This window comes from Nuphar pumila, chromosome 5 (assembly GCF_984573655.1).
Source record: "Nuphar pumila chromosome 5, dmNupPumi1.hap1.1, whole genome shotgun sequence".
Lineage (NCBI taxonomy): Eukaryota > Viridiplantae > Streptophyta > Magnoliopsida > Nymphaeales > Nymphaeaceae > Nuphar > Nuphar pumila.
This window is the reverse complement of record NC_143253.1, coordinates 18257790-18401968: the sequence shown is the minus strand read 5'-3', so window position 1 is coordinate 18401968 and position 144179 is coordinate 18257790. Positions and strand designations below refer to the sequence as shown.

Here is a 144179-nt window from a genome sequence, read left to right as displayed (position 1 = left end):
CTGCCTGTGCAGAAAAAAGCCAATAGTCCTTGTTGCCACTGCTGCCTTAGCCTTATCTTCATAATTGTGGTGGTGGCGGTGTAGTGTGGTAGTGGTTGTTCCTCTTCTATATCATGGGGTAGAAGCTGCATTGAAGCGAACACAAAGGCTAATTGCATTGGGATAGGACTGTGCGCATAGGCCCAAGCTCTATAGGAAATTTAGTAGCAGTGTTATTCTTTGACCAAAGAGTATAGAAGCGATTTTCATGTAGTTTTGCTTTTCTTTAGGAATGAAGGAAGAATTTGAGGATTCTCTTCTCTAAAAAAAAAAATCTCTCAAAAAAAAGAACTTGAGGAACGTCTCTCTCTCTCTCTCTCTCACACACACACACACACATATATATATATATATATATATGTGTGTGTGTGTATATATATATGAGAGAGACGTTCCTCAAGTTCTTTTTTTTTGAGAGAAATTTTTTTTTCTCACACACACACACACATATTGTTGTATTCTTGTTCTAAATTTTATGAAAAGAACTTGAGGAACGTCTCTATCATCCATCAGGCGTGTTGATGGATGGTCAGCGTGCAAAAACCAGTCACATTAAAAACACGATCTTTTTAGTAGTGCGCAATAAGTGACAGTAAAGGTTCAGCTCTTTAGCGGGACCTTTATTAGCACTTGTAGTACGCTACTAAAGGGTTTTTGATGCATTTTTTTCTTGCACGTTGATCGTTCATCAACAGGCAATGGATGGTCAGCATGCTTTAGCTTCAGTTTAGCACCAAATGGGTTTAGCACGTACCCCTTTCACTATATATATATATATATATATATATATATATATATAGAGAGAGAGAGAGAGAGAGAGAGAGAGAGAGAGATTGGTAGCTGCTCACACGTTAGGTGCTAAATGAGCACACTAGTTTGGTTTTTTAGTCTTTTTTATTTTATTTATAAATATGATCGTACAGATGTGATCTACTCACTTGATTTTATAAGGATCGCTTGAAGTGTTCAATTCTAACACATGGGTGGGATTTTATAAGGTTCGAAAAATCAATGGTCTAAAATTTTTGTAAAATTTTGAGGCTCCAAATATCATTTTTTTATCGAAAACACATGATCCAGGTGTGGATTCCTCGTAAATCGACCATTCCCAACACATTTATGGGGTTGGAACTTCAAAAAAAATACGGGAAGGGCAGAAAAATCCATTTAACATGTATCATTTAGCACCTTACGTATGATCAGCTACCAATTTCTCTCTCTATATATATAATATTCATCAAATTCTCCCTTCACCTCTAAAGAAAAGCAAAACTACAAGAAAATCACTTCCATGGTAAAATAGTAGCCTGTGTAAGCACGTGTGTTGGGTAGATTTGACATCTTCAAAGTTGCCAAAGCTATCAGGTCATGTAAAATTCTAAATGGTGTAAAAATCAACAAACCAAATTACACTAATATTGCATTGATACATCAATTGCAAATGACGCATGAAGATCATAGAAAACAACTTGAGAGATTCCAATTGTGCACAAACAAGGAGTATTTAGAGTAAGCTGCAAACACGAGCCCAGCCATTGACCAAGAGCTCTGGCTCCGCATAGTAAAACTATGCTCGAACTTGGCCTATTTATTAAACAAATTGAGTTTGAGCTTGATTTAAAGCTTGTTTAGCTAAACAAGCTAAGCTTGAGTTTGTGCTTAGGCGCATTAGATCTCTATTGAGCGCTTTTTTTTTATGCTCATATTTGATGATCATGTCAGCTATGTGGTGCAAGTCTGTCAAACAGAAAAAGTTGTACCCTAACGGGCAGGACATTGCCTTAGTGTCAAAGGTGGCATGTTTAAATAATGTCCTCCTTTACCATTCATATCATTCCAAAAGTAATCAAAACATTAAAGTAATTAACTCAATCCAAGCCGAACCAAACTCGAGCCTACTCAAGCTTGAACATAACAGTTCAAGCTCAAGCTTGATTTATGCTGCCCAAGCGTTGGCTCGACTGGGTTGGAAAAAGTATAAATTTACACATGGCAAGTGTAACACCTTGATCTGGGGCCTCAAGAGTCAGAGTCTGGTTGGTATTACTTCCCATAAGGAAAGCATACAGAGTTAACATAAAGAAAATATAGCTAAATTTTTTTTATTCTTTTTCCAATGACTCGCTTTCTTTTACAAAGTTCATCATTCATAACATAAAAAAATAACAAGTACATGAATGTTCAATGATAAGAAAATAAAAACTATCAAGTACTCTGTCGAAGTAGTCGGTCATGTTCTACCTGTGCTAGTGTACCTGGAACCTACTATTGTAATTATACAGAGGATGAGTCCACAACCCAGTAAAGAATAAATATAAGCAAATAAGAATTTTAACTTGCAGCCGTAATGGGCTCTAAGCCCCTAGTCTGAGTTTAGTTTTTGAAACACCACACAAGGTTTGTATGTTTTAATTATCTCTCATTTAACTCTCTCAAACACTTACTCACACCAAACTAAAATACTAGGTTGACTATACCGATCATAGCTGTCTATTAGCATAACAACTCGAGTAGAACACCTCTATGAACCATAAACTTTCAGTAATTCTTGAATCACCAAGTACTGCAGTGAAACAAAAAAGGGTCCTCATCGGTAGCTAGTTGGGAGGTCAGACTCAATCTCAATCTCGACATAGCTCATGCTGCATCCTAACCATGATGGCTTTCAACCATCCATGGTTGTCTAGAGTCTCAAACACTATGTGAATATAACCCTAAGTATATCTTAAGTTCATACATTGAACCATATTCTCAAGCTTGTGTTTTACTTGTTCTCTCATGAGTGATATCGTGAAATGATCATAACAGATCTCATTCTCAATATCATAATAGCATTAGGTTTCACACTTATCTCATACTAAGCACGCAACAATGTAGAGTCTCTATATCGTTAAATCACTGGCTACCCACTCTCCATGGTGGTTGCACTCTCATCGCAAACGAGTTAGCCCTTTCAATAGGTCACGACTTTCGAGATTTAAGAGGTTATGCATGCTAATCTTAATGTAAAAGTCACATAACATGACTAGAATAAAGATTCAAGTCTAATCAAAATCTCATCATGATGCATGTTATTTTCAATTTATAACAGAGATATGCTAACACAAAAATAATATATTTTTAATATGCATGACATATCACTACGAACATGTGAATATAATCATCTCAATGCAATCGTTTTACGTATAGTCATTTTATGCATATCATGTTCATACTCAAGAGCTATCTTTCTAATCATGATAATATACAACAACAACAATAACATGCAATGCTAGAAATGTTTATTCACAACTAAAATTACTTATAATATTCCTTATCTCGAATATGAAAGTTGTGCTCTGGTCGTAACCGAGTCTCAAGATACTCTAACAGTAGGATCTAATCATCACACAAGCATGTTCATATTAATACACATTTCTTATATTTTGACAAAATTATCAAAATACCCCTTCTGAGTTGACTCGTCAGACCTCAAATTTTATGCCCCTGATTTGATCAGAACTAGAGGACAATGAGATTCTTCTCTACGATATGAGTCCAACGCACCAAACTTCACTTAATTCTAAGTTCAGAATGCAAAGTTATGCTCAATTTACCTAACAGATATTGGGTACACACATGGGTAGTTTAGTCATTTCGATAAATATGATTTGACCCGACTCATTCTAGGTCAAAACATGTTTGATTTGAGCTTAGAGCACTAGGTTTACCAAACCTAGTATCGACCCATATAGGTTAGGTTGGAAACTCAATTGGTTTCTTAAAATTCGTAATTACTCACAAACTAGATCCAAATACATTTCTTATTTGGGTCTCAAAGTTGTCGGACTAGATCCAGACCCAGTCCTGATATGAATCTAAAATTGATCCATCTAGTATGGATCTAAATCCAGCTCTAATTCGGATCTAGAATTGTCATACTGAATCCAGACCCAGTTTCGATCTGGATCTAACACTGATCTTAACTAGATCCAGTTTTGTTCTGAATCTTGATCTGTCAGACAGGACCCAGATTCAGTATGATTAAGACCAGACCAGATCCAAATCCAGAACCAAGACCTAGTCAGACCCGACTCGGTCTGGTTCACACTTAGACCGGTTCGGTCTGGACTGGTTTGGTTCTGCCTGAGCCAACTCAATCTGAATCAATTTGACACGATATTTTTTTTTAACTTACCTAGATCTGGGTGCGACCCAAACGATATGGTTTGGTCTGGATCACACCCAGACAAACCCAATTTGGTTTGGGTCGCACCTAGACTGACCCGATTTGGTCACTGCATATAAGAAAAAGTGGAAGGGGCATAGCCCCTTTCGTCTTCTCATATGCAAAGGGGTCGGCCCTGGAGCTTGCCCTCTCTCTCTTTTTCTCTGTTGTAGAGGAGACGGTCACCGACGCCGGTGGACCCTCTGTGTGTGTGTGTGTAGAGTTGAGTTTTTCCCTTTTTTTTATTTCTGCAACTCACCGGCAGCCATGGCTGTTGGCCCTCTGTTCAATCGGAAAAAGGAGGGAGAAGAAGAAGAGGTACCTTACATGGAGTTGTCGGTCACCCGGTAAGCCTTCCTCCCCTCTACTGCTCCTCTTGATTTTTTTTTCTTCACGCCTCTCTCTCTCTCTCTCTCAATCAATGGTGGAGGAGAGTGCGTGAGGCTAAACCTCACCTCCACCCCCACCCCACCCCCCCCACCCCCCACCCACCCACCCATTTTTGGAAAACCGTCTTTTCCATTTTTTTTTTAAATTACTCCCCCACATCGATGATTTCGCAGGGGATGGTTTTACAACAGGCAAATCATCCACATTTTGCTCATTATCTATAGATACAGAAATCAAGTGTGTTTGTGCTAATACATTGGCACACTAAACCTCAGTCCAATGACTTATTGGCAATAAAGCATATGCATTGTGGATCCCATTCCATTTAAAAGATAAAAAAATGACCATGCTTTTATTTTCTTTCTTTTTTTGCAACAGGTACCAAGGGACCCTGATTTGAACATTACATAAAGGTTGACATTGACCCCTTTTGCCGTGAAGACAAAAATGAAGATGTTATCTTTTGGAAAACAAAAGAATACCTAACTTTATATTTTTAGGAGTTTAATATGTTACTTTTTTGTATGAACATGGACCAAAGTGCAGTCTACTTTTTTTTTATGCCCAACATCGTTATATGTTGTCAAGACAAAGAATTCATGAAAGCAGAATCGAGTTGCCTTAATATTCTAACTTCATGCTTGGTGCACTACATCCCCAAGCATCTTTCCCCCACAACATAACAACATTTGATAAAGTCATGTACACAATGGATGTTGACCATTCCACTTCTAACAAGAAATGTCTTCAATCTATGCCATAAAGTCCCTTTTGAGGTTTTTTCATCTTTTTTTTTTAAATTCTGACCGTCAGACATGCCGGGAGTCAGTTGCAGTCGGGCACGCCCAGCACATCCACATGTTTTTTTTTTGCTATGTATAACACTTTTAGCGGCGGTCCAAGCTAAAAGTGTTATACACTTTAAAAAAAAAGTAAGTTGTTGATCGCACATGATCAATAGCATGCTTTCATCCGAAAATCATCATACTTTATGTATATGATGATACACCCTACTCATACGTATACATATATATAGAGAGAGTAATGGGTAGGTGCCTGACACTTTTTGTGCCTACTGAATAGGGGGTTTTTAGGTTGTTTTTCAAAAATCTGACCCATACAGATGTGTTATGCATGATCTATTTGTTAGAAAATCACACTTGGATCATGTTTTTTTGAGAAAAAAGATGATTTTTAAGCATGAAATATTTTTAAAATTATAGACCATTGATTTTTTTAATCTTATAAAAAACTAACTTGGTGTTGGAATCGGATAATCCAAAAGTCGATTCCCATAAAATCAATCCTAATCACATCTGTATAGTCAGATTTAAAAAAAATAAAAACAATCTTTCCAAAGCTCAATAGGCATGTGATAGGCACAAAAAGCATTAAGGCACCTACCCATTACTATATATATGTATTAAAATTCAAGATGCTAGCTTGCCAACACATCAAAAATCACTTAAAATCAGATATTAGAATGAAAGATTATAAGTTTTATAAAATAATCTATTATAATATGCTCTGGTATTCAAAATTACCCAAATAAGAGATTATGATAACAAAGATTCAAAGTATCATTTCTAGAGGGACCTTTGAGGAGCTTCATAAAAGGACAATGGTTGTATTGTACAACAAAAATGATGTGTTTCCAAAAAACCTCTATAATTTTATATTCAAAGCCGCAACATTTCAGCTGCCAACTTCCCTCTCAAAATAACCAAATATGTTAATTTCCTCCTTTATTTGTGAATTTCCTCCCACACATTTGCAGATTTTCTCTCAAAATGTGAAAATATGTGAATGTCCTCCCAAATATGTCATTTTTCTCCCAAAATATGCGAATGACATACTATTTTTTGTGATTCTCCTCCCCCAAATATGCGCTTTTGAAGCATCATTAAAGGATTTAGTTATAATTTTAAAGTGTCGCTAAAGGCTCATCACACTTTTGAAGTGTTGCTAAAGGCTTTAATGATATTTTTGAAGTGTCACTAAAGTCCCATCACACTTTTGTAGTGTTAATTTTTTCTAACAAACTCCTTTATTAAAAAATGCATAAGAGGCACAAGCTAGAGGACATTCACAAATGTGTAAGGATATTCGCATGAGAAGGTCAAGACATTCACAAATGCAGAAACAGGCAGGAGGACATTCACAAATGTGAGAGGAAATTCACATATTTGGTTATTTGAGAGGGAAGTTCTCGTATTAGAAGAAATTCACATATGTGAAGGGTGAAAAGGTTCTTTTGCAGTAAAAAAAAGTTATGGTTTTGAACATCGGGCGGATTTTCAAGGGTTTAAGGAAAACACGTCATTTTTATCGTACTATACTGTCATCCGCTCTATAAATAAGGCGCTCCCCTAAGCGCTCAATTTATTCTTGATAATCAAGGATCACCCATGAATTACCTAAAATCTATCCCAATTTTCAACATTTGAGAGGTTTCATTATGAGAGAAGGATCACATCCTAACCTCAACCCATCTCTAGCTTTTAAGAGTTTACATGCAAAGTTTTGCCTATTTAGAGATCCATTAACCAAGTTGGTGTGGAATCTGTCAGATTCTCTCCAAGGATCTTCCTATACCATCCCTTCAGGAAGGAACCAAGAAGGAAGCAGTCAAGCAAACCCTCAAGCTCGGGAAAATTATTTTTTAGATCCATCTTCATTTACACAAGTTTCCTTTTAGAAAATCATGGTATTGTACAACAAAATTGATGCATTTTCTAAAAAACTGTATAATTTTTTAAAATCCACCCAATGTTCAAAACTGCAAATGTTTGTTATTAAAAAAAATAAATTTAACCTTCTCACAGCGGACCCCCTGAGGTTCGCGTGATATATTGGTATGCTCCTTGGGTATCACACTCTCTCACTTAAAGGTAGATTCACACGATTTTTTTGCAGACCTCACAAAGTTCACATAAATATATTTGTGAACCTCATGTCAAACTAAAACCTCAAAATGTCGCAAATATCATACTAAATTCACATATATAACATGGAATTTGCAAGATATAGTGAGAACCTTATGTTAATGTATCGTAACTTTGCAAATAATGTACTAAATTCGTGGGATATAGTGCAAACTTTTTATGATCCTCAAAAAGTCTGCAAGTTAGGTACTAACTTTGCAAATCATATAATTGTGAATATACTTGTTTGTGGATTTTTGTATGAGCATTAAATGAAAATTTTCTTTATTTATGTAAAAATTGATTGTCACATCCCAAGGTCATTTTTGCATAAACTAGAGTTTTTTGTGGTCCCCAACGTGTTTTCTTCCTGCAAAAATTTTTGGCGACTTTCTGGTGAATCTTCAACGATGATTCATCAATGACACTTTATCGATGACGTTTCATCAATGACACTTCATCGGCGGCTAGGCCGGTAAACGAACCGAGCTTGAACATTCACTATTTGGTTTGTTCAGCTTGTTTACTAGTGGATTGAGCTTGTGGCTCGGCTCATGTTTGTGTTTAGCCGAACCAAGCTTGAGCATGACTCGTCCTTGAATGAGACAAGCCGAATACGAGATGGCTCGTGTAAAAAAAAAATTATGTTATTTATACATAGTATACACATTTTTATATATTATACTTGAAAAAATATATAACTTCTTATAAATTACACTTAATAGTCCATATTTTATGTATATATATTTCATTCATCCTTCTTTTTTATATATGTTTATGCATTCTTCCTTTTATATATTATACAAAATATATATTATCAATAAAAATATACATATTTTTATCTATACGAGCACTATCAAGCTGAGCCGAGTTGAACACCTTGTGTTTGGGTTCGACTCGTTTAAGCTAAAAGAGTTGCTCGTGGCCCAACTCAACAACTATACTAACCGATCACACACGAGTTCATGACGAGCCGAACCGAGCTGAGTCATGAGCTGCTCGGGTCGTTTACCAGCCCTATCAAAGACACTTCATCGGTAGAAAACAAAAAAACAAGACATTTTTTTGATAAGTACATCTTTAACAGTTGAACCTGTTTTTTTTAAACAACAGTTGTCTTTTGAAACATTGGCATAAGTTTTTTATGTTGTGGAAGAATCACATGGTTTTCAAGTTATCTTTGCATGTTTAATAGCCTATTCCATGTTTTTCTTTGATTAAATAATTTGTGTGTGAGTGTTTATGTGATTATATGTTGTGTATCTTGTATTATAAACATGATTAGAGAACACTCTTTATTTCTTTTGGTTGTTTCCTTAATAGTTAAAGTTTTTTTTATATAAGCTATTATGTTTATTCTTTGCAATGTTTTTTAATAGCCTATACCCTGTCTTTGTTGCCTGCCTATTTATCTATATTCTTCATGTTGTTATTATAGGAAATTATGAACTTGTTTAATATGGTAACTTAGAATATTGACTCAGAAGGGGGCCACATCTACAACATTTGATATTGTTGGAACAAATGGGCACTGGGTGATAGTTCGCATTAAGAAGTATCGTGTAAGATTGATACGTGGGTAGAGAGGAAGCCTGCTCTATAGCCAAAAGTCTGGGTGCCTGACATCAATAAATTGAGACCGAGACTTCTATGCTTAAAGTCGCAGTAGCTAACACCTTTTATACATGTCAAACAACAACAAACATTTTAAGTGTTGCACAAATCTAAGGATGAATGCAAAAAATTATTGACAAGTATGTGACTACATTGATATCTTTCATCCCATAAGCATTTAAGGAGGGGGAGAAGGAAGGTGACTCGGTAGTGAAGAAGTTTCAGTCATTGGCTAACTTTGAGGTTGTTGCTAACCTCAATTTCTGGATAGAGAAAGATGAAAATGTGGTCACCTATCGTGGCAATGGTGAGATGGAGACAATACCTCAACAAGGGGAGGATGTGAACCCTACAGTCGAGGTTAATGTGAAGGACGGTAATGGTGGAGAGCCTATGTCGCGCCTCGTGCAAGTGCTGAAGAATGAAGACGGTGGTCGAGGTATCGATGGGCACCGCCGGCAGGTGCTCTTAGAGCCAGACGCTCGCCGAACTCCTATAGTCGGTGCAACTTTTTTTGTGCCTCGTCTTCTCCTCCTCCGCCTTATTCGCCTCCTCTTCTTCTTCTTCCTCCTTCCTCTTGTTCTCTCTCTCTCTCCTCCATTCATCTGGTTCAGAGGAGGAGGGAGAGTATTACCTCGGTGGCTTGTAAATGGGTCAGATTCAAGTGAAAAGGATCAGAACTGAATTTGGATCCGACTAGGCAAGATAGTTCACATTAAATCCTTCTTGTTTTTCTTTATTTTTAGATAGAAAAGTTTGCGAATGTAGTTGACTTTGCAAAGACCCAAATGCTATTGGCACTTGTTTTTTATATTTACACGGAGAAAACACCCTCAAGATCATAGTCCTAGTCATGCTGGCTCTACCTATCGTACTTACTATTGCTATCCTAACAGTGTAAAACTCCTTGAGCTTAGCCCTTGCCCCAAGGAGTCGCCACCTTCGGCTTGCGCAAGGGGTGCCATTGGCACTTGAAAATGAATTAAACTCGGTAGCTTATTTATAATTTATATTAGTTTGCATAATAGTGGTTGTTTACCATTAGTTTATAGTTGAAACATTGATTTATGAATGTAAATATTATTTTGATAAATTTAATAAATGTTTACACTAAATTAATTATCATTAGTTGCATTTCCATATAGCTTCTTGGTGGTAAATGTATGGGATGGATTGCAAAGAGCTAAAACGAATAGCAACTTGAATTTTTTAGTCAAACATGTACATCATTTGGTTGTGTGTAATTGGAACACATTTGATCAATTTCATAGAACTCATCCTAGTAAACTCCAATAAAAAAATATTAAATGAACTTGTGTATATTCATTGTAACCTCCATGTGAGGGAGAAGCAACTATGAAAAGGTTCAGGTTTGATCCCATATCATTGGACAATATTTTTGTAGATAGCTCATTAGATCAGTCAGCCTGAGGAAGAAATCCGCTGACAAGGAAAATGGTAGCTTTTCAATGGTCCGCAAGCAACCGGAGAGATGCGAAAGGGACCATCTGTTGAGGTTGGAAGAGAGACTCACAAGAGCCGACTTATTGTAGGAGGCTGAGTTCAAGACAGCAACCGATGTACCCTCCACCCCCGAAAGGTCACCATCTCGCAGGCTTGCCGGAAGGGCCCTTTAGAAAGGAGTAGGGGGAAAGCGGGAAGAGGAAGGTGGCAACGAAGAGGAGGAAGAAGGAGGGAGCCCCAGCCGGCCACGAAGCTCTCGGCGACGCTTCATCACTAATAATGATATTGTAATGATATTGTACCGAGTCATGAGTTGACTCACTGAGTTTGCAAACTACATTCACAACTTTAGATCAAACAAATAATACTTGTAACTATTTTGTTTTAAGTGCTAATGGTGTTTATGGAATAAAATTACCTATGATCTACTAATTTCTCAATGAGCTTAATGGACTATGGTTTTGACCAAGGCTATTGAAGCATTGAACAATTTATAGGAGAATTGAGCTAACCAATGTTGCTAGATTTGGTATTTGAATAAAGTGGATTTAAGAAAAAACCCTGAATCAACCTACATTGAATCGGTCTTTTATTTTTTTAATTTCAAGAAAAATTATATATAGGCCAGTTCAGAGGTCGACTCGTTTTCAGCCCGATTCAGATGAATTGAGCCCAAATTGGCCATTTTTACAAGGGCTTTGGATCGACCCTTGCATCGAGAAGAAGGGGATCAATCCGATTCGAACCAGCCTAAATGATTTTGATAACATTAGAGCTGACATGTCCAACTTTGTTTCTGCAAAATATTACATTAGGTTCAATTTAATTTCCCCGATTACTCAAGTGTTGGCTAAGTTCTACTCTGTGCAACAAAAGACATAGGTCCAAGGTGTTTAAGCCTACTTGGTCCAATCACCCAACTCTTTCTCATAAAAAACTCCCGCATCCACATTCTCTTGGATTTGAAAAACCTCGTAAGGCTTGAGACCCCAACCACAAAAATCTTGATCCTAGACCCTCTTGGTTCTATCCATCCTTGGTTAACCAACTTATTTAAAAGAATTTTAAGGGATTTGGCGTCCAGTCCAAAACTATTGAATCAATGGTGGATTTTTCAATATCATTTGATCCAAAACCTCAAAGACTATGCAAGTAGGATACAGAAAAAAGATGGTGGGGAGAGTCAAACTGCCATATTTGGGGGCTTCCCTCTAAAATAGGTTCAAAAGTTCTATAGCAGAATTTTGAATTGCCCTTTCTGCTGCGGGTCTCATGGGGAGTGTAGCAGAGAGGCAGCTAATCCACCACCTCTCTCACTCCAAATATAGTGAAGAAAATCCACCTGCCGCCTTCCAAATTTGGAGGTGCACCCTCAAATCCCATCTTGCGTTTCCGAGCGCCTCACCCTCCAAAAGTGACATTCCACGCTCCCCTCCTCGCCAATACGTCGAAATGACGCATACCCACATTGCCATATTGAGAGATTTGCCTGTTTTGGGGATACCCACCCGCCAATGCCTCCTCCTCGTTACCCCAATGTGGCATAGAGCAATAAATATGGGACGCTATTGGAACCAATGCTCATTTTTCCCCTTTTGGTAAAGCGTTTTCTCTTTAAGAATTGTGTGGGTTTTATGGTTTTCTGGTTTTCTGGTTTTCTGGTGGGTCTGTGAAGAGGGGTTGGGGAGAAGGAGAGGGTGAGATGGGGAGGGGGAAGATTGAGATCAAGAAGATCGAGAACGTCGCCGCCAGGCAGGTCACTTTCTCGAAGCGCAGGGTGGGGATGCTGAAGAAGGCCAGGGAGCTGGCCATTTTGTGCGACGCGGAGATCGCTGTCATCGTCTTCTCGAGCACCGGGAAGCTCTTCGAGTTCGCTAGCCATTGGTATAATCATATATCCCTTTTAGTATTTGTGCATGCCCGACTTGCTTTGGTGTGCCCATGTGGTTTTGTTGATAAGAAAGGGATGAAGATGGTGACTCTGTCTAGAAATGTTTGTTCATGGATCATGATGTTCAATTGAGCGAGAAGCTGTATTGTTTTCTAGATGGAAATCTGGTGGACAAATTTTATATTCAGTATAGCACTGTAAATATGAATTTGATTTCTAGTAATGCATGATTAAGTGACATATGATTTTAGTATTGGTGATGCTGATGCATGAAAATGCTTGAAGGCTATATTTACAAGTTCAATGATGCGTGCGTTTGCTTTGTACTGTCTTTTCTAGTTAGAGATAGAGATTCTTACTAGCTGTGATTTGTTGATGATATGCTCATGTTGTCAATGTACACCATGTTAATAGTTACTAATTTCCCGTTTGTTTTTTGCAAACAGAAAAGGGATTATGATCTGCTTATAGTTTAAAACTTGATTCTATTTAAGTGCTTGTGAATCCTGAATTTCTTATGGTGGCATATTTGTGTCTCTTTGTTTATAAGAATGCACACATTGATTGGAAACATTATTTTCTTGAAATTTCCAATCTGAAAGCATCTTTCAGCCACAAATATATCACTTCACTTTTTTTTTCCCCCACTTATCTTTGATTTTGTTTTGGTGTTCCTAATCTAATGCCTATATCTTAAATAGTGATGTGTATTGTTCTATAGATGTACAACTCTGTTCTTCATTTTGTTTAACTTTTGATGAAACCAGCAGAAATAAAAAGGTTCAAATTGAAAAGGGTAAAAAACTCCGACCAATTAATTTTTTTGGTTGCCAAAATCTTCTATCTATGTTGGGATGATCACTTCTTCAGGAAGCCACTTCGGAAGCTGGAGACTAAGCACTTCTGAAACTCAATTCCCTTATCATAGGAAACACACTTCCAAAGACATCAGATTTTGAATATGAGAATTGAATTTTCACAGAAAAACAATATATTCACATAATTGATGAGTTGTGATTCTTATAATAACACTACCATAGTTAACCCTTTTAATTAAGTTAAAAAGTAAACCTTAAATGACGATATTCTCACTTTTGTTTCTTACATCACTTCTCGGTTAAGGGTGGACACTGGGTCGGGTCAGGCCGAACAAGGAGCCCGTAAAGGCCTGACTGACCTAAATTCATTTTCAGCCTGTTGAAAGCCTGACCCAAAAATTATCAGGTCAGCCATTAGGCTCGGGTTCTTTTGGTCGGTCTGCTACTTGCCGATAATTATCATGTCATCTGGAATTCATATTTATCATACCAATGGCTTGAACAAAAACGCCTTCACATGCATTAAAAAGTTGGTTTTCATCCTTTATCACCTGACAGCCACTAGCCAACTGTCACTTATCACCTTCTAAAAAGTTGAAACCGTTGCATGAAGAATTGAAACATTGTAGTTAAAATCTGGAGCTCATGCAAATATATTTTTTTGAAAATTGCAGTGAATGTTGAGTTTAAATTTGGCAGCACATAAAACTTAGCCATGATTTTTTTTCAAGCATTTGTTTAAACATGGAGGGTATAAAGCCCCGACTTGGGCTGACACTGGTACCCGAGCCCGACCTGGTAGTTTATCGGGTTGGGCTTGGCCTGACTGTTATCGGCCTGTGTCTATAGATGACGTCCCAAGCCCAGACCATAATGGGCTGGATACCTGGAGCCCAATAGGTACCAGGCCCAACGCCCACCCCTATTCTTGATTCTGCTTCCCTCTTTAGCAACTTTGCATAGGACTATCCACTAATTAGTGATAATTAATGTAATAAGTATGACAAATTGACAAAACAACTATGTGCCAAAAAATGAACTTGTATTTCCAGTATAAGATCTTCATTGCTCATCTATATTGCCATCAGTTACTCTGCAAAAACTGAACTTGGCAAACCTGATAAGGAAAATTGTAGCTTCAGTGATATTTTCAATTACCATGGACTAACTCAACTAATGATATCTAGCATCAACTCAAAGAGCAATGAGTTCTACTAAGTTTATGTATTGCCTTAACATTTTAGGTCCCATTTAGATGTCACTGAAAACCAGGTTTTTAACCTAGTTTTCAGTGTAAACCAAGTTTAGCGGCTCAAACCATGTTTTGTATCCATTTTGGATTTAACTGAACATGGTTTCTTCCATTACCAGATTTTAATGAGAACTTAGTTTGTGAAAAGCCAGCCTCACCCAAGTTTTTCACTTTCAAAAACCTGGTTTATGGGGGCTGGCCTCTCACCCCCATATGTTGCACTCTCCCTCTCTAACCCCCCATCTCGCCCTTTCCCACATGCCATCCATCATTTTAAGAAAGCTCATGTTTATCATACTGCCTCATTCCCTGGTTCAAAGGTCAGACTATGAAACCTGATAATGTTTGGGCTAGGGGTGGCAATCGGGTCGGGTTGGCGGGTCAGCATACCTCAACACGAACCCGACCCGTTTATTAAACGGATCGGCTGTGGCAAACATGAACACGACCCATTTATTAAACGGGTAACTCGACACGACATGGTTAACCCATTTAATAAACGGGTCAGGTCGGGTAAACGGGTTGGCGGGTTAGCGGGTCGGGTTCGGATAAACGGGTTGGCGGGCGGGTTCGGATAAACGGGTTGGCGGGCGGGTCGGGGTCGGGTAAACGGGTTGGCGGGTCGGGTTATGGTAAACGGGTTGACCCACCCGCCTAACCCATTTATTAAACGGGTCAGCCGGGTTGGCATACCCCTAACATGAACCCGACCCGTTTAATAAATGGGTTAGGCGGGTCGACCCATTTACGAAACGAACCCGTTTAAGCCAAACCCGAACCCTGCTAAGAAGCGGGTTGGCAGGTCGTGTCAGATTTTGCCACCCCTAGTTTGGGCTGCATTATACTTTTGTGTTGAAAAAGATCATATGCTGCTACCAAATTGAAAAACCATCATGTTGGAAGATGCAACTCTCCTTGGATACACACCTTCTTTGTCTTTCCCAGAGTTCACCTTCTTTAATGCACTTTCTGTTACCAATACCAGGCCTCCAGGAACCTAGTGCGTAGTGACCTGTGACCTGCAACCATGGCCTAGTGAGTCCTACAAAAATGATGGATAGCTTCATAATCTTATAGATCCTAAACATCCTTTCCTGTTACTGGGCAGCTTTCACCAGTCTTCAAATCTTTCAGAGTTTCAGTTGAACCTAAGATCCTCCCAGTAACAACTCTTTAAGATTCCAAAGATGCAACTTTAACATTTTTGCATCATCATAAGACTGGTGCATTCTTTAATCTTATAATGTCCATCTGTGAAGTATGGAGTCTGTCTAAATCACTCAAGTCAGCTTGAAACAACTCTTGTCTGTGACCTGAGCTTGATGTATCTTATTATGTGATCGGCTGATGATGATCAGGTTGGTGTTGCCACACGCTATTTGTTGTTCCATGTTTTGAGTTTTTGACATCGGTTTAGGTTTGACTCAGAGGCACTTTTACTGAGTGTAATATTTCCTTTCTGGTTTTCAGGCATGTATATTTCTTACCGCCTTCAGTGGTGTCAAGTTTAATTTTATTTGATGCAGTCTATAATGTAAAGTACTACTTTATGTGAAGTTCATATCTAAAAGGCATCCAAGTCCTGTTGTTTTGAAAAATAAAGGTATAGAACTTCAGTACTGTTTCATTAAATCAATCAATAACTAGTTACTGTTCTTTAGCAATCAATAAGCCTCCAGATCTAAGTGAACTAGACTTTTACATGGAAGAAGCTGCGATAGGCGATACCTTCCTATTTTCATTTCACAAGTTCTGTCATTCTGAGGTTTTAAAACTAATATAATATATTTCTAAGAACAGTGTTAGGCACCTATTTACAAGCTGTGTAATATGCATTGGTTTAATGGAAAGCTTTTAGTGGGTTAGCACTTTGCAATTCTATAATCTGAAAGGTCACATATTTAATGTTGTAGTGGAGCCACCACTTGTGCTATTAAGTTGCACGCTAGTTATGCTTATGAAATATTAAGAATTGGGAATTGCCTGGAAAGTTTCTGAACTTGTTAGGCCTAATTTTTTGTTTTCCTTTCTTATGAAGCATGAAAAGGACTATTGCCAGATACAACAAAGCTGTTCAACATTTGGGCCCTTTCCCTGATATTGAAACTGAGGTAACTGCTGCATATTAATTTGATAATTTTCAGTTAGCAATATGGAGGATTATATTGGTGATGATTATTGACTTATTTGTAGTCTTATTATTTTCATGAACTAAATCCAACATTTGATATTTGCATGCCGTACTTTCATTGGATTTGCATTATTTTGTTTAATTAAAAACATGTTCTGAAGGGTGAATTCTCAGATCCTTTCTTCATCTAAGACATTTTGTTCTTCTAGGTGCTGTAAATTTGTTAGGTGGAAAAGATTTATAACACTTCTTATAGCAATTTTTTAGAAGGATCCTCTTAAATGTGAAATATACAAGCCATCAACACTGTGAAAAACACATTTCTTTTCCTGCAACAGGAATCACTACATTGACACTGTTGCAGCGTACTTTGCTGATATTTCTGGTATGAATGTCAAAATCTTGTCGACAGCATGCTGTGTGGTTCAGAAAGAACATGTTAGAGGTCTGATATCCCTTCCAAGTAACAATCTTCATGATTCACAATCATATCTTGCGTGTACATGTTAATAAGGATGATCTAGATCTTTATGATATTTGGGAAGAACCTAGAGGCATCTCAACAAGGTTCAAGGTTTCCATATTCTGGTCTTTATCTTAGTGCATCCAGGGCTTTCTTCATCCATAGCATTTCTTTTTGTCCTAACTACTGTAAAATATGTGGCAAGGATTTAACACATTGCCTATAGCAATTTGGAGTGATCCTCTAAATTAGTAGTACAGATGAAGAATGTAAACAAATCATCTGTGTACAGCACATATCTTTCTTCTCTATGCAAAAGAACATGGCTACATTAACTTCACTTTCATTATAGCACAGCATGTGCTGGTTTTTATGGTTCAAAAGGGTAAATCTATGTCACACAGATACTCTATTTTCACCTCTGTATCATGTCCCCTTTATACTAGTTACATTGAAAACTTCAAAAAAATTGCTGTATCCCTGTATTCACCATCGTATCCATGTGATGTAGGGGTAAATGTTTTTTTTTTTTTCAGAAGATGCTGCTGGCTTCTCAACAAGGTTCAAGATCCCCAGGGTATTTGCATCTATGAATGATGTAGATTGAATAGATTTTTATTTTTTGGGGGAAGATCCTGCATTGATCTCTACATGGTTCGAGATTCCATGGTCTACTTTTACCTTAACCTTTCAAAAACAGTGAATCAGTTTTATGCAATATCCATAATATAGACAACATTTCTCAATTAGGGGATCCATGCTAATCATCCCTTGAGAACTGGTATTTGCAAAAAAATGTGGTAATATGTATGCAAAAAGGGTGGTTAAGTAAATTTAGTTAAGATACTTATCCAAAGTCACAGTGGTTCCAATTCCCTTCTTTATAATGTAAGATTAAAATATTCAATTGTTAAGGCTTTTTTATCCAACTTCCAGAAAATATACTGCTAACCAGTTTCACCTGCAACGGTTTGCAACCACGATATAAGATCTAGTGTGAGGCAAAGAGAAGGCTGATGGAGCATGGAGTGGAAGGGGAAAAAAATTGACTGCTGGTTACTCTTCAGTATCCATCACATAGTGTGGTTCTGTTCCAAAGTGCTTGTGATAAAAAAGGCCCCACTTGGTAGGGAATGTTGAACTCTAGTATTTCTATTGGGCATTCCCAAATATGTGAAGTTATTTATTATTTTTGCAAGAGAAGAATCCAACAACAACAACAACAACTACGCCTTCATCCCAAAACAATTGGGGTCGACGATATGAACCAAAAAATAAAATCATTCTGGGTCTTCCACATGAATCCTTCTCCTCCAATCATTTATATCCAATGCCATGTCCTTGGTGAGGTTCAAAGCATTCATATCCTTTCCTATCACCTCCATCCATGTCTTCCTAGGCCTACCCCGACATCTTTTAACTAATATATTTTTCCATTTCTCCATCCTTCTAACTGGAGCATCATTAGGCCTTCGTCGAATATGTCCAAACCACCGTAAACGAGTCTCTCTCATCTTATTTTCAATGAGTGCAATGCCTACCTTTTTACGTATCTCCTCGTTCTGAATCTTATTTTTCATTGTATTTCCACACATCCATCTCAGCATACGCATCTCAGCTACACTCGATGTCTCTTGGCATCATATTCAAGAATCATAAAAAACCTGAATTCCTAATTTAAGTTGGACGATACACTAGATTATTACAGGTACATGAATAGGGTATGTTCATTTGCTTTTGTACACCTAATCACTGATGAGAGATACATAATAGGACTTTAGATTTACATGGACAACACCATCATATGTCAAGCTATGTCACATGGGTGCGGGTGCGGGGATTCGGCACTTCCAAAAAACCCGGGTGCGGGGGTGCGGCAGGGGCAAAAATGTAAATATATATATATATATAAGGGGGGTCCAGGGGTTTCCCCTGGCGCGGGTCCCGCTGCGCGGTCAGCGGGCGGGGGTCCAGGGGGGGCGCCCCTGGCGGGGGGTTATAGGGGGGCAGCCCCCCCCCCCCCCCCAGATTTTTTTTAAATTCCGCAACCCATTTCATAGGGATTTTTTTGTTAAAAAAAAACCAAAAAAAATGGACCATTCGCAGCCCATTTCATAGGAAAAAAAAACAAAAAACAAAAAAATGGACCAAAATGACCCTGGGTGCTGTCAACGCACCCAGGGTCGGGTTGACCGCACCCGGTGCCGCACCCGCGTCGAGTCGCGTCGACGCGGATGCGGCACCCTGCTAGCCGAGTCCCTGTGACATAGATGTCAAGGTAAAAATTACATAATGGCCTCTGTAAACTAATTTTCCTCCAGCATCATGCATAGTTTTGATTTGATATTCAAGTTGATTTAGGGCTTCATAAGAGATCAACCATCTGATGCTTAGTACCAAAGTCACCAAATTTTGTGACAATTTTTGTTTACCATGTTTTAGAGTTTTTTTGGATGAAAATTTTGAAAAGGGTTAACTATCAATCAGCTTTAAATGCAAGATTATTCCATATAGCGGATGCTGCTGTATTATTTTTTGCAATACTGAAGGAATATCAATCACTCGCAAATAAGATTAGGAACATCTAACAAATGTAATGAAATCAAAATGCACAAAAGAGATGCCCCAAAAGGCTATAGAGAGTGCACAACCACACAAGAAGCCACTAATGGGCAAGATACAATGTTTACAAACAAGAAAACATAAAAATAAATAATCAATGTATTGATGAGATGCTAAAAAGCATTAAAGAAGAGAGGGGATAACAGCCTCTATTTATACACCAAAGGAGACCAAGGGGGGCTTCCATAGAGTCATTGGGAGCTTCCCACTGGTCATATTTATGACCGCTGGGGAGTGTCCCAATGACTCTATGTAGAGACCAAAAAGCCCTTGGTCAATAGAATAAAAGAAAAAAGATAAAAGAAAAATACAAAATAGTCCCTAGCACACTATTCTAAATTACATATGACAAAAAGACAAAAGTACCCTTGTGGGTTATGACAAATTACAAAAGTATACATATATATTTTAATATACATATATATATATATGTGTGTGTGTATATATATATACATTTTAACACCCTCCCTCAAACTTACAGTGAGATCACCGAAGGTTTGTTAAGGCGAAAATAAACCGAGGTGTAGGAAGCGCTTTGGTGAAAAAATCTGCAAGTTGATACTCCTATGTGACTTGCGGCAACGCAATAGTTCCTTTAAGATACTCATCACATACATAGTCGTGTGTCATCTCAATGTGCTTTGTTCTTTCATGGAAGGTGTGATTACTTGCAATGTAAATTGTACTTTTGTTGTTACAACACATCTTTTAAGGTTTGGAGATGGAAACTCCTATGTCTTGGAGAAGAGTCTTTAGCCATACCAACTCTATTATAGTTGTAGCCATTGCTCGATATTCTGCCTTAATTGAATACAGCGAGATCTTCTGTTGTTTTTTGCACCTTCAAGAAATATGGAATCTCCTAAGAAAATACAAAAAACAGTAGTTGAGATTCTATCATTTAAGTTACCACCCCAATTTGCATCAGTGTAAACAGTTAAATCTAAGGAGGAGGAAGAAGGATAAAAAAAACTCTTTTGAGATTTTGTTTTTAATATATTGAACAATCTTCATAATTGCACCCATGTGTACTGTGGTAGGAACATTATGAAACTAGCTTGCTGCATGGACCACATGAGCGATATCAGGTCGGGTGATAGAGAGGTAGGTGAGAGATTCAATCAATTGGCATTATGGCACAGGATCTTCGAGTAATACACCATCTTGAAGTCTTAATTTGGCATTTATGACTTCTGGGGTCTCCACCTTCTTTTCATCAGAAACTCCTTGTAACGCCCCAAATTTCAAACTTGCGAATCTTTTCAGAAAAAACATGCAAGAGACTAGAAATATCTCTTTCCTTTAGAGTTTGTTTATGAAATCAGCGGAAGATTTTTCTTTTGTTAAATCAGAAGGCAAGCTGACAACTTTGGGCACGTTAGCTAAAAGAACCAAAACTTACAAAATTAGGGTATCCTAAAAAAAATCTGTTACAAACCCAAAGCTTTCAGGACGCGAGCTAAGAGCAAGAAGAAGAAGTCTTGAAGCCATCTTGCAATCGCGCCATTGCCCGTAGTGTACCTAATCATCACCTGTACTCATAGAATGTGTTAGTTTCGCGAAAAACTAGTAGGTGCACAAGAGAGACTACAGGAAACTGAATTAAATACATTTAATTCAGTATGTTGAGCAGTTTAAAGCAGATATGCAGTTAAACAGGTAAGCAATACAATAAGGTAAGCAATGCAAACGGGTAAGTAGTGCAAACGCGTAAGTAGTGCAAGCGAGTAAATAGTGCAAATGTAAGCAGTTCAAATAAGCAAGCAGTGCAAAACATAGCAAGACGATTCATTTGATCGTAAGCTATGAACTACCACACAACAAGCTTGTTCTCGTTCCTAGAACAAGGTCTCTGCATCTAATCCAGATCATCGTTTATCGCTCTCACTACTTCTAACAAACGCTTTGTCCTGAACCACCTTAAACCATTCTCATCTCTCAAGGCCTTACGCGGCCAACTGTCACTGGTTATGACTCACTAAGGCGTCATACTTTCTCAGAAAAGCTCACCCTTCCGTAGAAGGTCCAAAACGTGATCATGATCTAAAATCGCTAAAGATCTGATTCACACATCAGGGATCAATATGTAATCATGCTAAAGCAGAAAGCCAAAACTATAAATTTATAACTGTCTATCTCAAACAATCTCAGAAGATCATCACAGCTCGCCATAACTTTTTATGGTAAGCAAAAACACAAGATTCACGTCGGATCGCTCGGTCCAGGAGATATACGACCTGACAAGGAATTACCGCCCTAGAGGGTATACCTGGTCTTGGACCATACACTTCCTCACAGGAGTTCACCGTCTTTGCGGCTACCCATTCGTGGACAGTGTACATTCTCATAGAGATTCTACCGCTCTAGCCGGATTACCCGATCTGGGAAATGTACAACCTCACAAGGAATTACCGCCCTAGATGATATACCTGGTCTTGGACCATACACTTCCTCACAGGAGCTCACCCTCTTTGCGGCTACCCATTCGTGGACAGTGTACATCCTCACAGAGAATCTACCACTCTAGCCGGTTACCTGATCTTGATTATACACGCCCTCGCAGATAATCCTTTGAAGATCCGGTCCTCAACCGACACTCTACTCGGTGATACATGTATTGATACAGTCGACTGCTTCAAACAATTGACCGCTCTTGGGTCAGTAGCCACCAATATGGGCACAAGCATGAATATCAGCAGTGTGTAGCGTATCACTGCACATGGTAAAACAAAACACACGAGAACATGCATATATGACAATCCAGCTGATTCTATAGGCGGAGAGTAACTAACTCTATCTGACATCCAAACAAAACAACTGAATAAGACAAGCACTCATAACAATGCTCGTAATACATACAATTATCATCAAATGGCTCAGTCCATCAACAAGTAATTAAATTAATCGTAAGGCATAAACCATTACATCACAAGCCATTAATAAGCAATCATACGACAACAATTATATCACAATATGTAAGCAGCTTATAAGACAAGCGGCCACATCAATCATAGTTGCCACCAGTTTGTAGATTACGAGCTGTATACAATCACATCAATCATAAGAGATGTAAGCCAACAAGTGTTACGCTACAATAAGCACCAAACAGTTCGACCAAGGGGTAAAGCAAATCAATGCTAATATATAGCAACTGGCATAATGCTATTATTATAAGCATTTAACTAGTATGAGAAGCTAGATGTTACTTAGCAAAGAACTGCGTAAGCAGTTTAACAACTAGAGTAACGCCTCGACAGGCGGGTACAGTTCAACGAGTAGCATACTGAACTACCGAGCAAGCAAGCAATCGACCAGTGTGAACAAACTTTATGTTTCGATATTACTAGCCTCCGGGTACGCACAGGCAAAACGTAGAAACAACTGAGACTAGTTCGGGCGTTTGTTATTCTATGTATTTTCAATAAAGATAGCTCATCCCATAAGGGTCCAAGAGTGCTAAAGTAATCTCTTACACTCATTTCTCCTTGCTTAATAGTCCGGATTTTTTCTTGGAGGAAGAATTGGCGAGCAAGGTCTTTTTGAGTATACATACCTTTCATAAAGAACCATGCTTCATTAGCCATCCAAAATTTAGTTATATAAAAAATCAAGAGCTTACACAAGGCTCTGATACCATGTAATGAGATATGCGGAAATACAAAAAGTGCTATAAGCACTTACAATGTCCACCAATGGACACACAAAAGAGATAATACCCAAGTCCACAAGGGACAACACAACATAAAATATAAATGCCTTTTTATTGAAAGAGAGGGAGCTCTCTAGAATAGAAATATACAAAGGGGTTCACCCCTATTTATACAAATAAAATGAGAGAAGGGGGAGGCCAAATGGTCTCAAAAGAAGAGCCACAAAGGGGGCTCCCATGGAGTCGTTGGGAGCCCCCAACGACTCAATGGTGGGACCCCCTTAAGTGGGTAAAAAAGAGGAAAATAAAAAAATAAATATAAACAATAAAAAGAGGAGAAAAACAAGTACCCCTAATGGGTACATGTGAAATGACTAAAATACCCCTATCAGGTATTGAATATATATATATATATATATATATATATATATATATATATATATATATATATATATATATATATATATATATATATATATTACATGTATTTTAAGCAACCATGCAAATTTTTTTGCATAGTTTATGAATAATGTTGACATGAAAATATGTGCCAACATTGCTAAGTTTAGAAAGGCCAATGAAGCATGGTCATTTATGAAGGGTATGTATACCCAAAAGGATCTTGCGAGGCAATATTTTTTGCAAGAAAAGATGAGAACTACTAAGCAAGGGGACATGAATGTTCGTGGCTTTTTTAGTTCTCTATCCTCTCTATGGGATTAGTTGACACTTTTGGAACCTAAATGGGTTGCCATTAAAGATGTAAAACTTAGGCGCCAAGAAATGCAAAGAGAACAATTTTTTTAATTCTTCCAATCAAATGGCCCTTATTTTGAACACGATCATAATTTTGACAGCAATTTAATGTGGATGTCAACCACAATCATTTTGGTATCATCTAGGACAAAAATTTCATGTTCTATGTGTTTAAAGTTCTGTTTTTGATAGATGATCCTACAAATTTCTCATTTCTCTGAGCTAATAGTTGATGCTAAAAGATTCTGATTTATATGGCCATAGTGTTTACTTTTGAGTAGCAAACAATAATATGATCTTGATGTTCTTCCATAAAATTTTCTGGCAGAAGCTTGCAGCTGAGGTGCGTGGTTTGAAAGAAGAGATCAGGAGACTTCAGTTGGCTAACATGTATGTGTGTTTTCACTTGTTGTTAAGGAGATATTAACATGTCTATCTTTGTATAATTAATTGTGTTATTTGTGTATCTGTTCCTTTAGGCAGATGATGGGTAAGGAACTCACAGGCTTGAGTTTGACGGAACTGCAGAACCTTGAATATCAACTAAATGAGGGGATACTGCGTGTGCAAGATAGAAAGGTGCGTAGAGTGTTTTATGTTTGTAACGATCTGTTAGGCTGAAAAGTTGCACATTTGCTGTAAGTTATTACTTAGGTGTCCCTTTCATTTACAAACTTGCAGTTCTATAGTCTTAATTAGGACATAAATTTTCAGGAGCAATTGCAATTGGAGCAGCTTGAGCATTCTCAATTAAAGGTAAACAAGATTATGCAAAGAGACAAGTATATATGACAACATATGGTGCATGACTTTGTTTCAGGAAACTGTGATTGTAATTCTTTGTTTATCTTGCCGCAAGGGGGTTTGGCGTAGTGGGATGGGGCCTAGGCTGCTAGGCAGGCAGTCTAGGTTCAAATCCTCTGGGCGTCACACTTTGTGCAAGCCGAAGCGTGGTGACTCCTTGGGGGCAAGGGCTAAGCCCACAGAGTTTTATGCTGCCAGAACAGTGATTGTAAGTAGGGCAGGCAGAGCCAGCACGGCTTGGTCTCTGATCCTGGGGGTGGTCTCTCTGTGTAAATATAAAAAAAAAATTCAATGTTTATCTTGTAAACTATCAAGCTTTATTTTGGGATATGTATAAAATTAAGAATGAGTGAACAAACAAGTACAATCTCAGAAGTGTTTCTTGAGTTCAATTTTCAAGGGAAATTTTGAGAATACATTTCAAACTGAGAAGACTTTTTGTTCTGCAAATTAAATACTGCCATACCAATGCAAGCATATTAAATTCCTGAGTTCTGTATGTGTTGCCATATGTTTTTTATTGTTCTTCCATGTCCACTAGTTCCTTCAACTTGTATCATATATCTCTTTGTGCATGTGCTGTTTCAGGTCTTCATTGCATACGCTAAAACCATTTTCAACAATATTCTTTTATTTTATTCATTGCATCGATGCCCATGCTTATTCCTTCTTGTGTCATATTCATAATGCTCCAGACCTCTACACTAGTATAATATTTTAAACAAAATTACTTGGTTTTCTTGTTGATTATTTGCAAAACCCATCTCCTATAAGAATGTAGGTTGCATTGATGTCTTCTGAAAATACCCTTTGATAAGTGAAGCCTCATTCACCACATAAAATGCCATTGACAGGGCCATGTCTCAACATTTGTTCTGAGTGAGTAATGCTTCTGGTCCTTGATTATTTGATGGGAAAGAAGTAACGTGCAGTATGAAATTATGTCTTTCATTTATATCAAAAAGATTGGAGGAGAAGGATTCATGTGGAAGACCCAGAATGATTTTCTTTTTTTGGTTCATATCGCCGACTCCAATTGTTTTGGGATGAAGGCGTAGTTGTTGTTGTTGTTGTTTATATCAAAAAGATGCATGTTTCTTGTCTTTATTCAGTCTCTCGTGTTCTCATATTTATCATTTTCTCTCTTTTTTTCCTTTGAAATGAAAAATTTGCTTTCAATAAAAAAGAAGAGATGATATTGGTGTTGCGTGAAAGAGGAAAGAGTTAATGAGAGAGAAAAAAACAATAAGATAAAAAACAGCATAGAATATTAATCAGATTCTAGAGCAATCGGAACAAGGTGTACTTCCCAATCTGTTGTTCTCAATCCATGATAAATCTGACCATTGCCATTTGGCTTTTGAAAGAGAAAATTCTGAGTCTGGATCTTCTCATGGATAGATATTGATTCCTCTTTTGCACCTCTAAAAGTTCTTTTGTTTCTCTCATATCAGACATACCACCTGGCAAGGAAAGTCCGGGCCATGAAAATCTGCGTAAATGAAAGTGTTTCCTATTCATGAAGGCATCAGTTTGACCACACTAGATGGAGGAATTCAATAAAGTGCAGGACCAAAAAAGATACCAAGAAGTCTCCTCACTTCACTTGCATGTGGCAAAAACTTGCTAGTCAGAAACATCACCTTTTGAGGTTATCTTACGTGATTACTTTATCTATTGAAATGACCCACATGAAGGAAACTGCTTTAGGATTAGGATGTGATCCCCCTGTAGTCTTTTTGGTGAAGATGTCATTTTAAGCTATGTTTGGAAGCCTTGAATCGGAGGTGTGTTTTTGCACTTTCCCCCAGTGCTCTCATATTCTCTGCTGTTTGGGAGCAGGGATGTTGCCAAAACACTGCATTGAGAATGGAGTTGGCAGCTCATGCACCACATTTCAACACCATTCACAACAGGATGTTTTTGGCAACTCCATCCTCAACACCACATTTTGGCAAATCCATGTTTGGAAATTGTGTTACCATCTCAATGCAAGTCTCTCAAACAGAGCCTTAATGGTTCTGGCAGAGATAGATAAGATTTAGGAATGAATGGACCTTCTTTAGCACTGTTTCAAACTATAGAGTCCTTGGAGTTTGAAGGGCTTATTTGGGCCAAGATCTGACTAAGTGAGATCCAGTCATTTATGTCATTATGCATAAGTTCTAAAATTGTGGTCCCAAAAACCAGCTCCAAACTATAGTGACAAATATCGCGAGATTTATGAAAATCTCATGATAATATCACGAGAAATTGCCTAAAAGTTTTAAATGGCAATTTCTCGCAAAATTTTCAAAATATCGTGAGATTTATGAAAAAACATAAATACTGCAATTTAAATGCGATATTTACGTTTTAAACGGCTATTTATCATGAAAAAAACCGTGTATTTTTATTTTTAAATAATTTTTATTAATATTTTCTTATAAAAATATTTTTTGTATTTTTAATTTATTTTTTATTGCCGGGATTTTGCCAAAAAAATGTGAGATTTATGAAAATTTTTCAATTTTTCACGAGTTTTTGAAAAACGAGATTTTGCCGAACAAAACGTTTGTCACTATGCTCCAAACCACCAGCTCTCTATTGAAGTTTGTTTATTGGCAAGATGAAATAGTTTAGCAAAACCTTTCCTTCAGGCCCACTTTCCAGGCTCATGCATCCAACCAGAAACTAATCTTTCTTCCATTGTCCAGTCTGAGAGATCCTGTCCTTGAATTCTCTCAAAACATGACACCATCCCTTCCATAATCCTGAAACTTTGTTTCACCTAATTCTCCATTCTCATCTAAAAGTCTTGACCTCTGTCTGTCATCATAGTAGAGTTTGCATCACCATTTGATGGAAAAAACTTTATCTAGCACACCTAACTTTCTGATGCCAAGACCTCCATGATCTATTAGAAATGTAATTGTACTCCATTCTACTAAGTGCAGATTCATTTCAACGTCCAATCCTCTCAACAAGAATTTTGCAAATTTCTTAGAAGAAAGTAGGCTTTCTATCTTCCTTATGAGCTGGAATATGGTGAGAAGGTAGGAAGCTATGTTTAGTAACACATGTCTAATCATGGTTATCCTCCCGCAAATGACAGTACAAGAGTGCAGCTTGTTATTCACCCCAGCTTTCACTCCCTCCCAATGATTCAAATTAGATACACAATAAAAATGACTGCCAACTTCTTCAGTTCTTCTTTAACTCCTTATCTGCATTGAGGACAATCATTTTGCTCTTGGATTCATTAATGCACAAACCTGACACTAGAGAAAAAACACTTGAGCAACCTAGTTCTCTAAATCTGCTGTACATCCACATCCTCAAAAATTTGAACGGGTCATCTACAAAGAGAGTTGGAATAAGTGGAGGTAGACCCAGAATGTGTGTTTCTCCAAGAAGCCATTCCTTGTTGCTTTCTTCAGTAGTGTGCTCAGACCTTCATAGGCAATATCGTAGAGTATTGGAGAGATTGGATCTCCCTGCCTAAGTCCTCGATTGCTCTTATTATGTCTTACAGAAAAAGTGGCTGCTGAAAGGATATTCATGATCTAATTTATCCATGCACTTCTCAGCTCCATTGATTCCATGCAACATTTGGAGTATCTCCTTTCAAAGGAATCAAATGCCTTGTGCTGGTCCACCTTTAAAGTAAATGCCTTCATACCCTTGCTATATATGGTCTGGAGTCTGGACTGTTTCATTGGGATCCCACATTCATGAATCAGCCTTCCTGGAATAAAGACATGTTGATTCAGCAAGATCAATCTTCATCTCAGTCTTTCAGCTAAAGCTTTTTGTTAAAATCTTAACATGAAATTCAGTAACGAGATGGGTCTAAATTTGTCTATGTCATTGTTCTGTCTTGTTTTGGAATAAGAATAGTTACTGATTGACATATCTCCTTCAACATCCTTCCACTAGAATGAAATTCCCTTAAGATATCAAGTAAATCTTCACAATCTTCGCAGATTATCCTAAAAAATTCAGATGAAAAGTCGTATGAACCTGGGGCATTATCCCTAGGCATATTCCAGACGGTTTCCTTATTCTTGTCTGCATTGAATGGGGCCATGAGCTCAGACTTGTCTTTGATGCTGATACTATTGAAAGGTGAATCTGCCAGGGAGGCATTGACTGAGTCAGCCTTCATTTCTTCTTGAAATAGGCAGTGATAGCCTGGACTAAATTTTGTTCATCCCCCTTGCTACCATCAATCAACAATGAAGGTATGAAATTTGTCTTCACTCTAGACAAGGCTAAATAATGAAAAATTTTCGTATTTGCATCTACTTTATTCCAGGTAATTTTGAATCTTTGTTTCCAATATATCTCCTAGACTCCTAGTGAATTCTTCATTTGGAAATCATCATTCTAAGGCCTGGCATTTCTTCTAAAAGCTTCACCATCTTTGAAACTGCTTACTGACTGACCTTTCTTTGCAACTTGCCACTGGTTCCCATCCTTCTATTTGCTTGAATTTTGCTGGCCTCATCGATTTTGTCCAGTTATTATGCTTGATTACAGAATTTTCAGTTTACACACGAATCTTAGGTCTGTTCTACCTAGTTGATCCACCCTCCAGTTGGAGGTACAAGTTTAAGCTTATATTTTCTCTTAGGCTCTATCTGGGAACCAGGAGATGGGAGGGGAGACGAGGATTCAGTGAATCTCCTATCCTCTATGCTGTTTGGGAGCCTGGATTTAGGAGATAGGAGTGGAGATGACCTCTCATCTCCCAATTTGAAATACATACTCACAAGGATGTAGTTGACAACTCCACTCCCATCACCCATTTTCATCTTCACTTCCATCACCCCTCTCACCAGCTCCCAAAGAGAGCCTTATTGGTGATCATTTTCTCATATTCATGTTTCTGCTGCTTGATGTTACTGTGCTTAAGGTTCTTTTAGTCTTTTATTTGAACGTCATAAATCATCATGTTACTTTATGAGATAAACCTGTTTCAACCAAATTTAAGTTTCAATATGATGTTACTCTGCTTTTTGAAGGAAAAACACAATAGAAGGGAAAACTAGACATTGAAGAAGCCGGCAATCCCTAAATTCAATTTGATATTATGCATGTTTACATGCACACACACATGCGTACACATGAACATGTGGAAGAATTCATAAATTGTGCTAACATATACTTGAAACTTTGTACTTTGTTTATTAACAGGTTGAGGGCCTTCAAGTTTTGTTGCCTGCACCCGTGAAACTGAAACCATGTCTTGAATTCCGTTCATTTGATGGCATTTGTCACAAAAAGCATGACTTAACAAGCAGGCATTTATTGTACAACTGTAAATACGTGAAACATGAAGATTCAGATACTTCCTTACACTTGGGGTAATTTATCCTTCAGAAAAGTTTATGCGTTTCTTGGAAAAATATATCTTTTGGCTTGCTATCATATTGCTAATGCTAATTCAACCTTTTCCTAGGACTTCTGTGCATTTTTTAGGCATCTTGCATGCAAATTTATTTAACCTTGTGCTCCCTATGCTCAGGGTAGTTTGTATTTTGATCTTTTCACAAAGACTATAGCTGATAATTCTATAGGATCTTTATTACTAATAACAAGTCGCTATTTTAAGTATCATTAATATGTTACCTTGTTGATGTTGATATTCTCTTGCCATGGAGAATTTGGACATGCACACAGTGGGCATTCAACACTCCTGTTCAAAAAACTATAAGTAAATGGGCTACTCGTTCTCCAATATAAGGCTTGTCATTACGAGGTGTTGAAACAGTTTTATGATCTGGCGACTTACACAGTTCCATACAGGTGCTGCTACCCGGCCACCTCATCATGTTTAAATGGGATTGCCACTTGTTAAATTGTACACACACACACACACACACACACACACACACACACACATATATATATATATATATATAAAGTCAACCATGACTTGATCCAATGGCTAGATTTCTAGCCATTGGACTAGGTCTAACGGCTAGAAATCTAGCTGTTGGAGAGGTCCTCTCTCTCTTTCTCTCTTCTTCTAGCTCTCTTTCTCTCCCTCTTGTATATATAAAATAATAGGGGTTCTCCCCTTTGTAAAGGTATGCTTCTTGCACACTTGTGATATTGAATAAAATATTATTTTTTATATTTGCTTTATTCCGTGTATTCCCTTTGTGGGGTTTGTGAGTGTATTCCTTAGAGAACACTTGTTTACTTATCCACTTCATTGGTGGACTTATTGTTCGCGATTGAAGGTTCTTTGATTGCTTTACACCACTAAGCTGTTATCATTTCAATTAAGACTCTAAGGGATATTAAGAAATGGAAAAACTTAGTTAATTCTTGAAAGTCAAAATACCTTTCCATTTGATACTTGTTCATGAAAATATTCTGGTAAAGCCTTGCAGAAATGAATGGCTTTTGTGATTCTTTTGTTCACCTTGCATTAGATATATGTCTGTCCTTTCTGCTCTTGCAGTAACAATTTTCATATGTTGCAGTAGTTGTCACTATCATTTTTCTTTCTCTCTGCAGCATCTGTTTATTATGAACCAGTTTCACCACTTTTACTTCTTATATGAAATCCTTGTAAATGTCTCTTGAATCTTGACTGATCGCTGCTTCTGGCTTTTTGCCCTTATCTAATGACTGCACAAAGCTGCACCATGTTCTGTCAGTCATTCCATCAGCTTGCCTTCATGCATGGAGGACATCCCTTTGACCTAATCTTATTCATGTTATTTTTTATCAATAAATTCTTGTTGATGTTTTCTGTGATCAATGTTGCCTAGTTTAGTTTCAGCCTGGTGTCAGGGATCTCTTATATTTCCTAGTTGGTTGGGAATTGTTGAACTTGAAGACAGTAGAAATCAAACTACAAACCAGAAGGGAACGACTCTTTCTTGGGTTATGTGCTTCCTTCCCATCCATGGGACTGAGATCGATTGTCTCTGCTTTTTGTGATGCCACTTGAGATTATGGTCTATTCATATGTAGTGCATCTATCCACCAAAGTGTTCTTCAACAGTATGCAAATCTTGAACAGTTCCAACTGTCTTCCAAGGCTGTTTGAGCTAGGTTCTATTTTGCCCACAGAAAGAGGAGAGAGGCTGCTCTGGAGGTTGATCTTTTGAACTGGATTCCTTGCAGAAATAAATGGATCAGATGAAAGTATCACTTGCATGACTAGGATTCTCTTATCATTACCCACACCAACTAAAAATTAATCTACCCAACCTTAATAGTTTCTGCTTAAATTAGTGTTAAGAGTTGCAAGTAGAAACACCTGGGTTATAAAGCTACTTGGGTGCCCCCTTTTCTCTTATACTACATGGATTTTGAGAAATACCCAAAGTGGATTTTGATCTATGGCATAAGAGACTTGGCCATCCTAGTGTATCCAAGATCCAATTTTTTTCAAAGATGATTTTTTTTTTGTAATTTTGAAAACTTTACATGTGAAAATTGTATTTTTGGTAAAATGAGGAGATTACATTTTCAAGAAAGAACCTTCGTTTCTTTTCAACCACTTGAGTTAATACATTCGGATGTATGGGGACCCGCACCTGTTATATCAAAAGGTGACTTTATGTATTATGTAATTTTTGTGGATGATTTTACAAGACATACTTGGATATATTTTCTTAAACATAAGTCTGAAGTTTTCTCATATTTTCAAATATTTCATAATTTAGTTACAAATCAATTTAAAAATGATATTTTCATCTTTCGCACTAATTCAGGGAAAGAGTTTTTATCAAAAGAATTTAAAGATTATCTAAATCTATACAGTATTACACATCAAAGATTATGTCCCTATACCCCTCAACAAAATGATTTAGCTAAAAGAAAGCATAGGCATATTATAGAGACAATAAGAACTTTACTTATTACACATCAAGTGCCTAAAGCTTTTTGGGCCGAAGTCACTCTAACTACAGTTTATCTTATTAATAGAATGCCATCTTCTTTTTAAAAAAATGTATCTCTTGTTGAAAAAAATTCAAACATATTCCAGATTACTCTAGGTTAAAGATTTTTGGATGCAAGTGTTTTGTTTTTTTCTGACAAAAATGACAAATTCTCTCATTGTGTTATTCCTTGTGTTTTTCTAGGATATGCAAATTATCAAAAAGGCTACAAATGTTTTGACTTTAAAAATAAAAAGTTATATGTGTCAAGAAATGTATCTTTTTTTGGAAAAGGAAAGTTTTTTTGAAAGTGAGAACATTAAGGAAATAAATTAGCATTATTTTTTATTGGATTTAGCTCTAAAGATTGATGAGTGTGAGATTGATGACAACCAAGAATATAAAAGTGATATGTTACGTGCTGAATCATTTTATAATAATCAAGATTGTATTCAATACTCTAGACGGGGTAATTTAGAACATCCATGTTCTCTCGAAAAATATACTAGTAATGAAGGACAGAAAGAAATACAAACAAGAAGGTCATGTAAATTGTCAAAAGTTTCTGAAAATTTTATGTCCTATGAGTCTTTTTCATCTAAGTATCAAGCCTATATTGCATTAATACATTCCTACATAGAATCTTCTAACTATGCTGCAATAAAGGAACATTTTAAATAGGTAGAAGCATAATTAAATGCCTTAGAAAAGGTGAATACCTAGATTATTCAAGATATTCCACCAAACAAAAAGTCAATAGGTTGTTAATGAGTATATAAAGTTAAAATCAAGAGTGACAGAACTCTTGAAAGGTATAAGGCCAGATTAATTGTCAAGGGCTATTCTCAAGAGTATGGAATGGACTATGAAGAGACTTTTGCACCAGTTGCTAGAATGATCACAGTTAGGACCTTAGTAGCCATTGCCTCTATAAAGAAATGACCTATATATCAAATGGATGTCCAAATTATATTTCTCAATAGAAGCTTAGCTGAAGAAGTTTATATGAAATCGCCACCTGATATTAATATTCCTAAACGAAAGACTCTTCGTTTAAATAAGGCTCTGTATGACCTTAAACAAGCCTCAAAAGCTTGGTATAACAAATTTAGTTAAGTTATGCTTGATTTTGGTTTTCAATCTTGTCTTACAACTTTATTTGTTAAGATTTCTGATGCAGGTATTATTTTTCTTCTCCTCTATGTAGACAACGTGATCATCACCAGAAGTGATAAACAGGGAATTGAAAACATTATTTTTTTTCAAAATACACTTTGAAATGAGTGATTTGGGTTTTTTAAAATTTTTTGCTGGTATAGAAGTTGCTTATTTTTCTAGAGGCTATTTGTTGACTCAATCTAAGTTTGCTTTAGATATTGTTGACAGGTCTGGTATCTCAAATGAGAAAATGGTTGGCACTTCCGAGGTTATAAATGTCAAAATAAAGATTGATGATGGATAACCACTTGAAAATCCAACACCTTACAGACAACTTGTCGAGGCACTGTCTTATCTCTCTATTATAAGATCTGGCATTGCGCATGTTGTTCACACAACAAGCCAATTTCAGCATGCTCCTACCACTGTTCATATGAGAGTTGTTTTACGTATTATTAGATATATTAAAACTTTTATTTTTCGATGACTTTTTTTGTCTGCTTCTTCCTCAGATTTAATTACTTATACTGATGCGAATTGGGGAGGAGATCCAAATAATCGACACTCAACTATTGGTTTTTGTGTATTTTTAGGTGAATCATTGATTTCTTGGAGGTACACGAAGCAACATAAAGTCTCTCTCATCAACTGAAGCCGAGTATAGAGTTATGACTACAACTATTATGAAAGTAGTCTGGCTAAGAAGATTGCTTCATGACATGGGTGTTCAGAGTACCGGAGCATCACGACTATATTGTGACAACAAAAGTTCTATTTATATTACCAACAATCGGACATTCCATGAACGGACCAAGCACATTAAGATGAATTGTCACTATATACGAAAGGAATTCCTATACGGCACTATTGATCTTCCCCTAAGTCACAGAGACTCGGCAAAACAGGTGTCGCACCCGCGTCGACGCGACGCGGGTGCGGTCAACATGACCTTGGGTGTGGTCAATGCACCCAGGGTCATTTTTGTCCACCTTTTGGCATTAAAAAAAAAATCCCCGATGAAAAGGAGGATTAGGGCAAAATTTTTTTGCCCTAATCTCTCCTCTCCTCTCCCCCTTAGCTCGAGCTCTCTCCTATCGACGCCCCAGCTCCACCTCCCAGGCTCCTCCTCTCCTTTCGCAGGTATTTACCCTCTCTCGCTCTCTTCTTGTGTCGTCAGGGGAGGGGCCGAGCCCCCCCTGCACCCTCTTGCTCTCTTGTTGGATCAGCAGGGGAGGGGCCGAGCCCCCCCTTTCGCTCCCTTTGTTTTCAATAGGTGTGGGGCCGAGCCCCCCCCCTCACTCTCTTGTTGGGTCGGTAGGGGAGGGGCCGAACACCCCCTTCCCTTCTCGCTCTCTTGTTGGGTCGACAGCGAAAGGGCCACTATGGGTACATGTAGATAAACTTGCAAAAACTGGAGAAGGATGTGGTGGAAACAAGAGATTTTGATGCAAGCTCTGCGAAAGAGATTTTGTTGGGTCTTACACAAGAGTGAAGGCTCATTTGTTGAAGATACCAGAACATGGCATTTCAGCTTGCAAAAAAGTTGATGAGGCAATGCGAAGACAATACAAGAAGAATATGAGAATCACTCTTGTTGGGTCGGCAGGGGAGGGGCCAAACACCCCCTTCCCTTCTCGCTCTCTTGTTGGGTCGACAGCGAAGGGGCCACTATGGGTACATGTAGATAAACTTGCAAAAACTGAAGAAGGAGGTGGTGGAAACAAGAGATTTCGATGCAAGCTCTGCGAAAGAGATTTTGTTGGGTCTTACACAAGAGTGAAGGCTCATTTGTTGAAGATACCAGAACATGGCATTTCAGCTTGCAGAAAAGTTGATGAGGCAATGCGAAGACAATACAAGAAGAATATGAGAAGAGAAAGGCAATGGCCGATTCTTCTGCAGTCAGTGTGCCATTTGCAAGCCACCAAGAAGATGCTGAAAAAAAAAAGAAAAGTCAATGTAGGAGGTAGAGGAACGATACAAGCAGCATTCAATACATATGGTTGAGAAGAATTGGATAGAAAAGTTGGGAGGTATTTTTATTCTGGTTCACTCCCATTTAATGCGGCTAGAAATCCTTATTGGAAGGATTTAGTAACATCCTTGGCAAATTGTAATTTGAGTGATTATGTGCCTCCAAGTTCAGAAAAAATACGAACCACACTTCTTGCAGAAGAGAGGGCAAATGTGGAGAGGTTGCTAGAGATTAAAAAATATTCATGGGAGCAAAATGGAGTTTCTATTGTGTCTGATGGATGGACAAATATTCAAAGGCGTCAATTAATCAATTTTATTGCTTGTTCGCTTAGTGACCTAATATTCTTCAAAGCAGTTGATGCATCTGGGGAATATAAAAATGCAAAGTATTTGAAGGGATTGTTTATATAAGTGATAAAAGAAGTGGGTGATCAGAAAGTGGTACAAATCATTACAGACAACACTCTGGTTTGTAAAAATGCAGCATTGAGTTTGGAGAGTGAGTACCCTCATATTTTTTGGACTCCCTGTGTAGCACACAACTTAAATCTAGCCTTAAAAAGCATCTGCAACCCTAAAGAAAAAGAAAATTCACAAGCATATGCTTTAGGTTCATGGATTGAAGATTTAAAAAGAAATGTCAAAAGCATTAGGAATTTTGTTGTTAACCACCATCGTGCTAATGCTATATTTAATAGGCATTTTGATTTGAAATTGTTGAAGGTCGCTGAAACACGTTTTGCGTCCATCATTGTGATGATGAAGAGGATTAAAAGAGTGAAGAATGCTTTGATTAACATGGTGACTGATGGAAATTGGTCATTCTATCGTGCTGATGATTATATCAAGGCTCAAGAAATTAAAAAATTCATTCTTGATGATGAGTTTTGGGACAGAGTGATATACTTCCTTCAATTTACACATCCTATTTGGGAAATGTTAAGAGAAGTTGATAAGGAAGAGCCCATGCTTCACAGAGTTTATGAAATGTGGGATAATATGATTGAAAAAATACAAGTTATAGTTTTCAAGCATGAAGAAAAAAATCCTGCATTAGATGATTCAGATTTTTTTAATCATATTAATTTAATTTTAGTTAGAAGATGGGATAAGAGCAGCACTCCTTTGCATTGCATGACACATTCTCTTAATCCAAAATATTATGCAAATAAGTGGCGGGCTGGTGGTATTGGTCGTGTCCCTCCAAATTTAGACCCAGAGCTATCAAAACATAGAAATATGTGTATGACAAGACTTTTACCAGAAACATATCTTCTATATCAAGTCACACAAGAGTTTGGAAAATTTTCATCTTCGAGATTATATGGACCGGCATTATTCGCGAGAGAAGAAGATAATATAGATCCTATCACATGGTGGTCAACATTTGGATCAGAAACACCTCTTCTCCAACGTCTTGCATTAAGATTGCTATCGCAGCCTGCTAGTTCATCTTGTTGTGAAAGAAATTGGAGCACATATTCTCAAATCCACAACATGAAGAGAAACAAACTCACCAGCAAGCGTGCAAAGGATTTAGTATATGTTCATTCAAATCTTTGATTACTTTCGCGAAGCAATGATGAATACAATTACTAATTTGCTTTCTTAGTTATTTGATTATGATGCAGTGAAGGGCACGATGAAGCCTTCACGGTGTTTTGAATCTGATGTGGTTGCTCTTTGCGGTCACGTGAGAACTCCCAAACAGCCACGTTAAGGGACTGTCACAGGGCAGACCTACGAACAGGGCAGACCTACCAATTGATGTTGTGTGGAAGGTCGGCTGCAATGTTCCTGTTTGCTGAGATGGTTGGCGACGTTGGTGCTCTTTGAAACAACGACGGAATGGATGTTGTCCGCTCTTGGGGTTGACGTTGATGTTGATTCTTCAATGCACGAGTAGTTGTGCAACAACAAATAACTTAATGGAAAACGCTGACGCAAAGGATCAATCGATCCGGTCAATAAATTTATTATTTGATAAGAAAGACTACAACGAGTCAATACAACGTAACCAACAAGGAAAAATGGAAAAGTGATGAATCAACTGGCAAGCAAACAAACAACATAAATGCAGTAGCCAAAAGGTTGCTGCCAAAGCTGACGTGAAGCTGAAACAAGCAATGAAGAAAAACCAGTAGGAAAGCAAAGAAGGCAATGACAAAAACCAAGGACTGACATAGGAATAATAAAATATTCAGGCTGACAAAAAGAAAGAACTCAAACACAAAATGACAAGAAACCAAACCATAAAGGATGTGCGGCTGAAGGAAATGAATAACAACGAAAACTAAAGAAAAAAACAGAAAACTCAAGGCTGTTGCAATCAAAACTGACAGATCTTTAAAGTAATGAAAAGGCTGACAGGAAAGTAATAAAGAAAACAGAAAAGTAAGACAAAGGTTGCTGCCGACTGTGCGTGAAAGAAAGAAACTCAGAAAAAAAAAAACATAAAGGAAAAGGCTGCTGCTGTATTGATATGTTCTCCATCCCCTGCACGCAACCCTAAGTTGGGTTATTTAAAAGGTTTTGGCTGGATTCGGGTCTTGGGTCCGGACCCAAACTCGAAACACGGTTGTGTGTTGTTGGGTATGGGACGTGCTCTGCATCTTTCTCTCCGGGTTGGGAAGAAGTCGGCTCCGACGACTGATCTCCTCCACAGTAAGCATATAGTTCAGACACATCGAAGATAGGCACTTCCATTTAAAATTGTGATCTGCTCCTGACTCTGCAAACGTACCAATGACCACCTCAACCCAAAAGTTCCTGCCTTTCTCATCCCAGAAAGTTCTTGATGGTGGCTTGATGTAAATTCCTTCATGATTATACCGTGAGGCGACATTATTCCTCCCCTGATTGATGTTGGTCCAAGCCTTCAAAGGATAGTGAGGAGATGAAGTAGAAAAGCAAAAGACATTACCGTTCATGGTTGTAACAACAAGGTCAAGGTCATCTTCACCATCAACATTATCTGCCAGAACCATGTTGTATGAGGTTTCACCAATAGCAACATTAAGATCAAGTAAAAGAACCTGATTCATAACTCTGCCATGAGTACGATAAGGAAACAGACGAACTTGAGACCCATCTTTTCCGCTAAGAACAAAGATGGTCCCTGATACTGTTGGAATCACAACGTCTGTCCTCCCATCTCCATTAACATCAGCTACTGTAGGGCCCGAAGGCGAGGTGGTGGCACGGACGGGCTGACGATGCACCGGCTGGACTGCTTCCACGATGAGAGGGTTCACGCAGGTCGCTGCTGATTCCAGTTGAAGGGGAGGTACCAGATGGGGAGAACTGTCACAACCTGCATCCCTGTGCAGAGTTTCTTCAACAGCTTCACGTCGCGATGTTTGTTGGAGCGTCACCGGGGCTCGATTGACGACAATAGTATCAACAGGGTGGATCGTGCGCGCGCCTAACTGATTCAACGGCAATGTTTGCACATCCACCTTGGATTCAAGCGCACCCAATCGTGCTTCGACCCCATCCATGCGCTTCGACAGACCGGCTACCTCCTTTTCTAGGCATAGCATATCTTCTTGCATTTCCGTCAACATGTCGAGCATCCGCTTCATGATCTCCTCTCGCATCTTTCCGCTCGTAGGACCGTTCCTCTCTTCTTGCGTCATGCCATTGACGAAGGAGGGGCTGGGCTCTGATACCATTTGATGCAGTGAAGGGAACGATGAAGCCTTCACGGTGTTTTGAATCTGATGTGGCTACTCTTTGCGATCACGTGAGAACTCCCAAACAGCCACGTTAAGGGACTGTCACAGGGCAGACCTACGAACAGGGCAGACCTACCAACTGATGCTGTGTGGAAGGTCGGCTGCAATGTTCCTGTTTGCTGAGATGGTTGGCGACGTTGGTGCTCTTTGAAACAACGACGGAATGGATGTTGTCCGCTCTTGGGGTTGACGTTGATGCTGATTCTTCAATGCACGAGTAGTTGTGCAACAACAAATAACTTAATGGAAAACGCTGACGCAAAGGATCAATCGATCCGGTCAATAAATTTATTATTTGATGAGAAAGACTACAACGAGTCAATACAATGTAACCAACAAGGAAAATGGAAAAGTGATGTATCAACTGGCAAGCAAACAAACAACATAAATGCAGTAGCCAAAAGGCTGCTGCCAAAGCTGACGTGAAGCTGAAACAAGTAATGAAGAAAAACCAGTAGGAAAGCAAAGAAGGCAATGACAAAAACCAAGGACTGACAGAGGAATAATAAAATATTCAGGCTGACAAAAAGAAAGAACTCAAACACAAAATGACAAGAAACCAAACCATAAAGGATGTGCGGCTGAAGGAAATGAATAACAACGAAAACTAAAGAAAAAAACAGAAAACTCAAGGCTGCTGCAATCAAAACTGACAGATCTTTAAAGTAATGAAAAGGCTGACAGGAAAGTAATAAAGAAAACAGAAAAGGAAGACAAAGGTTGCTGCCGACTGTGCGTGAAAGAAAGAAACTCAGAAAAAAAACATAAAGGAAAAGGTTGCTGCAATATTGATATGTTCTCCATCCCCTGCACGCAACCCTAAGTTGGGTTATTTAAAAGGTTTTGGCTGGATTCAGGTCTTGGGTTCGGACCCAAACTCAAAACACAGTTGTGTGTTGTTGGGTATGGGACGTGCTCTGCATCAGATTATTTCTTAGTTTTCATTTAAATATACTTGTATTGTATTTATCATTTTCAAATTGGGTTTATAACACAGACAAGGAACATCCAAATTTTGATATGTAAACCCAGAAGAGTGTGACTTCGGGGGAGAACATGATTTCAACATAACAAACATGGATTTAGCTGAGCCCAGTATTCCTTCTAATGATGCATTTGATGATGAAGAAGAAAATTATTAACATCCATTACTTCATCAGGATATACTTTGGTATGTAATTTAGTTCTTTTATGCTTTACTTATTTGATTAATATTTAGGTCGATTTATGTAATTGCTTTACTTATTTGATTGATAATTTGATATTTAGGTTGATATACTGCATGCATGATGAATCATATTATGACAATGTTAACTGTTAAAACTTCAAAATTATATATATATATATATATATAATATTTTTTTAATTTTTTGCCCCTGCCGCACCCCCGCACCCGGGTTTTTTGGAAGTGCCGCATCCCCGCACCCGCACCCATGTGACATAGATTTTCCCTATATTTCTTCAGAATATCAACTGACAGATTTCTTTACCAAACCTTTCGCAGCTCGTAGATTTCGCTCTCTTGGACAAACTTTCAGTTATCCAACCGTAAGTTTGAGAGAGTGTTAAATAATGTATCATAACCTAGGCTAACTAGGAACTTGTATTTTTTCCCTTTTAGCTTAGTTAGTATAGGTTTTTTCCTTTTATTTTTCAATTTCTTTTTTTATTGTATTTGACTAGTCAACATTTGATTAAGTTAAATACAAAGAGTCATTGAGATCCCAACGACTCTCTCTTCTTGCTCCTCTATTGTATATAAATATGGGGCATTGCCCCCTCTCATTTGTATGTATTTTTTGTGTGGATCACCATCAATAAGATTATTATTTTTACTCTTATTATTGAATATCCTTTTTGGGGTATTTGTGTATGAACCTTTCTTGGTTCTTGTGAATGCTCATTTTGATACTTTGGTTGGAGCTCTTTGAGTATTCATTATTGGTGATCTAGCAAACATTCTTCTTACAATAAAGAGTCCATATAGTAAGGATCTCGTCTTCTATGCCCTTGCCCAATCAACTTCCTGGAGATCCTGCACCCCACAAGCCTTATATGAGAAGACCTTGAACTCATAATCAGAAATTTGAGAAACCGAAAAAGGATTAGGTCAAGTTTGGAATAAGTCTAACATTTAGAATAAAAAACTTATTTGAATCACTTATAGTTTTGTAGATTTTTTTTATACTTTTAACTTTAAAGGGTGTAACGCCCCAAAAATCCAGGACTTGTAACTTTTTAGAAAAGTTTAGAAAGCATACAATATTCAGAGTTTAAATAATACTTCAGCGGAAAATGATATTTTTAAAACCACAAGTCAATGGACCTTGAGCACATTACAGCGTAACCTTTCCTTTTGTCAAATCCCGCACAATCATTGAAATCAAATGGTTTCGAAATGGAGTTTCAATAATTGAGAATTCGTTTGTTGAAACCAAAAAGAAGCTTACCAAAACAGTTTTATTAACTCACGGTTTAATAAAAGAGAAATTTTCAAACACACTTTAAGCCAAATTTACCAACATGTCCTCAGGAGCGAAACGTCAGGGAAAGAGCTCTATCTTGACCTCATCACGCCATCGTGCCATCGCAGACTGTATTAGCTATCCAAAACCTGCCCATAAAATGGGTCAGTTTCGCTAAAAACTGGTAGGTGCACCGGCATGACAATATTGAACATAATTAGGCAGAATAATTTAATATGTCAAGTAGACAGACAATTATATAGCAACTTAATTTCAACAGATTCACAGAGCAACTATCATTAACACAATGCAAAAATTATTACAAGCATTTTACTGGCACAAGTAGGCTAACTATTACAAGCAAAGCACTGCACAAGAAAGTTAACTAGCAAAATTCAATGCTTCATCAACCACACACACAATTCCATAAGTATTGAACATGTTGTACCCTATAACTTTCATACGTGCATAACTGAACACATTGTGTGATCGGATTTAAATTATGTTTCGATATTAACTGGCCAAGCGGGTACGCACAAGGCACGACTCTAGAAGCAGCCTAGACTGATCCGGGGGTTTATTATGCTATGTATTTTATGATAACCCGGATAGCTGACTGAGTCCGCACCTAAGGGGACGGTCGGTGACCAAGAGAGAAATCCCCAAAGCAGCATAAACAATGGATGCATCCCAAACATGGAGAGCTACCACCTAGGATAATTATGGTAGTCCCATTCCCCTAACTCCGATGACTGGGGAAGCCGAGTCTTTTGCTCGTAACTGCCATTAATGGCCTGTCCATCGAAGTTTTGTACCTTCCTGTCCTCTCTCCTGACAGGAGTCAGCAATTCGAATGAGTACATCAGGGGTAGTTAACTGAAGACTCATTCTACATACTCTAGTCTTTCGACCCACTCGAGTATCTTGCCGGTGAAGGCGAAAACATCACTTATTTAGGTGATCACAACATTTTGTTATTTGCGCTCATCGAGGTTGCCACAACCTACTCATCCAATCATCGCAACGTAAGAGGACGTACTTGTCAAAAAGTACGGTCGTACATGTCATAAGTACGACTACGATGAAAGGAATAAGGTTCCACAAAAGAAACCCCAACAGATGTTATCTGCAAAAGAATTAATACAACACAGCCTGGCAAGATAAATCTTGAATTCACTTCAACAACATTTTTCATACTTCATGATGCAAGGTCATCTCGGATCTCTCGTCCGATCAACAAAGTACTTAACATGTTGTGCATGTCTAAAAGTACGCTATACTTAACCAGGGAGGTCTGTGGGCTTCTCGAAAGGAATACCCAACACACAACTTCATAACAACTCAAAGAATATAAGAGTGCTCATTTGGCACAATTCATCCTTAAAAGCCATAATGCCACATTAAGTCATTCACACAAGACACAACACTATCAATCTTACATCCAAAATTTATCTTAGTATCGACATGTTACACTAGATTGATACATAAAGAATGGGTCCTTCAACAGAACCCCACTCATTCATATGCTCATGCCCCTGATCGGGGTTATTCAAAATGAGCCGCAACTTGAGTCAAGGTTATAAAACATTTCTCCCAAGTGTGTGGACTTGGGAGGGGCCAAATGTGACTTCGCAATCCTGCAAGACTTAATCATACTTTGCAAAAGTTGTGCATTTTGAAGAGCCCTGGGTTTGCAGAAGGAAATCCTCTTTAAAAGAACTATAGTGCACAAGTGCAACTTCTAGTGTTTTGAAAACAGGTGATAAAAGGATAGGCACAAGACTACATTTATGTAAGTACATATTTACCATGAGTGTGAGCATATGCAGGTTATAACATGTCAACAAACAACTCTCGACTTGCGATGCCGTACATCGAGGGAAAAGCACATAAGTAATACATGAGGTACCAAAACCATACATTGACCACTTAGACAGGCAAACACATAAGGTCATAAGTAATACACGAGACACAAGGTCGTATCTCACCCAAAGGAAACGTGCAGGCAAAAATGGATGCAAGCAAACAAGGGCATATGTATTTCAAGAAATACGAAACCACACCTCAAATTCATAAACACTCTGCAAAATAATAATCGAATAATGAAATTGTACATCCACCCATAGAAAGGTACAGGCAAGTATACATGCAAGCAATTTAGGGCATAAGTATTGCAAAAAGTGCGAAACCACTTTCAACACGTAAGCAAATACACAATTTAATACTCGAAGAGTAAAACCGTACCTCGACTAATAAACATGGAGACAAGAACAATAAGTCACGCAACAGCAGTATAAATCTAAGTACAACTAGCATAGACATTTTAATTATTTCAACTTAATTATATCTTATTGCCCCTTGTGCGACTTTACCCTACCTTCGGATGTCGTGCAACTGCGCACGCCTACGCGTGAGGATAATATGAGGGTTGAGCCGCAGAGCACGATCGAGACCTGTTGCGTAAATCTGCAAGAGTGCGAAACATTTAATTAAGTTAATCTAATTAATGGTGCGATGAGGACATGGGTAGGTTTAGGCGACAGGGACGAGCCACTGCCGAAAACAGCAAGGCGGCAGGGGGCCTCGGCTCCTTCCGACAGAACAATAAAATAGCAGGGGCTTCGGCCCCTGCCTGACGAGGAAGCGAAGGGCAGGGGCCTCTGCCCCTGCCAAACAAGGTCACGCATGGCAGGGGCATCGGCCCCTACCTGACAAAACAGCTGACAGGGGCCTCGGCCCCTGCCTCACGAAGGTAACAAGTGGCAGGGACACTGGTCCCTGCGTGCCAGCTCAGAATGGCAGGGGTTTCGGCCCCTGCCAGACAGAATAATGAAGGGCAGGGGTATCGACCCCTACCCCGCAGAATAGAGAACGGCAGGGGCCTCGGCCCCCTTGCCTGAAGAACATGATATGGCAGGGGCCTTGGCCCCTGCCTGACAAAAATAGGGAATGGCAGGGGCCCCAGCCCCTGCCTGACGAATCAAGGGACAGCAAGGGCCTCGGCCCCTGCCTGCAGAACCAACAAATGGCAGGGGCCTCGACCCCTGCCTGACAAAACCACGGAGCCGCAGGGGTGACAAGCCCCCTGCGTGCCGAGAAACAAGAGGCAGCAGGGGGGATATCCCCTGCCCTCCCAGAAGCCAAGAGGCGGCAGGGGCGAGCCCCTGCCAGCCCAGCAAAACAAAGGGCGACAGGGGCATCGCCCCTGCCAGCCGGAAAAACAGGAAACGGCAGGGGCATTGCCCCTGCTCACCGGAGATTGAGAGGAGGCAGGGGGCTAACCCCTGCCAGAGAGAGGGCTCGGGACGGGGGTGACAGGGGGCAACCGACCTCCCGTCGGTTTCCCTATCACCCACAGGGGTGAGGAGGTACCGCAGGGGCCATTGGCCCCCCTGCCGGCACTCCGGCGAACCCCCACAAGAGAGAAGGGGACGACAAGGGCCCTGTAGGCCCCCTGTCGGGTTTCCAATGGGCAAAGAGGGAGGTGGGAGTGCACGGCAGAGGCCGTGCGCCGCCTGCCGGCGTCCTGGCGAGGTGACAGAGAGAGATGGGAGGGGGAGGAGGAGAAGGTGGAGGCTGCATACCTGGAAGGAGAGGAGGCGAGGTGGCTGGCGGTCGGCGGCGTGCGCAGGGAAGGAGGAGGCGTCGGTCGGGGTTGCCGGCGAGGTTGTCGCCTGTAGGGAACGAGAAGGGGGGCGGGGCATCGTTCCTCCCCTCCCGCAATGCTCTTAAAGAGCTCGGGGAGGGGCGACAAAAGGGGAAACCCCGATGGGTTTCCCAATCGGGCCGAAGGCGCGGTGGGGGGGATGCGGCGCACAGGGGGGTTTTGTTTTAAACAAAATCTCTCCTGCGTCGGGTTATGAAACCCTATCGCAGGCGGGCCCAAGTCGGGTCCGGACCCGACCCGGCCCGGGTCCGATAAATTTTTTTTTTTTTGAAAAACGTGGGTTTTACATCCTACCCCTCTTAAAAGAATTTTGTCCGCGAAATATTTATTAAAAGATTAACTGCGACAATCTGGTTCTTAGTTAATCGTTGTTAACGAGGATACACAATATGTGTGAGTGATCTGAAACACGTATGCTATTAAAGTAATCAGGATAGCACATAATAAATTCCTGAGACAGGTTCGAAGCCAACAACTCGATCGAACAAAATGTGGGTAAATTGTTAATAATTTATGTCTTCGCAAGAGTTTATACGGAGTCACAAAAAGGGCTTGGCAGAAGACTGTAAGAATGTTTATTCGTCACCTTCTACTAGATTTGATACGAATGAAGAGACCCAACAAGACATTGCTATAGTTTGTTTACGTTCCTTTAACGGAGGTTTCTGTCCTATATCATAATCAGGTTGTCGTTCGTTACCCTTACTAATTCTAACAGACTCTATGTCCGGAAAAGCCTCAACTTATCCCCATAACTCAAGGCCTTACATGGCCAGTTGTCCTAACTTCGCTTAAGTTATCATTCGTAGAATGGCCCTAACTTTCATAGAAGACAAAAACATAACCTCGCATCAAGAACTAAAATTAACAAGGATCCGATTCTCTAATCTAAAACCAGTATATAATTATGCTACAATAGAAAGCCAAATTTAAAGATTCATAACTAGCTATATCAAATGCTCTCAGAAGAGCATCGAAACACACTATAATTCTCTATGAAATCAAAATCTACAAGTTCCACGCTGGATCACCTGGTCTGGGAAATATACGACCTCACAAGGAATTACTGTCCTAGAAGGTTTACCTGGTCTTGGACAATATACTTCCTCACAGGAATTCACCGTCTTTGCGGCTACCCGATCTTGGACAGTGTACTTCCTCACAGAGATTCACCACTCTAGTCGGATTACCTGAACTTGATCATACATACCCTTCACAGAGAATCCTTTGCGAACAAGGTCCTTAACAGGTACCGAAATCAATGATACATGCATCAAAACAAACATCGACTCTCAGGGTCGATAGCCACCCATACTGGGCAAAAGTATATATATATCATCACTGAGCATCACATCACTTCAAAATTTGAGGTCACATGCCTATCAATCATATCATACAAAAGCATATTATCCTATGCATTATATCATTGCCACCAGGAGCATTTCATCATCCAAATCTAACCTCAAAGCATGGGTTCTATACAATGTGATCATGTATATAACAAGGATCTACTAAACCTCAAGATACGTAACTTCTACGCAGTTCGAGTTATGCACACAGAATTCAGATTCCATATGCATCTAAGACATCCAAATCATGACACCATCATATGCATATATATATTTACCTCAAAGCACATCGCATTCGACCATATCAGTGTGAAACACACGCACAGATCTACAAGACATTTTAGTCCAATATGATATCCATCAATCATGCTATACAGGTATGATATATTCTCACAATGCAACTCCCTGCAACACCGCTACGTAGGCGTGATGTATCATAAAAACTAAGTGTTTGTAGTCGTGAGGTGTCATTCCTCTAAATAATCTAAACTAATGATTTGTAGGCGTATAAGTCAACCACCTAAAAGTTAATCATTTGTAGGCGTAACAAGTCAACTACTCAAAAACTAATCAGAGGTAGGCGTAAATGTCATTTACCTGCATAAGCATCATAATCATAAGGGTCTGGGTTGGACAAAATTCATACGTAATTTCATTAATAAACTTTTACTTGACAAGATCCGTACTGGAAAATAAAAAGTCTTACTCGAACTTATTAAAGTGTCTATTTGCTAATTCTCTACCTAACCAGTCATGACGAAAATAAATATGGTTCTCTACTTTCATTGCTACTAGTGGGGCAGCTTGGGTTGTTGCTGGCTTTCCTTCGCGGTTCGCTTCTTCAGATTTGCTTCCTTCTTGCGACAAACTCTGTCGAAATGCCCCATCTTTCCGCAATAGAAACAACCTCCAGTGTCTCGAGGGCATAGTTGTCCCGGATGACCATAATTACACTTCAAGCATTTATGACTATACGATCGATGTAGCTTGATTCCTTTGCCTTGCTTTAGTTTCTTAAGTGGGGATCTCTGCATTGCATCATTGGCAAGTCGGCATTTGCTAACTTCCTTACTACCAACTGACTTATTGTTCTGAATATCTTTAACTTGCTTACGTTGCTCCAAGCCTTGTGTGGCCAGATGCCACCTATCGTACTTTCGCTTATGGCAGCATTCTATCCCTGAATGGTTCACCTTACCACAGAAAGAGCATTCAATAGAATTTCGGGGGCACAATAGATTAGGGGTAACTTGATGGTTATCCATCTGTTTATCGCACTGACCCTGAAAGGTGTTCTCGCAAGCCACACCATGACTCAGGTTCTGAACCATAGATTGGAGATGCATAACGGCTCCAGTCAAAACATTTATTGCCTCGCTCATCTCATTATACGACATCTAAATCGAAGCAAGATATTTTAATCAAATTAAGTACAAAACAACAAAATCAATAGTACTTACTGTGCGATGCAGATGTCGGATGGTCAAGAATCACTATTTTCCCTGTCGCTCTGATACCAAGTTGTAACGCCCCAAAAATCCAAGACTTGTAACTTTTTAGAAAAGTTTAGAAAGCATACAATAATCAGAGTTTAAATAATACTTCAGCGGAAAATGATATTTTTAAAACCACAAGTCAATGGACCTTGAGCACATTACAGCGTAACCTTTCCTTTTGTCAAATCCCGCACAATCATTGAAATCAAATGGTTTCGAAATGGAGTTTCAATAATTGAGAATTCGTTTGTTGAAACCAAAAAGAAGCTTACCAAAACAGTTTTATTAACTCACGGTTTAATAAAAGAGAAATTTTCAAACACACTTTAAGCCAAATTTACCAACATGTCCTCAGGAGCGAAACGTCAGGGAAAGAGCTCTATCTTGACCTCATCACGCCATCGTGCCATCGCAGACTGTATTAGCTATCCAAAACCTGCCCATAAAATGGGTCAGTTTCGCTAAAAACTGGTAGGTGCACCGGCATGACAATATTGAACATAATTAGGCAGAATAATTTAATATGTCAAGTAGACAGACAATTATATAGCAACTTAATTTCAACAGATTCACAGAGCAACTATCATTAACACAATGCAAAAATTATTACAAGCATTTTACTGGCACAAGTAGGCTAACTATTACAAGCAAAGCACTGCACAAGAAAGTTAACTAGCAAAATTCAATGCTTCATCAACCACACACACAATTCCATAAGTATTGAACATGTTGTACCCTATAACTTTCATACGTGCATAACTGAACACATTGTGTGATCGGATTTAAATTATGTTTCGATATTAACTGGCCAAGCGGGTACGCACAAGGCACGACTCTAGAAGCAGCCTAGACTGATCCGGGGGTTTATTATGCTATGTATTTTATGATAACCCGGATAGCTGACTGAGTCCGCACCTAAGGGGACGGTCGGTGACCAAGAGAGAAATCCCCAAAGCAGCATAAACAATGGATGCATCCCAAACATGGAGAGCTACCACCTAGGATAATTATGGTAGTCCCATTCCCCTAACTCCGATGACTGGGGAAGCCGAGTCTTTTGCTCGTAACTGCCATTAATGGCCTGTCCATCGAAGTTTTGTACCTTCCTGTCCTCTCTCCTGACAGGAGTCAGCAATTCGAATGAGTACATCAGGGGTAGTTAACTGAAGACTCATTCTACATACTCTAGTCTTTCGACCCACTCGAGTATCTTGCCGGTGAAGGCGAAAACATCACTTATTTAGGTGATCACAACATTTTGTTATTTGCGCTCATCGAGGTTGCCACAACCTACTCATCCAATCATCGCAACGTAAGAGGACGTACTTGTCAAAAAGTACGGTCGTACATGTCATAAGTACGACTACGATGAAAGGAATAAGGTTCCACAAAAGAAACCCCAACAGATGTTATCTGCAAAAGAATTAATACAACACAGCCTGGCAAGATAAATCTTGAATTCACTTCAACAACATTTTTCATACTTCATGATGCAAGGTCATCTCGGATCTCTCGTCCGATCAACAAAGTACTTAACATGTTGTGCATGTCTAAAAGTACGCTATACTTAACCAGGGAGGTCTGTGGGCTTCTCGAAAGGAATACCCAACACACAACTTCATAACAACTCAAAGAATATAAGAGTGCTCATTTGGCACAATTCATCCTTAAAAGCCATAATGCCACATTAAGTCATTCACACAAGACACAACACTATCAATCTTACATCCAAAATTTATCTTAGTATCGACATGTTACACTAGATTGATACATAAAGAATGGGTCCTTCAACAGAACCCCACTCATTCATATGCTCATGCCCCTGATCGGGGTTATTCAAAATGAGCCGCAACTTGAGTCAAGGTTATAAAACATTTCTCCCAAGTGTGTGGACTTGGGAGGGGCCAAATGTGACTTCGCAATCCTGCAAGACTTAATCATACTTTGCAAAAGTTGTGCATTTTGAAGAGCCCTGGGTTTGCAGAAGGAAATCCTCTTTAAAAGAACTATAGTGCACAAGTGCAACTTCTAGTGTTTTGAAAACAGGTGATAAAAGGATAGGCACAAGACTACATTTATGTAAGTACATATTTACCATGAGTGTGAGCATATGCAGGTTATAACATGTCAACAAACAACTCTCGACTTGCGATGCCGTACATCGAGGGAAAAGCACATAAGTAATACATGAGGTACCAAAACCATACATTGACCACTTAGACAGGCAAACACATAAGGTCATAAGTAATACACGAGACACAAGGTCGTATCTCACCCAAAGGAAACGTGCAGGCAAAAATGGATGCAAGCAAACAAGGGCATATGTATTTCAAGAAATACGAAACCACACCTCAAATTCATAAACACTCTGCAAAATAATAATCGAATAATGAAATTGTACATCCACCCATAGAAAGGTACAGGCAAGTATACATGCAAGCAATTTAGGGCATAAGTATTGCAAAAAGTGCGAAACCACTTTCAACACGTAAGCAAATACACAATTTAATACTCGAAGAGTAAAACCGTACCTCGACTAATAAACATGGAGACAAGAACAATAAGTCACGCAACAGCAGTATAAATCTAAGTACAACTAGCATAGACATTTTAATTATTTCAACTTAATTATATCTTATTGCCCCTTGTGCGACTTTACCCTACCTTGGGATGTCGTGCAACTGCGCACGCCTACGCGTGAGGATAATATGAGGGTTGAGCCGCAGAGCACGATCGAGACCTGTTGCGTAAATCTGCAAGAGTGCGAAACATTTAATTAAGTTAATCTAATTAATGGTGCGATGAGGACATGGGTAGGTTTAGGCGACAGGGACGAGCCACTGCCGAAAACAGCAAGGCGGCAGGGGGCCTCGGCTCCTTCCGACAGAACAATAAAATAGCAGGGGCTTCGGCCCCTGCCTGACGAGGAAGCGAAGGGCAGGGGCCTCTGCCCCTGCCAAACAAGGTCACGCATGGCAGGGGCATCGGCACCTACCTGACAAAACAGCTGACAGGGGCCTCGGCCCCTGCCTCACGAAGGTAACAAGTGGCAGGGACACTGGTCCCTGCGTGCCAGCTCAGAATGGCAGGGGTTTCGGCCCCTGCCAGACAGAATAATGAAGGGCAGGGGTATCGACCCCTACCCCGCAGAATAGAGAACGGCAGGGGCCTCGGCCCCCTTGCCTGAAGAACATGATATGGCAGGGGCCTTGGCCCCTGCCTGACAAAAATAGGGAATGGCAGGGGCCCCAGCCCCTGCCTGACGAATCAAGGGACAGCAAGGGCCTCGGCCCCTGCCTGCAGAACCAACAAATGGCAGGGGCCTCGACCCCTGCCTGACAAAACCACGGAGCCGCAGGGGTGACAAGCCCCCTGCGTGCCGAGAAACAAGAGGCAGCAGGGGGGATATCCCCTGCCCTCCCAGAAGCCAAGAGGCGGCAGGGGCGAGCCCCTGCCAGCCCAGCAAAACAAAGGGCGACAGGGGCATCGCCCCTGCCAGCCGGAAAAACAGGAAACGGCAGGGGCATTGCCCCTGCTCACCGGAGATTGAGAGGAGGCAGGGGGCTAACCCCTGCCAGAGAGAGGGCTCGGGACGGGGGTGACAGGGGGCAACCGACCTCCCGTCGGTTTCCCTATCACCCACAGGGGTGAGGAGGTGCCGCAGGGGCCATTGGCCCCCCCTGCCGGCACTCCGGCGAACCCCCACAAGAGAGAAGGGGACGACAGGGGCCCTGTAGGCCCCCTGTCGGGTTTCCAATGGGCAAAGAGGGAGGGCGCGGCAGAGGCCGTGCGCCGCCTGCCGGCGTCCTGGCGAGGTGACAGAGAGAGATGGGAGGGGGAGGAGGAGAAGGTGGAGGCTGCATACCTGGAAGGAGAGGAGGCGAGGTGGCTGGCGGTCGGCGGCGTGCGCAGGGAAGGAGGAGGCGTCGGTCGGGGTTGCCGGCGAGGTTGTCGCCTGCAGGGAACGAGAAGGGGGGCGGGGCATCGTTCCTCCCCTCCCGCAATGCTCTTAAAGAGCTCGGGGAGGGGCGACAAAAGGGGAAACCCCGATGGGTTTCCCAATCGGGCCGAAGGCGCGGTGGGGGGATGCGGCGCACAGGGGGGTTTTGTTTTAAACAAAACCTCTCCTGCGTCGGGTTATGAAACCCTATCGCAGGCGGGTCCGGACCCGACCCGGCCCGGGTCCGATAATTTTTTTTTTTTTTTTTTGAAAAACGTGGGTTTTACAAAGGGTGTACCATCGATGGTTGACATACATGAAAAATATGTTAGTGCAATCAGATAGTAAAGACTCATTATGTGTTATATGAAAAGAGGCTCTCGAATTCAAAATCCAAGAGGACTTACCTGGAGGAGAAGAGGAAGAGACGACGGCACTAGATGTAGAGGGAGTGACTTTTAGAATTTGTGAAACGGCCTCTGCAATTTGGGCAATCGTCAAATCATTGTAGTTTTTGTATTTTCATGTTTCTTCATGTATTGGAGTCTCTTCACTCACTACGGCCACTTTTTTGACTTTGTGACAATCTAGCCTTATATGCCCTCGGTTCTTTACAATAGTGACAAGTAATTTTACCACCTTTGTATCCTCCCTTATAGCTTTCCCTATTGTATCCGCCCCTATTATATCCTTCTCTATTGATTTTTTTCTTAAAGTAATGAGGTTTATAAGGCTTAACAAAGCTTTCGGGTCTTGATACGGCAAGCACCTCATCACTAGACTTGTGCATTTTAAGTCTAGTTTTTTCTTGACATATTTGAGCAAAAGCATTACTTATAGGAGTCGAGGTCCTATGAAGTAAATAAGTCTTAACTTGCTAAAATTTTGGTCAAAGACCATATAGGAAAAAAAAAACATTTTCTCTTTCAACTCATTGTTTTTCTCATCTCAATAGCCGAACCTTCCCAATTTGTTTTCAACATAACCAACTCATCCCAAATAGAAGATAACAGACCATAAAAATCTCTTACACTTTTATCCCCTTATTTAGTAGTGCATACTTTGTCTCAGAGATAATATAGTCTAGCCCTATCTTTTTGGATGAATGTGCTCTTTAAAAAAAAATCATGCATCGTATGCTTTTTTAAATTTAATGATGTTGGTGGCAATAAACCACGAGAGTATTTGAGCATTATTATGTAATGAAGTATGTGGAATTACAACTCAAAAATGCAAAAGCATCAACTAAGTCCAATAATGGACAAGTGCAAAGGCACAAAGAGCATACAAGCAAGAAGTCCATGATGGGACAATACAAAAAGCCTTAAAAAGGCAATGCCAACAAGTAAAAAATATATAGCTTTATTGAAGAGAGCTTAAAAAGCTTAAGAAGAATAAGAGGGAACATCCCCTATTTATACACATTAAAAAGGGAGAGAGAGACAATTGGGAGCTCTCTCATAGAGTTGTTGGGAGCTCCCAACGGTCATATTTATGACCGTTGGGGCCTCAACGACTCTATGATGAACCGTTGGTGTTCCAATGACTCTATGATGGGGCCCCAATGCAATAAAAAAAAAGAAAAAATAAAAAAGGTAAAAAATACATTTTGAATAAATAAAAAACCCTAAACTAGAAAAATAGTTGTTTCTAGAAATAACTATATGAAAAGACTAAAATGCCCCTATTGGGCAAACTAGACAATATATATATATATATATATATATTAGCCTTCTAATCTTCCATTTTGTCTTCATATTCTTGCAAAGCCTTCTCCTTTTCTTCTTCAGAGATAACTTTGGTTTAATCTCCTTCTCTTCTCGTTAGCTTTAGTTTAGGTTCATTAGTGGTTTTACTAACAAAACTTCAAAGCTTTTTTCTCTTGATATGGTTTTTCATTGTAGTAGCTTACATCAAGTAGTTGATTTCGTTGAGCTTGTAGGTGATGACGGAAGCAAATTCTCTTTCACCCATGTTGAAGAAATAAGCTTGAGGTTGAAGAACCAACCTTAATGACCACCACCACAAAGCGAGTACACCCAAGATAATTTTTACCACTACAAGAGCCCAAGACTCTTATACCATGAAATGAAACTAGATGTGCACAATAATAATGCTAACAAAGGGCTACACAAGTGCATGAATCACAATATTGTCTCTAATGGACCAATTATAGTTTCACAAAGGAGATATACAAAACACAAACTTCATAACACTACAATGTAAAAATAATAAATTTATAACTTCAACAAATATGCTTGAAAAAGCATATGTTTACAAGAGAGTGTGGCTCTATTTATACACTAGAGGGAGGCAGTCTAACGACAACAGTCTTCTATGACTAAAAGACAAAAAAGCAAAAAAAAAAGTAGAATAAAAGGACAATACAATCCCTATTAGACTGTATTTTTATAGGACAAAAAAAGATCAAAATACCCCTAATATACATATATTGTATAAATATACATATATCAAATATACACAATATATTTTAACAACAGATGTTCGCATAGACCAATTTGAGTGGACACTTTGGCTTTAAGGATGAGCCTGGGAATGGCATTCTATGAAATTTTCCATAGATGCATCATTCACATATTTTCTTTTCTTTATTGATATAGGGGAGGCCAACCGCCATATATTTCTGTTTTAACAATTTCAGTTTTTGATAATTTAAATAACCAAATGTTCAGTGCCAAAGATTTGATTCATCTAAATTTTCAGTTTTTAAGGTTTGTCCTTCACATGGGGTCATAGTCAAAGGAAAAACTTTATTTGCAGCCATTTTCACTTTGACTATTACATGTTGACTCTTCTTGTCAACTATAGTGCATTAGTCATTATTAAAATTTATTGAGTAGCATTTTTGCATAAGTTGACCAACACTTAATAATTTTTTTGCTAAATGAGGGACATAAGAGACATCGTGGATAAGTTTAATATGACCTGATTTAGTTTTCACAGCTATGACTCCCTTTCCTTCAACATTTTGAGATTTGTCATCTCTCAGTCTTACTTTGAAGGTGTCAATTTCGTCCGGTTTGACGAAGCACTTTTGATTTCTAGTCATGTGGTTGTTGCACCCGCTATCCATATACCATTTGTCATGTGACTCTTGCTCAACATTCATGCAAGCGAAGAACATTTGACCTTTGTGATCTTCATTTTTTGTAAAGTTAGCTTCATTCTTTTCTTGAAACCAACATTCTTTCTGGGGGTGATTTGGCACTCGACATTTTGTGCACTTGAATCGACAACCCCTTGATTCATGACCAGGCTTTCTACACACAACAATTCTTTTCAGATTACTTGTGGTTCCTAAGCTTATTAGAATAGCCTTTTCCTCAAACGTGACCTCTAAATCTTGGATTTTTGCTCCTTGCAAAATGAGATTTTTTATTGGAGCTCTCTTTTTCTTCATCGATATTGAGCTTTGATTGGAGTGCATCATCAATATTTTGAGATTCAGACCTTGAAATTTGTTTTTCATGTGCCTCGAGAGAACCCATGAACTCTTATAATGACAAGGTTGCTAGGCCTTTTGATTCTTCTAAAGCAGCTACAACATATTTATATTTCATCGGTAAGTTTCTTATAATTGAAAAGAATTTTTGAATAGATTCACTAGCTTTCATTGACAATGGATCAAAATCTCTCCATAATGCTTGAAGCTTGATGGAGATGATTTTTTCAGGGCCTTAGAATTCAACTTTTAGAATATTCCAGACTTCTTTTAATGTAGATGCATTCATAATCCGGAAAAAGATCGAATTGCTTACCCTAAGTTGAATGCATAAGAGTGTCACTGTGTCCTTTTTGTTCTCCTAAACTCATTTTGCTTTGTTGGAGTCAATGATGCAAGAGTTATGTCATCAACTAATTCTTCGAAACAAACTTGGACGAGCTCCCAAAGTTCTCGTGAGGCGAATAGAGTCTTCGTTTTAAGACTCCAAAAATCATAACATTCACCATCAAATATGGGTACTTAGAGTTGGCAGAGATTGGTGACGGAGTTGCTTGAGCTTGTTGCCATAGTTTTGGTGCGAGTATGATCTCCTTCGACAAGGCTCTGATGCCGCTTGTTAGGATTTTGAGAATCTAAATAACGCAGTAAAAAGTGGTATGACCAACAAGGAACACGAGAGAGGTGTGAGGCTAGAGAAACAAACACTCAACACAAATCACTCTCACACACCTATTGCACACACTCACTCTCACTTAGTCACTGAGAGGAATTTCATTTAATTGCTTGATGAAAAGAGGGAATACAAGAGGGGTATATATATATATATATAGGTTTTCTAATGACTAAAAAAAGAGAGAAATAAAAGAGAGGAGGTACAAACTTTAAGAGCCTCTCACGTTACCCTAAGAGTAAGAAAAAGATAACTCTAGAGTAAAAAAAATGATAAAAATAGAATAGGAGGATTCCAAAAAATCCTCCTACTAGACTCGTTTTTCACAGTAGCCAAGGCATTTAAGACAACCTTATCTTGGCTACAAGAGTAGCCGACTAACATGAGGCTACAATTACAAATTGATATTTTAACAAGTTTCTCTATCTTTTGAGACAAGTTCTACTACTTGAAATCTTCAATGTTAATCAACTTTTGGATATGATTATGTATTGCTTTTTCATGTTCGGAGTGAGGTAGAGTGAGGTGAATATAAAAGTATTATTATTTTAGCAATTCTCAAGTTACTTTTTTCTCAAGTTTGACTTCTTTTAGGGCACTACACCGACCTTAAGCTATCACTGGATTTTGACAATGGGTGGAGTTCAAAATCTTTTGCACCCTGTCCAAATGCTGCTTGAAACACATCAGTTGTTTGTTCAGTTGACTTGCTATCTTGACGTGGATCACATGTTTGAAAGCAAATTAGTTCATCTACTGAACTTATTTCTAATGAATCTAAAGACAACCTTATGGTATTACTATTAATATAACTTTATATTGAGATGGAAATGCTTTTAGATCTTCTAAATCAATTTTTTTGAATTAGATAGGTTTTATGTTTCTTATTTATCATATTAGTTGAATTCTCCAAGATTGGAACTGATGACACGTAACAACCCCAACTCATACCTATTAAAAAGTGGCAAATTTTTTTTTTTAATATTTGCGGAAACATTCCCAGAGACCCGGGCCTTTACAATCATAATCAATCCACAACCACAAGGGATCTTACACTACCATCATCCAAACCAAACCAACTTTATTAATCAAAAGCATAAAGTCTGAGAATAAGATATAAATGAATAAAAAAATGGAGTCACGTTGTCCCTAAGTAAAGTTGTCAAGCAGTCGTATAGCCCTCATAGCTCATCGTAGTAGCAGGTTCCTTCACTGGGTCTCAAAGACTCTAAAAAATATATAAATAAGGGTGTCAGAATCATAGAACTTATGCATGAGTCTATCTAATGAATCAAATAAGTAAAAAGAACATAAATAAGATTTATGCAATATTTTAGAGGGCTACAATTACAACAAAATCATTATTCAATTAATTATTCATGCAATAGGGAACAATTATTAAGCAAGAGGGAACAATTATTAAATAATATGGATCACTATTAAGCAATAAGAAACATTTATCATGTATTAGGCAGCAAATATCATGCAATCATTAATTTAGTATAAGGGAACAAGTAAATATGCACGATCTAATGCATAACAGGAATATGCATGATATCAATGCACATGCATGAATAAATTATTATCTTTTATCAGAGTTTTCTTTTATATGCATGTCACTATAGAATGCACACAAACTTTAGTTCATCTTTTTATTATCATTGCCCGCGGATACTCAAAACGGTTAAACAATTTTTCGAGGTCAAGTTAGGTTCTCAGTTATAGCTTAACACATAATTTGTATTTTATTACTGGGTTCCACATTTAGCCCTTGACCGATATCAGGAATCAACATCATCCATCGAAATATTAGAAATCAACATCTAATGTCGGGACATTAAGGAAATCAAGATCCACTAACGCCACTTTCTTGGTATACCAATAATAGCAGCTGTGTCTACACACCACTCCTAGGCAAAGTGGCAAAATCTTCTTAAAACTGTGGTCGGGAGGTGAACCACCTAGTTGGGTTTAGGGGTACAACGCACACAGAGTTTTAGTATCCTCACGGTTCCCCAAAATCGCAGTTCAGGATTCCACACTAAAAAAGAGATATCTAGGAAAACGTGAATTACATTGTTCTTTTCCTTTTATCTTTTAAAAGAATAATTTATTTTAATTCTTTATTTTACAATTCAACATGCAAAACACCACAACATACATTTCGCAAATCAACATGCGAAACTCATCACGGGACCACAACCCGTGGCAACATGGAACAATGTAATTAATTCAAGAATCATTAAATTGATTTTTGTGATGCATAAGAACACTAAATATGGAGAAACACTTGCTCAAGGCCCACACGGCCTACGATGATCCACTTTTGACCACCTAATGCATCTAATGCAAAAACCATAATGAACATGTCACTTATGCATTCATTTCACATGCTTTCAAATGCACATTCACACATGCTAAACAAGAATGTACATGAATAACAAATTTCTCATGCATATAATCATATGATTGCAAAAATACAACTTTCCTTTCATGATTTATCTCATGCTTAATATGTGAACATTCATGCAAATATGCATATGCAAAACAACATAAATTTCAGGATTTGCATATGTCCACTACATGCATATGTAAGTAACATTGCATTAGAAACTATTGACCATGCATAATCAACGAGTCATATGCATGCGTAAAGTAGACTTTTGTCATGCATGAAGTCTAGACATTCATTATAAGCAAATCTGAAAATAAACCTTTGCAGTTTATATGTGTAAATCTGCTCGTATCTTTAAGCATTTAACATATATGAATCTGAACACATAATGTCTGAACAAAATAGTAAATCTATGCATGTAAACACATAAGTTTGAATCATGCATATGAACATGTAATCTTAATTATACACATAAGACCAAACATAATAGGTAAACCTGAATACGCAAAAAGCGATGAATATGAAATTATATATACTTTTGGTCACACACAAAGGCTTGTAAAATCTGCACATTCACTTGATCACTATATATAAACATATGATTCCTTTTCTCGAGATCTGCCTAGCATTCATTGGGTCTTGCTGTTTTTTTTTTCAGTGACCCAGCCCAGCCGATTCAGTCAGCTGGGACTGAGCTGTCCCAGTTCAGTCCAGCCGAATTCAGCTGGCGGCTTGCTTTCTATATATATATAAATATATATATATATATCCCTGTTTCTTTTTTTTTCTTTTGTTTTTTGTTTTTCTGTTTATCTTTTTTTTTATTCAACATAATCAGATCTGAGCCCAACTGTCCCAGTCGGCTAGGGCTCAGATTCTGTTCTGACAAAGCCCAGCAGATCTGGGCCCACTGCCCAGTATATAAAAACAACTATTTTTTTTTTGCTATACATAACACCTATTTCTTTTTTTTAACAGGGACTGTCTTGTCCCAGTTGACTGCATCAGCTGGGACTAGATAGAATTTTGTCCAGTCCCAAAACACCCAGTCACATATATATATTTTTTCTTTTATATATATATACATATATATATATATATATATATATATATATATATATATATTTGTTAAATCAGGGACCCAGTCCCATCCCGGACAACAGTAACATCAAGTCTGGTTTTTTTTTCTTTTCTTTAAATAGATATATATAAAAATTTCTTCGCATGTTCAAATTCAAATTTCAAGCATCACATTCTCTTGTCCACCTGTTCGGAATCGTCCACTTGTTCAATGGACAGATCTGTCCAGGACGGACAGAACATTAAAGGGTTCAAATCTGGCCAGATCTGCCCATCATTAGGATGACAAATCTGTCCTAATATATATGTAAGTACATATGTTCACACACACACACACACACACATATATATATATATCAGCGTAGGAACCAAAAACACGTATTCTAAGCATGCATACATCGATTTCCATGGATCAGAATGGTGAGACTAAAATAAAATCCATGGTTTTTCTTCAAAAATCTTGCCTAAAGCTTATTTAGGCTCCTTTTCTCATTCGAAACAAAAGGAAATACCTATATCTTGTTGACGTTCAAAAAGAGGGATCAAGAAAATTGTTGGATCTCTGGGGAGGACGATGGTCTTTTCCTCTACCTTCTTCTTTATTCTTCTTCTCCTCCTTTCTTTTCCTTCTTCCTTTCTCTTTTTCTCTTTTTTTTTTTTGAGCTTATATAGAAAAATAAGCTCTTATTCTTCCAGTATTACATCTAATGTGGGCTGCAGAGAGGACTTCTCATTTGGGAGTCCCTTCTCATCCCTACTTTACAATTTTTTTGAACTCTTAATATGTTGACTTTTCCACCTTCTTTCCTAATTCATAAGATAATTATATTCTTCTAGATATTTTCCTACTCTAAGCATTTCTCATATCTATTAAGGATTCTTCTAGGGAGTCTGATTAGTTGGCTAATACTGAAATTCAGAATTAATTATAATTTAATAATAAAATAATAATTATTTATTATTTATTACTAATTAAATATCCAGAAGCTTTCATAGGGTACCTTATTCCTCTGGGAGTCTTTTTAACTTTAAATAACTTCAATTTAAACCTATATATTGAATTTAAAGTTATATTTTAATTGGATCTAGATTTTAGATATGGATATGGATCTAAGATTCAAATCCATATTCAAAATTCATTTGGATCTTAAGCTGGATCAATTCTTTATTAATATGGGTCTTGGACTGAGTCCAGATCCATATTAATTTGGATCATAGGTATTGGATCAAATCCGATCCAAATTCGAATCTGGCCCATCGAAGTGGTCCTTTTTTTAAAAATTGCAATTTTCGGGTCAATCGTAGCCCAAATTCGAAAAAGTAAAATACCATTATACTCAAAATTTTGAGACGCATCTAACGATATATCATTCGAATTTCACCTCTAAAATTCGCCTGAATTTAACCCGAATTTCGTTTGAATTTAAAGATTAAAAATAAAACTTTTTATCACATTTTGGTTGGCTCGTTTAGACCTTGTCGATGAGACCTAGGCCAAGCCCACCCTCAATTAACGCCACCTAATATCGAGCATTTATCGATTTTTCTTCTATACTTAGCCAAATTTTCAGAAATCTCTAATTTAACTGTGTAAAAATACACGATATTACATGACCACTGCAATTGCATGTCCAATTCTTTACTAGTGTATCACATGAAACTCCATGTGTTTTGCAGTTTGCCCGATGTCTATTCCAGAAAGAACACCTTTGGGAGGTCATGTTCTGATGCAAACAAGGGACTGTAAGTGCCATCTGTGATCTTGCTCTTAGATGGTTGATGCACTTAGACATCCATGTTTCTGAGTTTTAATAGTTTTTTGGCAGATGACGAGGAGGCTACTTGATTTCAGTTTACCATTGTGGTGCACACATTCAATTTAAGTTCCAGCAGTTTTTCTAAAGTGGATCTCAGTTTTTGCTTCATACAGTCTATATTTCCATCTGTCTTTACATCTAGAGAAGTCCAATGAGGATGTTGAGCTGCTTGGCTTCTGCTTAGATGGACGATATTCTCCATAAATATAAAATTAGGAAAATTATAATCAAATTTTACATTAAGTTTGCTAAAAGATTTTCCCCATAGCAACTTCAATTTTGATATACCCTTGGTATTTGAGACATTAATTTCAAGATTTTATCTTGCTTTTTTTTTCATATTAGAAGGATATGGTGCTATGCCCAATGGACTATTGTTATATGAGAAAGAAGCCCATTATCTTCGCTACATGGTTTGTGTCGTATCCTCACATGGCATAGGATACGAAGCTTTTTCTGAAGACATTCACAAGTTGGATATGTGGAGTGTTGGAAAGGGCTGGGTGGCCCAGGCCCATGCTTCACCCATTGGTCCAACCTGGGCCAGTCCAATTAAAATGGTATTGGGTCAGGCCAGCCCAGCCTGTGCCTGCAGCCTGACCTTATACAAGGGCAGGCAGTCTGCAGGTGGCCTGTGGCCCTGCTAGCTTGGGCTGGGGTTTTGAGCGGCAGTCTGGTGCCATACTTTGACTAGACTGCAGCCCATTGACAGGCTGGCCCTGCCTAGTCAAAAAACGGTCCAGTCCGAACCGGCCTATTGCCCACCGCTAGTATTCTCAGGTGACACTGGAAGGAAACTTGGAAGCAGTTGCCAAAGGTACGGCCGAATTGCATGGAAGAACTGTATAGCTCCTTCTGAAGAGTAAAACTGGATTGATTCCAAGTTTGAGCACTCACTCAAATAGTAGCATGGTCATTCAATGCTTGAAAAGTGGATATATTTTGAACATATATTATTGGTAGGTGGGAAATGGTCATAAACTTGGGGTTACTTTTGTGTGGTTTTCTTCCTCTTATTTTTCATTTGTGAATAATGAAGCTTAGTTATGTGTTAGGCTTAAAAACTCAACTTTTGCATGCATGTGGTTCTCAGATATTAGGGCTGGTCATTGAGTTAGCAACAACAGGCATCATGCTTCTCTCTTGCCCCCTCATTCAGCTCTCAACTTCAAAAGTATATACCTTAGACATCTTAATAAATCCTTTGTAGGGTGTAGTGGGTTTGGATATCCAGATGATCATTAGGGTGCACTCAGCCTGGTCCAAGTTGTCGGTAGAGAAAATGAGAGACCACACCCAAACCCTTTGCCCGCAGATCTCCATCAGGGACAGATGGAGTAGTTGATCCAAATGTTTTTTGGGGATAAAGTTGTTTTTTTTTAGGGAAGATAAATAAATTCATTCATCAAGGATGATAGTACAACAAAGAGAGGTTTAAGCAGCAGAGTACAACAATCCTGAATAGCCTTGGGAGAATGCGTCTGCCAGTGTGATTGGTCTAATCCAGATGTAAAGCCAAAACCTCATCACCACTCCCTGATTGCAAGGTGAGCGATGACTTGAAGTCGCCTAGCACTGAAAGCCATCCTCGCCATAACACCGATCCTTGCTTCCATCAGGAATTGATTTTCCACTGAGATGCGTTCGATCCAGAAACATGCTTTGTACAGAGAAGAGAAATGCATGGGCTTGTCTTGAGTTAATAGACTCCACCACCACTTGGCCATGGGGCCCCGGTTGACAAAAGTTGGATCCCTTGCACCAAGCCCCCCCCACCCATAGTTCAGTTGGCTTAGAGATCAAACACCACCTTACAGAGTGGACCTTCCTATCCTTCCATAGAAAGTCCCATGACTTCATCATTCGTTTGGACGATTTCTTGGGCAGCCTGAAGAGGGACGTGAGATGAGAGGATAGACTTGGGGAAAGTTTGGTTGTGTTTTCAAACAAATGAAAGGGAATCAAATGTGATTTCGAATCACATTTGATTTGAAACCACGGGTTGCCGATTCTCATGTTCAGTGTGGAGCTCTTTTAGAATCACTCTCTCATTCCCATAGAATCATTTTCTCATTCCCATGAGAGTGATTCTAAACAAGCGCAACCAAACGTCCCCTTGATAAGTGATTCTCCGTTTCTTCTTGCCCAAGACAATTGTTGTGCATCCCATGTCTAAATTTTCGAGGCTGTGCAGTCATGGTCTCCACCCCTATCCTTAAGAAGGAACATGCCGAGGTACACGGTAATGAAAGTGAAATGCTCTTGTAACAGAATACTGTTTCTGCCATTAGTGTGATGTTTGCATCGGTGTTAAACATGGTGATGCTGCTTTTCTCCTCGTTGATTTGTAGATTTGATAGGCAGGAGAAAACCTGTAGAAGTAGCCACATCTTTACTAATTTAGGAGGGGGTGGCAGTGCCGAAAATCAGAATGTCAACGAGCTGTTGCAGCAGAATGGTGTGGGAATCCATCAATTTGATTCCAGATAGAAATCCCTTATTTTCTATCGAATGAAAGAGAAATGCTAGGCCTTCGCGTGCTAGATTGAATAGGAGCGGCGACAATGGGCAGCCCTACCACAATCCCCAACTGGGTTTCCAAGGGGCTGCCCCCAAGAGGGGTTGGCGTAGTGGGGTGGGGGCCTTGGCAAGTTTCGATTCTCATGGTCGCCGCCCCTCTGCGCAACTTAACATAGGCCCCGACGGCAAGGGTCCTAGCCTCGGAGTTTTATTCTGCTGGCACGATTACCATAGGTATGGCAGGCTGAGCCAGCCCGATCAGATCTTCGTGCAGGGGGCAGGTTTCTTCGGTTTATAAATCAAAAAAAGGTTTGGAAGGGGCACCATTGCAGCCATTGATGCCTACTTCGATGGGGGCGGACGAGACAAGCTCGCGGATCTAGGATACCCAGCATGAGCCAAAGCCCACTAGTTCCAGGCATTCCCAATTGATATGCAAGTCGACTGAGAGGAGGAAAGCTGGCTGTTTGGATCGGGAAATGGAGTGGACATCTTCATTTGCAGTGATGACATTCTTGAATCAGGCGTCTCTTAGTGAAGCCGCACTGCGAGGGCGAGAGCTGCTGAGGCATGAGTGGACGTAGCCTGTTGGCCATGGCTTTCGCAAGGATTCTGTAAAGAAGAGCGATAGTTCGGAATCTGGTGATGTCGTCCGCCTCGGGATATTTGGGAACGAGGATCAAATGGGAACGCGATAGAATTTTTAGCAGCTTTGCAGAAGAGTGAAAATTCTTGATGTACTAAGTTTGATTATTGGGATGATAAGGCTTGAAAACTTGTCTTTCTTCTTAATTGGTCACTTTCCATGTAAAATGGAACTTCACCGTATTGAGTTCCTCACATGGATGCCAGAGATGAGTACAGTTACTGGTATGAGTAGGAGGTGCTTGTACAGGTACATGAGCACCTAAAAAGTCTTGGGTGCATTTTTACTGAAAATGCATATTGATATGACTTTTAGAAATTTTTTATGGAATCGCTATTAAACATTGATATGCTTTCTAAAATAATTGATATAAATTTATAAACAATTGATGCAAAGTATATATATTTATATGGATACCCATGAATTAAAATAGTTAAACATGCATGTTTACTTGTTATTTTTGTATTATAATTTTCTTGTTAGTCATAATATTTAAATGCCTCACTAGTAATGACATTGTTATTTGTATGTATAGAAGTTAACAAAAACGAGTTTGACATTCATTTATATTGTAATAAATATAAATGAGTTTGTATTAGTCTATTAGAGATGGAATGAGCTTCCCAAGTAATTGGGATGAGTTTCTTGAACACTAGATACTTCTTTTTATGATTTCTCAAATGATTTTCAGATGGGTACTTGGTACTGTTATGCATAATACGTAATACAATAGAGTGTATCAAGTACCACCGCAAGTCTGAGGTTCAAACTTTGTCGTAAAAATGGTTATTGCTGAATGAGAAACTGAAATATGTAAACCAGCAAAATATCTAAACTAGTATGAACCGAGATTTTTATAGGGTTTTTTGCAAATCTAACACTGCAGATGCATTTGGCATGGTATTTTTGCTTGAATCGACTATTGAAACATCGTAATCAGATCAAGAAATGTGATTTTGCATGCTTGAATATTTACAAAAATTCTGAGCTGTTGATTTTCAAGCCTTAAAAGATCCTTACATATTGTAATAGGATTATCTAAGAGTCAGATTCTATAAAATCATGCATCTTGATCGATCTGTATGATGAAATTTTAGAAAAAAAATAAAAAAAAAAAACTATGAAAATTTAAGTACATACCAGTTTACAAATTTTGCTGGTTTACATATTCCAGTTACCCATTGCTGGATTCACCAAAATTTGTTTAGGATGTTTGGATTTGGGTCATGGGCATAGAGAACTAGATTGATCCAACATGAACTATTTTGACATCTTGTCACACAAACACTGTTTGGATCACGTAACTAAATGTTTTGCAGTTCGAGAATTAAAATGACTAGTGTACTTTATAGCAACATGCCCTCCACGAAAGGGGACTCGGCTTGTCTGGTAGGAGCAGCTAGTGCATGTCACCTTCTGTTGGGGGGCGTTGCAGGTTCAAAACCCAACGGTATAGTTGTATAACTGCCTAACCCCAACTTGCCTTTCAGAAAGAAAAAATGCTCTCCCCACCATCCTAAATTCCCTTGTGTTGAGGGCATCGAGACCGTTATGCAAAAGTTTGGGGTATATGGTACCATATCTCTAGGGAATATGTCATGCAATCAGCATAAAATCTACTTTAATTAGCATTTACATGAACAATTTTGATGGTAGCTTATTTAATTTTTAACAAATGATCATATGTTGAGATCACATTGGGAACATGTCTAGTTGTATGTAAACAGTTTATTTCATTTTCAAGAATAATACTTTTCTCTCCTTCGATATATATTTTGGTAAAATGTAGAGATTGTAAGAAATCCATGATATGAGAGTGACATTTATGTAAACCCATGTACAATTTTCTGACACTATATGGGAAATTACAATAGCAAGATTTACGCTAGGTTTGAATGAAAGTAAAAGCTTAGAATATCCATGAGGAATTCTAGAAAAATATTTAGCCATACAAGATCATTGCATAAATAAAAGCTACTATAATTTCCATGCGCTTGGATGCACCAAAAAATAGTCAGCATGGAAAGATACGTTTAGAAACACTCCATAATTTGACTCGATAGGGAAAACACTTCCCAATGTTTTCTTCTTCTTTTTTGATATTTTACTCGGAGAAACCACCCCAAACACATAAACTTAGTGGCGCTAGCTCAGCCTGCTGTACATAAGGTCGATGTCCTGTTGGTGTAAAACTCTGAGGGCTTACCCCTCGATCCGAGGGAGTCACCAAGCTTCGGCTTATGCAGGGAGTGACGCCCATGGGATTGGAACCTAGGCTGCCCGTCAAACAGTTGGTCCCATCCCACTACACCATCCCCCTTGGATCTCCAATGTCTTCTTCTCTTGCCTCAATCTCTTTCTACTTGATGCAGAGCTTGCAAACTCGCTTGCTTTGTCAAGCTCTAGTGGAGTGATTTAAGCGAATCCAAACATTTAAGTATTTTCCTACTTAAGAACCTTACATGAAAAACATTAAGTAATATAAAAAAGGAGAGAATCTATAAGAAACGTAGAAAATGAATTTTTTTTATAAAGAGTGAAAAATGGAATTTTGCTTCAAATGAGTAAAAACAAATAACTTTTTTGAAGGCAAGGCTGGAGGTAGGAAGTAGGGATGACAGTGGATAGGGGGAAATGGAACCTAGCCCGCCTTGCCCCCCCCGGAGATAGAGGACATGAAATGAAGAATGGACTTGGGATGAAGGTTAAAATCAAAACCCATGGAGGGATGAAGGTGGAGATGGACTTCCTCACCACCACCACCACCCCTTAAGAAAATTACTATTATACCTTTATACATATTATAAAATCATATATATAGTTTTAATCCTAACATAAAACCTTGTCTTAAATCTCTCCTCTCTCCTTCTAACGAGTCTTGCGAGCTCTCATTTCTCTCATCTTCTTCCTATAACGGCGGAAGGACCAGAGAAATGGGGCCCCACTCCATGTCGCCCTGTTTAGACCAAGGATGGAGGGCAAAATTTTAAGATGGGATGGGGGTGAAGATCTTGTCTCCCACCTCGGTCCACTGCCATCCTTAGTAGGAAGCTTTCATCCTCAGGTCAAGTCAATGAAATCTTTGCACTCTTTCTTCTCATATGCTATTTAACTCATCAAGACCCACCTGCTTAGGTTCATTCTTTGATGGCAATTTGACACTATAATATATGCTCCCATGCACTTCTTGTTCTCGTCAGCACAATGAAAATGGTGAGAGTTGAGAAACTCCATCTTTCTTTGGCACTTTCCCACACTTGTGCAGTCTTTCAACATGTCCCACACTTTGAATTTTGTGATTAGGAAGATTGTCTTCATGTCGGCTTTTGGAAAAGTTTTTCTCTAGCATTTGTTCACACTTGTGCAATCTTTTCAACCCTTTGACCATACTTTTCATATGAAAATTCTGTCATTTTATCAAAAAATTTACCACTTCCAAACTTGGCCTAAGTGAAGCAAGTTTGAGTCACCGAGTCCTAGTGATAAGAGTGACTTTCACCTCTAGACCCAAGGGGTTTGGTGTAGTGGGATGGGGCCTAGGTCATTTGATGGGCAGCCTAGGTTCAAATCCCATGGGCATAAGTCAAAGCTTGGCCGCTCTCTGGGGTCAAGGGGTAAGCCCTTAGAGTTTTATGTTGATAGGACAATGATCGCAAGTAGGGCAGGCTGAGCTAACATGACTAGGTATCTGCGCCTGGGGCAGTTTCTCTTGATAAAAAAAAAGAGTGACTTTCACCTCTGCCCAAGCTTTTATAACCTGAGGGGATTCAAAGCCTTGACATTCTCTTCCTTAAATCAGGTACAAACAACAGACTTGACTGAAAAGTAATGCCTTTGAAAGACCCCCCAACTTTTCTTAAATTTAACCAATTATGAGTCTTTGGTTGAGACCATATGCATCCCTATGGTTTGTTTCAGAAAATTGTATGTGATGCATGCAAAAAAGTAACAAATAGTTATAAGAAATGGCACACATGGACACAGATATAGGGATGGCAGTGGACCGGGGGAAAGCGGGGCCCCGCCCCGCCTCGCCCCGTTTGGACCGGGGATGAAGGGTATGAAACGGGGATGGAGGTGGGGGTGGAGGATAAAATCCATCCCCGCCGCGGAGGCGGGGCGGGGGTGGACGTGCACTTTTCCCCGCCCCGCCACGATCCCTGCCTAATCTCCGCCCCGACCACTTTTCCCCGCAATATCCCCGCCCCGCCCCGCCTCATCCCCGTTTGGACCGGGGATGAAGGGTATGAAACGGGGATGGAGGCGGGGGTGGAGGATAAAATCCATCCCCGCCGCGGAGGCGGGGCTGGGGTGGAGGATAAAATTTTGAGGCGGGGCGGGGGTGGAAACCTTGTCCCCCGCCCCGCCCCGCCCCGCCCCGCCCCGCCCCGCCCCACTGCCATCCCTACACAGATACAATACACATTTTTTGGAAAACTGGAAGTGAGCACCTAATTTTTTTAATTGATAAAAAATATTTGTTTAAATATATTAGCATATTCAAATATATTTACTTTAAAAAAATGTTAAAAAAATAGTGTTCAACGTGTCATGCCATGTCACTTGTCTGTCCATGTGTCACTTCGTGATGCGTAGATATCCCTGTGACATGGAAAGCAAGACAAGAACTAGAATCAAAGTTATGGTGATACCTACTCTTGATCTGTTGTTGTTTTTTTTGTTTGAAAGGCAAGCTTGGGTTAGTCCGACCCCACCAGTCATTATTCAAGGTACCACTGGGTTTTGAACCTGCAAGTCCCACCACAAGGATACATGCATTGACAGCTCCTACCAACCACGCAGAGCCCCCAGTTGGTTCTTTGGTGATGATCTTGAAATGACAAAAGTCTGGGCAAATGATGCAGATCTAGTTCTCGGGAAAATATCAACGAGAAAATTCTCGTGGGTAATTGAAAATTTTGTTTTTGAAAAAAAATGTTGCAAAAATAAACACATAAATATATATATATATATATATATATATATATATATATATATATATATATATATATATATGAGTTTGAGTGTATATTTTGAGGCTATCCAAGTTGGAAACGAGTAAAGCAAATACAGTCATATATATGGAGTTAGAAATAGGTTTATCTAGCCAATTTTACTTTTTGGCATGAAAATTAAATAAATTTTACCTATTTTCAGCATATCCAAGACCACAGACTCAAATCACAACTGAATTTGGGACTCCTCTGTGAAGTTTTAGTTGGATCTTGATCTGAAACTGGACCCGCTCTTGAAAAGTTGGATACAGTGTAAGTCAAGCATGACACGACCCATACCCAACCTATTTTCATCTATAACTTCAAAAGTTATAATTGGCACTACTTATTTTTTATATAACCCAATCTTTTAGTCCTTTAAGTACTCCCAGACCCTTGACATCCTTTATGTCATTTTATTAACTGTAGCCTGAAAAAAGAAAAAAAAAACTTAGCTAACACGAAAGGAAAGGGAGAATTTCATGTTTAGTCTCCTTTACATCTTAATAGCAATATTATCTTGTAAATTGTTTTTTAAAGTTCAAGTTAGTTGGTTTTAGTGGTGTCAACCGGCCTGGTTTATCCGCACCCGAACCAAACCCTATAGGGTCCAGGTATGGTGATAAATAAGAAGACTCGATTAATAGATGGTCCTGTGTATAATTTATGAAATTTTATACCAAACCCTATAGTGTCCGGGTATGGTGATAAATAAGAAGACCCGATTAATAGATGGACCTGTGTATAGTTTATGAAATTTTATACCAAATCCAGACCCAACCCAAGTTTCGATTAAGGCCCATAATTTTTCAATGTAAAAATGATAAAAAATATGGTTTTATCGGGTATGGTTCTGGTTTGGTTCATGTAGTTTTTATCGGGTCTGAATATAGTTTTTCTTATAGTGGACCCGATTAGACCCCGGTCTAGACCCGATGCCATACCCAAAAATCTGATCCAAGTCTGGTTCTACCTGGGTATGAATCAAACCCGACCCGTTGACACCCTTAGTTGGTTCTAATTGTGTATGTGTAGTAAGAGTTTGTGGAAGGCACTTAGTGGAAATGATGATAACGATTTTGCAAAGAAAAAAATCATCCCTAGAAGAAAAAGTGATGAGAACAAGTGAAAAGATGTGTGAACAAAGAAACCCAATTCTACCAATAGGGTCTCAGCTTGTATGGTAGAAGCAGCTAGAGCACGTCATGGAACCTTGCAAGTTCAAATCCCAATGGTATCCTTGTATAACTGGTAGGGGTCTGCCTAACCCAGCTTGCCTTAAAAAAAAACTGAATTCTTGACTTGATGGGACTTTGAGGGGCTCTTGGGGAGCCCAAAGCATAGATTCTTATTCCTACTTGTGCATTCGATTCGATTAAATTGTTACAGAGCTCAAATGTGATTCAGTCTATATATATATATATATATATATATATATATATATATATATATATATATATATATATATATATATATATATATATATATATATATATATAGACTATGTGAGCCGTACCTTTGAAAAAGAAGACACATTTTGCCTCAACCAATATCCCTGCAAAGCAAAAATGATATTCGTGTACATTATTTTACTGACCAAAATTAAATTTAGGTGCATATGGTAAGCATTCATTACATTACATTAAAGTTTTTTGCACACAGTAAACATACTTAAAAACTTACAATAATTGTTGTGACTCGACAATAGAACCAGGGGTTTCAGGCGATGAGTTATTCCAACAAAGAATATTGTTATGCTTAAACAAAACACTTGCGACTTGAAAAAAGCCAATGATAGAAAAACCTTTTTGGTACCATAAGCGCACAATAGTGTTAGGGCATATATTTGCATTGTGTTTGGCTGGAATATGAGCTTGGCTTTGGGGTTGATATGGGCCCACCAAATAGAACTACCTCAAACATATTTTCATCTCTCAAAACTCTAGGTCATAAGCTTTTTAACAAATTTCGCGAGATTTATAAAAATCTCGTGATAATATCGCCAGAAATTGCCTGAAAGTTTAAAATGGCAATTTCTAGTGAAATTTTCAAATCATGACAAATATCGTGATATTTACAGTTTTAGCATATATTTATCACGAAATTTTTATTTTTAAATCTATTTTATTTATATTTTCTTATAAAATTTATATTTTTATATTTTTTGTATTTATGTTTTATTGTCGAGATTTTGCCAAAAAAATGCAAGATTTATGAAAATTTTCAAAATCTCTCAAGTTTTTGGCTCCTGAGATTTTGCAGTTTTTAACTTTTGTCACTATAGTGATAAGTGCATGCTGTCATAGTGACAAACGTTCTTATCGGCAAAATCTTGTTTTTCCAAAACTCTTGAGAAATTGAAAAATTTTCAGAAATCTTTCATTTTTTGGCAAAATCTTGGTAATAAAAAATAGAATGAAAAATGTATTTTTTATAAGAAAATATCAATAAGAATTATTTAAAAATAAAAAACATGGTTTTTTTATGATAAATAGTTGTTTAAAACGTAAATATCATGTTTAAATTGCAGTATTTATGTTTTTTCCATAAATCTCATGATATTTTGAAAATCTTGCTAGAAATTGCTATTTTAAACTTTCGGACAATTTATCATGACACTATCGTAAATCTCACGATATTTGTCACTATGCATGCCGCTTTGTTCAGTGATACGCTGACACAATTTAATAGTTTTTAGTATTTTAATTATATTTTTATAAAATATGTCTTTACAACAACAACAACTATGCCTTCATCCCAAAACAATTGGGGTTGGCGATATGAACCAAAAAAGAAAATCATTCTGGGTCTTCCACATGAATCCTTCTCCTCCAATCATTTCTATCCAATGCCATGTCCTCGGTGAGGTTCAAAGCATTCATATCCTTTCCTATCACCTCCATCCATGTCTTCCTAGGCCTACCCCAACCTCTTTTAACTAATATATTTTATAAAATATGTCTTTATATGTTAAAATATCAAAAATTGTTTTTATTAATTAAAACAATAAAAAAATTCAGGTCCTCGTGTCCCATTTTTCAAAAAAAATACGGACTCACAAGTCGAAGTCGTGTCACTCGTAGGGCGGTACTCTTATCTTTGTTGACATCAAACTTTGAGTTGGATGACAAAGCCAAATTAAGGGCCCGTGATGCTCAACATGGAGGCAAACCAATTCAGGTTGCAAAAGCAGGCATTGGAGACCTCAGTCACCACTCTAGACACCTAAAAGGGAGTGTTGGAGTGCACTACTTATCTAGAAAAACAGGATAATCCCAGTTTGTGCCCGTATTTTGGATAACTGGGTGAATCCATGCATCCCATAAACCATAAGAGGGTCCTTCAAAGTGGATGAGAAGTTCCCTGCCAAAGCGGATAATCTCCAGAAAGGATATGTTTTCATATCAAAGGATCTCCCTCGAATTTGAGATCCAAGGCTTTCAGCCTAAGGGACAAACACTTGTTGCTTGAGGTAGATGGTTCACGTCTTATGTGTGTTGTGGTTAGGAGAAGGAACATTTGGGTTGGTGGGTTGTGGGACTGCCATCCCCATAACTACCAAACCTTGTGCTGGGTGTCTTACATTTTTAAGCTATTGTCACGGTAATTTAAAGACTCTATCATCTAATCTCACTATCTAGACACAAAATCAATAGAATGAGGATTATCTTGCCCCTTTTTTTGTTAGGTCGTCATTAGGATTATCCACAAATCATAGTTTTAGGTGTTTTATGCTTGATCTGAACTGTTAGATGCGTTTATCATTGTTTACTCAATAGAGAACATGTAATTGATTAAACATCTTTATACTTAGATGTGTATTTTAAAGAGAGAAAAGAAACAGAAGTTGATATGGTACTAAAATCTCATGATAATATACACATTTTTACATCAAATCATTTTGAAACTAAATTTGTTTCTTAATAAGTTATGATAAACACATCTAACAGTTCAGATCGAGCATAAAACACTTAAAACTATCCAACTTTGAATGATCCTAACAAAAATGGGGGCAGATTGATCCCCGCCCTCCCAAATCATAGTTGCTTTGGAATCAAAGGTGCTAACTTGAGCAAATCTTAAGCCACCTTGGTAAGTTGAAGCCATGTTGCAGGGATCTTTCACTTCTTTAGATTCTACCCAACTTAGGCTCATGGGATGACCTATGGACCTTAACAGGTATGATTGGGATATAAGACCGGGCAAGCCCTTTTAGCCAGATCCAATTAGGAAATTGGTTGGACCTGCCAAGTGTTTTTCAAATCTCAACCACATAAAGCTCCAAAAAGCATCCAATTGAGAGCAATCATCTGAAATCTGAATCGCTTGGACCTTTAACACATAAAACACATACCTGGTAAGTTTAGAGACCTAACCAGATCTTATTAGCTTAGTTCACTTGCATCTAAAACCACATTTTCAGGTCCCTAGCCTAATTCTATCATACCAATTCTCCAAAACTTCCAATCAAAGTCATACATGTCAAGCCGTTTTTGGAAAATCTAATTATTTTATTGAGAGATTTTCAAAAACTGATATAATCCAAAAACATGATATTTTCAAAGGAAAATATATTGTTTTTATCACGGAATTTAAATTCTAAATTTTTAATGTTTTTCTCATATTTCTATACATTCTCCAAATTTAAATATACCATATATCTTTTTAAGTCTTTCTCAAAAAGAAATTATTATTTTTTTTTTACATCTACTGCTAGATTTTTCTTTAACCAAAAAAAGTCCCGATCACGAGATATATGTAGGGGTGGCAATCGGGTCGGGTTGGTGGGTTGGCGTGTCAGCATACCTCAACCCGAACCCGACCCGTTTATTAAACGGGTCGGCTGTGGCAAGCACTAACCTGACCCATTTAATAAACGGGTAACCCGACATGACCCGCCAACCCGTTTAATAAATGGGTTGGGTCGGGAAAACGGGTTGGCGGGTAGCGGGCAGGTTGGCGGGTCGGGTTGGGGGACGGGTTGGCAGGTCGGCGGGTCGGGTTAGCGGGTTGACCCGCCCGCCTAACCCGTTTATTAAACGGGTCAGCCGGGTTGGCGGGTTGGCATACCCCCAACCCAAACCCGACCCGTTTAATAAACGGGTTAGGCGGGTCGACCCGTTTATTAAACGGGTTAGGCGGGTCAACCCGTTTATTAAACGGGTTGGCTTAAGCCCAACCCAAACCCGCCTAAGAGGCGGGTTGGCGGGTCTGGTCAGGTTTTGCCACCCCTAGATATATGACCATGCTTCCACTGACAGTATACCTACTGCAACCAAGATAGGCCTAGCAAAGGGTCCAGCACTTGTGACCTTCACACTTCTCCCTTATTGTGGTTTTTATAATCATTAAGAAAGAGACATGAGGTGGTTACATCATTCTTCTTTAGAAAAACTACACATTGGTGCAGTGGGATGGAGCTTAGGCCGCTAGGCAGGCTGTCTAGGTTCAAATCTTATGGCCGTCATCACTTGTGCAAGCCGAAGCATGGCGACTCTCCGAAGGCACCACAGAATTTTAAGATGCAGGCTGTCTAGGTTCAAATCTTATGGCCGTCATCACTTGTGCAAGCCGAAGCATGGCGACTCTCCGAAGGCACCACAGAATTTTAAGATGTCAGGACAATGACCATAAGTACGGCAGGTAAAGTCGATGCGGCTAGGTCTCTGTTTGGGGTCGTTTCTCTGTGTAAATATCAAGAACTGTAGAGATGGGCAAACAAATTTTTAATTACAATGTTATAATATATGGCAAGAATGCAATTTAAAAAAAAATCACAAAGCAACTAATTTTTTGCACCTATTTCCCACGCTTCTTTCTTTATAAGATTTAGGATCTGCATAAGACTCTCTTTATCCTGTCCTGAATGTCGCATGCCCTGCGTATCAAACGAAGAACAGCGTCTGAGAAGGGATCGGTCGGTTCCAGAACGGGTGCGTCCCGCATATCACACCCACCAACCAATACTGTCCCTTCTTATCAGACCATTGCAGTGCAGCCATCCATCAGCCCCGTTTCAACCTAGACAACATAGTCCATCAATCTTGTTACACCCATGTCACCATCACCATAGCGGAATAAGAAGAAGGGCAAAAACAAACCCAAAAAAGACGGGGGCAAAACCACTTTTATGACTCTTGTGAAGCACCCAAGTTACCAAATCAATAAAAGGATCAGACAGCACAAACAAAGCCTCACCTTTTGCTCCATTCCCCTTTCTCTCTCTAAAAAAATCATCCTTTTCTAACACCCTCTCTATCCCCAATCTTTCCTACCGTCATTCATCATCTTGTGTATGTAAGAGAGAGAGTCCCACCGTCATTCATCATTCATCATTTTGTGTATGTAAGAGAGAGAAAGAGAGCACAAAGAAATATAGTCTGAATTTGAAAAATAGGGTTTTCCAGTTTGGCAGACAATAGAGAGAGAGAGAGAGAAAAGGAGAGGGAGAGCATAAAGGAATAGAGATATCAGGGTTTTTCAGTTTGGCACACACTCTAAAGGAGAGAGAGAGGGAGGTGGGGTGGGTGGGTCTCTCTCCTGTGGGTTTCTGTACGTGGATACGTGATGGAATGTACGTATGTGGGTACGTGATGGTATGTACGTACGTGTCCGAGTATGCGTACTCGCGCACCCATGGATCATCCACCGCCTCGCTCCCACCTGGTCTTCTTCCCCAAGCGTCCTAGGGTTTGTCGTTCCTGAGGGTGAGTAGGTGGGTGCCTCAGATTCGGCCTCCGGAGGTGTGTGGTCGGCGGGGATGGGGAAGATCCCGTGCTGCTCGGTGTGCCAGATGAGCTACGACGAGGGGCCTAGGGTTCCGATGCTGCTCCAGTGTGGCCATGGCTTCTGCAGGGACTGCCTCTCACAGATGTTCGCGGCGTCGGCCGACGACTCACTCTCGTGTCCACGGTGCCGCCACTCGTTGCGCGTCGGCAACAGCGTCGATGCCCTGTGCAAGAACTTCGCCGTCCTGTCGCTCGTCCGCCGGTCGGGGTTCGATTGCAGCGACGAAGACGAAGAGGAGGACGAGAAGGAGGGGATTCCGGGCCATGGGTTCCAGGGGTTCTCCAACGGGTGCGGGCGCGACGGCCGCGCCACCTCGAGCTTGGGCTCGATAGATTTGGGGTTGCACAGCCTAAAGATGGTGAGACAGCTAGCAGAAGGGCGGTGTACGGGGACGGATATCTGGGCAGGGGTGCTGATAGGTCCGGGAGGGTGCCGGCACCGGGTGGCGGTGAAGAGGGTGAGGATGGCCCCGGAGACCGACGTTGTGTGGGTGCAGAGCCGGCTGGAGACGCTCAGGAGGGCGTCGATGTGGTGCAGGAACGTCTGCACCTTCCATGGGGCCATGAGGATTGAGGACCGGCTCTGCCTTGTGATGGACCGGTACGATGGGTCGGTGCAGTCTGCGATGCAGAACAACGAGGGGCGGCTCACACTCGAGCAGATTCTGAGGTACTTGTTGTTTGTATTGGTCGTCTTTTTTTGGTTTTTGAGAATTTGAGTGAATTGATTGTAACTTCAAATTTAGAGTTTTTCTGAATGTTGGTGTGATGGAAAGCTTTCAAGACCTCACACTGCAGTGTTGTTGTGGACTAATTTCTTTGTGGTAGAATGTGAATGATGTCATTTGTTTGACACATTTTCTCTATGTCATTTGCAGTGTTGTTGAAATGGTGAGTTTATGTGTTACACGCTAGTTAGGATTCAAAGCAGGATTTGGGAGGAGTATTTCTGTTGTTTCACGTATTAACAACTTGTAATTAAGGACTTTGTTGTATGTGGCCTTGCCAAAGTATAGTTGATGAAGTGTTAAATGAGTGAATTTGATGAAGTGTTTCATGGATGCTTTATCGAGAAGAGGATTTATTAGTCGGGGAGGTGGAAAGGTATTTTCGCAATTGTTGCTAATATGGTGTTCTCTGGGAGCCAGAGGTACAAAATCTCCGACTGAAGAAAATTTGGATGGAGTTAAGGGATGTGCCACATATTCTAAAATGAAGTTTTGAATGTTCAAACTTATGAAATCCGATCTTGATGGGTATTTTTATACTTTGCTTAGCATTTCTGCTGCAACCTTTTATGGTTTTGATAGTTTGATTATGTGCGCAAGTGTATAGTTGGATGAAAAGGTTCAACAACAAAGTAGAGCATGAGGACGAATTGAGTGAAGATCCCTGGCCTTAATTAGTTGAAAGTTTGGTATGGTGGCTAAAGGCTATATAGTGGTTTCTTTGAGTAACTCCTAATGACTTACGATTTTCAGCTTGGCACCTGGGTCTGTCCATCTTCCCGCAAAAATTTACTTGAAAGTATGCTCTTTTATTACTTGGACAAATGAATACTCTTCATGGATCTGTTCTGCGCCATGCCTCTGTTAGGGACTCCTGACCTTAAATGTTGGCTTCTTATCATCACCCTATTTTGTTTTTCATATTCTTTTCCCTGTTTACTAAACTCTGCCTACTTTAAAAAATCATTTTCTTATTCAATTTTTATCTCAGTTTTCAAATGACTAATGTGAGTTCCTAGGAATTGGTACACAATCAATAATTTCATTGGGATGCTTTCTCTTCTGTCAAGATTTGTATGTTCAAAGTATTCAGATTTATAACGTAGCACATTATTTGTATGTATGATGTCAGCTTATGATGATTTGATCTAGAAGGTGTCTATTAAAATGCACCATGCTAGACATTCTGACATGCTTTCTTTCAAGATCAATCACAAGATTTCCCTGTGTAATGCAGTGTGCCACTGACCATGAAAAGGATAAGATGCCCAAAGTTCAAGGATGGGTTATTAGGCAAATAACTTCAAGGATTTGACAAAATGCTTATCTTTTACATTTTATCATGCAATTTTTTTTTTAATTTTTTTGGGTTTCAGCATAGCTTCTCTCTCTCTCTCATATATCACTTCCGTGTTATGACAAGGTGGTTGCTCAGTTCTCTAGTTGGGAATCAGCAATCTTCATTCTCTTTTTCTCTTGTTGCACCTCTTTCCCCTCTATCTCTTGCCACACATTTTTTCTTTCACATTTCTCTCTTCTTGACTATAGAATGAGGCCCTGTAATATATGAATCTAAAAGTTTATATATATATATATATATATATATATATATATATATATATATATATATATATATGTGGGGGGGGGGATTGTGTTGCTTCCTTTTTCATTAGACCACCATTAGCACCCTCCAAAAATCATAGTCTGAACCGTTAGATGTGTTTGTCATTGCTTATTTATTAAGAAGCAAGCTTTCTTGCAAATTTATTTGATGTAAAAATGTGAATATTTTATCATCACATTTCAATACAATATCAACAATTGATTTTTTTTACCTCTTTAAAATACACATCTGAGCACAAAGATGCTTAATCAAAAACTTGTTTTCTATTGAATAAGCAATGATAAACACATTTAAGTTTCTAACAGTTCAGATCTAACATAAAAGACCTAAAGCTATTTTTTTTGGAGGGTCCTAACAATGACCTAACGAAAAAGGGGGCAGCACAATCCCCATTATATATATAGCCATGTCATGTATCTAATTCTAATTTTTCAAGATTCGATGTTTCTGACATTTCGCACCCATGTTCAATCCTGACACTCGTATCATGACAGAGAGCTATTACTTTTTCTTCTTTGACTAATCAACTAAGGATTCTTTTCAAGATCATTCGAGGCTTCTGAAGTCTAAATCAGAGTTACCGAAAGCGCCTAGGTAAAAGGGGAAACGCTAAACGTCGTGCTTCCGAAACGTGCGGGGAAGCGTCACTTTTAAATGGGAAGCACTCTTCCCTTTTATGGGAAGCACGCTTCCCCAATTTTTTCATTTTTTTCATTTTTTTTACTTTTTTTTATTTTTTTTTTTCGCTTCCCCTCGCTTCCTAGGTCGCTTCCGGGACGATTCCCGACTCGCTCTTAAGTGGTCCCACGCTTCCCGCTTCCTAAAATTTTGAAAGTGCCTCGCTTCTCGCTTCCCGCTCCCGCTTCCCGTATCGCTTCCCGCTCCCGCTTTCTCAACTGGCAACCATGGTCTAAATTGTATGTGTTAAAATCTCGTTTGCTGTAATTCTTCTTGTTCTAAAATTGGATGTGTCTGGATTTGATCATGATCCTTTTGTTTTTGTTCTTAATTATGATCCTGTAGCATAGTAATGCTTCTTTAAGCCCTTTGCCATGTGCAGTTTTCATTTATAGGTTCTATATTACAGATCTTAATGGAAAAATGGAGTCCAGTTGATCTTTCCTTTTTTTCCTTTTTTTAAAACTTTTCCATGGTCATTTTGTCAATCTTTCCATGTTTTAGTGCTTAATTTTGTTGATCATTTTACTCTTATCAGTCTTATCATGCAACTGCAATTTTGAGAAATGGAAATACTAGGAAATATGAATACACTTATGTGTCTATAGTCTGTACACATGCATGTGCACATGAGAGAGGGAGAGAGAGAGTAGCATATCTCATCTCGTTGTTTGCTCATAGTTGTTAATGCTCTTTTCTCTTTTCCTCTTTTTTCTTTTCAAAAGAAAGTAAAATTCATTATATTAATAACCCTTCTTTTCCTTGTTAAGATCAGCTATCTTAGCTTTTGGATTTTTACTATGTTTGCATGTAAAAGTTTGACTTGTTTTTTCTTCCCATCCCCACATTCCTTTCCATTTCTCAAATGCATATATGCATTTTTATGCTGTTAATTGTGTGAAGTCATTTGCTTTCTTAGGTACGGAGCTGATATTGCGCGTGGTGTTGCTGAACTTCATGCAGCTGGTATTTCTTGCATGAATTTAAAGCCATCTAATCTTCTTTTAGATGCAAGCGGGCGTGCAGTAGTCTCTGATTATGGGCTACTTGAGATTTTGAAAAAGCCAGATTGCCGCAAAGCTCGTTCTGTCCCTGAGGTTGATTCATCAAGGATGCACTCATGTATGGATTGCACCATGCTTTGTCCAAATTATACAGCTCCTGAAGCATGGGAACCAGGGAAGAAGTCACTAAATATATTCTGGGATGATGCTCTTGGGATGTCTGTGGAGTCTGATGCCTGGAGTTTTGGGTGTACCTTGGTGGAGATGTGTACAGGCTCTATTCCGTGGGTGTTGTTTGAGTTTTTTGTAGTTCATGTTCTTTCATAATAACATAGCAGTTAATTGAATATTATTTTGCTGCAGGTGGGCTGGTTTAAGTTCAGAGGAAATATATCGTGCAGTTGTCAAGGCTCGTAGGCTACCTCCTCAATATGCAAGTGTAGTAGGTGTTGGAATACCTAGAGAACTGTGGAAGATGGTTGGGGAATGCTTACAGTTTAAAGTTTCAAAAAGGCCGACTTTTCATTCAATGCTGTCAACCTTTCTTCATCACCTACAAGAAGTACCTCGGAGTCCACCTGCAAGCCCTGATAAGTAAGGTTTTTAAAGCACCATTATGGTTGTTTTATCTTGGATTTTTTCATATTTTACTTTGTAGACGCGATTTTAACTGTTTTCTCGAAATCAAACATCTTAAGGTATGTTAAAAGTTATGAGGAAAAGGAAAATGAATTCCCTTGTAAGTTGACTAAATTCTAAGCTGGAAATGCTTGAGAACTTTTAGGAGCTGGGGAAATTAAGCACATTCCATACGCATGGTGCTTGTGCCATTTTTATTGCTTTATGCACTTCACTTTTTGGAACAATAATGGATTCGCCGAAACTGCATGGACGAATAGGGGCAGCCTGGTGGGCAATGGCAGCCTGTACCAGCTTGTCAAGCTGGCCCATCCATTTGGACAGCCTGGGCCATGCCAAGGCTCAAAAACCCACTGAGGCCTGACCGAGACAGCCGGGCCATGGGCCATCCACCCTTTTTTGAGGGCCAGTCCACTGGCTGTCCTGCCCCAGGTCTATCTCTGACCAGGCCTAGCAACCTGTTGGCGATCAACATGCCAAGCCTAAGCGGCTAAGCCTGGTCCGGGCTGGGCTGGGTCCTGCAAACCATCCCAGTCCTGGCCCAAAAGAGCTGGACCACAGGTGGCCTGTGGGCAGTTCGGGTCTGTGCCCAGCCTTATGGATTGGTGGGGTTGTGAACATTGACTGGGCCAATTTTAGTTATTCTTGCATGTAATGCAATTTTTCTCTTTCCTAAAAAAAAAGTTAATTCTTACATGAGTAAAGTGACTGATATTTCAGTGATCTGGCCAAGGACTCTGGGATAAACTCCACGGAGCCGTCACCATCATCAGTTTTGGAGTTTTTCCAGGATGACCAGACTAGCCTTCACCGCCTTGTATCCCAAGGAGATCTGGATGGTGTTAGGTAAGTCTGTGTATGTAGATTGTACTTGAGAGCTATTTGTCTGGTGCTTGATGAGCTTGATCTGCAAATATCTGTTATGATCTATTTTATTCTGATTTACAGAGATCTTCTTGCAAGGGCTGCATCTGAAGACAATGGAAAGTCACTTGGTTCCCTTCTAGATGGACAAAATGCTGATGGCCAGGCAGCCTTACATTTGGCATGTAGACGGGGTTCTGGTGAACTTGTTGAAGCTATTCTAGAATATAAAGAGGCAGATGTTGATGTACTGGATAGAGATGGGGACCCCCCAATTGTGTTTGCATTAGCGGCTGGGTCACCAGAATGCGTTCATGCTCTCATCAGAAGATCTGCTAATGTCAGTGCAAGGCTGAAAGATGGCTTAGGTCCATCTATTGCACATGTTTGTGCTTTTCATGGTCAGCCAGATTGTATGCGTGTAAGAGTCCTTTTATTGATGCAGTCATTTCAGTCAAGTGGTTTTGTGGTTATGATCTTGTTTTACAATTCAGAGGTATGTTTATGTTCATTAAGGGACTTGATCTGGTGATGATCATAGGAGTTGCTTTTAGCTGGGGCAGATCCCAATGCGGTTGATGATGAGGGCGAAACTGTACTGCATAGAGCCATTGCAAAAAAATACACTGAATGCGCAATTGTCATTTTGGAGCATGGAGGCTGTAGATCGATGGGAATTTTGAATTCAAAGAATTTGTCGTAAGAACTTACTCTTAAATTGATTTGAACATCTGAAATTAATTTGAACATCAATATCTGTCTGACTAACCAGCGATTTTGTCTTGCCTGTTTTATTTCTGTGGAAAATTTATGGGAGTTGACTTGTAAAGGTAGCATGCCTGTTCTAAACCAATATTGTCTGGATGAAGTGAATAATATTCAAGGACTGTCACAAGAGTTGATTAAAAAATCCCTAAGGTAGAATATGCATTGTAAATTGTAAAGTATAAAAAAAGAGATCATGGTATCAAAAAATTTGGAAGGGATAAAAGTTCATATCTTTATTGGGGACTTCCATATGTCCAGTTCATGTTACTTATTAATAATTTCACCTTCCAAATTCTTGTTACTTATACTTCTGGTGATCAGCTGTCCTGGCTGAACCAAGTAATTAATAAGTTTTTTGTTGCTTTTTTTAAACTTCTTTGTTTTGCTATTTTGATTGGGGAAACAATTTGGCATGAAGATACTAGATCATATTAACTGAAGGCACCATTGCTGTTCTTTTGTCTTTTGAGTTCCAGCTGTTCTATTTCTTTTTCTAATGGTGTTAAACAAAGTTCCTTCCATCTCCACCCAAGTTGCAAGCACCACCTCCTCTTGTTGATCAGCTGGGTCAGAAAAACACTTTTCTTATGATGCTTAGCCTGTTAAAAAAGTTGATGGTTTTCTTTTGATGATGCAGTCCATTGCACTTGTGCATAGCAACATGGAATGTTTCAGTTGTGAGAAGATGGGTGGAGGTTGCATCTCCAGAAGAAATAGAGGCAGCAATTGAAGTTCCTAGTCCAGTTGGAACGGCATTGTGTATGGCAGCTAATCTAAAGAAAGATCATGAAAATGGTAACTTTTTTTTTCCTTTTGTTGGAACTTCTATTTATCTCTCTGTTATGTGATTGTCCAGCCTTTTTTTCTTCACTAGTTCTGAAAAATGAATTAGAATTTTATTTTAAGTCATATCTTGAGCAGCTTGCTAGCTAACACTTGGTAATTGCCTTGGGCGTTTATGTGTTTTCATGAGGAATTGCAATGAAGATGGGAACAAATTCAAGCATTTCTTCTTCTCCAAAGGATTTAATATGGTGTGTTATCAATTATTCCACCTTGCAGATTGTAGAGAGCTGGTGAAAATTTTGCTTGCTGTGGGCGCTGATCCAACAGCCCAAGAGACAGCACACGGACGTACAGCCTTGCATATGACTGCCATGGCCAATGATGTTGAGATGGTTAAGGTATGTTTCAGTCATGTTATTTCCTGCCTAACCTGTATCTTTTCTAGAAGAAGATGCTTTTATTAAAAGGCTAATTCAACATGCCCACAATGTACAGTCTTGACCTTTCTTTTTTGTCCTTAATGTGATCAGTCTGCTTTTTTTTATTAGATAATTCTGGATGCTGGAGTTGATGTAAATATTAGGGATGCTCACAATACGATACCCCTTCACATTGCACTGGCAAGGGGTGCAAAGTCTTGTGTTGGTTTGCTGTTATCTAGTGGGGCTAATTGTAATTTGCAGGTACTTTGCCTTTTTAGAAGCTTCTTTATTCTATCCTGCTGTTCTAGTCGTTTCAATTGTTTACATTTTCATTACTTTAGAATAACTCAGAAGTACGGCCAACTAATGGCTACTTTGCTGGTAATTGGATTGTTATGTAGCATCAAAGAAGCTCTTAACTCTGCCTATCCTATGTATTTATCAATCTGAAATTATCTTGCTCAATGATCCAGTTTTCTTCGATGGAGACCTTAAACTAATTTACAATCTGTATTAACACAATAACTTGAGTTGGAGGTCAGGGTAGGTCTACTTGAGTTGCGCAATGCAAAGATTGGCAAGTCATTGGAGAAAAAAAGAACTTTATGATTTGGTGAGGATTTTTGGATGATTTGAGCTTGTCGATATCTTAAAAGTTTCCAGACAAATGTTTGAAGTTCGATTCCATTTTCCAACTAAAGTCTTTTCCCCTTAATAAATTGCTATTATCTGTTATGGAGAATCATCAAGGTTGATGATTGCAAAGGCTTCACTCCAGGAGCTTGGCTGAATTGTTTGCCACGTTTTACAAATGCCATAATCAGAATGAATATTCAAAAAAGTTGTATTGAACTCCACTAAGTCTTAAAAGGCTAAAAAAGACGTCTGGCTTTTCTGAAATAATTCTCCATGACTCTTGACTCATCTGGCCAAGTCTCGAGTCAGCAGACTGCTTCTTGGTACGTTTTCAGCCTTATTCTATCCCGACAGTGTGTAGGCATCTTATAATTGAAGCAGATCTCGAAGGTTTCCGTTAGAGTAAGCTCCCTTCTGCAAAACTTCATCTGTAGTTCTTCTCAATCTATTGGTCAGTGCCTAGGAACTAGTAATTTGAATTCCATGTACTAAAACAGGTATTCGGTAATTTTATTCTTTCCTCAGTTTCAAAGTTTTTTGACAAGTTTCATACAAACACTGATCATAGTTGTAATAGGAGTCAGATTTCAGATGTATGAAAGTATGATGGATATATTTAGAGTTGAACATTCTGGATATCACTAATGCCTTTGTTGGTCATTGTTTAAATGTTACTTGTCATATTAGAGTTTTATATGTTTCATGTGCAAATTAATTGAAGGATTGCATGGTAAAATTTTAGATAGGTTTTCAAGTAAGCTTTGCTTAGAGTTCATTGTACAATGTTAATGCTAGCTGACTGAATGTATTGTGCATCCACTTTGGTCTTTTGGCTGTAGTTCGTTTTAGAGAACAGGCTGTATGGCTGCCACACTTTGAAAAACTTGTCTTGTGCATAATGTTGCATCCTTCTTTCTGTAAAAATAAAAATCCCATGTGCTGTTCTACTTGTAGACTATATTAGCACCTTTGACAATGTGAAGCATAAGCAATAATTAATGTGCAGGCAGAAATGGGATTCAAAAGCCTTAAATTTAGGAAAAAACTAAAATAAGAAAATGCAAAGTTTGAAGAAAGTATCAAGGCAGCAAATAAAGTTTTCTGGATAATGCTTTTTCACAGTGGGTACATAAAGAGTGTTAAGATAGTTGTTAATATAGTTATACTAGTTAATTCTTGATACATGCCACGTACTACTAAACTGAAGGGCTAAAACATGGTGGGCATAACCCTAAAAGGAATCGTCCGAGAAGTTGAAGGGTGAACCTAAAGCGGAAGGAAGAGGGCTGAGAAAGAAATCACCCTGAAAATAACCTCTTCCTTGAAACTAGTTGGCTTTGTGGAGGCAAGGAATTATAAGACATGTCCTTCCTATCAATTGTTCTTTCCTTCAAAGAAAATGTCCATCATTTCATGCCATCACTTATCAAATTATCGAATCTGATAAATTCACAATAAAAGTCACTATACGTATTAGATTCATTAAATCAATTAAGTCTCAAAATTTAAAACCCGTATGTTTTGTAACATGAAACATCTAAAGCTCGTAAACGTACGTGAGTATTTCTATGTTTGCATAATCATATTTATTTACTGATATCCCTAGTAGGCATCTATGATCTAAAATTATAACAATTAATAAAATATAAGCAATTAAGAAAATGATTTTCAAAAGAAATCATAAACTTGAATCCTTTTTGTGTTTCTTCCTCCTTCATGCATTAGAATTTTTTTTATGCTTTATGTTTTTATGAAGAAAAAAGTTATTAATAAATAAACAAGTAAATCAAACATGGTGCATATTGTCCCAGAGCATAGGTTGACAAGTCATCCAACAAAGCCTGGAAAAGTGACAAGTGAGCCTTGAAAATCAGCTCCAACCAGGAAACACTAGATCTAAAAGATAACCATAATGTGCTTATGAACTAAGCTGGATTTTAATGAGCTATTCCTAAAAGCATGATTTATGTGCTTCTTTCACACTGCCCACCATACTTGTCCATTGTTTGCTAAGCTGTAATGAGCTAACACTGCCAAATATATGTCCATTGTTTGCTTCCCTTCAAGGCTCGAGGTCCCAATAAAAGATTCCTAGTGCTGGCTCCTTCAAACTCAATATTCAGGTTAGTCCAAGTCAAGCAAAATATTTACTGAAAGAACTCAAGAAGTGGGGGACAGGTTCCTCCTTTATGCAGGCAAGACTGCATATGCTTGCTCCTATGAAAACTCTCATTGTTAGCTGTCAACAGGATTTCCCTAAACTTGAAAAGTGGTAGCATGGAGGCAGGGGAGTAACCATGAAAGGCATACCATCATCCCTTGTGCCACGGTTATTTTGTGTAAGGACCTTATCCCAAGTGACTAACCACACAAAGGATTGTGCCCTAGGCTATGTCACATGGGTGCAGGTGTGGGGGTGTGGCACTTTCAAAAAACTTGGGTGTGGGGTGCTGCAAAAAAAAAAAAAAATATATATATATATATATATATATATATATATATATATATATATATATATATATATAAAGTCCTAAAGTTGGACATAAATGACCCTGGGTGTGTTGACCGCACCCAGTGTCAGGTTGACCGCACCGGGTGCCGCACCCGCATCGCGTCGACACGGGTGGGGCACCCAGTTGGCTGAGTCCCTGTGACATAGGCCCTAGGTGAAAAGCCAGACACCCAAATACATTTCTTGGGGACAATAAACACAGGCTGTGTAATATGATGACACCAAGAAGATGACATCACCATAAAACTTTGTCATGATTTCCTTCTATTGATATCTGCCAGAAGCTCTAATACATCTAGCCAGTCCTGAAGCACAATGTCCATGAAATCTCTTCTGAATTGCATAATCCATCCTTCATGACGATTCTGGTAGTCCCTTACTAAACAATAAGGTGTGGAGGCCAAAGGGTATAGCACGGGGAACTTGTCAGCCAGCTGCAAGTCACTAAACCATCTATCCATCTAGAAGTGGAGTTGCTCCATCCCCTAGCTGTGGTTTGATATGGTTTTTGAAGTCCAGCCGTACTTCAGTCCAATACTGCCACATTCCCGACCCTCTCCTCGACCTGCTATTATGTTCTCAACTCTACAGTCTGTGGTGCAAACTATATTTATTCTTGATGAGATTTATCCAAGGTTTAACCTCGTTACCTAAACACTACCACCACTTAGCTAAAGAATGCCTTGGTTCATGTTCTTTAGTCTTTAAATGCCTGGACCACTCAAATCGGTAGGTGTTGATACATGCTTCCAAGTGACCAAGGATGGTGTCTGACCATAGGACACTCCCTTCCACAAGAAAGTCCTCAAACTCTTAGAGGCCTTCTTCTCGATCACATGTATTGACATGAATATGTGCTGTGTCCTATGGTCTCTGTATGATTGAAGTTTCCAGAAAACCTTATCCTCCACTGGCGCTCATTGGGCAGCCTTATATGCTCCTTGGTAATTAGCATTCTCAAGTATTTCGTGGGGAAATTCCCCATCTTGCACACAAATTGAATACCAACGGAATGAGAAAGCATGTGTTGAACTCGTACACGTACTTGTTCTGTCTTGTACCATGTCCTGATGTCTGGTTGGCTCTCATTTTTTCCAAATCCTCTTTATGTTTTTTTTTCTGAGTAATGAGCTTTCTTTAACAAGGAAACATGCTAATAGAGCAGTAGTTGGGGTAATAATAATTTCTATCATTCTATGTTGTTTGTTAACTCTTTTGTATAACCTTTGGGCAACTTATCAAAATTCATAGTTCTCAATTTTATTATTTATTTTTGCAACATTTTGCTGTTTAATTTGACCTTATATATGTGTCTATCACGTTGGGGCTTTTTTCAGTTATTTTGTTGCTTACTTGCTTATATAGCGAAATCATTTTTGCTTGCCTGTGCATGGAGACATCCTATTTGAAATGGTTGTTCATATTTGGTTTGTTCAGTTAAAGATTTTTATGTTTTGTGTTTTATTCTGTTATGCATCTGCTTTTGTTTGCATTACACCTATATATTTTCCTTTTTCCCTAAGATAATTCTTACTCTCTATGATTAGGATGATGAAGGTGATAATGCTTTCCACATAGCAGCTGATACAGCCAAAATGGTACGTGAGAACCTCCAATGGGTTGCTGTTATGCTTCAATATCCAGATGCTGCTATTGATGTCAGAAATCACAGGTAAAACCCTCTCTTATATAACTTTTTTTTCATAATTACTTAGATGGCCTCTATTATCTCTTATAGTCAGGTAATGTACTCGGTCAAAAGGCTCAAAACCTATTTGTTAAGATTTCATGTATGATGATTTTGTGCCAGTTGGAATAGCTGAATGAGAAAACTTAAAACAGTAGGTCTCCTAATTTCCTAGTTACAACAGTTCTTTGCCACATTGTAGCATTTGGCTGAAGTATACCAGTTTCTTATATGCCAATGATAAGACACAACTATGTCACAAGGAAACCAACATGGAAACATGAATACCCAATTTTTTTTAACATAGACACATGTTTTATGGTTTCTAATTCATGAAATAATACCTTATATATATATATATATATATATATATATATATATATATATATATATATTATTAAATAATATAAAATGTATTAAAATAATATCAAAATAATGTTGGACGTGTTAGTCGTGTACAGGTTTGTGCCTTGTCATGTCCCCTAGACACATAGACCCCAAATGGCGTGCCCCTATGACATGGTACAATAAGTAAGCTTGTAAATATAGAGATGCACTCTGTGACCCCCTTGGCAGACCCTTGAGTAACTGCAGAAGTTATGGTTCTATGTTTTAATATTTTAAATATTAGATTTTTATTGAAAATTAGGGAGCAGAATTCATTTGGAAAGGGCTGAGTGGTATGACCTTCATCAAGCTACCATATACCTTATGACCAATTCATGATGCCATGGTGTTGCTGCATGCTTTTTATAACCATGGTTTGGGAGACTATTTTCCAACCTTTAGTCCCTTTATCACCATATTATCTGGGGGAAACCATTAAAAAGAACATAAATCTTCTCAGGGCATAAATCTTTTTTTTTTGCTGATGGTTTTGTAGTGCATCACCTGAAACATAAAAAATTTCAAACTCGATTTTTTCAACCAATCAGAAGAGTGGGATTTTTTTATCTGTATCCCATAAACTCAATTTTTGAGTTCAATGTATTGCACCAACATTTATTTTCCATTTGTCATCTGTTTTCCTTTAAAATATGCTGTACTAATATGTGCAACCCTTGCTGATTCATCGTGTTGTGGTTAGCGGGAAGACTTTACGTGATTTTTTGGAGGCTCTTCCTCGTGAATGGATTTCAGAAGATCTCATGGATGCTCTCATAAGCAAGGAAATTCATCTTTCCCCAACAATGTAAGTGGAGAGGGAGTCTTCTTTTTGCTTGGTGTAGAGTTAAAAACTGTTAAATGTGTGTGCACTCTTTGACTAGGATTCCTTTTTCCAGTATTGATAGTGGCTTTACTTTGGATGTTTAGCTATGAGGTAGGAGACTGGATAAAGTTCAAAAGAAGTATCAAGACACCTTCTTTCGGATGGCAAGGCGCAAAGCATAAAAGTGTTGGTTTTGTTCAGAGTGTCCTAGATAAGGATGTCCTCATTGTGTCATTTTGCACTGGAGAAGCTCGTATCTTGGCTAATGAGGTAGTGAAGGTGATTCCCTTAGACAGAGGACAACATGTGCAACTCAAACCAGATGTCAAAGAACCAAAGTAATGAAACTTTCAACATTTTTTCCAATCATTTGAAGCTTGAATTATGTATCCGATGATATGCAAATTTGTTCATCTAATGCATTTTCATATAGCAGCTGTCATATTGTGGTTAACACTTGCATGGTAACTGCGTGCGTACAATACAGTTCCTTAACAGCCTGAGCTTGTTTTCACCAGCTCTAACTTGTTCTTCAAGCATTATTGCTATATTATTTCAGCTAGGAATCTAAAGCACAAACTGTTCTGTTTTGAACTATGTTCCTTGGGGCACTTATTGAAGTAGTTCTGTTGGGGGTCACTGGAAGGGCTACCTATGCTTGGGAAGTGCACTTCCCAGGGATGGTGCTTTTGAAGCATGAACCATAGCACTTCTGAAGCATGGAGGAAAGAGACCTCCTATACCATGGGAAGCACTGTTCTTTGCTACCTTCCCTTAAAATGTACAAGTCTATTTTATAATAATAAGATAAGAAAAATCATTATGGAATTATGCATCATTATCTATCTTCGTGTGCCTTTTTAACAGTTGAAATTAGAGAAGGAAAAATAGTCTTTCCAACACAGTACTTCTCAACACCTCCCACTTTTCACTTCCATATTGGGCCTAAAAGTGCTTGCTAGTCGTTTCTCACTACTACTCATGCTGCCGGCCTCATTCCTTTCTAGCAATTTGGCTTGAATCTGGTGCATCTACCTGTAACTGATTGGATTATTATAATAACTGGCATGCTTATCCTAGTAAGATTCCAATCTCACTGTTTTCTAGTGGATTAGGCTTACAAGATTGGCTTCTGCTGTCTGTTCATGGTGTGTATATTCATTAATGTTTTTGACTATATGCATATGTTCTTGCAGTCTTGTTCTTTAGCATGGTTGAATTATCTTGTCTTTACTTTATGGAAACAACTGAGCTTTAATTACCATGTTTCTGCAATCAGGTTTGGGTGGCGTGGTCAATCTCGTGATAGCATTGGAACTGTACTATGTGTTGATGATGATGGGATTCTTCGTGTTGGATTTCCTGGAGCATCAAGGGGGTGGAAAGCCGATCCTGCGGAGATGGAAAGAGTTGAAGAATTCAAGGTTGGTGATTGGGTCAGGATCCGTCCTGCTCTTACGACAGCCAAGCATGGTCTGGGACCTGTAACACCAGGAAGTATTGGGATAGTATATTGCATCAGGCCAGACAGTAGCTTATTGTTGGAACTCAGCTATTTGCCAGGTCCTTGGCATTGTGAACCAGAAGAGGTTGAACCTGTTGAACCATTCAGGGTAAAAGCTATGAACAACCATTGTTGCCATTTGCATTGGTTTTGCCAGTTATTTTTTGTGTATCATCATTAAAAGGTGTAATATCTAACTATTATAGATTGGTGACTGGGTAAAAGCTATGAACAACCATTGTTGCCATTTGCATTGGTTTTGCCAGTTATTTTTTGTGTATCATCATTAAAAGGTGTAATATCTAACTATTATAGATTGGTGACCAAGTCTGTGTGAAGAGATCTGTAGCAGAACCAAGATATGCCTGGGGAGGTGAGACACATCACAGTGTAGGCAGAATAAGTGAGATAGGAAGTGATGGATTGCTCATAATTGACATACCTGGTCGACCTATTCCATGGCAAGCTGATCCTTCTGACATGGAGAAGGTGGAGGATTTCAAGGTAAGACTATTCAAGTATTTATCACTGATTTGGTTGACTTTGTCATTATCAACATTGTACCTGTTGATTAGTATGGTTCTGGTTGTTATCTTTAATTTTTTTTCGGAAATTTTTATTTTGTTTATAAAAGCATCTGTTGAGCAGGTTGGTGATTGGGTGAGAGTGAAAGCTGCCGTCTCATCTCCAAAATATGGATGGGAAGATGTCACTAAGAATAGCGTTGGCATGATCCATAGTCTAGAGGAGGATGGGGACATGAGCATTGCATTTTGTTTCAGAAGCAAGCCCTTCTGCTGCTCTGTGACAGACATGGAGAAGGTGCCACCCTTTGAAGTGGGGCAAGAGATCCATGTGATGCCATCCATCACGCAACCACGACTTGGATGGTCACAGGAAACTCCAGCCACAACTGGGAAAATTACGAGAATTAACATGGATGGGACACTCAATGTGAGATAGGAATCTTAATTCTTGTCTATGCCATTCTGTTTAGCTTATGAATTATTCTGAATTTATTGCCTCTTTCATGCAGGTGAAAGTGGCTGGCAGAGCAAGCTTATGGAAGGTCGCTCCTGGAGATGCAGAACGGCTATCGGGATTTGAAGTTGGTGACTGGGTCAGGTTGAAGCCTAGTCTTGGAACAAGACCTAGTTATGATTGGCACAGTGTCAGTAAAGAAAGTTATGCAGTAGTGCACAGCGTGCCTGATAATGGTTATTTGGAGCTTGCTGGTTGTTTTAGAAAAGGGAGATGGATGACACACTACATGGATGTTGAAAAGGTTCCTTCCTTGAAAATTGGACAGCATGTAAAATTTCGTGCTGGCCTCTCTGAGCCGAGATGGGGATGGAGGGATGCTCGCCCTGACTCTAGAGGTATCATACTTGGCATACATGCTGATGGAGAAGTGAAAGTTTCTTTCCCTGGTGTGGGAGGACCATGGAGAGCAGACCCAGCTGATCTTGAGAAGGTGGAGATATTTGAAGTTGGCGAATGGGTGAAGATAAAAGATGTCTTAGAGCCAAAGAATGGATGGAAGTCACTAAGGCCAGGGAGTATTGGTATAGTGCAAGGAATAGGCTACGAAAATGGGGATCTCACAAGTGTCAATGTGCTTGTAGGGTTTTGTGGGGAGCAAGAGAGGTGGATTGGGCTTCCATGCGAACTCGAGAGGGTTGATGCACTCAAAGTGGGGCAGCGTGTGAGGGTGAAACCATGTGTAAAACAGCCGAGGTTTGGATGGTCTGGGCGTAGCCATTCTACTCTTGGAACTATATCTGCAATAGATGCTGATGGTAGGCTGAGAATTTATACACCTGCAGGTTCAAAATCGTGGATGCTCGACCCAACGGAAGTGGAGAGGGTGGAAGAAGAGGAACTGTGCATTGGGGACTGGGTGAGGGTGAAGGCTTCTATCAGCAACCCAACATACAAGTGGGGTGAAGTGACTCATGAAAGCATTGGTGTAATTCACAGGATGGAAGACGATGGAGACATGTGGGTGGCATTCTGTTTCTTGGAGCGGCTATGGATTTGTAAATCTTGGGAGATGGAGAAAGTGAGAGCATTTAAGGTGGGAAACAAGGTGAAAGTGAAAACCAGTGTGGTAACGCCACGGTGGAGTTGGGGGATGGAAACATATGCAAGTAGAGGACAGGTCATGGGTGTGGATGCAAATGGGAAGCTTCGCATAAGATTCCAGTGGAGAGAAGGCAGACTTTGGGTGGGGGATCCAGCAGACATTGATCTAGACCAAGACACTGGACCTTAGTGTAAAAGTCTATCGTGCCTTTGTGATACGAAGTTTTATCATCATTGCACATCTAATTTCATGCATCTCTGATGATAAATCAGAGGATTTTTTATCATGCACGTCATTGAGCCTCTCAAATGGGTAAGCCATTTGCAATCTATCCTTTCATTACTAACCAGAGTGGCTTACAGAGGCTTTTACCTCCTTGCGCATGGGGGGAAGCAGTTAAAAGGATTGCATGCTTTTGTATCAGTAGGTAGGAGTAGGGTCATTTATTGTGTATGTAATATTCTATTTATTTGCTCTCTCATATGTAACATCATATTGCTGTGTACAAATGGGGGGTTTGTTGATTGTTGGACAGACAAATGATCCTATAGAAAGAATCTATCTTTGTTTTTTGTTTTTGAGCAGCGGTTGAATCCAAGTTCGTTTGTAAGGTCCAAGTTTATAAGCATGATTAACGGAAGTTTGTGCAGCGTAGGAATGATAAAATTTGATCCTGGTCTGGATTCAGGAGATGGGTGAACCAATACCTTTTTATTGGTTTAATTGTGTTTGTATATGCTGTAGTCGGATATTCTATTAGAAAAATGACTACTTTACGACAAAAATGGTCTCCAAAAACCTTGTAAGTTTTGAAAATTCGCCAGATGTTTAAAATTGCAAATGTTAGACTTTAAAATGATCATTTTAACCTTTGCATGGTGGACCTCTCGAGGTTTGCGTTATATGTAGGTATACTTCTTCGGCATTACAGTCTCATTAAAAGGTAGATTTGCACAATTTGTTTTGAGGATATCAAGAAGTTTGCAAACTTCATGTAACTTAAACCTGTTAAAACTTTACAAATATTCTATTAAATTTGCATTCATGATATGAAGTTCATATAAGTGAACTTTTAATAATTTAAACTTGTAAAAAACATCATAAATATTTCAATAAATTTGGATATATAGTTCAAAATTTACATAACCATATTTATTATTTTCTTCATGGTTGAAAATTTATGAACTAACTTCACATGTATAGTGCGAAGTTTGCACAATCAAATTTGTGAACTTTGTATAACTGAAACCTTTTAAAACTTGCGGGATCTACATGAAAATAATTTGTGGACAAAAACAGTAATGTGTCTGACATTAAGAAGCCAAAAATTAAACCCTTTGATGTAGAGTTATATATCGTGAATGTTTGTAATTTGTTTATTTTTTAATGAATTGAATGACTATATGTATGAGCTAGATTGTTTTAAATGATTGAAATGAATATATATGTATGAGTATGTTTATTTTTTAATGAATAAAATTAATATATATGAGCAAATTTATTTTTGAATGAATAGAATGAATGCAATATGTGAATAAATGAAGCAATATATGAGGAAGTTCAGTTTTTTAATGAATGAAATAAATAGAATGAATGAGCATGTTCAGTTTTTGAATGAATAAAATGAATACAATTGTATGAGCCAATTTATTTTTTAATGAATAAAATAAATGCAATGTTATGAACAAATTTATCTTTTGAATAAATGAAATGAATGCAATGTATGAGTAAGTTATTTTTTTAATTAATAAAATGAATGTGATGTATGAGGAGGTTCATTTTTTAATGATTGAAGTGAACACAATGTATGAGAAGGTTCATTTTTTAATGAATAGAACAAATGCAATGTATGAGCAAGTTCAATTTTTTAATAATTTAATGAATACAATGTATAAGCAAGTTTATTTTTTGAATTAATAGAATAAATACAATTGTATGAGCAGGTTCATTTTTTAATGAATGCAATGTATGAGTAGGTTCAATTTTTAAATGAATAAAATGAATGCAATGCATAAGCAAGTTTATTTTTTGAATGAATAAAATGAATGCAATTGTATATGCATGTTTATTTTTTAATGAATGAAAAATATATGAGCATGTTCATTTTTTAATGAATAAAATGAATGCAATGTATGAGTAGATTCAGTTTTTTAATGAATGTATGAGCAAGTTTGGTTTTAATGAATGAAATAAATGCAATTGTATATGCATATTTATTTTTGAACGAATGAAATGCATGAGCAAGTTCATTTTTAATGAATGGAATGCATGCAATATATAAGCAAACATATTTCTGTTAATGTCTATACTTACATTAAAATGTGATGCTTGTACATCTTTCATGGTATGAAATTAAGCATACGAAATATATAAAACATCAAAATTGGATCGAATATTTAAAGTACATTTATAAAACAATTTTAGTTGGTTTATATGCAATCTTTGACAATTCGCTCAAAATTACATCAAATATTTTGCAATAATGTAAAATTCAATTATGTGTGTAGTAAGACCTCTAATAGGTATAACAGTCTAAGTCAAACCACTTTGTAAAAAAATAAAACTATTTAAGAAATAAGACATTAAGCAATTTATAAAAAAAACAATAGATAAATACAAAAAATAATTTTTTAAACAACTCTTAACAAATAGATTACATAAGATATTAAAGTAGTTCATTAAAAAAATAGATAAATACCAAGAAACAATTCATTAAACAATTATTAACAAATATACATTTTGCAAAGCATAGGTAAACAAACATTATTATTCATGCTTTCGCCTGTTGTGATCAACCTCACCACATACAGTGCACTTGTATGATACATCATTGTGTTATATTCTTTGTTTCTTCACCTTAGGTCGTCATGCTTTACGAACCACTTTTGGTAGATAGACATGGATAAGAGTTGATGGAATAATGTGTGGGATATTATCCACAATCAAAAAGAATGAAAATGTATGAAATGTAATTCAATATGATTCAAATGTGAAAGTTATAGAAGTAATCATCTGGTTGCTTGACCTCATATAAAATGCATGTTCACATGAAATCTCGTAAACTTGTCACTCTTCACAAGTGCATTTTTGCTTATTAAAATCAATACTATAACCGTGAGATCGGTTGTGAGCTTTGTAACGACGTTGGTGGCAATACACTACTTGTACACATACTTGTGCATTTATCTTCAATCCCTCTATCTTTTCTTTTATCTTAGGCACCACAACCTCAGTCATTTGCTTTCTCACTTTCTTTCTTTTTTTAAAAAGTTTCATCAGCATAAGACAAAACTCTTTAATAAGAGAAATTAGGGGCTTGTCACATATGATGAGAATCCATGCATCGAATCTTTCTGCTATATTAGACGTTAAATATTATCTTCTTGCTGAAAAGTTTTTGTTACCCCAATGTTATGGATCCACGTCAATAACAATATAATAATATGTGACTTCATCTTGCTCTTGGACTTTTTAAATAAAATAATTATATTATCATCTCATGGCTGCTTGGGCTATGCTCCACCAAAGTGCACTTAGTGATAAACTAAATTTCTTAGAAAAGTTCTCGGTCAAGTGCTTCATGCAATATTCAATATGACATGTAGGTCATGTGTGAGGAAGAACATACTTTAAACCTTCATGCTTATATGAGATAAGTGTAAATTGTAATATCTCTTTATAACAACGAACTCTTTCTTTAATGCTCTAAAAACCATGCCCATGAATACTTTGTCATTTACCATAAGAACTAGCGAACATTCTTTCAAAAACTCATTTATGCATGAATGGAAGGATAAAAATAAATACTTAAATCGATATTTTCGATCGGTATGAATATACCCTAGTGATCTTTGGTTAGCCTTCATCAAATGATCAAAATAGGCGAGAAGCATTCTGAAGGATTCTTTGAATAAACCATATAACACTCTCTTATACATTCTCGTATACGCCATGCTTGTTTCTAAGTAATATATACCTTCCTCACAACTAATGTCATTTATAATTTCACTTGGAGTCATCGTGCATGTGTTTGTAAATAACACTTAAAATTTACTTAGAAGATATTTTTTTACTATAAGGTTGCCTAATGATCTACCACAAGTATGCTATTTTTCATACTTCTCCACTTGAAAGAACGATGCTTTGCGCACCTTTGTGCAATGAATCTTTCAAGAGCAATCAGCCATAGTCTACAAGTTCATTGTAGTGCATTCGATAGTGATTATGTTATTACAACTTTTTATAAATTTTGATTTATATTTATTCATGATCACATAATCCTTCAAAAACTCATGACAATGCTGAAAATCATTAAATCTTTTGCCAAAAGCAATTTCTTGATCATCTGATCAATTTGTTAGTTATTGAAAATGTTTACAATCATTGAGTTTTATGTTACATAATTCGTCATACAACTGAGATGCCTCTGCTTTGATGATTTTCAATTGCACTTCATTGTATGAGAATCCATTTAACAAGAACTTTTTTAACCACATCGCATTAGTGTAAAAACATAAAATAATTTTACTGCTTAACAAATGCTCATATAACTTATAAAACTATAACAATGGTTTGACTTCCTAATTTTTATTTATGCATTGTTTTCAACTGTTATTGTTTGTTTAATGTCACTAGTTCTTTGGTCCTCTCCTTTACTTTTTTAGTATGGCTAAACAAACATGGCATAATCATCACCATCAATAACATTTGATTTTATATTGTCTACGTCATCATTACTACCACTAATTGATTGTTTTGTTACACAAACTAAATCTAAATTCATTGTATCTATCATTTTTTTGTGCATGCAACATTCTTGCATTTTTAACTTTCAACATTAACAAGAAAAATATAAAATTCATATCACACTTATATCTCAAGCATAAATTATAAAGTTTAACAACTTACCTAACTTTGTTGTCTTCCCTAGAAGGCTTGATGTCATCCACATTACTGCAACCAATATCACTAGCACTGATTTGCCCACGTGGTTCAACATCAATTGTTCAAGGAAGTTCTTCATTGTTTGCATATCAAAAATCTATATCCATATTCAGTTTAGCCAACTGCATGCCCTCCGCGTGCTTAAGCTCAATGTTTGAGACATCAATATCATTTATTGTTTGGAACAATTAGATGTTTGATAAAGAACTAAGCTCGATCGATGGTATCTAAGATAGATGGACATTCTCTAGAGAATTTTCATAATATTCTATTCACAAGCAACAACTTATTATTTAGCTTTATGAGCAAGCAAACGTCACCACTAAAGAACATAGATTCTACATCATCATCCAACATATCCATCAATATATGTTGGCTCTCTAGGTTCAGAGAAAAACTATAAATTAGAGGATCATTGACTCTTCTGTATATCCGGTTTTATGAAACATTAAAGCCATAATTTTCTTATAGATATTGTTTTTAGATACCACTCTAAATCAATAAGTAAGGTGATCAATGCTACAATAGTGCACTCTAACCCTTTCAGAGGTCATCATTAACTGCTTACAACAACCACACTATATTATTTATCTAACGAAAATAGCATGTGAAAAAAGACCATCCATATACACTTCATACATTCAATTAACATAACTACCTACAACAACCACTTTGAAAATGACTAATCAATGTTTGTGCATAGTAAACCCTAGCTTCATTACACTAACACAAAAATAACGAATTTTAATTAAAGGACAAACAAACAAACATAAATCATCTACAACATAATATACATATATGAAAAAAAATCCTAAAGAGTAAATTTGGCAACATAACCAAACACAAATACACATGGGGCTATTAAATGTTCACCTTTCGACCTAATATGAGAAGTCAATGTGAAGGATACTAAAACCTCATCGAAATGCAACAAAAAAATTTACGAGAATCATTGTAGGGCGAGAGAAAATTTGTTGAAGGTTAGAGATTAGGGTTCTTCAATAAACAAACTAGAAAAAAAAGATAAAATGAGCAAAAACGACTTTATATATGATTCACCAAGCATGTGAATGTAAAAAAAAATCACTTGCCAAAAATTTGCATAGTTCACTTATTATTTGTGAATTGACTTGAGTTGCTGAATAAAAATTTACATGTTTTTATGCAAAATGTGTACTATATATGTGAAGTTAGTTTGTGTTGTTTTGACCAGGAAGTTCACAAATATGTGCAAGTGAACGTTGTACTATGTATGTGAATTTAGTAGAATATTTATGAAATTATGATATATTGTATATTAACATTTAAGTGAGTGTTTATGATAGTTGACGAGCTGACCAATATATTGTGCGGACCTCAGGAGGTTCGTTATGCAAAGGATAAAATGGTCCTTTTAAAGCCAAACATTTAGGATTTTGGACATTGGGTAGCTTTTCGAAAATTATCGGACTTTTTGAGAAACGCATCATTTTTGTGGTACTATACAGTTATTTTCTGCATTCTATTTCTACATCTTAATCTAACAAAAGGTCCATGTATGTACTTAATTGTTTAGCTGCAGCTAATTGAGGGGGCATTACAAATTGTAAGGATTAGGAAAAAGACCGTGGTAGTGGAATAAGCCTAATCCTGTTCAATGGAAAGCACTTTTTTTTGTCAATCAGTGCGGCTGTAGCTTTTCTTTGTGACAGATGTTTGTTTGCATGTGCGCCTCATGTATAAAACACAACTTCAAAAGGCAAAGTTTCACGTGTTTGCTTAATCCAAACTTACAGATGTATTCTCTATAGCTTACTTGGTAAAAACATGTATTAAAATAGACATTTTTAGTGTTTATATGTAATTTCAAAGCAATTGAAAATCCATGGTTCATATTGCATCAAAACTTAATGAAATAAAAAGTAAAGTTATTGTTAAATTGATTCAAATCTAAAACATGTTTTTTAATGAATAAGCAATGATCAACACATCTACGTGCTAGGATTAAACAAAAAAACAAGTAATAAAATGTCTTTTAGAAACGCTTAGGATGATTTATGACAGTGCGACTTTACCATCCAGATATCTCATTGGATACAGTCAATTCTACCACAAAAGGAAGGAATTATAGTAAACAAGACATCAAATATATATTAAGAGGGGTCACATTATATCTTACAGAGACGTTGTATGGAAGTAGATACTATCTGACCAAAGTGGAAAGCATCATTTACTTTGTAGTAGGTGAATTTGAAACTTGAAACATTTAATACAACTCAAATGGATGGTTTGGGCCAACAGAGATCAATTAATCAGGCAGGCCACATCATGAGGTCCTACCTTAGTTGCCTTAGTCTCAAGTTGACCCAATGGCTCTTCTAAATTCAGCACGAATTCTCCACTCGTGAGCTCTTCCACCATTTGTAATGCAATTAAATCTTCATCCTCTCTCTCCTTGTTTAATTCCTTAGGTGATGAGAATGGTGGTAATGGTGGCAGTGTGTTGTTCTGAAATGTCTCGAGTTCCTTTCTGACAACCCAGCTTGAGTCTGAACTGCTGCCAGCACCCTTTCTGCAGAGCTCAATGTGCAAGGCCTCAGGATCGAGACGGAGGCATGTAAGCGACGGCGATGTTTTCTGGCAAAACTTAGCAATCTTTATAGTAAGACTGTTGGTGTTATGAAGGCACTCCTTAGGTAACGGTAGCGAAGAGTTACTACCAACATCATCTCTTGAGCTTTGAGACTTGTTGATGGGAAGGTTGGTCTTAGCATTTGGTCCATTGATTAGCAATGCAGCTTCATCATAAGCCTTAGCAGCTTTCTCAGCACTTTCAAATGTCCCCAGCCACACTCTCTTCTTTCTATGGTCGTTAACAAACAACAAATTAAAAACAACATAAAATCCATTAACAAATCACATTGAATGCATAACATATTTTCCAACCCATAATTCCTCATTTCTATTTATCAAGTTGAATCACATGAATGCAGTAAACTAGAGAAAGCATCAGTTCGTCTTCACTGTCAATTTCTAAACATTTACTGCACAATGCTTATGTGAAGTATGCATGTTTTGGCTATTTTAAGTAGCAAACAATTTGGAGCTTTTTTCTATCACAAGATCAAGAATGAACACTAATGAAAAGCATTAAGACAGCTATCTTTGAACACCCAAATAGACGATGAATAACATACTCATGACAAGTCCAACCATGTAGCTCAATTCAACTAGAACTTACAGAAGCGGATGGCGAATCTCCGCTACCCAAGATCCCCAGTATCTCTGCCTCACACCTCTAAACTTGTTTCGTTGAGCCATGGTGCAGTACACAAATGAAAGAGGATATCAACAGAGAACTGTATATTGCCAGACAGATGAACAGACTTACTCAGTGCACTAGAACACAGTGTAGAATGAGAATAAAAAGAGTCGCGATTTTGTCAGCATCCAAACAGTCACATTAACAATTACTGTGATAAATATGTGCAAGAACTGTAAGTGATCACTGAAAGTTAGTTTTAGTGTAAATTGCTATATGAATATGGCTTAGGTGAACGGGAAATTTGTTCCCTTTTATTAATGAGAAAAGTTGAAAAAGTTTCACTACTCTTTATCACTGCCATATATGGTCGTAAAAATGTGGCTTGTGTGAAGCAATATTCTAGTGCTTGTATGTAAAAAGTAGGGAAAGAGACATGACTCAACCTACCACAGTATGGTTTTCTTAATTTGATGCATGTGTGGTCCATAGTTCATTTTCACTGGAACAGAAAATATTTATGGGACTGTCCCTTGAGGCATGCTTTGGAAAAGTCTGAATGAATCCTAGTTGTCATCACAGTTGCCATCATAAACATCATCAAAGGGATCCTCCAATGAGTTAAATTTTCATTTTTATTTCTAGCATAGGCTGCAATTTTATTGCTATTCTTGGCCCCATTTTGGGAAGAGTAGTTGATTCTATGGATGGCCAATATTGAATGTATAACATAATAAAGGGTGTCTTTCACTTAAATGAATGCTTGCTGATACTAAGGGCAAGAATAAGTAAACAAAGGATTGAAAAGCAATTTTATTTGCTCTCTGGATAAACATGTGTTGACCTTAGTAATTGAAATATTTGATATAATGTGACCCTATTATGTGGTAAGTATAAGCGCTTGATGTATACTTCTGAATAGCTAGAATTATGTTGGTAGGCTAACTTTAGATCCATTGCAGGGGTATCGCACGTCATTTTGTTGAGGTATGGAAAATTGCAGCCTTATTTAATAATGAACTCCATATACAACGCAACCTTGTGTTCTATTGAGCAAAAGCCTGTGATCATTAGTCAATGGGGAGTCGTTCATTTCCAAGTGAGAATTGAGAGAAGGTTTTTGGATGCACCCCTTTATCTAGAAAAGGGGGATAAATCTGGGATATGAGATAACCAGCCTATACCAACTTTCTGGATGGTGGGCCATCCCAACATCCCTTAAGGAAACATTTTGTAACAACATGGCAAAACAAAAAAAAGGAAATAAATAAAAAAAAAACATGGATTTTTTTGGTTCCCTAAGTGCTGAAAATCAGAAACCAAATGTTTTTCCATTCACATTTTTGTTCGAATTTTCATGCCACTGGAAGTTTTTAGCATTTTCAGATTTTTAACTCTTGTTGAGAACCCAATGCATATAGAAGCAACAAACTTTCCCTAAGATATATATTTTAATTTTGATGGGAAAAGTTCATAAACATTAGATGGCAACTTAATATATAGTTGGCTAGGAGGCATGTTTTAGACGCATTATCTTAAAAGCTAAAGTTACTCCATTAATTTTTTTTTTTTTTAAAGGCAAGCTGGGGTTAGGCGGACCCTACCAGAACAACAGCCGCCCCATGTAGCAGAGGGATTCGATCCTGGGCCTTCAGCTTGACACAGGACCCCGCTTACCGCATGGGATACCACCTCGGTGGTTTAAAATTTATTTTTTGGTGCAATAAGTTTTGTGCAACTTACCTTAGAAAATACAATTGGGTTTCGCTATTGCAAAATTCATGGCTTGCACTAGGTGAAACCGAATATCGCGATGCAGATTACCTTGATTAGCCTCTTGACTCAAATTAAGAAGGCTCACACATCAAAATGAGAGAGAGAGAGAGAGAGAGATCCACAGCTAGCCATAAAATGTTCTCCTGACCACCAATAAATAGTCATTAAGTAGTCTGGGTGCCTAAAAAACTAGTAAAAAATGGCTAAGAGGCTAGCTACAGTCAACAGGTCCAAAATGATCCTAAAAGCCTACAACTATCTAGGAGATGAACTAGTCAACAGTCAGTCTGCATGGTCTAATGGCTAGGACAGGTCGCCAGCAAAAACGTTGGACAGTTTCAGTCAAGATCAAAGGATGACTAAGCCAACCCCAAAATGGTCAAGTATGACCACTGAATGGATCAGTTAAAGATCCTAGCGTTAAAGCGTTTGTTAATAAGGTCAAAAAAATTCCAAACAGTAAAAAGTCAAACCAAACTGAACCTGGTTGAGCTCAACTGAAACAAACTCCAAGGGGGGGTGGCATAGTGGGATGGGGCCTTGACTGCTAGACCAGCAGTCAAGGTTCGATTTTTAAGGGCGTCACCTCTTTGCGCAGGCCAATGTGTAGCATAGGCCCTGAGGGCAGGGGTCCTAGCCTCAGAGTTTTACGCAGCTGGTACGACGACCGCAGGTATGGAAGACTGAGCCAGTGCAATTAGATCTTCTCGGTTTATAAATTCAAAATACAAGTTCAAAGATCAATCAACAAGCCCCTCATGGCATGCCCCAAGGGATTTGGCACAGTGGAGAGTAAAGAGGGCAAGGGATAAGCCCTTGCTCAGTCAAAACTTGAGATTCCCTGAGATAAAAGGGTGTGCCACAGGTTTATACCATCAAAACAGTGACTCTAAGTACAGAGATGACCAATCTCTGATCCCAATGTTGATTTTTCCGTCCAAAGTCTCTTCGTGACATTATCCTTTAAAGCGACTATAGACAATGTAAACCTTGTAATTTTCATCAATGTGAAACTATTTCAAAAAAGGTGACGCTTTGGTACAAAACTATAAATTCATAAAAAAGGTGCTTAAATGGTTGAAGGGGCTAAGCTTTACACGTAATTTTGCGAAAAAACAAATCTCTCTAATGGTTTAGATGTTTTATGGTCGATCACCATTAGGACCTTTCAAAAATCATAATTTTAGGTGTTTTATGTTCGATCTAAATTCTTAGATGCATTTGTCGTTGTTTAATTGGAGACTAGGCCTGTGTAGGCAGCTCAATAGTGCTTATTACTCTACAGAGCATTAAGGATCTTTATGCTTAGATGTGTATTTCAAAGAGGTAAAAAAACCAACAGTTGATATTGTACTAAAATTTGATGATTAAATATTCACATTTTTAAAACAAATCATTTTGAAATACATCTAATGTTTTAGACGAGCATAAAACCTAAAACTGTAATATTTAGAGGGTCCTAACGGTGACCTAACAAAAAAGGGGGCAGGATAACTCTCTCTCTCTCTCTCTCTCTCTCTCTCTCTCTCTCTCTCTCTATATATATATATATATATATATATATATATATATATATATATATATATATATATATATATATATATATATATTGCAATTAGGTGTACGATGAATCCTATGCCTGAACCAATAAATTGCATGACTTATATTTGATTTTGAGACAGGCAACTTAACATATTTAGACCAAACACTTTACAGTTCTACTTGCACAAGGTATAATCAAATCCTTCAAAGAGTTAAATAAGCAGCATTTCTGCCAACCCCATGTGCATGGATAACCTGAACTGGAATGAGTTCTATTTCCATAGTGCAACAAGATGAGATGTGGCCAAGCTAGCATAAGTTACTTAGCCTCCTTCCTTGCTCACCAGGGAGCCTGCTGCTTCTGCTTTGGGGTAGGATGCTCACACCATAAGCATCAAACTCTCAACATCCTTCAGCTTGAATGCCTTAAGCCGACCCACCTACCAAGATGCGTAGAGGCCTTGTAGGCATGCAATATGTCAATTTAGTTGCAATAAATTTTACTTTGTTTTCCTTTTTTCATGAGGAACAGGGAATTCACCCTCGCGATCAAAAGACCTAGACGCAGCTACGCCTTCAGTACTTATGGTCGCTTTCCTAATGGTTTAAACTTGTGGCGCACCCCAGGGAGTCACCTTGCTTTGGCATGAGTAAGAGACATTATATGCAAGGGGTTGATGCCCATGGGAATGGAACCCTGACCAACAGTCTACTAGCAAAAAGCCCACCCCCCCAACCCTTCAAGGGATGACTATAGATCGAGGGAAAACGGGGCCCCGCCTCGCCCCCGTATGGACCGGGGACGGAGGACATGAAACAGGGATGGAGGTTAAAATTCAACACCGTGCGGGGATGGAGGTTCGAATTTTGAGAGGGGGCGGGGGTGGAGACCCCGGTCCACTGCCATCCCATTTATACCAGTAAAAACAAGGTTCTAAACCAAATCCGGTGTGAGTTGGCCAACTAAGATCCAGACAGCATGGGAGATCTAGGTCAAATTGAACCTGGTTTGGATCTAATTCTCTTGAATCTTGACCTGCCTAGACCAACCCAATGGCAAATCCAGATCTCTTGTGCCCAACCAAGTTCTGGTTGGGACCCACATATGTCCACCGAGGTACAACTCTATCCTATTAGGACAAGTCTTGGATCCCATTCCGGTACACCATGACCTTCCAAATCCAACACGGGGTAACCTGGCCTTGACCAATATCATATACCTAAACACGCTGATGTGGTGGTACTCGATCCACAAGGGCTCGGATCATTTGATAGCGGCAACTCATGAAAGTCACCAAGTTGACAAGACATCACAAGTTCGAAACCCAAAAAAGGTGTCCCTTGCCACAAGGTTAAAGCTGGGTGCGCACCTCAGTGGGCAGGGGTCTCTCTCTCGTCAAACCAATTCCAAGTCAGTGGGTCAAAGTTGGCTTTGGGTTTGGTCTTTGGACAGTAGGTTTGAGCAATCCAGTCTCAGTAAAGCCTCCTCTGCTTATAAACTCAGAAAGAAACAGAAATCAAATACTTGTAAAATTCGAAAGTTTTGGCCAGCAGCAAACAGCTTTTCGGATGTAATTATGAGGTAAAAAGGAGGTAAACAGAGATTTGACTGAGGGCACTACCATTTTCAGTTTTATGGTTTGCAAGTCTTGATTTAATATAACATATTTTCTAGAGTCGGTGCATCACTAAGATTTCGGATGCCAAATGCAATGGATCAACATTTCTTATGATCACCTTGAGAGGATTTGCAAAAAAGGAAAAAAAAAGGAATCCATGGAGCTAAGTTTAACCTTAGCTATGCAGGCAACCTTTTCTAATATAAATATCAGCTAAGGTGTTCTATTATTCCTATCATGTTCCTATTGAAGGGAAGAACAGTACCTAAGACTGTAGTGCAACAAAGGAGCACATGATAAAGCGCATGTTTGATCTCACACTGTAGTCATTAAGATACAAATGTAATGAATAAAATGTAAAAATCAAGCAAGCAATGCAGTGTTGCCAAGTTCAGAAATTACTAATAAGATAAGCAAGATTTTGCCAAAAAGTAATGCCACATATTTTGGACAGGTGCTGATTTAAAACAATTTGGTCAGGTAAAGCATTTTTTCAGCAGAGACAGAGAATCTCTAATGCCTTCCTCGATCATCATCTTCTTCATCAGAGTCACCACTTTCACGAAAACGTGGATTTTTCTCCTGCAATATTTGAGGTCAATGGACATGTCACAAACAGGAAGACATAGAAAGCACTAAAGGATCTTTAAAAGGTAAAAAAAAAATCTAGGGCTCCTTGGAATCTTGGAAAGTTCACTGAATGCTTGGATGCAGTCTTCATTTGATTGTGAAATGGAAAGTAAAATCCATGCTCTTTGATCCATGGAATATTAACTTTCCACAGAAAATGTGGGTAAGGCATCTTAACAAAGTCCTAAGCATGTACGTCCTCCATTTTATGTGATGGATTCCATATTCTTTGTTCACAAAACAAGTCTTCATCCAACCCTTTCAATTCCATGAACCAAACTCACCATTTGAGATTATTAGATGCATGACTTACAACCCATCCATGTCCAGGCTAAGCCTGTAAGTCTCGCATTGAATTAAGGGAGTTCTATAATTGAGTCAAATGGCAGCATACCGGTCTTGGTTCCAGATCAGAGTTTCTCCTTGACATTTCTGGAGCTGGTCTCTCATCATCCCTGTGCCGCTTGCGGCCATAATCTGTCGGCATCAAAATAATAGCATCACTAGCAGATTTTTAACATTCACAATGATTAACATAACTACAAAAGCAACACTAGAAAATGGTCGTTACAGACCTATCATGATCAGAATGATGAACAATTATAACTACAAAAGCCACACCAATGCATGGTCACGACAGACTTATCATGAAGCCATCAAGGAATACACGTTGACTCATGAACAAAGACATTTCACTGTTCATGCTTCTCATCAACCAGTTTAAAATCTAAGGTACCAGAGGGTGAATAGTGATATTCCTTTCTTTCAATTGTTTGGAAAGAAGCCTAAATATAGACCAATGAATGACCTGTTTAGGTGAAAAGCTTCTCAAGTTGTAGGCTCCATAGAAGAAAGAGTCGTGTTCAGATTTGGTACAAATGGTGAAAAGGTACTTCCCCAGGATCCCGATCCAGAGTTCTTTTGTATCAGCCATTTGATATGCTTGGTATTTCATGTTGTAAGACATTGAACAAATTCTCCACAGAGGTATAACATTAAAATGTTTGTCAGGCAGATGAAAAAAAGGGGCATCAGAGTTTCATTCCAGGATTTAGATGCACATCAATACCTTGTGTTCAAAATAAACAAGATTTAGATATTTTTGGTATTCCAGCTGAATCTGAACTGGTATGACATGGTTTTGATATTTGTGACGGAACAGCAAAACTAATGATGGATTTCATACTTGTGATTCTAATTTCTCATGCTCACCTTCACAATGACTGCCATATTTGCTACATTAGCAATAATTTTACTTGTCCTTACACAGTACATGTATAGACAGTTGATGCGCACATTACTCCATCATGCCTATTATAGAAATAAGCAACTATTAGATCAATCCGCACTCTATCCAATCACCGATAAGTCAGACTGACAACATCTTGAGATGGTGCCACCAATAACATCTTAGAAAAAACACTTAATGTATCGATCACATAACGGCACTCAATTTGCAATCAGCCTAGCATTGACAAATCATGTTCTTAATGAAATTGTTATACAAGCAACTTCCATTTCACATCACTAATGGACTCTATAAGTAAACCATGACCCCTCTACGTTGAATTTCAGGTATTTAATGCATGACAACATTCAGCCAAATTCCACCAGCAGGCACCTAAAAACTGCATAGAGATAGAAGCAAAGAATATGGAAATAGAATCTGTTCATAAGTGTGAGGACTGCTGCAGATCAGCCAAAGTGTCATAGATGCAAGTGAATATGTAGCATCACATCCAACTTCGTTCCAGTGTAACATTCTGTCATTATCACATCATTTTGCATTGGGTTTGCCAGAGCATCCAATACACATTTGGGGATAGGCACAAGGTCACGGATGCTAATGAAGGCTATTCACAACCATGCAAACTACAAAAAAAACTTTCCTAAAGATTTTAAGTCTAATTTCATAACATTAATAAACCAAAAAACAAAAGCAATGTTGTTCAAGTAGGTCAAGCCTTTAGGGCTTTCTTGTCATCTGCAACAATGGCTTAGAGTGTAATGAAGCAAGCGAAAATACAATAGAAAACCCACTAAGGGAAAACAAGTAACAATAAAGAGTGCACAAGCACTAGTCCACCAAGGCACAATACAATATCCATGTCAGAATAATCACAAGAACACTACTAGTTGATACAAAAGCCACTAAGGGAAAGCACAACATAAAAATATATATATATATATATATATATTCACTTGGAAAAATGTTTGGAGAAACATTGAAAAATACAAGAATGAGAGTGCCTTTAAATAAGCACTCAAGATTCAAATGGGCTGGTAACAATGGCTATAAATATAGCTGTTGGGACCAGTCCAACAGCTAGTGGGACTGACCCAACAGCTATAACATAAAAAAAAAAAAAAGAACAATAAAAAATACCTATTCTAAGTCGGCTCCTAGAGGGTTGACACCTATTACATAAGAGAAAAGACTGAAATACCCCCGATGGGTAGTTCAGTTTACATATAAACACACTGTGAATATATATATATATATATATATATATATATATATATATTAACACTTCTCAAATTTACGATGTGATCACCGAAAGTTTGCTAAGAAGATAAAAAACGAGGTGAAGACAAGGTCTCAATGAAAAAGTCTGCCAACTAACATTCCGAAGTCACATAGAACAACTCAATAATTTCCCTTAAATATTCTTCTCGTACATAATGACAATCAATCTGTTTGGTTCATTTATGGAAGGTGTGATTGTTTGCAATATAGATAGCACCCTTATTGTCACAACACATCTTCGAATGACTAGAGATAACTAAGTCCATATCTTTAAGAAGACTTCACAACAAAATAATTTTTATAGTTGTTGTCATGGCTCGATATTCAACTTCAGTGGATGATAGAGAGACTTTTTGTTGCTTCTTACACCTCCAAGATATAAGAGTCCCCTAAAACACACAAAAACCAGTACTTGAGACTCTATCATTAAGATTATATCTTCAATCTACATTGGTATAAGCAATTAACTCTAAAGAAAGAAGTGAAGGATAGAAATAGCCCTTTAGTTATAGAATTCTTGATATATTTGACAATTCGTAGAATAACACTCATATGCAACGTAAATGGTGCATGATAAAATTGACTGGTTGAATGCACTACATGGGAATGTCTGGTCTTGTAATGGATAAGTAGGTCAAGGATCCAATCAGTTGTTGGTATGGAGTTGGATTTTAAGAGGAGTTTCATCTTCCAATCTTAATTTTGCATTTACAACTTCTGCTGTGTCAACTTTCTTAGCATCAAAAATTCCAGATTTGACAATAATATCTGCAGCCAGCTTTATTTAAGACAAGATATATCCTCTAGGTGAGTAAGTCACTTCAATACCTAGGAAATTTTGACATCAAGTTGATAAATATGTCACTTTCTAATGTATGCTAAGGCAATGATGATTCTAAGACTAGTCATACGAGCTAATGGGAGAAAAGGTCTCCTCATAATTTATCGCATACTCTTGGGAATAACCTTTGGCCACTAGTCTAGCCTTATATCTTTCTAAAGATTCATCACCTTTTGTTTTGACTTTATAAACTCACCTACAACCTATGGTCTTTTTTTCATATGGGTAATAGTTGGATTTCTCAGATCTTGGCCTTCTCGAGGGCTCCTAGTTCAAGATTTATGGCAACAATCCATTCAAAGATTTCTTTAGCCTCATTGTAGGTTGAAGGTTCATGAAATGAGTGGATAGACACAAGGCAAGCTCTATATCTAAGAGAAAAAGCTTTGTAGAACACAAACCTTTCAGGAAGTCTAGAGGTTTCACTGGATTTTCTAATACTAGTTTCTCCTAGATTTTGATTTTGTGAATACTTATCAAGTGCACATGGAGGATTTTCAATAGTTCTTCTATAATAAGTTTGAGCATCACAATTTTGGGTATCCTCCATGGAAACACCAAAGTCATCAATATGCATATCATCATCATCATGTATAATTTTATCATAAGCCTTCTTAGGCAATAAGTCAAATAAAAATGAATACTCAAGATCATCCTTAGGCTTATCAAAATCAAAATCATTTTTATTTTCAAGAAAATTTACATTTCTTAAAATATATAATTTGTCATTTTTAGTATCATAGTATCTATACCTTTTTGGTTATTGGCATAACAAAAAAAAACACATTCTATTGCTTTAGGGGATCATTTATCCCTTTACAATAAGTACAAAACATTTACATCAAAAAATTCTTAATCTACTTAAATCTGGAGAAGTTTGATAAAGTTTTTCAATTGGAGACATGTTTTGTAAAGAAGATGAGGGCATTCAGTTGACAAGATATATTGCAGTCTATGTCACAGGGATTCGGCTAGCAGGGTGTCGCACCCGCGTCGACGCGAGTGCGGCACCGGGTGCGGTCAACCCGATCCTGGGTGTGTTGACCGCAGCCAAGGTCATTTCGGTCTATTTTTTTGGATTTTTTTTTTAAATTGCCCTATGAAATGGGCTGCAGAATTTTAAAAAAAAAAATTCTGATGACAGCTGCTTGTTGTTGTTGCTCTTGTTTTATAAAGGGGCACTTGTGTCCACAACATCTGACGAGCTTTGTTGGCATCCCATGCTATTCCTGCCTCTAAACAATTAATTCGCAGCGTTGGAAAACATATTGTTAACTTGGAAATGATGATCCTTCTTCGTCAAGGATTTTCTCTCTCCATAATAAATGATAATGGTGGTGGTAGCCTTGGTGGCTATTAGTATTCACTTTTCTCCTGACGAGATGGGTGCTCTAGCCATAGCCTTGTGTAGACCTCTCTTTTCCACATGTCAAATCCAATAAATTTCTTTTAGTTGTGATCTGTGTGCAACTGTATATAAAATGAAATTTTAAGAACCCTAGGCAGTGACGTGGCAGTGGAGCCGTAGGCCTCGTGAAGACTCTCTCCAACAAACCACATCAAACCTTTCGCTTATATTTTTTTTCGTGAAGACCAGGGAGTTTCAGACATGATTGAATCATAACAGTCAGCAGAACGCAGCAGGCTGGGTCGATCAGATTGTCAATCCTTTCGGTTCATCAATTTTGTCCCGTTGTGCCAAAGTACACAACAAGCAAAACGTGGGTAACAAGTCTTCAAACAAACACACCAACAAAAAAAAACTGGACCCCCGACCTATGCCTGGGGAACCCCCGGACCCCCTTGTCTCTCTCTCTCTCTCTCTCTCTCTCTCTCTCTCTCTCTCTCTCTATATATATATATATATATATATATATATATATATTTACATTTTTGCCCTTGCCACACCCCCGCACCCGAGTTTTTTGGAAGTGCTGAATCCCCGGACCCGCACCCATGTGACATAGACTGCAGTCAAAGCACTTTCAGCCCAAAATCTTTTTGGAACATTTTTTGAAATAAGCAGAGTTCTCGTGGTTTCAATGATATTGACAATGTTTTCTCTCGACTAATCCATTTTGTTGAGGGGTATTTGGACAAGATCTTTGATGTGAAATCTCATTTTCTTTCAAATAATTGTTTAAATCATTAGACAAATATTTACTCTCAGAGTCTGATTGAAAAATAACAATATTAGTTTGAAAATGATTTTGCATAATTTTGTGAAATTCTTTGAAGCAGAAGAATACATTGGATTTTTGCCTAAGGAAATAAATCCAAGTTTACCTAGTATAATCATCAATAAATACAATATAATATGAGAGTCCTCCTTTGATATGACTAGAGTCGGACCTCATATATCTGAATGCACAAGTTCAAAAGATTTAGAAGAGATAAAAGTTCTAGAGCCAAAAAAAAACTTTTTTCAATTTTTCAAGAATACAATCATTACATTTGAACTCTTTAATACAAGTCTTAAATAAGAAAAAAAAAGTCAATTTAGATACATTAGGATGGCCTAATTTTTTATTACACAGATTTTTTTTTCCTTAACAAAATTACAAAATGATTATTTAGCAAGATAAAGAAAATTCATGTAGTAGAAATCTCCCTACCTATGGACTTCCCCAATCACCTTCCCTAACTCGCGATCCTGCGCCCAACATTTTTTTGATGAGGAGACCTCATACCCATAATCCGAAATTTGTGAAATTCAAAACAAATTTAGATTATGTTTTGGAATAACTTTAACTTTAGGAACTTGAATTTTTTTTGAAATGTTTGTGAATGTTCCAATACTTTTTATTTCTAAATTGGTTCCATCGGCCGTAGAAACACGAATTATAAAGAGATTTTGTACATTCAGATAAGAGGAATTTTAAAGGAGTCATGTGAAAGGGGGCACCGGAGTCAAGAATCCAAGAGAAAGAGAGGAGGTGGATATGACGGTACTGAAAGCAGATGTGGACGATGTCTTATAGAATAGTCATAATGATCCCATTAGATGATGAATAGAATCATTAAGATATCCTCCTTTCACGATAGCTTTATCACCCTTTTTGGGTGTCTCTTCAATGGTTGCTACCTTCTTTTTGAGCTTAGGACACTCCGGTTTGATGCCGGCTCTTGAAAAAACTGGCAAATGATTCTCCTTCCTCCCCAATTGTTATTTTTTCATAAATGAGGAGGTTTATACGTTTTAACATTGTTGACGGGTCTTGACATGGCGAGAACCTCTTCACTTCCCTTAGTCATGCCAAGTCGGTTCTTAGCTTGGTACACCTCTCCAAGAGCATCATCAATAGAGGTGGCAGTGGTCCTATGTAAGATGTTGGACCTCACTTACTCAAACTCGGGTCTTAACCCAAATAGGAAAGTAAACAAGTGTTCCTTATCAAGTTGCTTTCACCTTATTTCAAATTTTCAATAGTGGATTCATCCCACTTAAGCTCAAGCAACTATAATTCATCCCAAAGGGGTGAGAGGGCACCATAGTAATCTTTCACACTTGTATCCCCTTGCTTAGTGGTCTGAATTTTCTCTTAAAGAAAATATTGTTGTGCCAAATGTTTTTGCACGAACATTTCTTGAGAAAAATCCAAGCTTTACAAGACTTTTTGAATTTTACTATGTTTGTGGTAATCTTGAGTTTCATGCTATTAAGGAACCAAGAAAGGATTTGGGCATTTTCGGCTTCCCAATCTTCCATTTCGATTTGGTATTCTTTGAGTGTTTTTTCTTCTCTCATCATCACTAAGAGCTTTAACTTGATCACTATCATTCTTGGTGAGTATGAGTTGTGGTTCACATGTAGTATCACTCACATCCCCATAACTTTTTGCCGTTAAGATGGTATTCCATAGCAGCGGTCGACATCAAATAGTTGGAGTCGTTTAACTTGAACGTGATCACCATCATGGATTCTTTTTTGCCTATCTTGGTGGAGAGACACAAGCCTTTTGGAAGATCTTTTCTTTGCAACCATGAACTTTGGAGACGCTTTACACAAAGCAAAGAGCTTTAGGATCCGATAACATGTAATGAAGCACGAGGATACAATATAAAACCCACCAAGGGGAAACAAGTAACAATAAAGAGTGCACAAGCACTAGTCCACCAAGGGGCACTACAATATCCAAGTGAGAACAATCACAAGAACACTATAAGTTCATACAAAAGCCACTAAGGGCAAGCACAACATATATATATATATATATATATATATATATATATATATATATATATATATATATTCACTTGCACAAATGCTTGGAGAAGCATTGAAAAATACAAGAATGAGAGAGTGTCTTTAAATAGGCACTCAAGATTCAAATGGGCTAGTCCAAGCCCCAACGGCTATAAGTATAGCTGTTGGGACCAGTCCAACAGCTATAACATAAAAAAAATAAGAACAATAAAAAAATATCTATTCCAAGTCGGCCCCTAGAAGGTTGACACATATTACATAAGAAAAAAGACTGAAATACCCAATTTCAGTTTACATATAAAAACAATGTGTATATATATATATATGAATATATATAGAGTAGAGTGTAGGGGCTTAATGATACGTGCTTAATAGGTTTTTCTATTCTTCAGGCATTTTTTTGCAGTTCGGACCTCATAAATGTGTTGGTCATGGTCGATTTACAAGGAATCCACACCCGGATCATGTGTTTTCGATGAAAAAAATGATATTTGGAGCCTCAAAATTTTATAAAAAAATTGGACCATTGATTTTTTGAACCTTATAAAAACCCACCCATGTGTCGGAATCGAACACTTCAAGAGCTGATCCCTACAAAATCAAGTACATAGATCACATTTGTACGGTCAGAATTTTAAAATAAAATGAAAAAAAAAACCTGAAAACCCCATTAAGCACTTACACTCTACTCTCTCTCTCTCTCTCTCTCTCTCTCTCTCTCTCTCTCTCTCTCTCTCTCTCTCTCTCTATCTCTATCTATATATATATATATATATATACACACACTATATTTTAACATAGAGAAGCAACAGTAAGACGCAAAATGACATAATAGAAGCAGTGTACATCATCCTTCATCTTAACCGCTGCCCCTACCAAACTCCAGCTTGGTAATTTTCATTGCATGCCTAAAGTTGAGCCATATGATTGATGAGGTGGACTTGAAATGCCACAAAAGGATGCTTTACACCCAACCAATTTCGAGGTCATATTTTTTGCCTTAAAAGGTTGTCGAAACATAACCAACTTATGCTTAGTCCTTAAATGTAATCATCACTTCTCTAGGAAAAAAGTTCTCAACCTATGTGTAGGGTGAGCAATAAACCAAGCTTCTCACAAGAATCTCAAGCTTGGTTGCTATAGCTTGGCTCAAGTTCTTTATTTTAACTAGCAAGTCGAACTTGAGCTCGCTTTTAGGTTTGATAAAAAACATGACAAGCTTATTTATAAGCTCGTGCACGTATGATGGTTTTTTACATATGCCTAGAAAAATAGATGCCATAGGTTCAAATCCCATGGCCTCCTTTGCAAACTCTTTCTTTTAAAACATATGGCTTGCCTCGCTAAGCTCAAACTTGTTCAAGCATAACCAAGAGAAGCTTAAATGCCTAGTTTAGTAGTTTAAGATTGACTCAAGATCTAGCAAGCTCAAACCTGAGACTTCATATTTTCAAGCCCAGATTGAACAGCCCATGCTAAGCTTTACTAGGCACATGTTCTTCCATATATATATATATATATATTGGTGTCCACATATCTAGGTTTTCAAGGCCTGCCATGTCCAACAGTTTGTACCTGTGTTCAGCATCGATACTTGTATCAGTGTCCAAGTACAAAGCTAGTTTAAGATTGAGTCAAGATCTAGCAAGCTCAAGCCTGAGACTTCATGTTTCAAACCCGGATTGAACAGCCCATGCTAAGCTCGACTAGGCATGTGTGCATCCATAACTATGGGCCCCTTGCATGCACATCAATAATCATGACCTTGATCTTGAGAACTGAGATCTGAAAAAATTTTGACAACTAAGATGGTGGGACCTCCCAAATTTTCCATTAGAGAATCTAAAAAAACCCTTGGTCTCACCTTTGATATATCTTTTAATAAAGTTGAAGTTCATATACATCTTGTGTATTTCTTGAATGGTTAATCCCATAGTTGGCAAACTCGTGACTCGGGCTCGGATCACCCAATCCTTGACTCGCGAGTCAGCAGGTTCGGTGACTCGGGCGAGTCAGGACTCTATATTTTATAGTGTAAGCACGTGAATAAGACATGGAAATAACTAAACTTCAAGCTAATATGTCAACAGTTAAGTTACAAAAACATATAATTATACATGATTATTAACTTTTTTCATTGAACAATATTAGATTCTTCATAACAAATGACTTTATATAAGAATTGTGCATTGAAATCATAAAATACATGATTAAAAAATTATAACTGGCATTAGGATCGGTAACCTGAATCGGTGACCCATTAGGGGTCCAATCCGAGTCGACTCCCCGGGTTTGCCAACTATGGTTAATCCCCCATCTTCCATAATGAAGAGTCATGGGAAAATATGAGATTGAGAATTCTTCGACACACTATCCCTATCCTCTAACTAAATGTAAAGCATGACATCTTGTCAACAAAGTTGACATCCACGAATCCATCTTTTTCCCCAGGTATCTAACAAAAAGTTCAAACATAGCAAATTGGGGAAGAATAAAGGCATGAATTAGTGCTTATCTACATGCAACATGCACCTAATTATACTAGAATAAGCAGCTCAACTAGTGAAGATATCCCAAACAGAGGTTGGAAAGACACCTAGAATGAGGGAATTGATTGTCTCACTAATTTAAGCCATTCGGCATTGGGGGTTTTTTCTCTTCTTCAATAATGAGAACACTGCAGTTCCTTTTTCCATCAAGTGGGAATTCCCTCTGATTGATAAGATCATAACTCATGAGACCCCACTAAATTCTTGCCACTTAGTTCACAAGTTTGAAGGGGAAATTTTCATCTTTTACATAGTTAATACTTTTAGTCCTTCAAAATCCTATGTGATGCACGTATTCAAGCTGAATACACGGTTCCAACAATGTGAGTTAATACTCAATTTTCTATTTTTGATTATCTAAAAAACATCATCCAGAAATTCTGCATAGCAAATGGCACATCTCCCATGTTTTTCTACATGAATAAATGTAAGCATGTGAAACTTAATTCCAAAAAATTTCATATATTATCAAATATAGAATAAATATGTCCAGTAATATGCATGCCATGCTTGGAAATGCATGGGATCTCATAAAAAAATAATAGCGAGAGGATTTTCGACACCACGGATCAAACAAAATTTATGGTAAGAATACAGCAACATAAGCAAATGAGCCTCCCTTGAAAATATGTACCTCTGCCATGCCGATAAGAACTTCCATGAGCTCCACCCTGCCTACCATCTGCAACATTTACAATGCACTAAGACACCAAAAAAGGAAAGCAAGTGAAACAAGATGCACACACATGCACTCAAGCACGTACACACACAAAAGCTCTCTCTCTCATTTGGTACTATATATACATGTATGCATACATGTATACTTGTTTGTATTACCATGGCCAACTGCTCATAAATTCCCTTGTCCGTGTGACTATACCATGAACCATCATTATATTGCATCACAATCAGGTGACCAAGGCATCCCGAAATCCAGATGAGCACAAATTGAGAGGTATTGCATAAACACTCACATGGTGCAGAAATAACAGGTTGGAAGGCCCCTAAAGATCCAACGCCATAATCCACCAACTGCCTTTGTGCCTCCAGCTCCCTCTGAATTAATTTTCCATACCCCCCTCTGCGTTATGTTTGTTAAGAACAACATTTCCCCACAGAATTAAGCTGATAATTATTCTATGTAAATTTCATATAGTGACACTTATTTCAAAAGAAAATTTCAGCCATTCATGAAAACTCAACTCCAGGAGCAGAGCAGAGCCAATAACAATCATAAGGCATTCTTCAGCCCCTTCTGCAAACAAAGATCCACAATGGAACAACACATACCCAAAATCTTAGAGTACAAGGTTTACAATGCAATTATAACAAGAAATGGATTTGAAAACCTACAAAACATCTATGTTTATACTAAGTGGAATTAGGCCTGGTAGATGAGCCAAATGAGCTGAGCTCTGCCCATCAAGGGTGAGTCACGAGAGCTTGTCACAAGCCGAGCTGAGCCTGAGCTCGTTATGAGCTGATCACGAACTGGCTCGTTTCATTAAAAAAAATGAAGTGTTCTTTAAATTTTGATTAATATATATAGCATACACGAACCGAGCCAAACACCCCTTGTTCATGCTCGGCTCATACATGCTTTACGAACTGCTCAGGGATTGGCTAGGCGAGCTCACTTTACAAGTTCAAACGAGTTCCGAGTGAGCTGACAAGCAGCTCGTCTCATTTTCCAGCCCTAACTAGAAGATATGATTCTATGAAGAAAATTTATTTTGATGTGGATGATGGTGAAAAAGCACACCACATTAGATTAACATCCATAAGCTTATGAACAATCTTGAAAAGATAAATGATGAGACTTCTGATAAAAGATTATTCAGTCTATGAATCACCAGACAATAGGATAGAAGGCAACACCAAAACATACCCACGAAAACATGTGGTATGTTTTCACAAACTCATGAAACTACAAGTGGGCACTAAACGCATTTACAACTTATATTATAAAGCAAATAGCAATGAAATGAACATGCACCTGGACATAAAAAAAAGTCAACCCATGCACTTGCCCTGATTATTGAAGCTGGCAAGGAAATCACTAATCATTACTTTAGTCAAATCAGCAGCAGTAACATAAGAAAGAAAATCACTAACAAAAGTTGCCCCAACGAGATTATTAATGCATAACCATAAACAAAGAGCACAAGACAACAGAAATGTGGCTATTCGTGTCCTATAAATTGTTACATAGATATTAGTGGCACCAGTTGAATCTTCTCTGCAGCTTCAGGAAGATGAGGAAAAACAATTGTAATCAATTGGAAATGTGGTCTAAAACAGGTAATAACTAGTATCTGACTAATGTTTGATCCAGCTCAAATGGAAATGTAGTTTTAAACATGTAATAATATTTTAATAATACTTCATCGAGCTCAACACTTTGAAGCTTTCAATGAACATTGCATATCTCACTTTTATCTACAACATAACCATTTAACTTCTACGTGTGCCCAAAATTACCAATTAGAACCTATTATGACCTATGCAAGCAAATTCATTATTAAGAAATGCATGAGTTCATATAACTTCAGACAAAAGCCAAAATCTGCACCGTCACTATGGAAAAAAATATGCGAGTGAACATTACAAGTTCAAAAAGGATATCTGGATCATAGTCAGTGCGATATTCATCCCGAACCTGTAGAAAAAGAATTTGCAAATATAAAAATTGCTGACAAACTTCTAATCCATAAGAAACCAGAAGAAGCAATTACAACCTGACCACCACTTCTTCCACGGCCCCACTGCCTTCCCTCTTGGAACCCCCAATCAAAATCAGCACGTATAGGACGGTCATCAAGAATTGTCCCACTAATATACTTGACAGAATCCTCAGCATCCTCTCTAGAGTAAAATCTGATCAATATATCAGTAACCCAATGTCAGAAATAAAATTTCAAGATGAAAGACGCAACAATCAGTGGATATGCAGCATGAAGAAATACAATCTAGTTACACAAACTATTCATGCATAGGCAGGAAGCTCAAATGCAAGAATTTTCTTTTTTCTTTTCCTCTCTCCTAAGACCCTGTAATAACAGATGAGCTTTGTGCAAGAACATAAAAAACAACATTGCAAATCTTGTACTCCCTCCAAAGTAATTTGCAAACAGAAAATACTACAGAGTTTTATTGCTTGTAAAAGGTTGTTCCTATAAGATCTACAGGTCTGCACTAGAAAACAGTTTGTAGAGAAGAAGAGAGCGAGAGGAAGAAGAAAGGGCTGCAGCAACTGTTTCTCCACACCCTTCCTCACGGGTCGTGGGTTTCTTTATATCAATCATTAGATTACATTCCAAGAATGCCACTAATTATAATACATAACAAAGATACATAAGAGGGGCAACAGAAGAAACATTAAAATACAAGAAAAAATGTTACATAAAAAAAGGGTGTGATACCCAAAACACATCAATCTGGATCTGGATCCATATCCAAAACCTCACGTCTCAATACCGTACCTCAAGTTGTGCATGGTAAGAACCATAAACAACTTGTTCTTCAAGTACCAAAACCTTTCCTTAGTTAATCCTTGTGTAAACAAATCTGCAACTTGATCCTGAGTCCCAATGGATTAAGTAGAAATCTCTCCACTTTCAATTTTGCTTATAATAAAGTCTTGATCTATCTCTATATGCTCCGTTCTTCCATGTTGAATAGGATTGAGAGATATCTTGATCGCACTTTGATTATCACAAAATAAGATAGAACTTGACATATGTTGATATAAATCAAATAATAGATATCTGATCCAAATGATTTCAGATGATGTTGTCGTCATTGACCTGTATTCAGCTTCAGTACTCGACCGAGCTACTGCCTTTTGTTTTTTACTGCTCCATGAAATCAGGTTCTTTCTAATAAAGACATAATACTTGAAGACAGACCGTCTTTCATCTAGACCCCTTGCCCAATCAGCATCTGAAAAGGCCATAACTGATAAAGTACCTTTATCAGTATCGTTCCTCTGATAACAAAGCCCATCACCAAGAGTGTCTTTCAGATATCTAAGGATTCTTTTGACAACCTCAACATGAGCCACACGAGGGCAGTGCATATACTGAGAAACTTGATTGACTGCATAAATAATATCAGGACGAGTAAAATTAAGATATTGGAGCATACCCACAATAATCCTATACCTTGTAGGATCATCGAAAATGTCCCCTTCATCACATCCAAGTTTTTGATGCAAAACACTTGGAGTGAATATCGGCTTGCAATCTTTCATTTTAGCCTCATTGAGTAAATAATAATGTACTTATGTTGTGTCAACACTAATGAGTCTTTTCTTCGATCAACTTCAACGCCCAAGAAATATTTGAGGTCTCCCAAGTCTTTCATTTTGAATCTACTATTTAGTACATTTTTTACTGCATCAATGTGGTCTTTGGAATTTCGTGCAATTATGATATCAACAACATAAATGAGTAATATTGTAAACCACTTAGATGAACAAAGAATGATCCAAATGAGATCTACAAAAACCATGCGGCTGAATTTCAAGAGAAAAACTCTCAAACCATGATCAAGAAGCTTGTTTTAGCCCATACAGAGATTTGTTCAATCTACACACATAGTTGGCTGGATCTTTCTCATTATACCCTTGTGGCTGCTCCATATACACCTCCTCCTTGAGGTCTCCGTGCAAAAATATATTTTTAACATCTAGTTGACCTAAATGTCAATCATGTTTCACTGCTAGAGAAAGAACAACTCTGATAGTTTTTATCTTCACTATTGGACTGAATGTCTCGTCATAGTCCAACCCATGTTCTTGAGTAAAATCCTTTGCAACTAGCCTTGCTTTGTATCTCTCTAGGCTGTCATTTGGTTTATATTTTATTTTAAAGACACATTTTTCTCTAACTGCGTTCGTTTTTGCAGGTCTCTTTACAATATCTCATGTTTTACATTCATGTAAAGCCTGTATTTCTTCATTCATAACCTCAATCCATTTGTTGGATTTTAAGGCTTGATTGTATGATCGAGGCGCTTCATGTTGAGATACAACAGCTAAAAAAATTTGATGGTCCATGCTGAAATTTTCATAACTTACCCATCTATCAATGGGATGTCGCACTCTTTTAGGTCTTCTGATTATTTGCCCTTGTTCATTGAGATGGTTTTCAGACTCAACACTTTCTTGTTTTGACTTCTCTCGGATGCATTTTCAGATTCAATGTTTTAAATCATACGGCTGTATGTAATTCCTTTGAATCTTCCTTTTGTGCCATCGGAATGAGCAACTTATTGTCCCTCAACATTTGGCGGATCCCACATGTGTACCTTCTAATATATCATTGTTTGCATCATTTGTTGTTGTTGCCTCAATAGAGAACATATAACCAAGGTTTATATAGTTGTTTTGACTGCAGTTGAACACTTTGTACATTGTTTCCCATTGAAACAAAATCAGATTCATCAAAAACATTTCTAAAAATACGAATGCATTTATTTTCAATGTCATAGCATCTATATCCCTTATAGTCATCTACATATCCAACAAATTTGCAAACATCGACTCTTTTGTCAAACTTGCTTTGCAGAGAGGCATCAATGTGAACATAACACGTGCAACCCTATGCCTTTAGATAATTATAATCAGGATGTTGGCCGAACAATTCATAATGTGGCGATTTATATTACAACAGTTTCATAGGCAATATATTTATGGTATGCCCTGTTGTATGGAAGGCCTATATCCAAATAAATAAAAGACCAGCATTCATCATGGCTAGTGCGCTTTCAACAACATGCCTATGTTTTCACTCAACAAGACCATTTTGCTGAGGTGTCCGGGGACAAGATACCCTTCTATTAACTCTATTCTCTATAAGATATCGAATAAAGTCATTTGAACAGTACTCACCCCCACTATCACACTGAAAATTAAGAATAAGTAAAGAAAATTGATTTCAAACCATAGCATGAAAGTTCTTAAAAATTATAAAAACTTTATGTGTATGTTTCATGAAGAATATCCATGTATATTGAGAATGGTTATCCATGAAAGTGATCGACGGAAGAAGAAACGGTTGGGGTCGGTCTCCATAAATCAAAATGCATGATTTCAAACAATTTAGAAGTTTTTTCATTATTCAAAATGAATGGAAGTATATGATTCTTAGACACTTGACAACTAAGACAAATTTTTTTAACTCATGACTCAAACTAGATGCTGGAATCAAATCATTGGAAATAAGCCTCTCAATAAAGGCCTTATTACAATGGGCTAAACGACAATACCAGACACTCGACTTATTGGACTCTAATTCATTGACCAAACAACGTGACCTTTCAGTATCTTGGACTGGAACATAAGCCAATGGATTCTCCTTCAAGAGATACATATTCTCATGTTCTTCTCCTTCAGTGAACGTCCTCTTCATGTGAAGATCCTTCACATAAACAGGAGTAAAAACGATGCAAGAATTGGTATCATCAACAAGTTTAGAAACGAAAACAAGCTTTTTTTATATTGGGAACAAGAAAAACATTTGATAGACAAAGATTTGAATTGGACATGAGAATTAAAGCATTTCCAGTGTGTGATGGGGTAACGAGTGTCATCTTCGGTAATAACTCTCTCTACCAAAATAAGAAGACAAGTTTTTAAGATTACCTTCATCCCCAATAATATGATTTGTTGCCTCGAAATCAATATACAAAACTTCTTGATCATTCTACTTTAAATTAACCTTGCTAAGGCGACCAATAGAAGTTGTATACCCAACGATTTTGTCCCTGATCCTCCGGTCTAATTTGGTGCACTTTTACTTTGTGAACTCTACTCTCCAACATACCAATAGTTTACTTTAACATGTTCAGGTTTCTTGCAAATATAGCACGTGGGTATTCTCTTGCCCTGACAAGAAGAGGTGTATTAGGAAGTGAGGGCAGCGAACGTCCTCCCTGATTACCTCTTCGCCCTTTGCCTCATCCTCTCATGCCTCCTCTTCCTTTCCCAAACTGTGTACTTGACATAAGTACATGATGATTGTCTCCTTCCCCTGTAGGATTCTCAACAGATCCTCCTCTTAAATTCATCTCAAATTGCAGCAACTTAGGACATAAAGCTTCAAAAGTAGGCAGCTCATCAAAACAAGACAAAGTAGTATAGACAACATTGTATTCGGATCCTAATCCATTAAGGACCTGTTGTACCTTACCTTTATCTAAAATGATGTGATCAATCACAGCAAGATGCTTTGAGTTGTGATTTTCTTCATCTTATTAAGGTACTCCATGATAGACATGAAACCCTTTTTAAGATTCGAGAACTCCCTTTTGAGGAACATAACTTTGGCCTCTGAAAACATTTGCAGAAATTGGGTCCACAATTCAATAGTTGTGCAATCATCGGGAATGCTTACCAAAACCTCCTATGACAATGTAGACGTGATATATGCCATCCAAGAAATGTATTTTGGGTTCTGAACCTGTGAAGATTTAATAACAGACCTTTTTCATCCTTTTCTTCCTTCAATATGAATTCTGGTGGAGTCTGAATTGATCCATCCAAATGACCAGAAAGTTCTTGGCTACGCATAAAGGGAATAATCTGTCTTTTCCAAGTAAGAAAGTTTGAGGTATGTAATTTTTCGAAAACTAATTGATTGAGGAAGCTTGCTAAAAGAACAAAAGAGGACGAAGAAGAATCCATGGCAGATAAAAAGATCAAAAGAGGGAACGCTACAATAAGAAACTCTTTATGCAATTTTTTTTACAGATTAGGTACAACTCACGAAAATATCAGATAGATGCAGCAGTAAGTCAAGAATAGTCAATAATCATAAATAACTGATTAGCTGAATGGATGCGATATTAAGAATTAAATATCGCAATAAGTATTGGGATGTTTCAAAAGATATTAGATCCAATACAGATCTGATATGAAGAACAATTAGATAGAATCAGATTACAAGAAAGATAATAATCAAGAAAGAAAACCCAAAAGACTGATCTAGGTTTTTTTTTCTTTTTGAAGAGAATAAAGAAAACTCAAAAATCGATCTAGGTTTTTTTTCTATGAAAAAGAACACAAATTTTTTTTGATCAATTTTATACTGAACAAAAGATCAACAGCAATGATGAGAATGAGAAAATAAACTTAGATCGATACTTTCGATCTATATATTATTTTCTTGAAAGGAATGAGAGAAGAGAAAACAAGAACGTGAGGAAAAGAGTAAAGAAAGGAAAACTACAAGACAGATGTTGAGATGGGAGGAAGCCAATGCTTTCTTAACTCACCTGGATAGAGGAGTTGAGACCTTGCTCTGATACCATATAAGATTTGCAGGTCCGTACCAGCAAACAGTTTATAGAGAAGAAGAGAGAGAGAGAGAGAAAGAAAGGGATGCAACAAGTGTTTCTCCACACCCTTTCTCATGGGTTGTCGGTTCTTTATATCAATCATTATTCCAAGAATGCCCCTAATTATAATACATAACAAAGATACATAAGAGGGGGCAACAAAAGAAACATTAAAATGCAAGAAGAAAGGTTACATAAAGAGAGGGTGTGATACCCAAAACGCGTCAATATGGATCTGGATCCAGAACCAGAACCTCACGTCTCAATAGCTCCACCATGATATTCATTTTTTATTTCTTAAAACTTTGTTCAATTGGAATAGAGGAGACAATCCAACCCTAGCTCCAGGAGGGGCACGATTTGTTGAATATAGGCTTGACTCCATCCAACAATTCAGAAGTGCTGTAGAATAATAGCAATCAATTCAAGGTTGATTTCATGCCACATTTCAAAAGTTCTTTTTCCCTTTTAGAAGGAAACAAATGCAGCAAAAAAAAAGTTAACAAAGTTCAATTCCCAATCGAGTTTAGAAAATGTTAAAATAAATACCTTGATTATAACACAACAAACTTGAAAACAGAAATGTCTCTAAGAATCAATGATATTTTTGGATTGTTTAGTTTTGGAAATTCACATTGGGCTACTATAACAAAATTTTGCAAGCAAAATAAAACATTATGATTTCTGTCTAGTCCTAAAATTCATATTATATTACACAAGCTCCACAGACGGTAGAAACCAGATATAAGTTTCAACAATGTGTTCGATTAAACTAGAATAGAAACTCCAAAAAGGTGAGGGCCAGTTCTTCCAGTGAGTCTTTCCCATGAGAGCTTTTACAGATGAGTCTTTCAAGATATGTCTTATCATGCACAAGTATATATGTTTGAAGGATACAGGGTGTATAGCTTGTCTTTGCTAAGAAAACTTTGAAAAAATAAATGCCCCATTGAGATTTATCACAATGCAAATGCGGAAAACTCCAAAGAACATAATTATTAAAGAACAAGTTGGTGTAAACTTACATGACAAAGCAAAATCCACAAGGGGTTTTGGTATTTTTATCCAAGCCCATAATTATCTTCTTAATCTCCCCAGCACGAGAAAAAAGTTCATAAACTTGTTCTTCAGTGGTGTAAAATGACATATTCCCAATATAAACAGTGGTTGAAGTTTGAAGCGCATGTTCAAATTCCTCTTGTGTCCCAGGAAATCTTCGATCTCTATATGCAGAAATCTTGCTTGGATCCTATGGAAAAAGATTCCATATATCATTGGATCAAATAAAAATATAAGAATCAACATGTAAAAGACATTTCATATGAAGAACTATTAAAATTAGACATCAAATTGGTGAAAATAAATAGGCACCTTAAAGAGACATAGATCCCAAATGATGTTGTACACATGGCAAATAAGCAAACAGTGTACAAGCCCAATGAAAGCTCAATAAGCAATGTAGCTAATAGAGTATTTCAAAAACCTATTGGTATAAGGGCTCTGACACATGAACCTCATGGCTGGCTAGTTGGGATCAGCTTGCTAAAAATGCACTGAAAAGTCCAAGCTTGAGCACTCTTGGCTAATAAAACAGATGGCACTGTTAGAGTCACACTTTCTTAAGCAAGATCTCAACTTCAAATCACATTGGAGAAACACAAAGTTTGATTATCAAAAAGAGGAGGGAAGAAGGAGATACATATATATACATACATATGTATGTATGTATATATAAATAAACAAATATATATAGAGAATATACATATGGATTTACCAAACCTTTAAACTAGTTGTATTAATATTAGCAGTGTTCAACTATTGAAATGTCTAAATCACCCTAAAAAGGAATGACACTTTTTAAACTACACAGTTACTTTCGAGGGTAGAGTGAAACTTTTGTGTTGGATACAAACAAAAAATCAAGACATCTTTCAAAAAGTATCAAGGTTTACATTAATAATCAGAATTTGACAAGTAAAAAGAACTTCAAAAAAGTAACTATGTATTTTCAAAAATTCCATTGCTTTAAAGGTGTTTCAGTCATTTGAATCAACTGAATTCTACTAAAGTTAATACAACTAGTTTAATGTTATATATATATATATATATATATATATATATGAGTTAATATTTGGTACTATTGAAGGCACCAAATTATATGGAACTATTGAGCTGGAAATCATGAGTTCAAGCTTTATCAACTCAATCTGACCACATAGATGTGTTCATGAAGGTTTGATCGTTACGGATCAAACCTTAGATTCGATCCAAAAATATGATTTTTTGAGTCATGAAATTTTAGTGCATTGTGAACCCTTAATTTTTTAAGCCCTTAAAAAACCCGCTTATGTGTCACAATTATATGATTCAAAACTCATTCCCCACTAAACAAACATTGTAGATCACATCCATAAGATTTAATTTACAAAAAAAAAATCTAAAACTTATGATTTTCAGCTCAATAGTTCCATATAATTTGGTGCCTTCAATAGCACCAAATATCAATCCTATATATATATTTGAACCACAATATAATGCCGTGGAAAACACTCCTGTTTGTATGGCCTTAGCCACCAAAAGCTAGATCTAACTGCAGAGATGTGTTTAACATGGTTTATTTACTATGTTAGTAGCTATGTCACAGGGACTCGGCAAAACAGATGCCGCACCCGCATCGACGCGACGAGGGATCGCGTGCGGGTGCGGCACCGGGTGCGGTCAACACGACCCTGGGTGCGGTCAACGCACCCAGGGTCATTTTTGTCCACAATTTTGGGCGAAAAAAATTTTTCCCCCCGATGAAAAGGAGGAGGATTAGGGCAAAAAAAAATTTTTGCCCTAATCTCTCCTCTCTCTCCCCCTGAGCTCGAGCTCTCCCATTGCCGCCCCAGCTCCGCCGCCCCCAGCGTCGCCGCCCCCAGCTCCGCCTCCCAGACTCCTCCTCTCGGTTCCTCCTCTCCTTTCGCAGGTATGTCTCTCACTCTCTTCTTGGGTCGGCTGGGGAGGGGCCGAGCACCCCCCCCCCCCTCTCTCAGTCTCTTGTTGGATCGGCAGGGGAGGGGCTGAGCCTCCCCTACTCCCTCGTTTTTCGGCACAGGAGGGGCCGAGCCCCTCCCCCATCTACCTCTTTTTTTGGGTCGACAGGGGAGGGGCCGAGCCCCTCCCTTTTATGTTTTTCTTTTTTGGGTCGACAAGGGAGGGGCCGAGCCCCTCCCCTTTATGTTTTTCGTTTTTGGGTCGACAGGGAAGGGCCCGAGCCCCTCCCCTTTATGTTTTTCGTTTTTGGGTCGACAGGGAAGGGGCCGAGCCCCTCCCCTTTATGTTTTTCTTTTTTGGGTCGACAGGGGAGGGGCCGAGGTGGCTTGGTCTACCTACTTGACCATCTCAAGACAAACCATGTATGGGATGTGCCTCTTTGGGTTCCCTTCATCGCCATCTTGATTGGGTCCAGCTCATCCGCCCTTGGGATAGCTTATGGGACCCTTTCTACATGTTGGTACCCAGACAAGGAAGGGACACTCATAGGGTGGGAAGAGGACCAGAAGAATTGGAGTATGCTTTGGAGGGAGGGTGAGGGCACCACCAATAGATGATCCTCCTGCATGCTTTCTACACATAAGAGATCACACTTTTCCTAATAAATTGTTGTGTTTTCCTTGTTGTTCATTGTTTGCCACTGCATTCAGCCTCCCTATAGGGTCTGGCAAAACCAAGTAGGTTGAGAAGGGTGTCTTTCAGATAAGGAACTGCAGTTGCCTCTTTTATATGGGCAATATTTTTAATGTGTTTTTAATGAGTTTTTTTTAAAGGCAAGCTGGGGTTAGACAGAACCTTACGAGTTATACAACTATACCATTGGGTTTTCAACCTTTCAACACAAGATTAAGTGTACTAGCCCCTCCCCTTACGAGTTAGTTCTTTTATGCAATACTTATTTGATTGATATTTAGGTCGATTTATGTAATTGCTTTACTTATTTGATTGATAATTTGATATTTAGGTTGATATACTGCATGCATGATGAATCATATTATGAGTTTATGACAATGTTTACTGTTAAATGTTAAACTGTTAAAACTTCAAAATTATATATATATATATATAATTTTTTTTTTACATTTTTGCCCCTGCCGCACCCCCGCACCCGGGTTTTTTGGAAGTGCCGAATCCCCGCACCCGCACCCGCACCCGCTCCCGCACCCATGTGACATAGGTTAGTAGGCTTAATCATATCTAGCATACCATAAGATTCAGTTTCCAAGATGGCGAAAAATCAATTGTTCACAATTCATGAAGAAAAGGATGGTTAGGAAATAACTGAAAACATCATGGAGTTAATTTTAACACATGAAAACACTAAATAAAACATGATAAACATGATCCAAATGTTAGTTTCTGCTTTTATGTAAATCAAGAGTATACCACGGTTATGGTGGTTCAGTACCATAGCATACCCACCTATATGTATATATACACATAGCAGTACACAGGTTGGATTCCAGTGATTCAAAAGCGGGTTCCCACTAAAAACAGCATGTAGATCACATCCATGGGGACATTTGGACCAAGAAAAACCCAAAAAAAAAAGAAAAAGAAAACAAAGTTTGCTAAGTCGTTTGCACATACAAACGATTATAGCAAACTTTAACCCTATATATATAATGAACTTTTGAATCATTAAAACATACACAAACTACTAACAGGCAGTGTAGTTTTTGCACTAACATAGTAGCAGATATAAATTGAAAACAAATATAATATTAGAGATCATATGCCAAGACACTCTCTTTACTTTCGTGAATCAAATTTGAGCCTCCACGATGTACATCACAGTTTCAAAACAACAAAAGTAAATAATAACCATGGCAAACAAGTTGTTACCTTAAATAAGGAAGCCATTAACATTCATATATAGGATACCATCCACTGAAAACGGGCCCCAATGCCTTCAAATAGTTAGAAAAAACACTTATGTCAGTGCCACAACACCAATCAAAGTACTATATAAGCCAGACTAATTAACATTAAACAGCTCAAGGTGCTCTCTCTCTCTCTCTCTCTCTCTCTCTCTCTCTCTCTCTCTCTCTCTCTCTCTCTCTCTCTCTCGTGTGTGTGTGTGTAACAACAAAATAGAAAAAGGGTGAAAACATGCACATTCTAAGGGTCTGTTTGGTTGAAAAGCTAAAAATTCAAATGTCTAGTTTTCTATGTTTCATATTTTTAAAATTTCAAGTTTCTTAAATTTTAGAAAAGTGCAGTGTTTGGATGCACTTGAAATTGATTAAAAGTTTTCACCTGTTTTGTTATTTATTGAAAATTTCAAGCTCTCTCTCTCTCCTGGAAATATATACTCATTGCTCACCAGAATTCATGGATACAGAATCCTAAGTTCGCAGCCAACCAATGTAAATTATCCATCACAAACTTCAAAAGGAACTCAAAATGGATTAATCTACCTAAATGTTGAATAACTTCCATTCCACATATACTCTCTTAAAACAATAACAAAAGCATAGATCATTCTCCAAAATAACAACAACAATGATTCAAACGTTAGAGCACCCACAAAAAAGGAACATACCCATACACAGAACACTGCACAAAGTTGATCATAATAAGATTGACTCCAACAAAGTATACAAGAGATAACGAATATGAACACTAATTACTTGATACCAAATTCATTAGAAGAAGGATGAAAATAACCAAGAAGACGCCAAACAAGAATCCACAGACGCAAATCAACAAATACTTCGTGGGTCACATATAATACACAAGAAAACTCTTCATGCAACCCATTTCGATGCCACCAACTGTTACAAAAGCCACTCCACTCGCTTCAACTCATCATCAAAACCCATGACATGGTGGTTTTAGGTTTGCCTCAGAATTTTCCTTCACCTCACCAATAAGGCAGGTACGGAGGACACGAAAAGCCACTGTCTGTACGCAAAACACTACACCCATCAAACAGAAAACTCATTGACGCTTTCTCTCACCACAATTCCAGAATCCGCCGAAAAAGAGAGAGAGAGAGAGTATACCTCGTGCAAGAGCTCGTTTGAGCGAGAGTGAGGAAGAGACTACCGTCGGAAGCCGACTGAGCGCGGGCTGGGCATAGCTGAGAGAGAGAGAAATGGGGTTTTGACGAATTTGGGGTGTAAACGGGTCGGATACGGCAAGTATCATAGTAGATCCAAAGCCGAATCCGAACATTGCAAACAATTTTAAATCCGGATCCACGTCCAAATTAGATCTGATGTAACAGACTTGAATCCAAACCCGAGTTTTAAGTATGAAATACTGGATCCAAGTCATTTTCAGATGCAAATGAAGTCGAAGAGGAAAGATTTGACGAGACACTAGTTAATAAAGGTTGAAAGCAATGGGTTTTCAAGTACAAAGTGAAAACTCTAAATCCAAATATAGATCCGACAAAAAGCATTCATCATAATTCAAAATTGAAACCCAAAAGAGGTCCAATTGTGTAAGTCCGAATCGGTTCCAAGTTATGCATCGGGATTTTATTTCAAGATCCATGTCAGGATTCCGATCAAATCCAATCCATTTTCAGCCCTACTTATAAAATAGGGATGTAAATTTTCCACATTTGGTTCGGGTATGTCTTGTGATCTAATCAAGGAGATTAGACAGATCGTGGGCCTTTTCTACCCGACCCGACCCAACCTGATGTAGGAAATAAATCGGAAAGACTCAACCCACACAGCATAAACAGCACGCCATTCAAGCTGGGTCCCAAAAGCCTGGGTGTTGAATCCCAACAACCTCTCTTTCTAGTCTGATCTATATGGGGAAAAATTTCATTTAAACCACTTAGACCTTGTTTGGATGACACTGAAATTGATGCCTAGTTTTGGGTGCAATCCAGATTATGAGGCTTAAAATTGAGTTATGTGTTTGTTTGGATGACACATAACTTAGTTTTTATAAACCAGGTTTTAGAAAGGTTTACGGAAAATCTGCCCCATCTAAGTTTTTGCCTTGTAAAACATGGTTTCTCGGGTTGGCCTTTTAAGAAAAATAAACCTAAACAGGGATTAACGTGGGTCTGATATGACCTACCTCCATGATTCATGATCTCTCACCTTCTCTCAACATTTTCTTGATAAGGGAGGTTTCACTTTATTAATAGAATCTTTTCATATTAAAAAACTCATTATATTTTCCTCCTTGATTGACTCCTTTAATTTAGAAATGCTTCAATCTACAATAGATATGACACTCTTATCAAGATTTAGATCCACAACAACTAAAATATTGTCCAGAATTCTAAAGCTATAAGTTCGTGGGTCATTGAGGGCAAACTCTCAGCTAGCCAAGTAAAGCTACAAGTTTTGAGACATGTGAACCTGAATTCACAACAACTAAAATATTGTCCACCTAGATCAAAACATACAAGATAATGGACCTTGAGCACTTAGTGATGTGGCCAGCAGTTACGCACACCCTAGGTGCAGGCCAGTTAGGCCATGGACGTCCATGGCTTTGAGCCATTTACTTTTGGTCCTTAAATCATTTAGCTATTTGGTTTTTGTTATTTTGGCATTTGCTTTATTGTGTTAGATGGTTGGTACGGGATCTGAGGCTCAACATGTGGTGAACCATATCCAAATAAAGGACTTATCTCTATATAAAGACCTTATGATTATGCATGAATGAAATAAGATCCTTTGTAGTTAATCAGCTCTCTCTTCTCTCTTTCCTTTTCTACCTCTTTGATGCCCCCCTCTTTTCTTTCTTTCTAAATCTCTGGTTCTCTTTCTTCCCTTTTCTCTCTCTACATCTTCCCTTGTCCTATCCTTTCCTTACTCCCTCTTTCCTCCTCTCCTCTTTCTCTTTCCCCCTCGCTTTGACGTCACACCTTCTCTCTCTCTCTCTCTCTCTCTCTCTCTCTCTCTCTCCCTTCTCCCTAATTAACGTCTTCCTCTATCCCTCTTCTCTTCCTTTTTCTCTCACATCTATCTTGTCTCCTCTCTTTCACATATTTCTTTCTTCAACTCTGGTAGCAACCCCCTCTCCTTTAGGCGTTCTTAGGAGTGTTGTAAGGATTGCACATATCCCCAAAGTTGTCCTAAGCCTATTGTATCGCTGCCTAGCAGGTAGAGTGTATTGGTAGCCAGCCCTTGGCCTACGCAACTCGTATTTGTATTGGGTGTTCAGATCTGCACCATCAATGCATAGAAAGGTCATCCCCAATGCAGATCAATCTACTCAAGCATTGATTAAGGGGGCAATAACCCCTTGTAGTTGTGCATTTGCCTCTGTGTGTTCCTACTCATTGCACTCGGTTATACAATCTTTCACACACGTCCTACTTCTAATTAATGAATCCCCCAAGCCAACATCACACTTGATTCAGTGAGCCGATATGCCCCCCTATGGTCGTGTCCTATCACTTAGCAAATAAGGATGCATTTGTTCTTGAACCATGAAATCCAAGAGTAAGTAGGCATGAGTTGAGATGTTGAAACCATAACTTGTATAATGTTTTTTGCAATTTACAAACATGACTTGGATAACGGGGATCAACAAAACCTGAAGGTTGTCTCATATAGACCTCCACAGAAATGTGACTATGAAGGAAGGCATTGTGGACATCCAATTGCCTTATGAACCACCCAAACGACGTTGTCAATGTGAAAACCACTCGAATAATGGCGGGTTTGACCACTGGATTGAAGGTTTTGAACTAATCAATAACTTTTTCTTGTGTGTAACCTTTAGCAGCCAAACAATCCTTATACCTTTCTAGACTTCAGCCTTATGTTTGACCTTGAATATATCCACTTACATCAAATGATGTTGTGATTGCAGGGGGGCAGGTTCAGGTGGCATTGTAAATAAGGGCATTAAACTCAGCATTCATCATTTATCTCTATTTTGGATCTTTTTGGGCTTGAGAGAAGCTGGAGGGTTCAAGTTCATAAGCTAGTTCAATGAAGAGGGCCGTGGGGATTGGATATTAGGTCTTTGGTTTGAGAGAGTCAGTTTGAGAGTTTGTATTGATAAAAAAATTTGAGGGGAAAGAATAACTTATCTGGATTTGCAAAACCATTTTTAAAGTCTTTTATAAGATATGGGGATGCTCATTTCAAGCCCTTGTCATCCTTTTATCAAGAGAAAGGTAAAACAAAGGCAAGTCTTTTGATTTTCATAGCTTGAAACACACCCCAACAGATTCAAATATTCAAAGAGAAGAAATATACATACTGATTAACAGATGTTATTGAATCAAAAGGAATAAACAGATTGATCTAGAAAATACATTTTTGGACTTTTGGGATTTGTTTGGTTCTTTTAGGCTCCTCGACTCGGCAATACCTCCATGTAAGTTTGAGGGTTCTTTAATGGCTTTGTCAACATCTCCGTGTTGGTATGGCAGTTTAGGGCTCCGGTTGAGAAAGAGTTAGAGTGTAAACAAAGCTTAGGTATGTTTCTTCATTCTAGGGCCAACACTCATGTATATAATTTCCAAATGTTTCAAACTGGGTGTCAACTCTTATTTATAAAAGTCCTAGATGAGATATGGATTTGGGGTTTTCTGAATTTTAATGTAACCCAAATAAATGTGTTTATTCTCATGGAGATAAGACTCATCCAAGAAGAGTCATGCACAAAATGCACAGAAAGATGTTATGTCTAACTAAGACACACCTCTTATGACTCCAAAAGGAATACATGTCAAATAAGTCTGGACGACAAAGCTAGTTTGCCATTCTAGGTAGGACTGCAAACTTGGCTTGTCATCTAATGTGGGACCACAGATCAAGTTTGTCATTTGAGACCGCAAACTGGGTTTGTTGCCTAGTATGGAACTATAGACTAAGTTTGTCGTCCGATGTGGGACCATAAAATGGGTTTGTCATTCAGTATGGAACTGCAAACTAGGTTTGTCTTCCAGTATAGAACCACAACTAAGTTTGTCATCCCATATGAAATGGGGGTTTTGTAATTCCTTTTTTGTGGGATTTTCCTCCCCTAGGCATGAGGGCTTGTCAACCTTAAGGATTTTGTAAAAAAATTGGGTGTTTACATCTGGTTACCATGTGATGAGTTCAAGTTGGTTAAGAAATAGGTTGGGAAGGTGGGTCACTTGAGGTAGGTGAGAGAGAAGGTGAAGTTGTGGGTAACTAAACATAGTAGGAGATGAGCTAGGCTCAATAGGTACAGGATGCTCAATGGGTAAACTATGCTCAACCAGTGAGGTAGACTCAATAGATGGGCTAGTGTGGTTTGGGAAAATGAGATGTGGGCTAGGCATGACCACCGAAGAAGACCCATGAGATATATGTGAGATATAATGAGTTTTAAAAGAAAAATAATACTCATAAAAAAAGCATATTTTTTGACAACTATTTTCTTGAATGACCGATAAAGACATAAATAACCTTTATGATGGTTGCTATAACCCAAAAATACACACTTCATACTTCATAATTGCAGTTTGCGAGAGTTGTAGGGATGCATATAGGGAAAACACACACAATCAATGACTTTTAGGAATCTTTTAAACAAAAGTTCAAATGGGGACTTGTATTTGGTCACAGGTCATGGCACCCTGTTGATCATATAAACTATAATTATAAAAGCAAAATCTTAATATTGAGTAGGAAGACCCGATTGCGCAAGTGAGAGTAAGCCGGTAAAACATGCAAACTTTTAATAATTATCAAAATAAATACATGTTAAAATTCTTCAAAATAAATATGGTAACGTGATATGGATTTGATCCAAATGGATCTTGAATCCAAACAGGATCAAATGGATCCAGTATTTGAATTTGGATATGATAAATGGATTCGGATCCTGAATAGATCTGAAACCCAATTAGAATTCAATTGGATCTTAATGGATTCAAATATGATCGAATCTCAATCAAGATCCAAAAATCTAGTTATAAGGTTCAAAAGATCTAAAATATAATTTTTATCCAACTCGTATTTGAGATCCGTCGAAAACCAATTCATATATAAATGAATTAACAAAGACCAGCAATGCAACAAGAGATGAAGTGGTGTTATGGCAAGAGGTATTGCCTAGTTATGAGGCAATCTACGTTTAAATCTCATTAATCACACACACACATATTTTAGTAAGAGGACGTGGCTTTTTGTCAAAAACGCCTAAATTCTATAAGTATTTAAGTAAATTCAGTAAGATATAAATTGCAACAAAATAGAAAGTAGTGCATTGGTGGGGTTCGTTGCCCCTTTGGGAGGAGAACTCAAGTTCCAATCCCACTCTGCGCTAGATTCTTTTTGCCATGAAAATCCAACTCATTTTTTTTTAAATTTCATAACTCCTCATTAAAGTTGGCTTTAATAGGGAAGCACGATTTCGAGGAAAGAGGAGGCTAGGCAGTTTTCCCATAGAGGAAACCCAACCAAGGCCATTGAAAGTGGAAGATGTTTTGCTTTGGGAAGGTCTCCATTCCCACGATTTTTTAAATGGAAGGGGGGGTTACATGGGGTATTGAATAAAGAAGAGTTTTCAAGAAGAAAAAAATGGCAAGAATGGAAGGACTTTACAAAAACCGAGTTTTTTTGTAGAGTCATCTTCCTCCCTCTTCACGTTTCTTTTCCTATTTCAGCCATTAACATCATTGTTTCTCTCTCTTCACCTCGGTGACTTCCGGTAAGAACCAGCAAGAGGGGGGACGTGCAGAGCAAGAGTAAGCACTCTCGCAGACTTCTTCGGTCTTCAACAAGGTAAGGGCACAATGTTTTTATGCATATGCAAGGTGCCATGATGCATACGTATGGTGTATACCATCTGAAAATAGGTATGAAGGAACTTATATTCAGCCGTAAGTAGTAGTCATGAAGGATTAAAAAAAAACTGATGATGTCTTATACGATCATGTAGTAAACCTATAATTGTGGTTCTTGACACATGCTTTAGACCTGTACACATATACTCAGTCATACCCCATTCCTGTTCAAAGATTTGAATCGTCGAGGGAGGTGAGGGTATCATTTCTTATGTATGTGCGCAGTGCCGTGGAGCACACATATGAATATGGCCATGCGAGTATATGTATTACAATGCATATGTTGTGTCCAAGTAGCCATGAAAAAAAAATTATATTAACAGACCAAAGGAAATAATGAATCTGCACGTGTGGTTAGAGCTAGGTATTTGCATGGCTTATGGCATCTTTTATTCTTTCTTTCTTTCTTTTTTCATTCTATTAGTCTATACGACTCCTCTGTTCAATTTTTCATATCGGACTGTGCACCATTAAAACATTGAATATTTACCTACAATAAGTTGTATGCACCAGGGTGAAGACACACACGTTTCCAAATATACTACATGCTCCACGGTGCTTGGGATGGTTCAGTCCACATACGGTTCACAGAAATTTTTTGTGGTATACCTTTGAAGCATGGGAAGTATTTTATGTGATTACTAGACTATGATTGAGATATCGAACACTAGAATGAAGTTAAACTTTGTGAATGTCCTAAATCTAAACTTAAGAATGCATAGGTCTGATCTCTAGATTTCATACCTCTGATATAAAAGATCAAAGGACGTTTCAGCATATAGACACTAACACAAAAGAAATTTATATATTATTCTATATATAGTTACTTTACATGAGGCCTTAAGAAGTTCTAGGTATGAATTCACATACACCATGTTCTTGAAATCAAAAGTCGTGGTCCCATCCCTAGCTGTTCGTAAATGTGCTTCTGCTCACATTTCAAAGCACCCAAATTGTTAATTAAGAAGAGCCACGAGTGTGGATCAGTAGTGATGTGAGTGAGTGCCCTATTGACGTAGGTGAAAGGGTTGTTGGAATCATATCCCAGTCATTTCATATGCCAAGACCACACTGCAATATACATGAATTCATTATGAGTATGATTTCTATCATAAAAAGAAAAAAAATCCTTGATCGCCATGCGATAGAGTATGCAGATCCGCATTGGGCAACAATCTGCCAAGAAATTCTTGGCAGCATCTACGGATCCATTACAAATGCGAGTCTGCGAGGAAATTCTTGGCAATTTGTGCCTATCAGTAGGAACATGAACCTACCATTAGCGTCTTGGCAGCTGATGTTAATCTAATAAGAGTGTCAGCTGCAGCATGCTACCACCAGTAAGGGCTTTGCTTGTTTAGCAGCAGTGACTATTGCATGTCACTTTATGCTAGACGTTGTAAGTTCACACCAACGGCACATAGTGGTATAACTAGTAGAGGTCTGTCACAGCCCGGTCCACATATAATATGTATATATATATATGATCTTTACACACACACACACACACACATATATATATATATATATTTGAATGAACTCTTTATTTGCTTCTCATGTTAAGAGTATGCACCTTAAACACAAATGCTCATAATATTGAATGCATGTCGAAGATTTTAAATTTGCACCTTACATTGGTAAAATTATTTGAAATGAGTCATTCTATTCAGTGAATCCATGAAATGTGGGAATTGCATTAGTTTTGCCATCATTTATGGGAATAAGTGTACACCGGCATATTTTTGCAAAAAGTGGCATACCCTGTCATGTGTGCACTAAATGAATAAAGTAGCCTTACTGAACTCTGTGAAATACATGAAATGATAATTGTACTTGTCACTTCTCATATAAATGATGTATGTCTCACAGAAAGAGGATATAACAGTGTCTTATTCATAGACCATAGTTTTCGCTAATTGTTTATTCTAAATAATTTATACTCTGATGGAAATTTTAGAGTCTTGGTAGAGCTCAGAAATGAACCTGTGGTTCCGCAGAACCTTTGTACTGCCATATAAGCACTTGTGAAAAGTTATACTTAAGACATGCCATGTGAGTGTATGATCAGTGGGGTATGAAATATACACCCTAGCTCAGAAATGAAAATTTAAATATTGCAAGTATAAGTACTCGACTCAAAGTTGAGCCAAAATTTTCAATAACATATTGTTGGTGTCAATTGGGCATTGATTTGGTATGTGAATACATTGAGATCACCCCAAGTGTGGGTTGGGATTTTGAAAATCCCTTACGGAGCAATGACTCGCACTAAGAAATAAACAAAAATATAATATATGCACATATAACTCAAATATGGGATTCTGGGTATACCTGAAAGACGGTATATGTTACTGGTTTCTTAAGATTCTGGGTATACCTGACAACCGTACATGTTACCAATTTTTCAGGGTTCTGGGTATACCTAAAAGACGGTGTATGTTACCAGACCCATGGTCTACCTTAGAGAGGGTAAATGGTATAAGCTTCATGGGAAAGTTTTGTTTTGTGAGAGCGAGCTGTCTCACTCGGTCCCCAGTCCTCGGAGTTAGGGGGTCAGGACTACCAATACGTCATAGGTGGTAGATCTAAGTCTTCTGCAGAAGTTACAAGGTGCATCCTAATTCTAGTTCTAGCCATTGAGGAGTACTCTCTCGGTCATGAATCGTCTTCTTTGGACCTCCGTACGGCTAGTCATACGTGGTATTCATTGAAAAAGCATAACAAACCCTTGTGTGGTCTCGATCCACTACGATGTCGAATGTCTGTTCGTACCCATAGGATAATTAACAAGAGAAAACATAAAGTTAGTACACTTCTGAAAGTCTTCAAGTATTCGCACAATGCTTGATGTTGCATTTGTTAGAGTATGATTGTGATTCACTCATATGATGCATAGCTCAGACATGTTTTTCCTTTACATTCAAAATGTGATAACCTAAATGTGATTCATTCATATGATGTATCGTTCATTGATGTCTTTCTTTTATGTAATAAATCATGAAATGCATGTATTTAGTGAACAGTACATTCAGGACTTGTTTAAATGTTTGACATTTCTTATATCAATGTGTTGCACATATACTTGTACACATGACATTGAGCACATTCATATAGATATTATGCTTCTTACTCATACGGGGTAGTCTGACCCCTTCTAAATTAATATTTTCAGGAAACTGATGAAGATGGACAATTGTGGTCATCACTGCGAATAGTGCCATGAGACCATATCTTCTGTGGATGTCTTGTGGAACTCTGACTTTAGAAAATTCATTAAGTTTGTAATTTACGACTTGTAAGTTTTTAAGGCAAGATTTTATTCTTCTAATGTTATTGAGTCCGTGCTATCACCTGTAACCCGCCTAAATTATTTGACTGAGGGATTAATAAAACATTTTTGCTGTAGTTTTAGAAAAAAAAAATGTATTCCAAAAATTTTGAGTTAAATATTTGGGGTGTTACAAAGCCTGTTTCAATAATATGATGGTGATTTCTTTCCACATACTCATTCTATTGGTGTGTATGTATGTGAACAAAAAATTCGGTGGTCAATTCCACACAATTTTAAAAATTTATACCCAAACACAATATTCTCCTTCGGTCCCAATCACTATAAAGTGGCTTAATCTTGAATCTAAACATATTTCAACAAGCATTTTAAGATTTTTGAAAACTTCAAGCACCTCTGATTTCCGATGAATAATGTAAATCTACATAAATCTTGAATAAGAATCAACAAAATTAAATAGTATCTTTGTCCAAAGGATAATGAGATAGGAGATGGTCCTTAAACATCCGAGAATATAAGTTCTAAAGGAGCATCAACTCTATGTGACAACATCTAAAAGGCAATCGATGGGATTTGCCTTGTTGACATGCTTCACTTATCGTATTCTCATTATTATGCATCAAAGGCAGTTAAAACTTACAAATAACAAATTTAACCAATTTTAAGGACGAATGACTCATCCTACAGTCCCACTGAAGAATGATAGTCCTTTCACCAATATATACTTCCTTAGGTCCAGTCACCTATTTATTGACATCAATATGATAAAGTCCACCTCTACTTGAGCTCTGCAAGATTATCCTCCACATAGCAACATTAAAGGCCAAACTCAAAATATACATTGTTATCATTAGCAAATTTATGGTTAAAAAACAATTTTTGTTTGATGTCTGCACATGAAGGACATCACTCCTTACGAAATTTAAATTTGAAGCAGAAAATGAAGTGACCAATATGGGCGATTTTCAAACATATACCATTTCCTACTTTAACCTGGTCGCTTCCTGATAATCAAACTGAAGTGACAGATTGCTGAGATCTGAGGTGACATGGTGTGTGGCTCTCTAGTTGGGGTTAGGGGTGTCAACGAGACCCATGTACCAGACTCGAACCCGGTTTTCATATATGGTATTGGGTCCGAACTTGAGTTTAATCGGGTTCACTTTAAGAAAAACACTCGGACCAGCTAAGAACTACATGAACCAAACCCGGTAAAACCATATTATTTTATCATTTTTACATTAAAAATTTGCAAGTCTTAATCAAAACAAAGGTTGGGTCTGGGTCTGGTATAAAATTTTGCAAACTATACTCAAGTCCATGTATTAATCGGACCTTTGGGTCCAGACTCAGGTCTTAATTGGGTCTTATTATGTATCACCATACCCAAACCCTATAGGGTTTGGTTCGGGTCGGGTCGGGTACACCAAGCCCGTTGACACCCTTAGTTGGGGTACCACATGTCATCATCAAAATGAGTTGGAGCAACATTGTAACTCTCAGATGCTCTGGTGTCTGTGAAACCGATACTCTGCATTACAAGGCAACATGAACATGCTATCCACATGCCTGACACAATTGATCCATTGCCACTCTCTTGATTATGATAGGATTGGTTGGATCAGCCTGATCAATTTTCTCTCTGATAGCAATGATTATTATAATTATTTCCATGTCATCTTCTATAGTTGTATCCACGCCCACCATCACTATTGTTTTGATTTCAAAAGTTTCAGCCATGACCTGATTGTCATTGATTGAAGATGGCCACGGGAGACACAAGTTCACTAAGTTCAACCTCATAGGTTAATAGCAGACCAAGCAAATCGTCAAGGTCCAAGGGTTTACTTCTTGTTTTGAGGGAGCTATACTCGACAGTAGAGAGACCCATAACCCTTCAAATGTTCATCAGCTATGGGTTTCCAGGTTAAGGCAAGTTGATGAGCTAAGGGCATTGCCTTGTGAAAGTAAACAGATATAGAATAATGGACTTTCTTAAGGTGTTGCAGTTGATATCTTAGTTGCTGAACACAGGCTCAAGAAAACGTTGCATACATCCTTCTCAAGGATGACTACACTCCATGAGAAGTGCTTATACCGACCACCTAACCGTGAACTTGGTCGGACAAGGAGGATAATATAACCATCTCAATAGGAGTTGGTTCAATTGGTGCCATTGCACGTAAGCCAGATTAAAAAAATTTATTTTTTAGGTTCTAATATGAATTTCTCTAGGCAAGGGGTTGACCCATCTACAAACCCCATTAGATCAAACTCCTAAAAAAATTAGTGAATTGTGATTCCCACAACAGAAAGTTGTTTGATGACAACTTTGTTGTGAGAAAGTATTATAGATTAGTGGATGTACGTAAGACAGAAATAGAGTAGCACTCGAATCTGAATTTGTAGCACTGTAAAGTACATCTTCGGTATGTTTAAAACTAGCAGAAGAGGATGCCATGATCCTCTAATCAACTCTGCTCTGATACCATAAAACAAAGCAACCAAGAAGAAAGAAACGTTGATTAACTCGGTTCAGTTAGATATGACCTATGTCCATGATTCAAGATTGTGAAATTCGACACACAAAGGGAAGAGAAGACAACAAAAAAAATGTGCATATTATACCATACAGTATACATGTATTTATATGTACAAGA

General features: G+C 38.1%; 3 protein-coding genes and 1 pseudogene across 5 annotated transcripts; 2 read left to right on the top strand and 2 right to left on the bottom strand.

The window, feature by feature from the left end:
- Positions 1–12340: 12340 nt before the first annotated feature.
- On the top strand, positions 12341–32072 carry LOC149836994 (agamous-like MADS-box protein AGL15; annotated as a pseudogene).
- Positions 32073–76899: 44827 nt separating this feature from the next.
- Positions 76900–94793, top strand: LOC149836993 (E3 ubiquitin-protein ligase KEG-like). Its single transcript, XM_090005729.1, has 16 exons — positions 76900–77745; positions 81025–81393; positions 81473–81703; positions 82469–82594; positions 82697–83033; positions 83154–83311; positions 84018–84175; positions 84443–84564; positions 84715–84849; positions 89284–89408; positions 90511–90615; positions 90738–90971; positions 91913–92246; positions 92453–92641; positions 92786–93091; positions 93174–94793. Exons 1-16 carry the CDS (start codon positions 77048–77050, stop codon positions 94410–94412), a joined length of 4866 nt encoding a protein of 1621 aa, XP_089861855.1. The 5' UTR covers positions 76900–77047; the 3' UTR covers positions 94413–94793.
- Positions 94794–101356: 6563 nt separating this feature from the next.
- LOC149836992 (ethylene-responsive transcription factor SHINE 2-like) lies at positions 101357–102467 on the bottom strand. The gene is made up of 2 exons (XM_090007943.1): positions 102388–102467; positions 101357–102009 (listed from the first exon to the last, which is right to left on the bottom strand). Exons 1-2 carry the CDS (start codon positions 102465–102467, stop codon positions 101451–101453), a joined length of 639 nt encoding a protein of 212 aa, XP_089864069.1. The 3' UTR covers positions 101357–101450.
- A 5071-nt stretch (positions 102468–107538) lies between these two features.
- LOC149836991 (nuclear cap-binding protein subunit 2-like) lies at positions 107539–132570 on the bottom strand. Of its 3 annotated transcripts, none has more exons than XM_090005727.1 (10): positions 132484–132553; positions 132146–132396; positions 131321–131385; positions 127465–127688; positions 120838–120976; positions 120725–120758; positions 119074–119184; positions 118734–118781; positions 108370–108452; positions 107539–107927 (listed from the first exon to the last, which is right to left on the bottom strand). In XM_090005727.1, exons 3-10 carry the CDS (start codon positions 131342–131344, stop codon positions 107859–107861), a joined length of 732 nt encoding a protein of 243 aa, XP_089861853.1. In that variant the 5' UTR covers positions 131345–131385; positions 132146–132396; positions 132484–132553; the 3' UTR covers positions 107539–107858. The 3 variants fall into 3 exon arrangements, with proteins under 3 accessions (XP_089861853.1, XP_089861854.1, XP_089861852.1); XM_090005728.1 differs by having other exon boundaries at positions 132341–132396; positions 132484–132551; XM_090005726.1 differs by lacking the exon at positions 132146–132396 and having other exon boundaries at positions 132484–132570.
- Positions 132571–144179: the final 11609 nt, after the last annotated feature.

What these genes read in the sequence shown, in the direction of transcription:
- LOC149836991 (XM_090005726.1), bottom strand. Translation starts at nt 131,344, where the DNA reads ATGTTAATGGCTTCCTTATTTAAG. An exon ending in TGTGGATTTTGCTTTGTCAT is followed by an intron (nt 120,977 to 127,464) that starts GTAAGTTTACAC and finishes TATATTGATCAG; the next exon opens with ATTTTACTCTAGAGAGGATG. An exon ending in CTGATCTGGAACCAAGACCG is followed by an intron (nt 107,928 to 108,369) that starts GTATGCTGCCAT and finishes CAAATATTGCAG; the next exon opens with GAGAAAAATCCACGTTTTCG.
- LOC149836993 (XM_090005729.1), top strand. Translation starts at nt 77,048, where the DNA reads ATGGGGAAGATCCCGTGCTGCTCGGTGTGCCAGATGAGCTACGACGAG. An exon ending in AAAGAAAGATCATGAAAATG is followed by an intron (nt 84,176 to 84,442) that starts GTAACTTTTTTT and finishes TCCACCTTGCAG; the next exon opens with ATTGTAGAGAGCTGGTGAAA. An exon ending in ACATGGATGGGACACTCAAT is followed by an intron (nt 93,092 to 93,173) that starts GTGAGATAGGAA and finishes TCTTTCATGCAG; the next exon opens with GTGAAAGTGGCTGGCAGAGC.
- LOC149836992 (XM_090007943.1), bottom strand. Translation starts at nt 102,467, where the DNA reads ATGGCTCAACGAAACAAGTTTAGAGGTGTGAGGCAGAGATACTGGGGA. An exon ending in GAGATTCGCCATCCGCTTCT is followed by an intron (nt 102,010 to 102,387) that starts GTAAGTTCTAGT and finishes TAACGACCATAG; the next exon opens with AAAGAAGAGAGTGTGGCTGG.